This window comes from Gymnoscopelus braueri, assembly GCF_963280865.1.
Source record: "Gymnoscopelus braueri genome assembly, chromosome: 14".
NCBI classification, from domain to species: Eukaryota; Metazoa; Chordata; class Actinopteri; order Myctophiformes; family Myctophidae; genus Gymnoscopelus; species Gymnoscopelus braueri.
Window position 1 is genome coordinate 16,855,955 of NC_137619.1, and position 111,573 is coordinate 16,967,527.

Sequence of the window (111,573 nt, forward strand, 5' to 3'; positions counted from 1 at the left end):
ACATTGCTGTTTGGATCAGAAATGTACTGCACACAGAAAGCTGCTAATTATGATAAGTTAAATATATAATTAGAATTATACTTAAGTTACAATCACAAAAACCAAGCAAGACTGAACTGATCTAGAACTGTTCTTTCTATTTCTGCTCCATTCAGCAGCGGGTACCGGGGATAGTGCTGGCAGACACGCACTCACACTCTATTTTACCCCTCACTTAATTTCAAAGGCTTTTTCATTTTGGCTGTTTTGTTGTCTTCTTTCCTGACTCCTGCCTATTTTGGGTAGCTAGGTAGAGAGCGCAAGAATAAATAAAAACTATTTCACTTGTGGTGCAGCACCCTTTGACGCCACTAGTAGGGACTTGGGTGCCCTGAGCAATTGCCTAAGTTGCCCCTTCCTAAAGTTGTACACTCACAGCTGACCAGATATTGACAAGAGTTTTCACATATCTTGTAGGTAGTAACAATAAACAAAAGTATCTTTAAGTTCTACTAAGGTCAACCTAGCTTTCAGACACACTGACACTTTATGTAGCTGTCAAACAAAGGACTTATACTTAGGTCTTTTATTCAGCTTTCTCAATTCTTTAGTTTAGTTTTTCTAGTTCAGACTTGAATGAATAATTGATGCTTGGATTGTACAAAACACTGCTCTGTGTGTGTGTGTGTGTGTGTGTGTGTGTGTGTGTGTGTGTGTGTGTGTGTGTGTGTGTGTGTGTGTGTGTGTGTGTGTGTGTGTGTGTGTGTGTGTGTGTGTGTGTGTGTGTGCATTTCTGCATGTGCGTGTGTGTGTGTGTACATTTCTGCATGTGCGTGTGTGTGTACATTTCTGCATGTGCTTTCTCAGAAATGGGCACCAACCCTCAATTGCAATTTGAAGTTACCTATGAAGAATGAGTTCATCCCTAATAACTTTGAGATCTACCCTCTGGAGAAAGACTCTCCAGCCTTCCCCACCTTAATCAAGGCAAGTGTTTCTGCTCGTTACTTCACTCCAGCAAACAGTCCTGAAAGCTTGTCTGCATATTATGGTCGGAGAGTCTCTGTTCTTCCTCTTTCATATGATAATAAGGCAGTGTCAGGATTGAGACCTGAATTTAGCACTGGCACTGCCATTGCTGAGATCAGATAAGTTATTAACTACGCCTTATATGTTCTGCTCTCTAGAGGAATGACTGTGGAGAAAAACCCTGCTACTTAACTTTTTTCCTTTTTTCTTTAGTGTTATACACCCTGCTGACTACAAATACTAGCAGTAATAACATGATTTGCTGATATAAAAGTAATTAAACCAAATGTATTAGAACCAGCCAGCACACATATATTGCTGTGTTGTACTTGCATTGCTGCTGACTCCTGTGCAAATCTTCTACAAAATAGACTTTTAAATGCAAATGAGTACAGAGAGAGAGAGAGGGGTTATTTAATTCCTCTTCAGGATACTGCCATGAGCAAGGTTTGTTTGAACATTGAGTTCTTCAGGTGCGTAACCAGGTCCTCAAGGACAAAAACAGCTGGCTGATTTGATTGATTCTCAAAACTCATCTAGGCTAATGTGTTCAGATAGTGTGTCCAGAGAGTGTTTAGAGGTCAGAAGAGGAGGAATAGTGGAAATGGAATAATTTCACACATTTTAGTCATTTAATTCCTTTCGCTGCCATTCAATGTCAGCCACGTGGTGGGTGAAAAAGTCTCTCTTCCTATGGTACAAGAATGAAGCCAAATGATGCTGTTACACTGACGTAGTTATAGCCACAGCTTTGCCGAGGCAAGGGTCCAGAAAGCAAGTTAAAAATGGAATTGTGTCCAGAAGGCCTGATGGCTATGAGTAATAATCTCCGCCACCGTTGGCCCGATCAACGTGAAACTGCACACACACTCCCTGAATTCCAGAGCAGAACCTCTGCCCCACATTTTTCACATCTGCCTGGTATAGCACCACCAGGAACACATTTTTTGATATTACTCCTACAGACAGATCGGTACACAGTATCTCTATAGTCATGTGATCAAGACGGATCTGTCCGATTCCTCATATTCCATCCTGATGGGCTAAGAGGAGAGATGATACACCCCTGTCTCACTCCGGACTACACAGGAAACCACTCGGAGAGGTTATTTCCCATGATGACACAACACTCAAACTGTTCATAGAATGTTTTTATGATGGAAATTATCTTTGACGGTCGGTATCCCATAGGAGTGCAGTATCTTCCAGAGAGAGTTTCGGTGGACACTGTCGAAAGCCTTCCTGAAGTCCACAAAGTTAATGTAGAGGGCACTGCTCTATTATGTTTCGCAGTGCAAAGATCTGGTCCATACATCCTCTTCCCTTCCTGAAGCCTGCTTGCTCCTGTCACGCAAATCGGTACATATTAGTCATGTGATCAAGACGGATCTGTTTGATTTTTCATATCCCATCCTGATTGTCATCTAAAGTTTGCAGGAGTGGTTAGCTTTGAACAAAATGCCTCAAATCATGAACGCAGTGTCCGATTGCCGTGAAAGGCAGAGGAAGAAATGCCACCCTTTTCACATTGGCCTATTATAGCGCCACCAGGAAGATTTTTACTGTGCAATAACTTCATCAACATTAATCCCTCAACTCCTACAGATTCCACTTCCGCTCCGAGGAGCACTTTTTCCAATTTAGATTTATTTTGGCATTGTATGCTTTATTTCAGATAGTTTAGAGAGACAGGAAACCAAAGGCAGAGAGAGCCCAGACATGCAAGACAATATGGGAGTCAGATCTTAACTCAGGTTCGAGCGCTCACAAGGAGCATAATGGTCTGGCTGAGCCACCAGGCACCCCAAGACAACTAGTTCTACTGTAAATATAACTGGCATTAAAACACAGAAATCCACACAATAGTTGAGGAATTGTTTATTTTTCATTTCTGCAGGACTGCACCCATTCTCACAAGACCCAGTAGCCTGTGTATACTTTGTCTTATAGCTGTAGCCATCTATTCTCCCAGAAAATGGCAGGTCTGCACATTGCACACACTTGGAACCATGACGATGATGATGTTTGAAGGGCTGGTGTTGGGGTTGACTTGAGTCAGCAGCATGCGTGTCACGTTAATGCTGTTAGAAAGAGATCACAGCTAATATGTGACACCACAGAGGCCGAGTGAAAGGGGGGTGGCGGGGTTGCATAATTCCCTGAGTGTAGCCACCGGATTTGCTGAATCATGACTGGCTATAAGGTTTGGATGACATCGCAAAGATGAACCTTCAAATAACCTTGACGGTGCATTTCTATTTTTAAAGCACTTATTTGCATCAAAACCACGTTGCAGACATGATGTCATAGACCCGCACCCGGTGGAATCGAGGGGTTAGACGTGTAAGATATGTTTGTATTGCAAGCAGGTGCTAATTTGAGGGTTCTTTTTAGGTTAATCTTCTAATGCAGACGTTTCAACCTGTTGTTAGGCCAGCAAATTCCTGCTGGCCTTAACAACACAGTGAAGCATAGGCATTTACAATAGCATAGAACTCTGTGGCCTCTGCAACAGGAATTAGCATTTAGCCTGGCTGTCTGCCAGAGCATACAGTCAGTCATATAGCGTAGGCATCGGCCTCCCTGATTGGCCGACCCAACCAATCGGCTTAACTGATTGGCCGAGCATTGCGTATTGGCCTCATTTGTGTATGCCCATGTACATTAACGAAAGCAGTCAGCAGTTTTTGACGACATCAGGGATACCCGTATCTCCATATTTAGTCTTACGGTAGCGAGTAACGCTTTGGGTACTCTTGACGTACAACGGGTGTGGCATAAACGGGTTGCATGGTCCTCGAGTAGGCATTTGCATAACTATTGTATTTAGTATAATGCAGGAGACCTCCAGAAAGTCTGGGAATCTTTGGGAGTTTTGTCAATTGCACAAACATTTGGGAAAGTACCAAATATATCATTCATAATACATTTTTTAAAGTCCTACTTGACACTTTCAGTAACTGCAGACTCATTTTAATTTCCCATTTCAATTTGTTCTGTGAGGAACACATCCTAAGCTATATCATCCATATTATCAACCACCATCAAGTTTATATTGAACTGTAATAAAAAAATAATGCTTTTTGATGTAATGACCCTCACTAGCAGCTGTCCGTGAAGGGTTTCTACAACAACAAGCAACACATCTTTCTGAAGAAGTGAATTTTCAACTGCCAATGTTTATGGCATCTCACAGTGACACTTCATCGATGACATATTTTGATATGGCAGGCACCAGCCTGCCTTGTACGGTAAATGTTAAACCCCCAGACAGTTATCTTTATTATCTTCCTTCTGTTGCAGAACTTTAAAGAGACAGCAAACACATGGTTGGGTAGCAGAGAGGCAGGCAGCCTAGGAGAAACACAGGAGGAGGTTACTGCCTGTGTTATAGGCCTACAGAGGCTCATGTGGGTACATTGATGGGGTGTGTGATTATTACCTGATTATGAGTAACAGTGAACTGACTTTAACTTCTCTTCTCCAGTACATGCGCTCTCTGAATAACTTCAGGGCAGAGCAGCCTCATCAGCATGCCATGTACTACCTCCGCCTGCTAATGACTGAGGTTGTCGTCGTTATTATTTTGACTCAATTTCAGTTTAGTTTAGATAGTTTTTTTAAGTGGTTTTGCTAGTTTAGTTGTTTTTTTAAAAGGTTTAGTTAATTTTTTATTAGGTTCAGTGTTAGTTTTCTATTCTCATGTGCACTATTAGTCTACAGAGGCACATGTGTTTTAGTACTTCCTTTAGGACTTCTAAGTCCACATGATACTGACATGCACTATGTGTGATTTAAATCTAAATGGGACCTCTTTGAATTACATGATATGATTTTAACATGCTATTTTCAGGCATTTTGTGCTCATTTTATTTTCCATTGAACAGCAAGCATAAACAAGAGTTTCACCTCACTTTTACCTGTTGAGATAATAAAGTTGATTGATTGATTGATTGATGGGGTATTAAAAAAGTTCAGAAAAACTGTGAAAATAGCGCAACAAGCTCACAACGTGTCGCTATGCAAAGTGTTGGGATCTTTTATATCTGCTATTTTCAATATTTTTTAAGACTTTTGAAAAAAAAAAAAAAAAAATGAAAAATGGACAAAGACTTAAACTAAGGACCTTTTCGCTATGATTGTAGGTAGTATTGGTTAGTTTTGTAATCGCACAATACACTTTCAATTAGTTAAAAAAAAATTGTACAGCCTCAGTTAACCATCGGTATAATGTTTTGTCAATTCTAGTTTTAGTTATTTTGTTAGTTTTAGTTAACTATAATAACCCTGCTGGATGGTGAGACAAACACCCCCCTCAATTTGTCCACCCATCCAGTTTGTATCCTAACAATACCGTCCGTTTCTTAAACCCCCGACACTATGATACCCTTCTCCGACTCTGTGCTACAGACCCGCACCTCTCCATTGCATGGGCAGCTGATGTATTGTGTGTTTTGTATTTTGTTTTGTCAAAACAAGTTTCTCTCTGTAAAGAAAGAAACTTTCTTATGATAATTTGTCTTTTTAATTAGGACCTACTCACTCTTAGTGGGGGCCTCTTGATTGTCAGTAGACTTGATCACCGACATTAAAACCATGTTTAATCAATCATTGATCTAGCCATCGTTGGTTCCGGTTATTTGGGGTTTATTCTGAAACTGGGTCAGGACAATAGAAACTAAATAAACAATTGAATTAATGGGAGTAGCACCATAATGTAAACTATTGTGGCCAGGGCAATGGGCTATGTCTACCCTAGTGTTTCTAGGGGTCCTTTTTAAAACCCGGCTCTAAAGTTGTACAATGCAAATTCACAACTAACGATTTTTAGCAACCTCTGCTGGTCACTACCGTCACTGCATACAATTTCCGTAATCCTCGATTACCCAGAATTCCATTCGTTTTCACCGGAAGCCGGAAGCGTTTCAAAAAGCGATCTTTTAATTGTTTTATACTATCTACGGATCGTTTCTCTTAGCCAGTGGAGCATTAGTTACCATGAGCTGTGCTTTCTTTTTCTGTTCTTTTTCGATCTTCTAATCCTACATTCTCTTAAAATCAGCGTGAGGTTCATTTTTGTTATTAGCGCGATAGTTCCTGGCCAAACGGTAAACCGTTGCGGTAGTTCCTGGCCAAACAGGAAACCAGTGCATTTCCACCTCCGTTTTCCGGCCAGATGACGTCATTTCCCCGGGAAAGTCCCCCCAGTCCACGTTCAATATAAAATATATAAATAAAAGGCTTCCGGGGGTGAAATTCATGGAGTGGGTGTTGTGAAACTTTTGCCACTCACAAAAGATATACAATTTAACTTTAGTTTTGTTGAAAACGTTACCTAGTATGCCTTTAAGTCTCTGGGGGTTTTAGCCTGTGCTGTATAGAAGGTTTTATGTTCTCTCTGCCCTCGCCATTCTTCTCTGGCTCAATCTCGTTCTCATTTGAATGCCAAGCTTGTGTTCTGGCAGACACCTCCCGCTGCAGTCTCTCCTCCCTGTAGTGTCTGTATTCTGAAGCTTACCTTGTTATAATTTCAACTTGCAGTTTGCACAGACCTTTCCTGGGTTCACACATATAAGGCTCATTTGCAACTTACAGGGTCAGACCCTGGACCCCACTAGACTAGAGTCTCCAGTTAACCCCCACTGTTGCACTTATCAATGCCATTAGCCACTCTCTCCATCCTGTGTGTGTGTGTGTGTGTGTGTGTGTGTGTGTGTGTGTGTGTGTGTGTGTGTGTGTGTGTGTGTGTGTGTGTGTGTGTGTGTGTGTGTGTGTGTGTGTGTGTGTGTGTGTGTGTGTGTGTGTGTGTGTGTGTGTGTGTGTGTGAGCTTACATTAAGACTGGCTAGGTTGTAGTTGGTGTGGGCCTGTATGTGTGACTGCATTTGTACATGTGTGTGTGTTTTAACCAGGCTCACACATACACACTTTTCCCCTTTTGATACATTCCTGTCCTGATTTGCAGGCAGGGAAATGGCTCTGTGATTGATTGCTGTTGTCTGTGATCTGTATTCCAGATGTCACCCTACCACGTCTCAAGGCCTTCATACCTCAGCTGTTGTCACGGTTACATATTGAAGGCCTTCTCCATGGCAACATCACCAAGGAGGTTTGTTTGAGGTTTTTTTTATACAGCAGTGTACTGCTCAGACTCAACAGATTTGTATTTTCCCAATAGTGCTGCTTTCACACCACAGTTTGTCTATGTACTAGAAAGTCTAACTTTCCTTCCCAGATTTCAAGTGTTGGTAAGCACTCTCTCTCCTTCTCCCTTTTTTTTATCTGTCATTCCAGGGGTGTCACTGAGGGCAAATGTGGAAAGTCTCTGATAAGATCAAATCACACTCTTTCATATGAGGCCCCCACAGTCTGTGCATGTGTGACACCATCACAGTCTGGTGCAGAGAGATAATTGAATGAATCATTTGGCCAGCCACATAGAATAGTGTAGAAGGTTCGTCACCACACAAGTTATGTGATAGAAGTATGATGCCCTCCATACAGATGGATAACTTGACGGTGTTTGATATGTTTTTCTCCTCTCTCTTTTCGTTCTGTCCTCTCTAGTCTCTGCTCTTGACATGATGCAAATGTTGGAGGACACTCTTATTCAGCATGCTCACACCAAACCCCTCCCCCCTAGCCAGCTGATTGGCTACAGGGAGGTACAGGTTCCAGACAGTAGGTCAAGTGCCCTCATAGCACACGGGGGGTGTGCTATGAGGGCACTTGACCTACTGTCTGGAACCTGTACCTCCCCACACACACACACACAAACACACACACACACACTCCTTCTGAAGTACGCTGAACATACGCCAGTCATGCCCATCCCCATGGCACAGGAGCAGGAAGGTTCCTCCTCCAGTGCGCTGCAATGCGTCATTATTGACTGTGTGTTGTTTGTGCATTGACTGCTGGGATTCATGGCACTCTGCGTAGGGAAACGTACGTCACTGGACAAGACGCAGACACACTTTCCCCTTCTCCGTTTCACACACACATATCAAACACACGCACACACACACACACACACACACACACACACACACACACACACACACACACACACACACACACACACACACACACACACACACACACACACACACACACACACACACATAGAGCAAAGCACCTGTGCTGCCCTCTTGATCACTTTAGGAAACTCGAGCGTTGTGGTGAGGAAAAGCAGAGCCATCACAGGCCATCTGGAGACATCCTGTGTGCCGCTGAGGGATTTTCCGGGCCCGTTTCCAGCCTGACACCGAGACGGAGAACAGGAGTGCAGGGAGACGGAGTGAAAGATGTAAACATGATATTTTCTTGCCAAATGACTTGACTGGCTGACCGATTCTGTTGGTGATACGTAGCATTTCATAGTTCCCCCAGCAGAAACGCACCCGAGCAGGTGTTGCGCATTAATCTGTGACTGTTTATACTTTCTTGAGTGCATTATGAATCTTTCATTTGTTTATTCATGCAGAGCTGGCTTGTATTGTTCACTACGAATGCAGATGAAGCTAAATTGATGCTGAGCATAAAAATGAAACTAATTATCTGCAAAGTTAAGCTGAGGTTGCCCATAATGTGTGTTGCAGTTTCTTTTCTTTTTTTTAAAAGACATATTGAATGCAAGAAAAGATGTTGAAATTTTGAAAGTTCCTGATGGCAGAATCGGAGTGCACAGTCAGCATATACACCAACATTTACCCACCTAAAATACTGCCCTCCCAATTCAAAGTCTGCTTTACTGACAGCGGGCCCAAATAAACCCGAGTTGCCTGCATTCAAAGGGAATTTGCTTCAAGCTGGCGTTGAGCCCATATTCCTGTGTAAAAAAAAACAACAAAAAGAAGAAGAAAGTTATAGGCAAGCACATCCATCGTCCATTTTGGAGACATTCAGTGAAACAGGATGATGTTTGCATTAAGGCAGGCTGTCTCCACCATTCTGGAGAGTGTCATTACTGACCTCAGTTTGAACTCTACTACTCTACTAAAACATGCATATACATGGAATAGTTTTTCCTTTAAGGCTTAATACCTTATGAGAGTGTCATTACTGACCTCAGTTTGAACTCTCCTACTCTACTAAAAATGCATATACATGGAATAGTTTTTCCTTTAAGGCTTAATACCTTATTTTTAACTCAATGCTTAATACTCAGGAAAGGCTCTTCAGGGTTGCCACTGGTGGTGGAGATTCTGGAATATTAGGACACTTTTAGTAATGTATTCGGCACATTTGAACTTTGGGGGATTTAATTAATTCTCAGGTGGTACTTCTACTTCTACTCCGCCTCTGATTGGCTTACCCACCCTCAGAATTAAATTCAACCACAAATGAGAGGCAGAGTAGGACGGGTCTTGAGACAGACTTCATATCACCTTGCCTCAACTAATGAATGAAGCTAGGTTGACATTTCCTTATGCATTACATTTCTCAGACCAGTATTTTGTATTTCTATTGTGATACATTTTTGATCCAGTATTTGTAATTACTCATTTGTATCAAAATAAGTTTTGATGTATTTTCGTCCATCTCTAATTGTGAGTACAATGGACCACAATGTAAACAAATGTATAGATTAAATGGAGACCTTGTTCTGGACATTTTCCTAGAGCAACCTAACCATTGTCCAACGTGATCAAAGCCAGTATCCTGATTAGAACACTACAATCTCAGCTTTAATTCACGTTTTGGTGTCTTAAGGTTGAGAGACGGTCTGTGAGCCGTGGGTGATGTGGAATAGAAAATGCTAAAGCCTACTCAGACATTGTGCTGTGTGGAATAGAGACAGTTTAATTGCACTAACACACATACGCACACAGACCCTCTAATACACAGCTAGCCTCCTGTAGAGACAAAAAAAAGGCCTGTGGGATGGCTGATTTAAGCAGTCACAGCTGGTCTGATTCAAACTAAGCAGGGAGAGAGACAGGCTCTGTCAGACAGATTTTGGTATCTGCCTTTTTATGTTTCCTTGTGGCTACACAGTATATGGCACCATTACTCCAAAGGCACGGCGAGCAGAGTGTGTGTCACATGGAAATAAAGTAGGCTTTTGTCCCAAAATCTTGGCTGTCATCTGTCTAACAATTGAGCCTGTTATTGCATTACCTAATTGCCATACACACGTGACAGTCTGGAAGATGGCGGGAGGTAGGGCATGCCACCTGGTGGAGATTTGTGCTCTGCAGAGTGCAACTTTCTAGTTTCAGATGCTGCTGCAGCTCTTGTTTCCAGAAGTGGGAACGCACACTGCAGCCACCGGTTTGAACAGCAAACAGTAGCCTATTTGCTCAACATTTAGGCCTAGGCTATGACTAGCCTACCATAGCCTAGAAAACAGGCTAAATGTATGACTGTACTAACATGTGCAGCTTGAGAGCTTCATATCAAAGTGAAACAGACAAGCATAACATACATGTGTGAATTTGGAGATGTCTATATGGGTGCACCTCTGTTTATGTTTATTAAATGATCCCCATTAGAGACAGATGAATGAGCCTCTAGTCTTCCTTGGGTCCTGAACGGTCTTCCTGGGGTGAAACACACACTAATGAAAACACCCTGATGTATTGACAGACCAGAGCAGGTGGGCAGCGGCCCTTTATAACACAAAATTTGGAGCACACGGTTGGATTACCCCTACACCCTGCTATGCCTCTTCTCCCACTTCGGTGCACGATAAGTCTTCAATTTACAATTTTGCCATTTTGCAGATCCTCTTATCCAGAGCCACTTACAAGTGCAGTATCTGAATAGCAGAATAAGCATGAACTCTAGTCAGCATACAACAAGGTTAATAGAAGTACAAAGTAGAGAGAAATGTCTAAGACTGTATATAAAGGTCGGGTCTATAATGCATTATATGCACATTTATAATGCATTATAATGCGCTTATAACAAGAAGGCATAACACTCAGCTGCCTTCTATGGTGCTTCCCTGTCATCTATGATGCTTCCTATGGTGCTTCCCTGTCTTCTATATGGCACTTCCTATGGTGCTTCTTTGTCTTCTATGGCACTTCCTATGGTGCTTCCCTGTCATCTATGATGCTTCCTATGGTGCTTCCTTGTCTTCTATGGCACTTCCTATGGTGCTTCCCTGTCATCTATGGTGCTTCCTATGGTGCTTCCTTGTGATCTATACTGCTTCCTATGGTGCTTCCTATGGTGCTTCCTTGTCTTCTATGGCACTTCCTATGGTGCTTCCCTGTCATCTATGGTGCTTCCTATGGTGCTTCCCTGTGATCTATACTGCTTCCTATGGTGCTTCCTATGGTGCTTTCCTGTCATCTATGGTGCTTCCTATGGTGCTTATGTCTTCTAAGGTGCTTCCTCGAACAGCATTCCTGTGTTCAAAATATTGCAATAACGCATGCAGGCCATGAAAGAAACACCATTGCACCACAGGAAATTGTTACTCGACACACTTCAGGCAAAATGGTGTACAAATGTACGTATGTACAAAAATTAGAACCCATGTGTTTGTCAAGGTTAATACTATTAACAAATTACTTCTCCCCATAGAACAGTCTGGGGGAAATCCAGAATTGGTTGTTCCGAGCTGCACAAATTAGCGTTGATTCAAGGCCCAGAATAATCTGCAGAGCACTCTCCTGAGTGCCATTATGGATCGTAATGTGCCTTATTCACCGGTAATCTGCCTAAAGCACTGAGCATTTGCACATTTAAGCATCTGCTGAGGGAGAGGTGTTGGTTACTGATACCATATTCTACTGCTCATTGCTGGAGGACAGAGAGTTGGGACACTGATGGCAGTGTACACAGCCAACCTCAAGGTCACAGGGAAAACATACAGTGCAAGTCATTAGTCAAGACTCAGACACAGTCTACAGTCAGTGCTCTATGGGGCGTCTGGTGGAGAAGGTTGCTCTTAGGTAGAAGACACTTTTAGTTCAGTGAGTTGAGATGAAGTACATGATGTACCGGTACATCCCTGCTTTGTTGTTCAGAAACTATTTTTAAAGTTTTGTGCAAGTAAAAGGTGCTTCAAGGGTAACATGTCTTTACAGAAAAGAAAGTCAGGGATATTCTTTTTTTCATGGTCAAGAGGGAAGACATAAATGAAATGGCAACCAAATACATACACGAAGGCTTTTTAACTTTTGCACAGATGAGTGAGTGTCTTGGCTTTCTTTAATACAGAGTAGTCTACACAGTTAGAGATGCACATATATTTTCTATATTCAAAATAAACCTATTTTCAAATGCTTCTCCCTTGGGTTTTTGGGCAAAAATGTCATTTAAAAGTGATAAAGTTTCAGATAACATCGAAGTAAGTGTCTTATCTGAAGCACAACCTACTTCACCGTTATGGTGCAGCGTTCTAACATAGCCTCTTTTTTTGTCTACTTTGACACTGCACACTCAAATTGACATTCTGTACACATATGTGTACATGTAAATAAGGTGGTCAAATCCGGTTCTCAGCACCCAGCATGCATACATGTTGGTTCAGCTTGTCTGGCCCTGGGTCTGCCTTTAAACAATGTCAGCTAATTTTCAAACGCAGTCCCCCAATCGTGTCTCCTTCTCCTCAGCATCCTACTTCTATTCATAGCCGTGGAGGTGACACTGACATGGGCACGCTCGCAGCATATCAACTGCAATAATGACAGGTTGTATCACAGCCTGCCTGTTTCAAGGGGATAAAGGGCCAAGGAGACATGACCAGTGACAAGAATTGGCATATTATCTCCCTGCAGCAGAAGAGCTTTTCATGGGCCCCATACAAAATGAGCCTAATGCAAATGTAATGTTACATAATATGTTGCAGTATCTGTGTCAATCACAGAAGCAGTCTTTTCTTGCTTTGTCGGCTGAGAATTCACTCTGAATGCAGATGAGCGTCTTCAACGTGGTCCTACTAATAGAAAATATGAGCTGGGATGAACGGCTCCTACTGTACAGTCATTAGGAAATGAGGAAATGTCATGGAATTTACATTGTTCTTTTTTCTTAAACAGCCCTGACGGTGTTGAGGGAAATTGCAACCACAATGTCCTGAAGAGGTGTTCTTATTATCCTTTAGGTCACCAAATAAGAAAGACCTAAAATCTAACATTTTGGAGGAACCCTGCCTCTTAGCATACATACACGTGTACTGTAAACGTGTTTATTTTAAAAGTCGATTGATGAATGGCTGGAGGGTAATGCTTTATACATTTTACCGAGAGGATCACTTCCCCCATCTGTGATCTTGTCACCGGTCTAATAAATTGTGAAAGTGTCCCAATTAAAGATAAAATTTGTGGTCATGGAAGATAAAATAGTTAATTCAATCGGCAGTTTTTATTAGTAGTAGTTACAAGTTTCACATCCTACACAAACTTGGCTACCTAAAAACAAACCAAAAAACTAATTATAGCTGCCTGGGCTGAAACAGAGAAGGATGGAAAATAGCAAGAGGAGAAAGACAAATGAGAAATGCGGAAGGGTGAATCAGCAGAACTTCTGGATCAAAATGTTCATTGAACTATTAAAGCCCTGATCTCTACTGGGTAAATTCTACAAGGGTATAGCTAGCCCTGAAACATGATACAAGCGTCATGTGAACCATGGCTAGGGTATAGCATACCTGCCAACTTCAGATGTCCGATAACAGGAGATTTTTTTCCCAGGGGGGGTGAGGCTCTTGACCACGCTGGGGGTCCCCCCCCCCAGGATTTTTTTTAACAGTAGATGTAATTTCCAGTATTCAGAGTTTGACACTTTTATCAGGCTTTACTTACATAGGATAGGATCCATTAAAAAGTTAAAAGTAGCAATTAAAGAGCCATAACTAATAATAACATTTTGCTGGGGACCCCCTGGAACTCCCCCAAGGACCCCTGGGGGTCCCCGGACCCCACTTTGAGAACCAATGCTTAACGCTTTTTGAAAGTCCTGAAAAAAACTAAACAAGACTCACACAACAAAAATCGTCAAGACACACCATCTCCGGTTTACTTCCCGTATCTGCATAGTCTCGCGTCTCGTGTAGCTATCTGCGTGAAATGGGCGGACGCCTTTTTAGGAGACTGGAAGCAGGTTGGCGTCCACCCACTTCACGCAGATAGCTACGCGAGATGCGAGACTATGCAGATACAGGAAGTAAACCGGAGATGGTGTGTCTCATAGGTGTGTCTTGCCAAATTATGTTGCGCGAGTCTTGTTTTTTTTTTGTCGATCTGCTGTTTTAGCTATTTTAGAATGTTTATGCTGAAAAGTAACAGTTTTGGCCATAATGAGGTTTCCGCCCGACAGACAATATATTAATATTTATATTGTATATGCAACATTGCTGCTATACGAAAACGTATTGTTACTGCACTGTTTCTTATTTTTATTTTCATTTGTAATAAAATGTCACTGACATCACAAAGTATTCTTCATTTTACGAATGGTCCAGTATATTATTAATTCATATCAGTCACTGTATTCCAGTGGGGCAAGGCAGCCTACTGTAAGTCTTAAACAAAATATATAAAACATAACCCTAACCCCCAACAGTGGGATGAAATCAATATGGTAACGTCTTACCATATCTTACCATATTTAATCATAGCCTGCCGTCCTTTCTACCTACCACGCGACTTCAGCATCGTGATTGTAGCCGTTGTTTACATTCATCCTGGAGCTAATAAGGACACAGCTATGAGGGAATTACACCAGGCGATCAGTGCACAAGAAAATCGCCACCCGGACTGCGCAGTCATCTGCCTAGGCGACTTCAACCGGACAGACCTAAAAAAGGTCTTTCCCAAATTCCACCAGCATGTCGCCTGCAGCACCCGTGGTGACAATATTCTTGACCACTGCTACACGCCCTTCAAGGATGGATACAAAGCTCTCCGACGCCCACCGCTAGGAAGCTCTGACCACGACGCCATCCAGCTGCTACCTGCCTACAAACAGAGGCTAAAAAGGGAGCCGGTCGTTGAGAAGGAAATCCGAATCTGGTCTGAGGACACAGACGCTATGCTACAATCCTGCTTCTACCAGACTGACTGGGGGATGTTTAAGAACGCCGCTGGGAATAACATCAACGAACTCTCAGACTCAGTCACTGGCTTTATCAGCAAGTGCATAGATGACATAGTCCCAAAAAAGACAGTTCGGATCTATCCCAATCAGAAACCATGGATGGACAGCGGAGTACGTGCACACCTGCATGAACGGGATGCTGGTTTCAAATCTGGCGACGTGGAAACGCGCAACACGACGCGCGCGGCCCTAAACAGCGCCATCAGGAAGGCGAAAAAGGCCTACACAAAAAAGATGCAAGACAAACTCAGCAATGGCGACATCAGGAGCTGGCGGGTGTCTTCGCTGACATCTTTAACCTCTCCCTCTCCCTGGCTGTGGTCCCTGCAGGGTTCAAAATGTCAACCATTGTGCCCATTCCCAAAAAGGCCAAAGTGAACGACTGGAGACCTGTTGCTCTCACCCCGATCGTCAGCAAGTGTTTCGAGAAACTGGTGAGGGAATACATCAGCTCCACGCTACCTGCCTCGCTGGATCCGTGGCAGTATGCATACCGCAAAAACAGATCCACCGACGACGCTATTGCCATGGCTCTCCACACCGTCCTCTCGCACATGGACAACAAGCTGCTGAAGGACAAATATGTACGTATGCTGTTCGTGGACTACAGCTCAGCATTCAACACCATTGTCCCAGCAATACTTGACAAAAAGCTCAGACACCTAGGGCTACACCCAAGCATGTGCGACTGGATACAGGACTTCTTGTCCAACCGACATCAGGTGGTGAGAATGGGCAGCATCACATCCGACCCCCTGACCCTCAACACCGGAGCACCCCAGGGATGCGTGCTGAGCCCTCTCCTCTACTCCCTGTATACGTATGACTGCATAGCCACACATGTCTCCAACACCATCATAAAGTACGCGGACGACACGACAGTGATAGGCCGAATCGTCAACAACGACGAGTCTGACTACAGAGAGGAGATCAAATCACTGGCACACTGGTGCCGCGAGAACAACCTCTCTCTTAACGTCGACAAGACCAAAGAACTGATCGTGGACTTCAGGAGGCCGCGGAGAGACCATGCGCCCATCCTCATCGACGGTGCTGCAGTGGAAAGGGTCAGCGAGTTCAAGTTCCTCGGAGTACACATCGAGGAGGACCTCAAATGGGAGACGCACTCCACACACGTGAGGAAAAAGGCTCAGCAGCGACTGTACTGGCTCCGCCGCCTGAAGAAGCTCGGAGTAGGACGTCGCATCCTGAGGCTGTACTACAACAGTTCTGTTGAAGGCATCCTAACAGGCTGTGTCACGGCCTGGTACGGGAACTGCACTGCCCGAGAAAAGGTCAGCCTACAACGAGTAGTGCGATCGGCAGAGCGGATAATGGGAATCGAGCTCCCAGCGCTCCAGGAACTGTACAAAAAGCGGTGCGTGGTCAAAGCCAAGCGCATCATCAAGGACAAGCACCACCCAAGTCACAGACTGTTCAACCCCCTACAACGACCGCGACCGGGCAAGGGGCTCTACCGCAGTATCAAGAGTTCCACCACCAGGTTTTGGTGTAGTTTCAACCCAGCCGCTGTCAGAATGCTGAATGGGGCATAAGCCTGGATGAGTTCAGCAGCCTGACAGCAGGCGGCGCAGACTTTTCTGGCTCTTCCTGAACACACCTGTGGATTATACCAGGGACAATGACTTGGACTTTAGCCCCCCCTCGGACACACCTGTGGACTACACCAGGTACAAATGACTTTTTGTTGCACTCCCTCATGGAGCTACATGCGGATTATACTAGGGTCAGTCCACTCTAGGTGGACACGCACTGACCTTTTGCACCTTAATCCCTTGTATAACGCACTGACTTTTTTTTTGGGTCTTTTTTTATTGTGCTCCTTTTCCTCTAAGCACCTTAACGTCCATTGTCTATCATGCACAGTATAAGTATAACATGCACAGTATACAATACATTGCTGCTATGCTCAGGCACCTTAGTTTAGTTTTTTATTATCTCAGGTAATTTGTAAATATGTAGATAACTTGTCTGGCCTTCTGTTGCTCTCTTGTTTTGATCTCCTTCCCACCTGCCCCCCACCCTCTTCTTCTCCCCCCCCCCTCTTCTTTCTATGGAAACTAACGTTGCGATGGGAACGATGTACAAAAAAGAATTTCACCCACTTTTTTACCTTGTAAACCTGTGATGTGACAATAAAACTGATTCTGATTCTGATTCTGATTCTGATTCTTATGCAAATGAGCCATGCGGTCGAATGTAAACAAATCGCTAGTGCAGTTTGGATCTGTCATGACCTCATGGATGAACTTCAACCTGGTGTTAGCACTTTCTCCATTTTTGACCTGTTCATTCACCTACATAAACGTTCGGATTTCAAATATGAAGTTTTTGACCCTGGCGAGGGTGGTAGTTGAAACTGTGACTTCTTCTTAGTATGCCTGCTCTATCCATAGCTCAGTGGAAGAGCTCTTGACTTCAGACCACGAGGTCATGAGATTGAATCCCAGCTCTGGAATCTTGGCATCTGAGCAATCTGGCTCCCACGGGTCTACTATCTTTTTTCGCCTTTATCATAAAGGTTGCTGGACAATATATAGAGGATGAAATGCATAATTTATTAAATAATATAAAGGTAATATCAAATACATTGTAAAAAATCACACCCTGTGTGAAGTGGGCGGTGTCTTGCTAGCTAATCACAATACTGAATGGAGTCGATCAATCATGTACAAAGGATAAATACATTTATTGAAACACTCTTTATGATGGACAAAACCATAACTTGAAAAAAACCAAATTTTGGTTTTTTTCAAGTTATGGTTGCTTATATAGGGCTATGCACATGTGTCATGTGACACTGGCCAATCACAGTCCTGAATAGGCTGTGATTGGCCAATCACAGCGCAGGATAATTCTACTAATTTCCTGGGCCCAGATCACAGCGCAGGAAAATGTACATTTTTCCAAATCTCACTTATAGGGGCGGTTTCACCGCCCAAAAATCACACCCAGTGTGAAGTGGGCGGTGTGGTCATCACAGTGATGGAAGTTCACTTAAAGAAAAGTAATATTGTGGAACCATTGTACACCCCTGACTTAAAAATAAATGTGTTTTTTTAAGTGCATAGTCCTATTTATAGGGCTATGCACATGTGTCATGTGTTCACTAGCCAATCACAGTCCTGAATAGTCCTGAATTGGCCACCATAGTGTACAATGGTGGCCAATCACGGTGCAGGGTTAGGGGGGTACAATGGTGGCCAATCACAGCTCAGGGTTGGGGGGGTACAATAGGTGGGGGGGGGGGTACAATGGTGGCCAATCACAGTGCAGCGAATGTCGATGTCCAAACCTTTGACCGCCCAAAAATCACACCCAGTGTGAAGTGGGCGGTGTGGTCACAGTGGTCATCACAGTGATGGAAGTTCACTTAAAGAAAAGTAATATTTCTGAAGTGGGTGGTGCTATTTATTAACAATAAACAATAAATAAACAATGGTTGGTCCACAATGGGTGATTCACTTAGGAAACTAATACTAATGAGGTGTCCCAACCCCACTTATAGGGGCGGCTACACCGCACAAAAATGAGAGAGATGACTCATTATTAGCAAGACAGTCTTTTATTATATTATTCCTCATTTTGCTGGTTTCCCCTGAAACCCCTTTACTGTTACAGAGTAGAACTGCGTTAGAATCTCTGCTGATGATGTGGCCATAGCTGAATGGTTGGCAAGCCATAAATCCCAGGTTCGAACCCAGGCCTCAGCAATATGTCAAAGTGTCCCTGAACAGGACACTTAAAAGAATAGTTCCTCCAAAAATTACTTATTTTCTATCAATTACACACTCCATGAAGCCTTGAATTCATGGAGATTTTTTTAGTTTTTGACACATTCCTTAGCACAGACTCAGACATATTGGTTGGATCGGCGGTGCCACGTAGGTGTGAAGAACCTGAGTCTAGTAGAACATAATCACGATTCAAAGAACCACTTTTAGCACTATTTAGCACCATTTTTGTGTAGTGTGACATATGATCTACAGCCTGTAGATCATGTGTTTACCTGTAGACTACAGGTAAACACATTTGAACATGAAGTTGATGATCAAAGTGACAGCTTCTGTAACCTAAGTAGTTTGTTCTCACTTGCATCTTCTGTGCTTTTATAAATAAAAATGCTTAAATAAATAACAGATTACTTTGCTTAATATGTACATTTCTTAAGCTCCTACCGAAGCTTAAAGAGAGTGAGGAGGGAGGTTGGCTGTCTCCATGCGCTCTATGCCTACATAGACCGAAAATAAAGTTTTACCAGGACCAAGGTTCCAACCCACACAACCCTAAATTTGTGCAGCCTCAGCTTTTCTCTTGCTTCACCAGGCTTTTCACACTTATTAGATGTTTGAGGTCATATTTGAGGTTGAAGGAAAAGGTGACAGGTCAAAAGATGAAAATTCACAGCAAACATCTCTCCCCCTGACAGAATGACAGAATCTACAGATACACCAGGGTTCATTATGACACAACTGAGATTTAGGTTCATCTTTAAAACCATCCGTTAGAATTATTTTTACCCTGCACCCAGATTTGCACGAAAGCAAACAGAGCCCAAGTAATGTCATTAAAATGTATCGTTTTTCATGCACATTGGAGGTTTATTTAGCTAGAATCGAACCTAGTACGGTCGCCTCCCGAGCATCTCCCTAGGGAAGTCCTCGCTGCACGTCCTACTGGCGGGAGACCCCCTGGCAGACCAAGGACCAGATGGGGTATTATATCTCCGCACTTGCCTTGGAATACCTTGGGATCCCTCAGCAGAAAGTGGCTAATGTTGCTAGGGAAAGGGAAGTCTGCAGCTCTCTGCTGGAACTGCTGCCCCGCGACCCGATTCCGGATAAGTGGTTGAAGATGGATAGATGGACAAAAAGACAGTGATGGACTTAATAATTCCTACAAACTCAAAGCGTTATGAACATTTCTGCTCACTTGGGCCTACATTTTGGCGAAAGTTGCAAAGTGAAGCACATTCATACGACTTAATTTGTAAATTTTCCAGTTTGAAATTTTGGACAGTTGCTGTAGAGCCTCCAGGCCTATTGGCCCACAATAGCAGTTGAGGAAGGATTTGTGTGCAAAGTTGTGCTTTTTTCAGGCTGGTTAGTCATATTTCCTGGTTAGATAGCAGAAAGAAAGAATAAGAGAGACCTCAGCGTAGCTGATGAATGGAACTCTTGTCTATTTACTTCATCATGCAACCCACCCCACTCACATCAAGATTTTGGAAAAATACATTTATTCACAGACTTGGCCATGAAACTATAAATTCAAAAGCAAATGTCTGTACAACACATTTACACAACTTCAACATACATCTTTTGGCATACAGGAGATGGATTATTGTTTCTTTTTACAGAAGCCGAGTAGAGACATTTTCAGATCGTAGGACACCCGTCAGGCAGGCACAGTTAAGAGATGTACACATTAATATTCAAGTGGTCAGTTTTATGGCATGCCTTTTCACAAGTCATATACGGTTGACTGGTACTATTTTTAAGGTTTCTAGAGGCGCGTAACTAATGGCTAATTATACTTGAACTATGAATTAGGTGTAAGCTAGATGCTATGATAGCTGACATTCAGATGGTCCCATGGCCTGAAAGTATTCAACTGGAAAGAGCGCAACTGAATGCATGGTTTGGTTCTCCGGTGTTTGCCACACATTAGTAAATACAGGGGAAAGTTAATTAACCATAAAAACAAAGCAGTTAATTTATATTGAATTAAGAACATAACACCTTTTAATTTTATAAGTGGCTAAATGGTGTGGTATTTTGCTTACCAGATGAACAGATCACCAAAGTCATGCACTCCAGTCTCACCTAGACCATCGAGTACTCTCCATGAAGGACTCATGTGAATAGAACATAAAAAAAGTCAACTTCTTCAAAAATCAAACCGGAGGAGAACTACTTAAGAGAAAACCCGTCTCTAGGCCACTCATCAATATCACTCTGAAGATGGCCTTCCACTTTCAACCAGTTTACAGTCCTGTTAAAAGGTTCTGTTAGGCTTTAGTGAAGTGTGTGGCTCATGTGAAACCCAAGAAAACATACAAAAAGCTCTTCATTGGAAAGATCCCATCATCAAACAGCTTATAAATAACTCAAACATCATGCTGCCCGCCCAACTTTTCAACTGTCAACATCTGCAACAAAGACCTGGTCTGGGGGGGCGTCACAAAAGAAACAGGTGTGGTGATCCATAAGCAACAAAAGTTTCAAACTAATCACAAGAGGAACATTTGGACCAAGGAAGAGATAAAGCTACAGACATAAAGTGAATACTTACAAGGCAATTGTGTTTTTAAAAAATAACCAAAAAAAACAGACCCTCATGTAACTTGAGGTCTCAAACACAGCTAATTGGCCTACTTGTAGCTTCTCATCCTTATTCTGAAGTCATCTTGTTAAATAAATGATTTATTTTGTGCTATATAGGCTTTAGTGATTGGATATATAGTACACACAGACAAGTTGCGGGAGACAGGATGATGATTGGCACTCATGCCTCATGGGAGCTAATAAGATAAATCATAAAATGACATTTCTTGTTGCTGAAAGCTTTGTGGTTGGAGTTATTTACTCTACTTAATCATCCATAAATTATTATATATCAGCGCTAATACATTCCATACAAAGAATGTTCCTCACTGAATAGAAACCCCACCACTCTCTCACATTGGCAAAGGGGACATTTCAAATCGGCAAAATAAACATAAAACAATCATTTATTATAAAACTTTATAATTACACTTGCCCCCATATGTATACATACATACATATATATATATATATATATATTCCTCTTTATCCTCTTAAAATACATTAAGTATACAACAAGTAATGGTTATGTGATTGTTCAGACACATCCATCCTGGCTACTGCAACATGTCACAAGCCTGAGGGGGGGGGGGGGATAAAGAAAAACTCCTGTGTTTTATCAGTGTGTGTGTGTGTGTCTATATGATTTAACCACGCATGCTTTGTGTCATAAGTTTAAATGTCCAAGGTCTTATCCGTCTCACCCTTACGAAAGCATTAAGAGATTAAAAACAATGCGTGGTGGTGATAATCCTAGTGTCAATGCCAGCAGTAGTACAATGGCTGTGGGGAGAGGGGGGGGGGGGGGGGCGGGCACCAGTTTCACCAGAGTTCCTGCTTGGAGTCAGTGTGTCCAATGGGGTTATCCTCTGCCCCGCCCCACCAGGAATAAGTGTGAGTGAGAGACGTCCCTGTCCCATCCGGAGGGGCCTTCTTCTTTCATGCCTCCTCCGGCTCAGAGAAGTTGAGGATCCTGCGGTGGGCTTGCCTCTGGTACTGCTGCTGCTTGAAGTACACCTTAAATGCACCCTTTATGGCCACAAAGGCGATGCCTCCCTGTAGGTAAAGCACACAAGGGGAGGGGAGGAGCTTAAAGGAAGAGCAAGAGACCACTGCTTGACGTTACAGAGTTAAAGCTACAATCCAAGTTTTATGTTTTCTCCCGACTGAGAGTTGTAATTGCAATGTTGTCCAAACTACAACAAAGATGGTGGCACAGCTAGTGTCCAATCCGGTGCGCTGACGACTTTTCTGAAACCTTTTCTGCTTTCTGCTATTTTTTCCAGTAAAGAGATTTCTGTTTTTGTCGCATTCCTAAGTCAATTATTTTATTACCGGTGGACTCTCCGGTAGGAGACTCAATTGACCTGCAAATTAATTGTCAATCAGCCATGTCCTAACAGACGTCAGGATTACAATTTCTCAACTGGAGAGAAGGGAGACCACCTCCAACCACTACAGATGTGCAAGTTGTAAGAACATACTCTACCATACAGATTGGTTAAAATCATGTTTTATTCTTTAAAACAAGTTCTGTATTGTAGCTTTAAGTGCACTTTCAATACTAATACCATGGAGTATAATATAGACACTGGTTCGCAACACAGCTACATGCGGTCAAATGGAACCTGAATGAATGCCCACATACTGTATGTCTCTCTCTCTGAGCAGGCAGTGGAGAAGAACATCATGTTCAGAGCAGCTCTTATGACACACACAACGCCTGCCACTCTGGTTACCCTTGCTGTCCACATTCACTCAGTGAAGCACTGAGAAGGGCTGTGTGTTTGTCTTGTGTGTGACTGACATAAGCGGTTGCATAGTTAATACATGGCTCATACTGCCACTTATTCATTCACTAGCATGAATGCACAGCATGTGGTTGGGCCCACTGGTAGAAGTAATGTTTGTAAAGCGATATATGTATGGCATTACTGTCTAGTATCGTATATGTTACGCTTTTCCCCCCTTGCACTGCGCGATCCTGGGGTCTGTGCACCCTGTGCGTCAATGTTTTACCACGCTGGGCGGGGACCCTAGCCGGATGAGCGTCTAAACGGAAGTACTGGAATTCCTTGGGCGGAAGTACCGCCCAAGGAAGTTATTTTGAGGCTTTACAGATCTGTCTACATTCCCTGCACATGAAACCGGTGTTGTGACTGGTTGAAAAAGACGTACATACGACGGAAGTCCCACCCTATAGACACGCTCTGCATTAGGTTGTACCAAGGCTTTTCTCCCCGGAGATGAGGGGAGAAAAGGCTATTTTACTATGGATATTTGTAGATAAGGCCCTTTACATTAATTTAGGGGTGCAACCGATAATCGAACTAATCGATTTAATCAATTATAATATATCTCTGCTGTCCGGCAGGAACCAGCCAACTCCAAAAACAAAACAAAAAGTGGAGTTAGGAGGTTTTGTTCATCATTGATAAGAACAGCTAAATGGACCTCCAAGCTCACAATGAGGTTGGAGGTCAAAAGGGGGTGGAGCCTGGAGTCAGCAAAACCAGCTAACTCCACCCCCTTTGGTGGAGTTATCTGGTTTAGCAGAGAGTTTGAGGTTCCAATGGAGTTAGCTTGTTTTGTCAGAAGCGCTTTTTAATACTTTCCATTGGTTCAATATTTTTTTGACGTAAAGTGTGTTTAATAGCACTGATTTATGGAAAAAAATGCAAAAGCGTCAAAATGGAGTTAGCTGGTTTCTGCCGGACAACAACGATATATAAATCGATAATCAAAATGCTGAAAATAGCTGATCTACAAGTGCACAACACGTCACAATGCAACACGTTGTGAGCTTGTAGTAAACTTCTAAGAATAAAATAGAGCCTAAGTGGTTATTGGTTAATCAATCTATTATAAAAGATCGATTTTGTGTTCATTCGTTAAATAACATTTTTTTTTTAATTAAAAAATGTGCTAGATTAGATTAATCAAAACAGTAATCGATAGAACAATCACTAAGAAGGTAATCGATAGCTGCAACCCTACATTAGCTAAATGAAGTGACCGCAGGTCTGTCTGTACCCACCAGGATGGTCCTCTGCAGGTTGGAGTTGACACTGCTGAACATGAGCTTGCCCACGATGGTGGCAATGGTGGGAAACACAAGCGCGCCGCACAGGATTCTTGTAGCCGACACGTGGTCTGCCAGAGGGCTGGCCTCTGCTGGGATGCGAGGAACTGGACAGCCAAGCCCTGCGCAGCCAGAGGAAGTGGGGTTGGTTGGATGACATAAAACCCAATTCATATTTGGTGTCGTTTGCCAAAAAGAACCGATCAATGTGTTGTCAGCTTGTAGATCTGTTATTTTTGGTATGTGACACTGTCATGCAATGAAGTATGAATTGAGCTTAAGCGTAGCCTAGATATTAGCGACAGATTTGCATTTCTTTATTAAATTCTGACAAGAGATTAATGAGTGGAGAAATCTGCCTGCAGTGATCTGCCTCAGGACGCCGACAGTACCAGCAGAGCAGGGTGCCTGGCATTTGCCTCTTCATGTGTATATGTATGCGTGTGCCAGTGTGTATACTGTACATGCACATGCGGTTTGTGTTCACAAACATTTTAATTTAAATTTTCTCCAGTGCTTATATGGTTATAAAATATGATACAAAATGAATTCACTGTCAGCAAGTTACCACCACTCCGTTTTCAATGTTTCCTTTAAATGTGATATTTCTCAGTCTGGTTTGATGTTCCATACTCATTATAAATTTAGTTTTAATTGAACTTGCTTTTGGAAGAAGCATTCTTCAATATTTTATAAGAAAACAGGGCTGAGAGTCTCTCATCACTGCCGTGTAAATGCTGTGAAACTGTAGAGACCATTAAACATTTACAGCATTCTTATGCTTATTTAGACCAACTCTGAATCTAAAAGCAGAATAAGCTTAGATTTTTCAAGTACCATCAACTGATCAACGACATAGAATGTGGTATTGCTGATGACATAGCACAGTGTGGTGAATTTGTGAAGATATAATACATAATATGTAGTATATTGGACAACATAGTATGACTTATTATTGACATAGTTTTCAGTATATGGCCTAGTTTTGATGACATAGAGTATAACATCAAACAATGGTGTCGCTTGCACAAAATAGCTGAGTAGCCAAATAACCCAAAATATACATGTGACGTGTTGTGAGTTTGTACATGAGCCATTTTCAGCGAGCGGCACCTTTGTATGATGAAGCATAAAGACCTGGGAAGATGCTATTGAGGATCTGCAGCTTGTTGGAGTACTTCCTCCATAGCCGAAGCACATAGTCTTCCCAGCGAATCATCTTCCCTAGAATCAGCATGACGGGGATGGTGGGCAGGCCAATGAGCAGGAACAAGGGGTCGGCACGCTCCATTACATCCAAGCCCTCCTTGTGGCCCACCACCTAGAAAGGCAAGGAAAGGGACAGAATATTGTCAAATAAATATGACACAGCACATAAATCATTACTATAGGGCGGCCGTAGCTTAGTGGGTAGAGAGGACGCTTGGTAATCAGAAGGTCACTGCTTACCCTTCCGGCCTGCCAAGTAATACATGTCGAAGTGTCACTGAGCAAGACACTTGACCCTTAATTGCTTACCGCCTGCCTCCCACCAACCCCCATCAGGAACTTTTTCCACCCCCACAGGAAAAACAAGGTCTGAGGAGACTCTAAGGAGATTAATGATGATAAGAAATGAAAATGAGAGATGAAGGAAGTCAACTGTAATAATTCACTTTCCCCCTGCTCAAGTCAGGCAAAATGTTAAACACACGACAAATAAGCCAATACAAAATTGCGCAAATCAAAAAATGAATTCTCCAACACTGAAACGCTATTATCACCTGCATTACGGTGACAGCTCCATAAGTGACAGCAGTCCAGTAGATGGACCCCACCATGATGCCGGCGGCAGCGAACGGGCCCGCCTTGGAGACGAGTCGGTCAGCCAGGTCCAGGACATACACCACAGGACCTGAGAGAGAGAGAGAGAACGGAGAAAAAGCTCAGTTGGATGTGTTAACACCTACCACATTACTGTAGTGTGAGTTAATGACCGCAAATGTCAAGTACATTTAAGATCAATAGCGTCCTGTAACTCAAATACAATTAGTATTTCAATCACAACTGCATATACTGTCAATTGGGGCATTCCACTTAACCCATTAAGACCGAGAACCCATCTGTGTCATTTTAGATTTCTTTAGCTATTCAAAAACAGCAGATATACTTGCTTGTAGAGCTTGTAGATCTGCTATTTTTGAATGTTTGTGCAAATCTTTGAATATATATATTTTTAAAGAGAACATTTGAAACTCAAATCTTTGCTTCTGGGGGTCCCTGGAACAAAATATTTTTAGATGGGGGTCCGTGGCCAAATACACATCATTTTGGGGTTCCTTGACATGAAAAAGTTTGAGCACCGCTGATACTATAGCAACATTAGGAATTAGAAGACATTTTGTAGAATCGGCCTCAGGTCTTAACTCACCAGCTGCCAGAGTTATTTCAGATTTTTAGCTGTTGGCTGCCAGAGATTTTTAATTGAAAAACAAAAAGTACTCAGGAACCGAGATACAGAATTTTTAAGTTTTAAGTTAACAAGGAAGTGGATAGGAGTCTAGATCTTCGAAAAAATCATATCTCCTTGGTCTTTGGGTCAAATTTAAAAAAAAAAATGTTTTTCTTCAATAGAACGCATTTATGCGTTATTGGCAGGCAAGTGATGGATTCAATAGAATGCATATATGCGTTATTGGCAGTAAATGAGTAATGGGTTAAAAATGGCCATTTCTACATTCCTGTGGTTTTATTATGATACACTATTGAACCCAAGTGTTAAGAGGGCCTGCAAGGTTGGACATCTGCCATTGAACGGCATGTGTCCAGCAGGGGTCATGAGATGGCTGCTCTGCTGCGAATATAAATCAGTACTGGGTTGGGGTGGTGGTGCACACACACACACAGTGTGCAAACACACCTAGTCTACCCCTTGTCCCATAAGCATGATGGAAAATCAACAGCAGCAACAGGCCTACTGTATCAGTTGCTTAGGCAGGAAACAAGACTATTCTTTTCTCAAAATATACGAGGCTGTTGAAACAGTGATAGTACTGTAGGTTGGTCAATGTGGGGATTTGTGGCCTTCAGTCAGAAAGGTCAGCTTCCTTCCCTAACATGCAGTGTGTACTGGCATTGAAGTCATTGTGCTACGTACAGTGAGACAAAGGTGACTTTGGGGACAAGGAAACTCACACAAAGCAAACAGCTTTCTCCAGTCACTCCCCTCAGCTGCAATAAGGAAGGTGACCTCAACAATGCGGAAACACTGAAACATGAACTTGCTTCCTTTCCGGCATACCACGCCACTCCGAGCACGCCAGGTATGGGGTTGTGCTGGAAACCTTTTGGCTTGGAATGTGGGGCAGGTCGAGTGACAGGAGAAAGAACTGTGATGCCCAGTTGGCATCAATACGTCGAGATTAAAAATAAAATAAAAAATCATAAATAAAAAAAACAGTTGATGCTTGATGATAAGAACACTGTATTCATGGCTTCATTCACATTCTACTGTTGATGTCACGTATCGCGATGTATTACTGATTTATAGATCTGTTCTTTTTGGCAATCATGATCAGGTGATGTTTAGCCTAAACCACTCTACTGGTAGTTGACAGTTGAGATATGACGCTAATCAACATGACAAAGTTGGGCAAATACACAAGAGTTTGACCATGTCCCAATGTGTACTGAGCGTCCAAAGTGTTGAAATTCTATTCTACATAACGTAACATGGTTTAACATTTGCATTTTGAGTGTCGTGCAGCCTATTATGTAATGTCTGCTCATATACCAAAGACACATTTCCTGTGACTATGTGTGTCCCTCCACACAAACACTGGTGTGTGTGTTAGTTTATGAGTGATATTGAAGGAGAAAGACAGCAAAGTTCCTTGTCCATCATGATTAATTAAGTCGCAATTACGTGTTTATTGAGCTTATGTATCAGCCTTTTAAACATGATGATTTTGTTAAACTTTTACTAGTTGCTTGTTAGTATTTTATTTGTATGCATTATTTGTATTGTTTCATTTAAAAGTTCATTACAAAAATCGTGAATTGTTGATTATGAATGTTCATAATAAAACAAGATTTTTTTTGTTATGCGTTTTTCCCTCCTTAGTCCTAAAAAAAATCTGTTTTTGCATCACTGTGTGGACGGAGATACTAATAATGTCTTTTCGAATTATAAGCATGGTCTTCAATATGGTCTTCAATAGATCAGAGCTCAGCTCTGGACCCGTCTTAATGTTCCCTGTATTCTTCCGAGTCTGCCACTTTTCGCAGTTCTGGCTGAACCGTGCTGTCGCTTTTTACGATATTTACCATATGGTAGATGGTCATGAAAAACTATCAAGAAATAATTCTCACAATCTTTTGTCCAAAGGTGGCGCTATAGCACTCAATTGAAAATGCCAACTTTGAACAGGTACAACTCATGCCCTGTTTGACCTAGAGCCATGAAACTTGGATACACATATGCGTCTCCTCATGCTGAACAACTTTCACCCTCTGACTTTTGACCTCTGACCTTTAGATCTCCCACCATTCTGAATTATATGAACACAGTCATTGGCTCATAACTTCTGCATTTTTTCACTTAGAAAAAATCCGCTCCCATCGTTATGTCGGCAGAGGTCCAAAGTTCATTTTTGTGCAGATTGCTCAAAAATCCCAGGAGGAGATAGATTTTAACTATTGCAGTTTTATGAAAATTATTCATCTGCCCCTAGCACATACATGCAGACTCACATTTCTTTGAAACTTTGCAGAAAGGTTGAGGGTCATTCCAAATATCACTGAAACCAATCTCACTCCAATTGGCCAAAGGGGGGCGCTATAGCATTTTTTTTTTTAAAGCAAAAGTCATGCCTCGTTTGGCCGAAAGTCGTGAAACTTGCTTACACTTGTGCCTCGACTCATGAGGAACACATCTATCGCTTTGACCAGTAAGCTCCGCCCTTAGATTGTCCGCAATTTTGAGCAGTTTGAAAAACACTTAAACCCAAGATTTTCCAGCTATTTGCGTGAAATGGTATCATCTGTCTGACCTCCGTTTTCAATAGATCAGGTCTGTTGGTCCAATGGCTTCCCGCTTAAATGAATGCCTCACAACCTCAAGGTTGCCGGTTCAAGCCTCACTTGGTGCAGATTTCATTTAAAGTGCATTGCAAACAACAAGACTGTATCAATGAATACATGTGCAATAGTTAAATATAACATGAAATGCTTATTTGAGAGTGTGTTTTTTCAATGTATGACATATTTCATTGTGAAAATCTACAATCTCACAACTTTTCAGATAGCAACGTGTTTCTGAGCTTGTAGATCAGCTACTTTCACCAGTTTCAGCCAGGGGCTTGGTTCATGACAGAAGGCAAAAGTTTATGATCTTCAACAGACAACATCTGCCTGGACGAAGCTATAGCACTACAGGTAGTGTCTCAGCCTGTCAGTCCGATGGTTGAGGGTTCGATTCCTGTTAATGGCAATAGGTCGATCCCTGTTAATGGCAATAGGTTGAGATGTTCTCTCTCTCTCTCTCTCTCTAACGGGTCCATTTGGTTCCAATTGTACACTCTCAGAGTTACATTGACATTGATTTTACAATATAAATTGGGATCCCAGAGATATAAATGCCATTAAATGGGGGTCCTTAGCCTAATGCATGTCAAACTGGGGGTCCTTGAAATTAAAATGGTTGAGAATCACTGCTAGAGCTGTACAAATCTTCTCTTATGGGGGTCCCTGGCTTATCTTTTCAAATGGGGGTCCGCGGGCTAATAAGTGTCAATTTGGGGGTCCTTGACATGAAAAAGTTTGAGAACCACTGGCCTAGAAGACCAAAATGACTGTTTCTCTGTTAATTATCTATATTTCACCTAACCAGAAACAGCTTCTGATGACATTTTAGGTGAGAAATATTTATTCATTTCACATTTGAATTTTGTAGACAAAAAGAAAAGTCCAGACGGAATGCATTGAATTCAATGAGAGCCGGATGGACAAGCAGAAAATAAAAGAAGACATAATAGCCTACACATTGTTCTCTGATCTCTCTCTCTTATCACATTGTATAATTGTATTGAGGTACTGTATCTAAAGACAGACCGGGCTGTGTATAGGGACATACACACACATAGACTAGTATTTAAAAAATACTAGTCTATGTGTGGACATACTGTACTCAAAAGATAAAAAAAACTACAAAAACACCATGGCTTCAAACCACCATCACAACTACTAGGAACCTTTAAAAAAAAAAGGGAAAAAGCTGATTCTATTTGCTTCCTCCCCTCTAGCATTCCAGGGCTTCTCCAGAGAAATCATCCGTTATTTGTGGGATAGGCAACCAGATTTCCCTAACTCAGACGGGCCCTATCCAGGACCTATTAATAACTGGCCCAGGAGTCAGGGGGAAGATACGCCACCAGAGGGACTAGCATGAAGAGGTGACAGTAGGACAACCTATGGCCAACATACCAAATGTGAAATGTCCTACTCTTGGCCACTGAATCTGAAACACAGTAGATTGTACATCACTTTAAGGCTTAATCAAATGCGGTTTTGTTTTTCATACATAGACTGGCCTTCATACATAGACTGGTACTATAATAATGGGTACTGCACTAAGGAACAATGAGTACTCTAACAGGAACAACGTGTACATGAGGAGGGTGCATGTGTTCCCAACGGTACCGTTCCCAACGGGCTGGTCCGACCGAAGTCCCACTGTGCACATCAGATGCCAGGCAAGAACAGCCCCTCGACAAGTAAATAAGAGGGATATTATTGTAGGGTTGCTGTGCATAAACCCCTCATTACAAAGATGAATGCACAATTGAGAGTTCAGTGATGCAAAAAAACAAAAAACCCATAGGAACAGAGATGTGGAAAAGGGTTATATGGTCAGATGAGTCATCCTTCACCATATTCTCATTTCTCAACAAGGGGCCGAGTGGTGTATACCAAGAGAACAGTACAGGTCTGAAATAGACATGTAGTCGCTCAATATTTCACTGCACATTTACAACAGCAAGTTTAAAACAATATACTGTACATATTTTTTTAATCTTTGGGAGCTTCCATGCACTTAGTATAGGGGAGTCTGTCATGACAGCACAAGGCTAGTGATGATTCTCTGACAATCAGTAGTCTGCAGTGTTTTCACATCACCTTTTGGTATCACCTCAGCTCGCTAGGAACCTTGACGGAGGTGATACCTCAAAAAATATCCACAACTTTTGGCAGACGGAAAACCAAAAAAGACTAGTACAGTCAAGTTGAGCCAGCACCATGCAGTGGAAAAGAGTCATTGGAGGGAAGGGTCACTGCAGATCAATACAAGGTTATGATTAATACTTCTATCCTGATGGGAGTGGTTTATTCCACGATGACAATGCCCCCATCTACAGGGCATGGGGAATATTGTGCTATGACCTTCACAGTCACGAGATCTCAACCCAATTGAACACCAATGGGAGATTTTGGACTGATGTGTTAGGCAGCACTCTCTACCCTCACCAGCACAGTCCTCCAACAGTGTCACACACTCACTCACACACACACACACAGTTTTTTCCTTTTACTTATCACCCATCTGTAGTTGCCAATGTAAATACTTTTGACCCACATTTGGTTAAAAACCTAGACTGGAGTAGCCTTAACTAGATATTATGCCAGCACTTAATAATTTCTAGTATAATTATGAAAGATAGGGGTTCAAAGGCAAATTATTTTTGCAACCTCATGTTCATCATACATGGTCTGATTGGTCCCTCTATAATACAATAGTCTGTAGAGAACAAATTGGAATTATCAAGTTGTATCGTTTACAACAGTGATGGTTAAGGATACAAGTAATCTTTCTCTACTAAAGTTGGCTTCGTGGCATTTCCCACATTGGCTCACTTATGTCATGGCATTTCCGACAGCGAAGTCCCGTAACTGTTTATTTAAGATCTGTAGATTGAGATTCTATACATGAATACCACCTAACCATTTTGTGGTTTGTCAGGGGTTCAAGTAGAAAATACAATTTTCATAGCTATAACTACTCCAGTTCCCACATTTGCCACTTGAGTGAAAAGAGTAGATAATAGAGAATAGTAGTAGAGAATAATATACCCACATTTTATTTCAAGTTTTCTTGGACCCACTGGGTATTCTGGGGTTAAAGGCAGGCACAGACAGTACAGTTTGTAAATAGTTTGTAAATGAGCATGGTTTAATTTCGTTGTTTGGGTTAGGGTTAATGTTAGTGGCTGGGCACGCTTTCTATTTCATCAAGTGAATGCGCACTAAATAAAAGCCGGGAATTTAGAAGCCATTTTTGTGGGGACCTTTAGAGGCAGTATCCAAAGAAGAGATCCAGTCCACCTGTTGAAGAAGGCAGAGACAAAAAAGGGAGCAGGGACCATTTGGCACTTTTGAACTACTGACAGGAAAATGTCAGACTTTCATTTCCTAAGTAAAGTTAGTCATGAACATAGTGGCCCCTCCTGTGCACTGCCAGAATTTCTCTTACTTTCCAGGGTTGTACTTAAGTGCACAGGTGTTTGCCAACCAGAATGATCTTGTGCGCTTGAGCACATTAATCTGGCATATCCTGATGACAGCGTTGGAATCGATTGATTGAATAGGTTATTAGACAGAAATGTAAACAGCACGGTGGGACATTCAAGCTAACACGATAACACAAAAACGTCAAGTCCTGGGGACTTCTTTCCATTGTGGTCCTATGTATTCAATTAATCAACTGAGCATCAAATGTTACTCATTAACACATGTCATCAACAAATATACAAAGGAGAAAAAGGGAAAAGGAAAACGCCGATAGTGTAAGACACCTCTTTTCGAAGGGAAATAAAACTAGCTCCCTTTGTGACCGTCTGATAGATGTTTTTTCTGGCCAATTTTGAAAGAAACCAGTGATACACATCCTTTAATGGATGGTGCCAGGGCATTCCACATTGTGGTGGCAGAGTAGTAGAATGAGAAGTTTCCCATGTTTGTTCTAAATTTGGGGAGAACCAGATCGTGGTCGCTCCCTCTGGTGTTGTGGCTGTGGGTGTCACTCACTCCCTTCCACTTTCTCCCTGCCTAAGCATTACACCACTGCAGACGGAGGGGAACTAGGTCGCCCTTAATGGCCACTGGCAGGGCATAGAGCTGAGCAATTCATTTCAGCCACTGGCAGCAGATTCCATAATTAAGATAATTAAAAAGGAGGGAGGGGAGGTGTGTGGGGGCAGAGACCAGGGGGGAAAAGTGCAATTGCATCCCAAATCCTCCATAGTGCGCATGCAGGTTGGTACTCCGTTCCAGCTGGCTTATTAACTCTCTCAAGCCAGAGCAGAGGGGAAGAGTAGCGGCAAGGACACACCAACCTCGAATTTATACTGCTGGCCACATTAGCGCGATACGCTGGCTCTAGCTCCATAGCAGCTGCTGATGGCAAGAGAACCAACGCAGCATACATTGTACTAGCCACCCTGCTCTCTGCATAGATTAGCAGTGTAGCTAGCCTCCCTCTCTTTCTCCTGCGTTACCAATCAATCAACACAACTGAAACACAGGTTAATAGAAATGCCCCCGCCCATCCACTAGTTGACGCATTCATCAGGCTCATAAAAAAATCAGCAAGCCTCAACAGCAGCACAGAGGACAACCGTGTCAGAGGCCCGTCCACAGTCTTGCCTCTGTATTACCCAGATTGAAAGCTGAGCTGTCGTCCCGGTGTGCCGCCAAGCAGCAACACTGACATGAGTGTGAAGACTAATTTAAAAAAAGTCTCACAAAATACCACACAATGTAAAACTATTGAAGTTCCGTTGACCGGAATAGAATTTGAAGAATTTTCCAAAACCATATATGTTGTGAAACGGAAGCAGTTGGCTCACTGTGTACTATGTAAATCATACACATAAATATTATACCCTTGCATCTGCATGAACCATAATACAGATTGCAGAGCAACAATACAATAAAGGCAAAAGACTGCAGCAATGATGCAGCAAAATAGACAGTGCTACTCCCTCTACCCTCTTCAAAAGTGCACTAAAGCAGAACAAATGCTCATGTCTAGCCTGCATCTTCAGATTGCTTGCTACACCTAAAAAGGGTACAAATCCCAAAAGAGATGTGCTGTGATATGGTCTTCCATCTTTATTAGTTAAAGCCACTACATACCACCTCTTTCATACTACACCTAAAACACCATGTTAGCAGCTTAAGGTATACGCTTCCTTTGCTTAATGTTTTATGTTAAGCACATTGAATTTCCTTGTCGTTGAAATGTCAAACTCCTACCAAGGTTAAACTCCATTTGCAAATACTACTTATGTAACAAATAGTCCGTGACAAGCCTTACGGTTGTCAAAAAATATAATTGCACTCCATAGAGGTAATTTAAACTAGCCTCCACGTTGTGCATTATTTTGGGATAAATGCATGACTCATCATAGATTATCCCTTACTTGTACTATTTTAGACATTACCTGTACTTTTTTCATTAAATATTTTATTTCAATTTCCAAGTCAATTTGCACAACTTTCCTGACCCCCCACCCATATGCTATTATCACTAGTAGGCTAAAACAATCCATAACAGATATTTCCAAATGCTGCTTAGCACTCAATCCTTCTTACAGTATCTAGTTACCAAAGCTGTACTCAGTTGAAAAGAGAATGGCAGAAACATTATGGTCTCTATAATCTTGAAGCATCATCATCATCATCATCAGACTGAGTTGCAAATGATGCACAGTAGTAGACGTTGCGTCAATGTAACAGGGAGACACCTAAGGGTGCATGGGTGGGTGGACAAGGTGGTGGGGGGGGGGGGGGGGTTCGATCACTAGCCAGACGGACAGACACAACCCATCCAGGTGCCAGCGTCACTGCTCTGTGATTGGTCTGCTGCAGTCTGAGGCGACATGACCACTCAGGGCTATTTTTAAGTCAACATCAACAGAGCACCTGCAGCAGAAATGAGACACACACTCATCTGCTTCAGTCATCTCCTGTGCTTCGTCACTCTTTGATAAGCTGCTCCCCTCGACTGCACAGTGCACCCACAGCCTAATTTCCCCCCAACTCTTCCGGCTCAACCTCTGTCTAGTTTAAAGTCATACTGTGTAACTTTTTCCATTTAAATATTATATTTTGATTATATCAAAGCTCTATTTGATATAATCTTGCACCTTGCAATTTTTCACAAAAACCAATCAACCCAAATGTGTATTTGACAACTTCTCTAAACACTATTTTTAGTGTTTGCCCCCAACAGGCTGACACTCGCACCAAAATGAAGCAGGCATTGGCAATGTACCGGAAATAGGGCCGTGTATTGCCATGGATCTGGCGATACGATATGTATCAGTGATCAGAATACAGGGGTCACGATACGATAGATTGCAAAATATTGCAATATTGTATGCAAGGCGATATATTGCAATTTCTTTTCTACAGTACTGACCAGCGTTACCATTGAGCTATGAGCTAGAGCCCTGCGCATTATTACATCAGTGTTTTTGTTTCAAACTGAATTCTAGGAATCGCTGTTCTAACAGACAACGGCACTACTGGAGTTGTTGCCAAAAATGGATATTACACAATACACAGTGGGAATTTACATACTGTAGTAGTAGCAAATGGGATTTGGGAGGAGAGTTAACGTAGGTGAACTCAATAGGTCTAGGCTCGGCACGGAGCGCTCTAACCACCTTGCTCTTCTACTTCCTGTCCAGATACAGACCATGGGCATTAAATGATGTCATATCCTTTAAAAGATTTGCCCCAGCATTATAACAGAAGAGGTGTTTGATGATGTTGGGATTTTTTTTTAAAATCACAATACCGATTAAAACGTTTTCAACGTCCTTTTCAAAGTATGAACAGGATGTGGAACAGATGGCCCAAAGGTAGCATCATTCATTGTGTATCGTGGGGTGGTGTATCTATCTGACAGTCTCTCTACAGAGCTCAGCCCCTCTTGTTCCTCATTCGAGCTCATTCGTGCCCTTTGGCTCTACCTCCCTCTCTTCCCATTTCTAGTCATCTGTTGCCCAATTTCTCTTAGTGGACACGGCCAGAGAAATACCAATTTCTGAGGGATAAGCGGATGCCCCCTTTCCCCAAATCTAATAACCCATCACACTTCCCACCCCTCTCTCTAGAGTCTAGACCTCTGAATGATTACTAGAAGATTGTTCTGAACCTTGCCAGACCTCATATCACTGAGAAAAACTTCACTTGAAGCTTAAGCATCTTGACGTGGAGCCTATTTCCACACAATTTTCTCAATCTTTCTGTTGTATAAAAGTGAAGGGCCATGAAAGACATTTCCCCTGCGGCCAAATCACAAATGTAACACAAGCCCTTATAGAAGTGCCTCTGTAAATGATGAGTGATGGTGGCGTAAGCCCACTACACCACTTTCTGAGGATGCCATCAGTCAGCCAAACGGCCACAGCTGAGAGGAGGTTCCCTTTCCAAACAAACCATTGACTCATCCATCACACAATCCTCCCTATAGCTGTCGGCCAAACCGGCAGAGCATTAAAAGACACAAGGAAGCAACGCAAAAAAACAGAGTAGGCTGCACTGTGGAAGAAGAGAGAGCTGATGAGTTTGAAAATAAACAGTTTAACCTTCTGGGCCACAATTCTTGGTTCTCGACTCGTGATGCAAAGAACGCAGCCAAGAATAGCTCACCTCATAGAAATGATGGAGAAAAAAAAGAAAAGAAAAAGAAATGATGTGGCGGACGGTGGAAAAGCACAGAAGCATTGGGCCTCATTCACAAAGCTCTTCGTAAAGTTCCTAAACTTCCTACTATAATTTAGTGTAGATTTCTTTAAGTAAAGACCGACGTGCAATTCACGAAGGCTATGTAAAGCCTTCATTTGTGCAGATCACAGGTATCAGATGATGAATCCCACCAGTTCGTAATTAAAAAGCTCATTCACGTGCACCCCATTTGCATCGTTCCACACTACATTTGACATCATAAAAGGCAACTGGAAATATACAACGTGAAACGAACCTCACTGTGCTGAGAACGCCATAGTACAGGTTCAACAGCTTCGCTTCTCAAAATGAACAGATCTGCAAGCTTTGACAACTTGTAGATCAGTGTATTTGGCAAGCGAGTCCCTCGTGCGATGGATCCACTGAACGTGAATGAAATATTGCTCTCATGTCTAGCTAAATAATTAGAAAGAATTTATGTTTAACGTCACAGGACCAAATAATAGGCTAATAAAACATGGAAGGATATTATATAAGCAATCTACTGAAGAATTACTCACGTTTGCAGGATGTAAATGATGATGCTAGAATCTAGGGCATACTGGAACGCGATAAATTATGGATCAGTTTTAGTGCATAATATTTCCATAACGGAACATTGTTTAAGCAATACTTGATTTTCATTTATTATTTTCCTTTAAATTTGTATTGCCATAGGCTAAAACAATGAAATGGGAATATCTGGTTAAAATTGCACAATTAAACTTTCAAATCATGGGTTAATGATGTTATGCATCATTTGACTTTGGAGAAAATTCGCTACTCCACAAGGGGGTGTGCTCTGAAATTTTACACCATCTGGCAACCTTTTTTAACATATATAGAGAGACTGAAAGCTGCTGACATTAATGACCCATAAATTGACCCCACTGAATTTGTTTTTGTATTATATTTTTTGTGTATATATATATATTTCTTTTTTAACTTCATTTAAAATCCTTCTTTAATAATATATATATTCTACTGTGTACATTTTATTTATTTTCTGACTTGTTTTCATTTTTCATTGCAATTGTGTCTTATTTTTCTGTATTGTCTTTTGTTTTAATGGTACAAGGAGAAACCAGGGTTGTGGCTCTTTCGGAGCGGGAACTTTGGGGGGGTGGGAGGGTTAACATACATTCACTGTTTTTTGTATACTCATTATTATAGACCTGTATGTGAAAATATAAAATAAAAAAACCTTGAACAAAAAAAAAAGGTTACTGCAGTTAAGACTAACTGCCCACCTTTTGCATAATGGGTAACAATATCAGCCCAAAAATGTATCCAACCAGCAAGGAAAGAGGAAGGAGGAAATGTAATTCAAATTCACCAATCAAAGACTCCATGGAGGTGCAGAGTTACCACTGATGACATTCAGAGAACCTGTCTCCAAGACAAAACAAGGATTTACGCAAGTTAAAGACCTAATGAAATGAAATGCATGTTTTTCAGACTTTTAGAGCATATCTGTAGTCTTAATGAGAACATACTTAATATCGCAATAGCCATGTACTCCCAACGGCCATGTTCAACCAACTGGCACTGCACTAGTGACATTAATTCAGGGCATGTTTCATTTAGATGCGTACCACCAGCATGGACAACTGAAAACACAGGTAAATGAAACAGACCCTGAATTAACGTCATTACCTTCAGCTGTGATTACCCACTCTATGACATGTCAAAACACCCGCTGTGAATAGAGTCCATTCTGTCCATTACCTCCAAAGTCTCTCAAAGTTTTCATGATCTATTTTATTACTACACGGCTAGGCTGGTGGAATTAATCTCTGTTCAGACGGAAAGGCTGTAACCATACACCACGTGCACACAAAACCAGTGCAAACATAGAGGACCATAGGGAAAAAACATACTGTACACAATGCCACATAACATACAATTGGACATACTTTTGTGTATTTATCAAACAAAAATGGGTTAATTTATCCATTTTTAACAGTACAACTGGAACCAAATGGACCCGTAATTGTCCATTTTCTTCCATTTGTACACGCTCAGAGTTAAATTAACCCCAAGGATTTTACTGTGTATGGCTTTGTGGAAGCAGCTCTGGTTAAGCCGTTCTGTCCTGCCTCCTAGAGACCTGTACCTTCTGTCAGAGGGGATACGCTGAAAAAGATGGTGAGCTGGGTGGAGAAGGTCATCCACGATCTGGATTGCTTGTGACACCATATTATTGACCTTAATTTTGTAGGGAGCAAATCACTGATGCCAGCAGCATCACTCACTCACTGGCACCTTCAAGGCATAACTGAATCTGCTGCTTATAGCAAGTGAGGTGACTGACAGCACTGCCCGGGTCACTATAAATACACGCCAACCTGTTTACTTGCCGAGCCAGAACTCCTGCGAACCCCGACATTGTCAAAGAGCCAGCTCCCACTCTCAAATTGCACATTCTCCTCTCTCTCAAACTAGGGCTGCACAATTATGTCAAAATGTATAATCCTGATTTATATTGCTTAATATTGTAATGACTATTATTAATCACAATTATTGGGGATGAACATTTTTGGTGGGAAAATACATTTCTAACATTTTCTTAACATCTTTGCTGCTCATTGGGCTGGTTGTGTGTGGTTTATTATAATGACCTCTGTGATTTTTTTTTTGAGCCTGAGGGATGGGGAGACGGGTTGTACAATGTAATCTGCTTATTAACTGTTGTGTACTGGAGAGGAGACACGGGCAAGGTGCAGCAACTGCCAAATAAGGTGTTTATGATTTTATATTGTTAAATATAAAATCACATTCACAATTTTTCAATTATTTTTGATTAGGGCTGCAAATATCGAGTATCTATAGCGAGAACAGTGATTTTTTGTTTAAATCTTTTTTTAACTCACTGAGTGCCAGAATTATTTCTGGCTATTTCTGGCCAGTACGATTTTGATTTCTTTTTTTTTTTCAAAGTAAAAAAAAAGTGCTTAGGAAGCGAGATACAGCCTTTTTCAGTTATAAGTTAAACAAGGAGTGGATGGAGCTGCAAATCTTCAGATAATGATATCTTGGGTTTTGAATATATATTTTTTTAAAAAAAAATTTTATTTATTTATTTTCAAAAACACGTGAAACACGTTAATGGCACGTTGCACCATAGCGGTAAAACACGTGAAACACGTTATTGGCACTCAATGAGTTAATATATTAACATTTAAAAAAAAATTATACTCGAATAAGTTGATTGATTTAATTAACCACTTAAGCCCTAATTTAAAATAGCCTATCTACAAGCTCAAAACCTTTCGCAACGCTATGCGTTGTGAGCTTACATCTGCTATTTTCAGTATTTTTTTTTATCTATTATTTTATTAAAATATTTGTTTTAAATACTTGATTAAATCGTTTAATTCGATTAACTGTTGCACCTCTACTCTGGATTAGTTGTGCATCCCTAGTCCAACCCAGTTGCACAAGGATTGGCTCTTATGTCATTGTTATGCAGAAGTGAAATTCAGAGTCACTGGACTACTATGGGTCACAGGGCTTACTATCTGTAATCACTGACAGGAATTGCTAAAGACACTAGCTCTCGTTTCTGTGGATTCTGCTTCTATGCAGTATGATGACATATTTTAGCAACTGCTATAGGGCTGTCAAATGAATAACTGTTGACTTTAGGGGAAAACTGCGAAATATATATTCAATCGATTAGTAAGTATGGCTACCCGCTAAACCAACAATCTGAAGATCAAAAAGGTGTGATATCACACTTTGATGGTACGTACAACAAGCAGTAATTATAATATCAAAATACATAATTATAATTTTATTTATTTTTCACCACAAAAAATAAGTAACAGCGTCTATAGGGAGGGAGAAGAGGAATGTGACACAGTGTGAAACGGTGTCCTTGCCAATATGAGCGTTGCTGCGGATGTTGTGTTTACCGGATGACTCAGCGCTGGTGCCTGGGAACAATTGGAGCCTCGAGTCCCAATGACGTGTCGGGGATAATGAGAGCAGGAACTTCTCTAAACTGCTGTTTTGTCAATCAGCCTTGAGCCCGGCGGTGGAATAATAAGCAGGGGGCCTTTCTGCTCTTCGTCAGGCTGAAAAGGAGTATTTACCCAGATCACCACAGAACCTATGCTGGCTCTGGAAATAAATAAACATGCACTCAGGCAAAACAAACTGAATGGTTCTTGGAGATTGTGGTACAGTTACAGGGAGTGCCTATTGACAGTGCCCTCAACGGACTGCCTCCACACTCCCACTTAACAGGGAAAATTGGTTCATAATGCTGCTACTGTGACAGCAACAGATGGAGAATTGAGGGCTGTCATGACATTTTGAAAGGGCTGTCTAGACCAGCCGTCCACCATAGAGTTTCTCTGATTTCCCATACCGTCGAGGGAAAACCAGTATACTTGTCATCACATCACAGCTATTACCTTACTGGCTTGAATAGACATCAGTTCTTTAAAGCAAAATCGATGAACAATTGTGTCTTCTGTACTCAGTGGATCTGAGTAAAGAATAATACAATTTGAGCGCATCTGACATCAAGTATGCCAATTAAAACCAAACAAGTGTAACATAATAGCCAAGACAAATGGGATGTTTGTTTCTGTGGAAAAGGTGTCACAAATTGACAAAAGACACGCACATCCTGTCCTGCTGGGATGGGTGCTGGATCAAAAACTCAACATGAAATAATAAAATCTGCACACCAGAAAGCCACCAGGTTTTTTCTTTAATGGCGGTTACGTTTTGAGCCGGGGGGCTCTTCCTCAGACCCCCCCGCCCCTCATTTCAGCTGGTCTTTAAGTCTGCTTCCCGTGCACCTGCCCCAGTCCATGTTGTGAGATGTAACCTACCCAGTTTGGGGAAGACGATGAGGTACTCTGCATTGCACTGTGGGCAGGCCACTCGTGCCGTACTGTTGCCACGCTGCTTCTCGTCCACCCAGCGCTGTAGGCACGTCTGGTGGACCCACTTGGTGGAGCCACGACAGCGGCAGGGACGTACCCACTCTGCCGTGCGGTCATCCTCGTCTGTGGCAAAGCACACCCAGCAGCTCCTGAACTCACCAAACACAGTAAAATTTGCAGTGTTAATACTTTAACTCTAAGAGTGTACAAAGTGAGTAAAAATGCATTTGTGACACACTTACAAATGGATACAAACACTAAGGATTGTGTGTGCGCTCGCAAACACACAAGGACTGGTTTCAGTTTTGTGTCTGGCTTCTTAACACATTAACTGCCAGAATTATTTTCATATTTTTTTAGCCAGTGCCAGAGTTTTTCATTGGAAAAAAAAAAGTACTCAGGAGCCGAAATACAGCATTTTTAAGTTTTAAGTTAACAAGGAAGTGGATAGGAGTCTAGATCTTCAACTAATCATATCTCCTTGGTCTTTGGGTGAAATTGGAAAAAAAAAAACACTAAAAAAAAAAACGTAGATCTACGCGATTGGCACGTGGCGGCTTTAAAGCGGTTCGCGTAGATCTACGTGATTGGCAGTCAATGAATCCACGTTATTACTATATCTTTGATTTGTTAGGGTCTATCAAAAGCCTCATTCACACATGCACTGTAACATGGAACTTTCCCAGACTTTAAACGGTGGGGCTGTATGCATGAATGTCCGACTCAGTAGCTGACAGCTCCCTTGAGTTAAGTCTGTGTAATATCCGATTGAGCCCGAAACAGCTCAATGTGTGAATGGACGCGGTCATAGTCCGATGAATTTACATTGAGCGAGTGGCCGTGTTGATGACGCTATTGTCGAGGAGCCTCCCCTACTCCCGAGGTGAGTGACATTGATAAGTGATTGATGTCCACAGTGTTTGGAGAGAGAGAGAAGATAACTGAAATCCAGTTCATTCATTCAGCTTTTTATTCGTGTCGAGTTGAAAAGTCACTGATATTGCTGATCTAGAAGAACTTCAGTGTACAAAGCAGGATCAATATTTGCTAAGGGTATTACTAGTAGCATCCAAAAAGGCCTTAACTAAAAAATGGCTTACGAACGTTATACCAACTATAAATGAGTGGATTGATTTAATCTATAGTATATTTATTATGGAGAGAATTACATTTAGCTTTAGAGGTCAAACTGAAGTCTTCATGGACAACTGGTTTAAATGGCTTACTCATGTCTCTACCTTATGACCAGATTTTATTTGAATTCAGTTATTTTAATTGAATTTCCTTTATTTTCTTTGATTGGCCATATTGAATGAGGTGTATGTTGAATCTGTCCCATTAATGGACTTCTTGTTCACCGGTTTTTAAGATGTGACCAAGTGTATGGGTTATACGTATGCATAATAGTCAATGACCAAGTAGAGACAGTTTCCTCCCCTTATATGTTTGTATTTGTATGTTTGTTTTCATGTTCTGAAAAATTCAATACAAAAATAAATGGGAAAAAAAAAGAAAAGTCACTGATAAAATAAATGGCTCATAAGTGAAAACATAAGTGAAACAAACAAACGACTCTTTCCTACTGCTGTCAGAGTGGAGCCGTGCATAGATGAGTAGGAACTCAGAAACTCCGTGCATAGGAGAACCAAATCCCCCCCATTAACTTCAATACGAGGCGGAGGCAGTCACGTCACTTTCTCTCGACGCTCTCCCCATCACGGTGAAATAACACGGATTATTAACACGGAAGTCCGTAAATACAAAACATAACAATTTCAAAAAGACAAAAAAATTAAATAGGGCTGCGTTCGCTTCCAGCGTTCGCGCGTCTTAGCTATTTTCTCCAGCTCCTTATGGTGCATGAACCCCCCACCACTATTGTGTGGGGTGGGTCTATGATGGACCCACCACGCACAATAGTGGTGGTCCCCAGGTTGCTCTTACTCAGGATGGTGGTCCCTGGGTCAAAATCAGTTGAAAACCCCTGGTTTAGATGAAAAGTAGGTTGTAGCTAATTGTCTACATTAGGCCTACTATGGTAGGAAAGATGTGTCCTTTGTGTTTTGCATGGGTGCAACAATGGGAGACCGCTTGCCGAGCAATTCAATTCATCTGTCATGTTCTGTGGAAGAAAATAAATTAAAAAAAGATTGCGTTTGATCCTCCTTGCATCTCCCTCATGCTGTTTTATTTAAGCTGGAGTAGAGTAGTAAGTCTACTACCCAGACACCACCCCTCACCTTATCAAACAGATTATTTACCTTCACGTATGAATGCATCTGAAATGGACATTCTCCTGTTGCATGCTACATTTGTGAAAGGATAACACCGATAACACCAACCGTCATGTGTGAAACCCATTAAAATCTCAGTACTTTATATTAATTTGGAGAAGGAGAACATTAGCTTTCCACAGTGAACCAACACCTGAATACTTGAAAATGAAGCGTTATCAGGAAAGGAAAACAACAACAACAAAAGGGGACTGGTGAGATTAGAGAGAGCGCCTCTGCTTTTCTAAATGCAGAGTGAAGTGATAAATACCCTAAGCTCTGGTGCTGGCAGACAGGAGAGAAAGCCTCTCCTTGGACCAGAGACAGACAGACTAGGTAGGGGTTTACAAAGAACACAGCCTTCCACACAACATGACCATAGTTTCAAATAGGGTTTAGGAGGAAATGAAGTATACATACTTAAATCTCCCTTAAATCTTAAAGAAGATGGAACATCTGTATTGTCTATAGCAATTGGGGGAGAAGAGAAGAGAAGAGAAGAGAAGAGAAGAGAAGAGAAGAGAAGAGAAGAGAAGAGAAGAGAAGAGAAGAGAAGAGAAGAGAAGAGAAGAGAAGAGATCTTACTTGTCCCCCTAGGGGTAAACAGCAGGCAGTCATCAAAACAAAGTCAGCTTTTCAAAAACACAAGTTAAAGGCCTAGGCTTAGACCTGACTTAGGTGGAGTACTTTCTTAAGAGGAAAGCATTGGATAGACCAATTTGTAATATTTGATGGAATGATAATAGTGGTGGTAATGATCAAAGTCATTTGAATAACTGTTCACTGAATGGCCTAGATGGAACACATGCAGCAGAACTGTAGGCCAATGACTCTGCATAAAAATTATTTAACAATCTGTCTAGATCAATATGAAAACTCTATAGGCAAACAAGCAGTAATGCTGAATGCTTTGTCGAGCACATCTGAGAGCGCCGCAGGAACTGCTCGACACAAACAGACAAGCTCAAACAAACAGTCCAGTGGCCATCTGGATAGCAAGCAAAGAATGTCTAAGAGCTTTTACTGCAGGTCACATGCAGTCAAATAATGGTAGATATATCAGCCAGACCGATACATTGATCTGACTGGCTCTATATTCATCAGCCTAGTGACTGATTAAACAAAGCGAATGTAGGTCAACCTGTCAGTATATTGACTCATTTTGTTCAACTCTTTTTTGGCTAGTCTCTCACTATACTGCTTAGGACTTGAGAGCTATGTTTGCCTGACATTGCCTTAAGTTATTATAAATGACATTGCAGTTTCTCCAACTGAAAATTCAACAGTTCACCTCTGTGCCTTGAGGGAGTGATAGTGTAATAGTGTCAGACCACTGCTAGACTATGCAGTGGATGTAGAGAGTCTACCTCATCAGACCGATGGGACAAAGTCTCTGAACTGATGTGTTATCCTGGAACAAAGCCAAGACATATTTTAATATCTCCCTCCCTGCTGAATGAAAGCTTGCTTGCTCACTCATACACAAATAAAAAGAGAAGGTATGCTATAGAGGTGCTAAATTTTTTCTGTCTAAAAAGTCTGTCTTGCCAATAGCACTTTTTGGCCATACTTGACAGCATACAAACTGTAAAATGTATTGAATGAAAAATGTCAAATGTTATCGCATGTTCAATTGTTCATAATAAAACATTAACTATTGAAGACCCATTTTACACATCCCATGGTGTGGTTTAAAGTGATATTTCACTTTCAAACATGTTTGGGGTCATTTTAACGTCTACGTCAGGCGTGTGAGGACCCCAGACAGTTGCTTGATTCAGTATTTAGATAGTATTTATGATATTAATTTTATCAGACACGCCCCCTTCCTATACAAACACATTGTAACTTCAAACTCCATTTGAATTAGATTCATCGAAAACAGCCGTTCTTGGTTCTGGTGACTCATACTGCCCTCCTAATACGTGAGGGGCCGTGTTTTTTCAATATTTCTTTTGGGAAATTGAAAAAAAAAAATACAATAAAAGAAAAAAGAATTATAATAATAATAAGATAATCGAAAAAGCCCCCTCTGTATTAGGAGGGTTTGAAAGTGAAATATCCCTTTAGTCCTCTGGAAAAAAATCATCTCTGTTCAATAAATGTAAAAAAAAGTTCATAAGAGTTTCTATCTTTGCTCTATCTTTAACCTTTAGCATTCCAGGACCTATTATTTATGCCAATGTGCCACACCTGTAGAATCTAGCCCTCATTAAAGGAGTAGTTCACCCAAACAATTACTTATTTTCTAGCAATTACACACCCCAGGAAGCCTTGAATTCATGGAGATCTTTTGTTTTTGTCGCATTCCTAAGCCAATAATTTGATGACCGGGTCATCGGTCAGTTGAAGACTATTGAGTCTCCTACCGGTTAGCTGTGAAGTAATATTGTATTATATATTTGATTGACTTTATACCACTTAAACGGTGCAGCTCAGTCATAAAAGACCAATTTAAATCGTTGGCAGGTTGATCAGAGCACCTCTATCCCTACCCTAAAGTTAAGCGCATCCCCTTCACAAACACACAGCGACAAATGAAAACCAATTCCTCCATGTCCATCCCAACATCTTGGGAGGATATTAGATATCCCTAGTACCCTGACCTACCTGCAGTATGTCTCCGACTGTGACATTATATTACTGTTCCATAATTAATAGCCAGCACGGGATTGGCTGGACAGATCACCACCCATGTCTCACTGTACGTGGCGGAGCTCAATACTCTGGAACCAGCGATATTTCTAATGAAAGCTGCTACATGCCGATAACTAAAAAATATATTCATAGGTTAAGTCCTGAATAATTGATAAAAGGCAGAAGCTGAGGGGCTATATTGATGACTAAGACTCTCGCTCAATGTCTTGGGACTTTCGTTGCTTAAAGGGACACCTTGACATTTTAGTAGGTTATTTTCATTTTGCTTCTAAGATTGTCGCTAGCTGTGCCCTATTGGTTTAAATTAGACTAATGTTTAATTTATACTCAGATCTACACGCTCACAACACGCTGTGACAACACATTGTGAGCTTGTAGATCAGTAATTTTCGGCGAACGACAGTCGGTGTGAATGTGACAAGGTCTGTTAAGTGAAAATCCCCATCTAAAATCTAAAATGTCAAGATATCACGCTTTAAGCTCTATTCTCATTCAGAATGATATGCCTTACCACTGGCCTGTTGCTAGGTGATCTGTTATTTCTGGGACTACTGCTTTCACATCACTTTGAGCCTGGCTATCCACGTGTGACATTTACATTCTTATTTTCATAATTACACTGAACCTTGAACAGTTGGCATTTCAATAGCTGAATGAAGCAATGATTAATCTACACACCTCCCCTAAACCCCTTGGCATAAACTCAATAAAGCCAGGCATGATAGTGGCAGAGGTTGGGGGGTTCTCCCACACTGCAATTATGTGTATTTTGGATATTGGTTACAATTTCATTATTTGATGTTCATGTTGATAAACCTGAAAAAATAATCCTGTCAAGATTATAGGCAATATCATCTAGGAAACCGCGCATACACACACTCACACACTGACCTCACTTTAGTACCGGTCTGCCTCATTAAGAAAGATCACTTCCATCACAGCTTTTGTGAGGACATTAACCCACATTTAACCTTGTGTCAGTGTGTCTATCCAGGATTCGCCAATCAAAAGTATGCTACAGGTTAGTTTAAGACTTGGTCCAGACTCCAGTCAAGGCTCTGATGTATCAATAGAGCTGTACACCCTATGTCTAAGAATGAGAAATGTTTTGGAATGTGTTTATTGTACCAAAAAAAAAGCTTATCCGCAGCCAACAGTTCAATTTCCTGCCTTTAAACAAACAATAGCTATGCTCTGAATGGAGGAACACTGCAGGCCTTTTTCTTCTAGTTTACATTGGTAAACTAGAAGAATTGGCCATATCAACTTTCCAAATCCACTTTCACTCATTTTCTTGATGTCCTGGGTCCTCCTACTATCATCAACCACAGCAGAATATGTGAGCAGGATTGAGAAGAGCAAGACAAGTCCCTCATAATATAACATGCATAATTCATCCTGCACGCTTCCACATCTAAATAATGGATGTCAAATCTCTGGCCTTCTGTCTAGGTGTGCTCCATCACTGGCACTACTGCAGGGGAGTCGACAGGACCCTCCAGGAAGGGGTGCAGACATTTGGCTTGGATTGTTTGCTCAGGTTGCCCTGCCCAGCCTGCGGTGGCTGATTTTCCAATCCTCCTCTGGCACTGAATAAAACATGACGATGCAGGAGAGGAGCCTAGGGGTCGAAGTGCTCAGGTGACACGGCCAGTGTAGGGCCTCAGGGCAGACCTACGTGGTGAACTCGAGTCTTTATATGGAAACTTAAACCCCCCTTTTCTCCCATCTACTGCCCTCGCACCAACCGCATCCTCCCGCTACTACGTGCTGTTTTCTCTCCTTATCTCATCTTGTGTGAACCCTGTTCTGTTTGCGATGATGCTTGACACAATATACATGTACTTCCATTACCACGGATAATGGTTAGGCTACATCAGGTACTATGGGGAAGGTTAAGTTGAACAACCTCTCAGGGTCAGAAACTTTAAAGCAAAATGATAAATTTGCAATTATTTTACACCCGAGAACATTTCTTCTGTTATAGTGTACCAGAGCACATCTAATACCAAGCAAGTCTGTAATATACACAGCCTTGTCGAGGGGCTGATGGTATTGACCGAGCTGAGACAAGAGGTACCAGAGAGACAGACGCAGAGGAGTGAAATGGAAGGCCGAGGTGCTGATTGGAACTAAAAGTGGACAGAGTCTCAGCGGGAGCACGGCAGTGGAGAACAAAAACAAGGGGGTGCTCCGGTAGATTCACTGGCTCCTGTTGCAGTAACCCAGCCCTGTTGCTTGACAGGGCCCAATACAACGGAATCGAAACGCTATCCTCCATGCGAAACCTTAATCTCTTCTCCAGCTCTACCACGTCGCCTTGGCCATGCTAAACAGAACACTCAAACTGATAAGGCTGGAGCCGCATGCTACAAAACGGTGTCCACACGATTCACAGAATCCGTGATGGTGTGTCACCCAAAATAAGATCTAGGCCTGGCCTACACATTCAAAACAAGAACAAATATTTATCAAAGTGGCAGTAACTGGAAAAACTGTGGGGAATTCATGTTTCCAACATTTTGATAGATTTCACCAATCATTACAAACTCAGTTATCAGGCGCAATCAACAATCTGGTCTACTATGCACATGATCTACAAATAAGTTATGGTGTCTTCTTGCGGTCGGGCTCTAATAACCATACCCCGTTTGACGGTAATTTTCACTATATTTTTGGCAAGAAGAAAACATGTTTCTGCAACAAAGTGACATCTGTGTAAGTTAAATCGCTTTTGACTTAGATAGATCGGACGCTGCAGTCATGATTTTTGGCATTCTTTGTAAAATAGGCCTTCCCACAAACTTTGGAAGGCGGAAGCGAAATGCAATATGAAAAATCTATATCAATCTGAATCAAAATGCTAGAAGGTGCTGCTATAAAATCCAGGTTTCTACTGAAATTACTTGAACATGAGGTTAACTGCCGGCCACTGGAGCTAGCAACGACTTCTTTACATACAGTATACAGCCTTGTTTCCACAATGAGTTCTAATTCACCCAATGCTAAAGCGACTTCACTTTGAAACTCCAAGGGCAGCAAAATATGTCGTACATTATTTTTTATTAACTTTTCTGCCCTGAAAGGCTTAAAGGTATTTTTGGGACTTTTTCTCAGCCTTTATTTAAAAGGTGTACAATGTGTGGTCCGTCTGCGCGGGAACCGAACTGGGGACTCGCTTTCAGGCATTAGAGCCCATGTGGTATGTGCCCTAACCATTAAGCTATTGGGTCACCCCAAGCCCTGCACCAAAGCAGTGAGGAAACATAAGAGTATCCAAATCACAAGAGGCCCATAACATTTGGGGAAGCCGTAGCTTAGTGTGTAGAGAGGCCTACTGGTAATAAGAAGGCCACCGGTTCGCCTCCCGGCCTCGGCCTATGTGTCAAAGTGTCCCTGAGAAAACACATAACCCCTAACTGCTCCCCCCCCAGAGTGCTCATCATAGTAGCCATCAGCTGGGTGAATCCCCATGGGATTATAAGGTATCTAAAATCCCCCCACAATGTGGGCCACCAAGTCCGCTTCAATTCTGCTCTAGCAGCACGTTTGACCTCAGAGGAAAAGTGCACAAATTACATCATGATGAGATACATGGGGGCTCAAACAGAATGGCCAGTAACTGTGTGATTGGCATTGTGTATAAAGATGAGTGTGACAGCATAGCTACTTTCTAATCGTCTCACAAGTCAGAGCTCCCGTTCTTTAAGAAGGGCCTAAGCCACTCCACAAAGGCTCCTTTCACTCAGCAGCGGTCACGTGACTGTGGGAAAACTGGAGGTTCCCAAGCACAAAAGCACAAGCACCGGATCCTGGCCCACAAATGTCTTAAAAGGAAGGTTTTCCATGTCTGGCTCACGCTGCTCAACCCCAGCCTGGTCCAGCCTGACTCAACTCAGTAATCAGAACCACCCAAACCCAGCGGTCTCGCCCACTACGGCGGTATCATCGACCTAAACTCCATGACAACGAAGCCAAACAAAACATTTGCATGAAAGCTTTATTAGCAAAACGATGTCAATTCTTAGTCAGAGCATTCCCCTGTGCTTATTATTAGCTAATGCCCTTAGAATAATCAAAACATACTGAGGCTTCTTCAAAAGATCTTGTGTGTCTTAAACAGCATATTAGGCTCTGTGGCCCTCGCCTCGAGTATTATTAACACCTGTATGGAAAAAGTGAAAAGCAGGCAGGGACTTGTCAGTTTCCTCTCTGATTGGCCAGGCTTACGGTGGCGGCTGGCTCTCACAGCGTAGGCTATATTTGACTGTTTGGCAGGTGGTGGGTGAGGTCCCATTCATCCAAAACAACCCTTCCATTTCCACTGTCAAAAGTCACAGGAGTTGCCTGAAAATGTTAAATCAACACATTATGAATAGTAAAATGGAGACAAATACATGTACATATACCTAGGTTATGTATGCTTTCGAGTTCCACGTACATTAGCATTACACGTAAGTTTAATTACATTTCAGAATTATTCATATAAAAAAATCCAGCTAAGAAAATATACGTATGGTGGTCATATAATTATCAACAGGTCACTTTGAGACTTATATATTAGCATCCGTAATATCTCCATGGATATCCATCCATGTCTAAATATATCCTAGGTTAAAGATAATCTGGCAATCAAACACAGATGGGAGGAGAGTAAAACAAGGAGCTGGTGCAAGAGCCAATGAAATAGTCTGTCAGGATTCAAATGTGTCTCCCTCCTCCATTTCTTAAACACTGCATTGCAGGGGGGAGTTAGCTAGCTGCTCATGGCAGGCCCAGATAAGAGCTTGTGGAGCCTTATGTTTGTCATTGATAGTCTGGTTATGCAGCCCTCTAGAACCGGGGGGAACATGACACACATCTTGCTGCTATCTGCTCTTCAAACACTGTCAGGGTTATTGCCACTGCTCTGAGACCTGCCACATGACACTGGTGCACAGCTATAGCACGTTTCATAAAGCATGCAGCCATGCACACCCCTTCTTTCCTTGTTGGTACTCTGCCACTGTGTTGAGAAATCCACTCAAAGTCCAAAGTTCGATATTGACAGAAAGCACAGAGTCAAGTGCTAAGGGTAGGCCCTATTTCTGTTTGCTTGGTATGCATTATCAAATGCCAAAATCTATTTTGGGGGAAATGGCACACTTGTGCAGTTGCACCTAATGCAGCTATTGCATCTGTTCTACCCAACCTAAAGCTGCAGAATTATTGTTAATGCAGGTTTTCCCTGTATATTGCAGTAGCACTCTTGGACAGGAAATGTTTCCCTCCGTCAGTCAGAGAATGGACCGCACTGCACGAAAAATCCAGCAATACTGGTCATCCAACGTTGTTCTTGCGAAGCAGTTTGCTTATGCTTATTTATTAAGATGCTTATATTTATTATAAGACTACCCTGGGCCATGCAGGTCAGCCATTGTGCAATACTCCCGTTTTCTGACGTACTCGTACCCGTTGTCAGTTCCACGCGCATGGCATTTTGCTTCACGGCCGCTGCTTTCGATCGCTCCCTTCACCATGACCACAGCTCTCGTACTTCCTGTTCCATTGCACACGCTGCCACTTAAATTGGCGACTAGGCACAAAGGAAGCGAAGCTCAGCCATGGCTTACACGAAGCTTCACCAATCTATGAAGCCGACGGGGCCAGGTTGGCCAATCAGGGAAGCCGATATACACACACCCCAAACACACGGCAATTCTGTGCGTCCTCTGCAGTATCGTATCGGTGCGTCCTCCACACACCCACGGTCAGACAGATATTTGTGTTTTTTCGGTTCTCGGGAACTGTTCGTCCGATCAAATTGCCACTCGGCACTGTACAGAGCACACCGCCGGTCATGTGGGACACACACGCCATTTGAGGCCATTTGGTTGGGCGGCACCCGTGCTGCGGGACACACAGACACATATTTTGTGAATTAATAGATATAAAAGATAATAGATTATGAAGATCACTGGTGTCATTTTGACAGCAGGCTTTCTACAGGTACTTTGCTTTCCACAGGTGCTGCACTGCCTTATAAAAAGGTTGCTACTTTTTATATCAAAGTTTTAAACTAGTAGCTGTGCATGTGAAAGCAATGAAGATTGGGCAACTACCTGGCATACATATTTAATGTGTAAAATATATTAATCGTACAAACAAGCCATGGGAGGTGAGATTCTAGTGTCCACATTTCTCCTGCCTGTGTCTGTGTGCTTTGATACTGTGTGCAGCTGGCCACTGATCACTGCAGTACCCTGGGTCTCGCTGGCCGTGGACTAGAAACACATCACTCAACACCACTTCAACTTGCAACCAGTGTTGGGCCCGTTAAAGAAAAGTAATACATTATACATTACTCCTTTCAAGAAAAATTATTACTTTACTTATTACTCCCTGCTAACAGTGACTAGTTACGCTGCTTGTTCCTTTTTCGTTACAACCCCCTTTTTTCTGCACACACTGTCAAATCTTGTTGGAAGTTGGAAAAGGTCCATTTGGTTACATTTATACATGCATCAGAGATAATTAACACTAGTAGGGATTTTAGTGTATTCAACAATATGACGCCTGGGTAAAAAATAAAATCATTTGCAAGCTACCTAGACAAGGAATAGGCAACACTTTCATTAAAGGTTCTATGACATTCATTTTCACTTTTTTTTTTTTAATGTTTTTTTGGGGGTTTTATGACCTCAATTACACCCAAAAAATCTGAACTTTGAACATTCTGTGGATTTTCTGTGGTCTGGGGTTTTCTGAATAATTAGGCTGAAAAGTAATCTGAGCTTGGCCCTTCGGCAGTGAAGTCACAGGCCATTAATCCCGCCCACTCTCCTCCTCGCCCCTCCCCTCCCCTATCCTTTCCTTTGGGGGGGTGGGGCGGAGCAGAGGCGATGATTGACAGGCAAAATCCTTCAACAGCGACACCCACAGGCAAAGATTTCTTTTTTCATTGCAGTTGAAAAGGCTTTAGAAATGTGAGAGAAAAACACCTGCCATGGATCAAATGGAGTGGAATTTTTTGTTAAAACTTTTTATACACGTTTGAAGGACCATGACAAAGAATTTTAATGTGTGGTAAAACTGAACGTCATGAAACCTTTAAGGTGAGCTGTAAAAAGAATTTAGATGGACTGTCTACTACATTTGGACTGCTAAATTCTTGTATCAAGTGGTTTTCAGTGAGTGTGACTGATTTACAAAAAGCAGCCGATCTACAAGCTCACGTGTCGCAGCACAATCATGTGTTGTGAGCTTGTAGTAGTATATCAGCTATGTTCGGTGCACGACAAGGCATGCAACCAAGTATAAATCAGGCATATGAAATATGCAGTGGCATGAAAATGGAACAAATCAGGCGGAGGGAGAACACACATATGTTGTTGTGGCTTGTGGGTACAGAGATTGAACAGTCTTGTCATATTTATTCATTTTATGAACATTGTAACTCCTTATTCCTTGGGGAGGGGAGAGTTAGACGAGTCTAACTCACTCCACTGTTGCCTTAAGGCCTTTTGCCCATCATTGCATCGCAGCATAACTCAAGACAAAATCTAAATCATGACAACCCGCAAATCACACTACATGCACTAGGTCTCGACCTGCAATTCCACCAAGGCTCGTGGAAAATGTAACTGATATTATTAACCCTAACCCAGTAATTTGTTATGTTACTCTTTACTGGAAAGTGGAAACCGTATTATTACAGTAGCGTGTTAATTTTACTTAATGCCCAACACTGCTTTCAACAGAAACAGACTTATGTATGCACATAAGAGAATATTAAAGTTGAACTACCAGTTGTAGATTGATAGACAACTAAACATACACAATCATGGGCCGTTTCAGGCAGGTGATCTGAACGACACACCAGCTGCTCTCTGCCCAGACAGCAGCGGAGTTAGGGCAGAGAAATACGGATGGACACGTTGCACGTCATTCACAGCTTGGTTGTGAACAATGTATTACTTTTTGCTGATAAATGGTCATATAGTCATTGAGTCAATCAATATTGATTCATTTCCCATCAATCAGTTTAAATCTTTGAGTTCAAAACGTGCTACTTCCCATACAGTCCGTTTCTTCATCAGGACAGCAGGTACACATGTTGACAGCTGTTTGACAGCTGTTGACATTGTTTACGCCCAATTTATTGCTTTAGTACTTAGCATTGTGGAATAGTGTCAACACAGCTGAATTCAGGTAAACCTGCTGCTTTTGCACATCTTTTTTTTTTGGTAAGATATATTTTTGGGCCTTTTTCTGCCTTTAGTTATAGTTTGTAGTATAGATGGACAAGAAACAGGGGAGAGAGATGGGGAGAGACATGCAGCAAAGACCGTCGGGAACGGGACTCGAACCCGCGGTGTGCTGTCAGGCTACTTATGAGTGTAGGTGCCCGGACTGCAAGGCCAGCGGTCCGGGCCTGCTTTTGCACATCTGATAGGTTTGGGGTATCATGTCGCTTGCTTCCATTGATAATGACTTGTAGGCTGTTACTTTGTCGCCGCTAGTACCGAATAATTCACATTTTTCTAATCTGTGCTCTGGTCAAATGTCATATCATTTTAATAGGTGAAACCGGATATAGGTCCAGTTGGCACCTAAACCTTCTGGGCACCTCGCAAATGCAGCTACCTCAGAACAGTGGGCACCTGGTATTTCTGGGCTCCAAAAATGACTGGGCCCCGGGAACACTGGGCACCTGGTATTTCTGAGCACCAAAGTCGACTGGGCACCGGGAATAGTTTGTGCGTGAAGTACTAAACGCAGGCATGCAAACAGTAAAAAAGGTGACAGCTCATGTTATTACGCATTATTAAAACAGACACTAGTACGAGTGACGCACCAAATAATGCGATTATTATAAGGCTCAATGAACTCTCTTTGATGAAGCAAAGGGAGCACCGTGTCACACAAGGACAAGCTGATCTACAAGCTCACAACTCGTCGCAGCGCAACACGTTGTGAGCTTGTAAATTGGCAGTTTTTCTTAAGCTACATGCCGTACAACCAAAAACAAATCATGTGGCCACGTTCCGTCAAGTGGTTGAGTCTGAAAGAATAGGACTCACTTTGTATATCCTAGTCATTGGAACTGTTTGTGTCATGAGAACATTCACACAATGAGACTGCTGATAAATTTGTTTCTATTAATTCATTGAACATTCCAATAAATCTCTCAACCACTTCAACGGATCTGACTTAGTTGCAACTGTACTTGGTCTGCGTTGTTTCTGCAACACGTTGTGAGCTTGTAGATTGGTTATAAGTAGATCGGCATAACAGTTTATTTGACAGAATAGGGCATTGTAAGAAAGAACAGGTTACAACACAAGGGATATTATACATTAATTGTATGATAGGGATAGGAAAAAACACAATATTGCCAAATGTATCTGAAATGTACACTACTTTAAGGATAGACAGGGGTTGACACTAAGGTCTCAGAGGCACTTGCCCGTCGGGCAAGTACAGGTCATGTTCTACTTGCCCAAAGGTCATGCTCACTTGCCCGAAAAGTAAATGGTCCATTTTAAAATGATAGGTAAACTTTGAATTACCGTTCAATGTAATACTTATTTTTTTACTTTCTGGGGCTGTGCGATAAAAAAATTCATATAATTTGTTATCCCAAATACCTACATAGCTATGAAAATGACTATGGGCTCACACTTGTTATTTTATATTTTTAAGTGTAGCGACAGTGAAAACAGCACATTATAGGTAAACAGTGCTCTTATTTTACATTCCACAGATCAGAAGACAGAGCTCTGGCCATGTTCAGGTGTTTACAAAAATCTCTTGAAAGCCTGAAAGCAAACTCCACCTGCCCGCAAGTTTTATTTACCTGCCAGGGGCAGGTGGGCATCCCTTAGAGTCAATGCCTGATAGAAAAAAGAAATTCCAAAATAAATCCACCTCAGGTACCCGGTGTTCTTCCCAAAAGGTGCCCAGTGTTCCGGATTACTCAGCCCCTCCGGTGCCCACTGTTCTCACCAAAAGGTGCCCTGTGTTCCGGATTACTTGGCCCAGAGGTGCACAGTGTTCAAAGAACAAAAAGGTGCCCATAAATACCAGGTGCCCAATGTCCCGGTTACAGGTGAAACCATATAAATCTACCTTGATAAAAATCTGTAATAGAGTTCATATAGGCAAAACTCAAAACAACAAGGGTCTTAGAATTATCATTTGATTGCCAGGTATATTGTGGTGGGCATTTCATTTAGGCGTTTATGGGTGCCTGGATGGAGTTAACTGTACAGGAGCTGTCCATGCTGTGGAGAAAGTTGAGAATGCTGTAAGAATGTCTGCTGTGAAATCACAGTAACACCTCAATGAAACACAACCACAAACTCCAGCTGTTTGTTTACCCGTCAAAATGAAAAGGGTCTGCTCTATGATCGTACCATACGTTATACAAGATGTGTTCAAAGTCCACTCACACAGAATGTACCCTTTCTTTAAACTAGTTATTAGTTAACAACGAACGTGCCAATTTAGACAAAACAGTCAGTAGGCACAAGTTACAGGACTATGAATATCAACAGGATGAACAGTAACGTTAGGTGACTATTAATATAGACATATCCGTGTTAAAACAAATTAAGAAATACTACTGTTCCTTAATTGTGCGTTACATAAACATTTCCAGCATTCTGTTGTGTCGGATACATATTTGATTGCATTTAACAAATAACAGAATTCCAAGCATCAAAATCCCTCTTGCTGAATTAAATGAAAAGTTTAAAGCACTACATTACAATGTTGCTTATTTTGACCACTACTATGTTATTGTCCCCCACGCAGCTGTCAAGGGTGATTTGTCTAATACAGGGGTCTTCAACATTTTACAGGCCAAGGAGCTGAGAGAGAGATGAAGCAGGGACCCCCACTACATATTGACAGCACTGTCCTCAGTGTTGTGTCAATTCATGTTTTTTGTTTATTTCAGACATTTAACCACTTAAACCCTAAATACTTAGTAAACTTGACCTTTGTCTCTGTACTTGGTTTGCTCTTTTTTCCCTCCACACCAAACTACAAGCTGGTTGTGAGCTTGTAGATCTGCAATTTTCGGCCAATGTTCCCCTCAGAATAGGGATACTAGGGTTCAAGTGGTTAATGTGAAGAAATAACATATCACATACAATTTGGTGGCCCCTCTGTAGTAACTCTGAGGACCCCCTGGGGGCCCCGGACCCCCTGTTGAAGACCCCTAATACCAAACATCATACTGTACGCTAACGTTATAGCTTACAGTAGCATCAAGCTCTGTGGCTAGCTAACGTTAGCTAGTTGGCCTCCAGTCCAACTTCAACTCACCTGTCCAAATTCTGCTGCATTGCCACTGCATCCTCCTGTTCCGCCATAACCGTAGAAAACCCAGTCACCGCTTGAATGGAGCAATTTAAATTGACCAGCTAAAGGTTCAAAGAATAAAATGTGATATTGTCACTTGCTCTAAACTTGGCAGCTAGCTAGCAGAGTTGCTAATGCTAACTTGGGGGACTGAGGCCTTTGTGTTGACACGGAGCGTCAGCTGCAAGCTAGCAGCCACGTAACGACATCTATAAAGAATGTTTCTACACCGTCATGATAACGTAAAAGAGCAATTATCGATGACTTGTGTATTATGTCAAGTAAGGACCTCGTTTACATCCATTAACACTGTCATTAACACAATCGCATCGGTTTGACCGCTTGTTTGACTCCATTGACTGATACGTAACGTTACGTGACGCAAAATTGAGGGGCTACGTGCTGACATCATCACAACAAGAACGTTGTCAGAGGGCGAAGGAGCACGCGTTCGCCCACAGCAACATGGGATATGTAGTTCTATAACTCTATGATGTAGTTGCACTGTTATGTTTCCCTCCCTCATGTGGCCGAAAATATCAAATTAATGTTCCGAAGCGCTCTGACGGGTCTGCCTAGAGGTACTAGGGCTTCTTAAACCATCATGAAGATACACATATGGCTACAGAACACTTCTTATTGCGGTAAGATGTTTTTATTACACTGTCTTTCTTTTTACCAGTAGGCCTAGTCTGTCATCATGAAGATATTCTGGTTGGATGCAAAACTGTACCCTTATGAGTGCAAAGTAAACCCACCTTAATTTCTGTAAAATGTATGCAAGTTAGACATGTTATATTTATTATTGAGTGTCAATTAGCATCTCTCTCTCTCTCTCTCTCTCTCTCTCTCTCTCTCTCTCTCTCTCTCTCTCTCTCTCTCTCTCTCTCTCTCTCTCTCTCTCCAGAATATCTGGTGTGTGTGTGTGTGGAGGGGGTGAGACTGAGTGAGAGAGATAAAGAATTGAATGAGACAAAAAAAGAATTGAACTAGAAAAAGTGCTCCTCGGAGCACAGGTCTCCGCCAGGTCAGGTAGGGTATTGTGGCCTCCTGGTGGCGCTATAATAGGCCAATGTGAAAAGGGTGGCATTTCTTCATCGGCCTTTCACGGCAATCGGTTCATGATTTGAGGCATTTTCTGGCACACATAAAAATGTGTTTAGCAAAAATCGGCCTGCTGGTGGCACTATAAAGGCCAATGTGAAAAGGGTGGTATTTCTTCCTCGGTCTAGTGGGAATGTACGTGCAAAGTTTCACGGCAATCGCACGCTGCGTTCATGATTTGAGGCATTTTGTTCAAAACTAGCCACTCATGCAAACTTTAGATGCATGGCAATCTTAGCCAATCAGGATGGAATATGAAAATTTTGACAGATCCGTCTTGATCACATGACTATAGAGATACTTACTGTGTACCGATTTGCGTGAAATTTCGATAAAATCTGAAGGAGTATCAAAAAATAAGTCAGCCTCCTGGTGATGCTATAAAAGGCAGATGTAAAAATGTTTTTTCCTTGGCCTCTAGGGAGTGGGCATACAAAGTAAAAACGTGGTCTGTGAAAACGCGAATCGGCCTTTTATAGCGCCACCATGAGGCTGATTTGAACATTTTCAAGTGGCATTTCTTCCTTGCCCTAGTGGGAATGTGCTTGCAAATGTCCCGCCAATCGCACGCTGCGTTCATTATTTGAGGCATTTTGTTCAAAACGGAGCACTCTTGCAAACTTTGGAAGACAATCTTAGCCAATCAGGATGGAATATGAAAAATCTGAAATACCTGTTTTGTTTAATGACTATAGAGATTTGACAAAAATCTGTAGGAGTTATATAAAAAAATGTGTTTTGCAAAATTCGACCTTTCGAATTTTGGGGTAGAGGTTCTTCTCTGGCATCCAGGGACGCAGGGAGTGTGTGCGTGCACAGTTTTGCTGTGATTGGCCCAACAGTGTCGGAGATTAGCTGCTCACAGACACATACACACAGACACACTCGCAGACAGATAGGGTGCAAAACATAGTCTCTGCCAAATTCTCACTATTTAACACCAGGACTGACACATTAGGCTATCACGTTTTACGGAATAACATGCCCCAATGATATTAGTATGGTATGGTTGACAACAGTTATAGGTCCTACAACATTATCCAGTTTTCAAGAATAGCCTGTGACGACTACGCACAGGGAGAAACTACAACTCCCACCTGCCTCCACTGCATCATCCATGCGCCGCAGTCAATCAGCTGTTGAGGCAACTGCTGACTACCTCGGCACAAGGGTAGTTTGTCATATCTCACAACCCAGACGAGGCAAACAGAAATAGCTTTATTTACAGAGTCCAAAAAGGTGAACGATAAAGGTAATTTCCATGGCAGAAAAGCGACACTGAGTGTGTGTGTGTGCATGCTGTTTTTTTGTTTGTATGGAGGACATATGGATTAAAGGGATTTCAAGACAAGGCAGCTTTATGAATGTATTCTCTTGATCACCGCGAAGAATAGGCGTTTAGATGGTCAAAATGTGGCAATATCGTTGGAAAAAAGGACGAGTAAATACCTCACTAGGGTTATTAGACATCTTGATGACCTTGGAAAAAAAGGCTGCGCTTCGAAGAGAAAACAATTGCCATTATTATCTTGGAAGTCCACTCGTATATAACCTATCCGTTAGCTGTCATTTAGAACTACAATTTGCCATACGAATGGGTGTTTATTATATGGATTATTTGTAAATTACATATGCTATTGCATGCATGGTGGTAGCCTATAAGGTTTAGGCTGCATGTTAACCGCAGCCAGGTTCCGATAATACAACTAACTTTATACGTGTAGCCTGTTCAATGCGACGGTAGCCATCATTGTTATTATAAGGTTTACTACTTAATATTTTCTATATATATCTATAGCCCACGCAATGAGAAGTGTAGCTTACTGCTTTAGACGACAACGCATGTGTTCATGGGCTCACGATCAAGCATAGCATAATGTGGTATATTTAATGTAGGTTATTATCTACGACTTGAAATTGATGGAGAATATAGCCTGTTCATTCAGTTAAAGTGAAATGACATAAAACGGATGCTATCGATTGATTAGAGATGCGAATTTTAAAGTATAATATAATATTTGCATGGTATAGGTAGATAAGATAAGGCAGGCCAATAGAAATGTGTCTATCATGTAAAGTAAATGACCACACATGCAGGGTGGAGCTTTCAGTTATAGCCTACTGGACTGGTGGTCTTGGATATCGAATTTCTCATATTAAGCACCGTAGGCTACAGTAGCTACACTGCCGTTATGCAGCTTCTATTAGATCAATACCTCTTCTGCAAGTGTGGACTGTGAACGTCTAGTGTGAACAAGCCCCTGCAATTAGAGCTCTTCTCGATATAATAAAGTAGCACCGGCTCACCGACAAGTGCGTCACATGGGCTATGTGAGTGGTTCTCAACCATTTCAGGCCGTGACCCCCCCTCCCCCCTGGGGACCCCCAATTTTGTTTGACTCCGTTCTACAGATAAATAGTGGAAAATAGCCAGGCATTATGAGCTTGTAGATCGGCTATTTTCACAATGTTTGCCTCTTTCTTATATTATTTGACAATTTGGCCAATGTTTTATAGTATAGTTTGTTGATTACTTTTGATGCAGTAATGGTCTTTTTTTTTAATACTTTTTATTTTTGTAGGTATTACAAATGTCTTAAGTTAAAAGTCCTTAAATTGTCACTTCACTGTTATCTGGGGACCACCCCAAAATCCTGTGGGGTCCCGACCCACAGGTTGAGAACCACTGACAGCCTACTACTGCATGTCGTCGCCAAGGCAGAAGTGGGGGCGAATGATACGCCGTAGTGGCTGTCAGTTTGTTGAGGAGGATCTGACACCTTGTGCCTTGTTGTTGCGAGGCGGTGGGTCAAGAAGGAGGTATAGAACCTTGTCGAAGGACAGCTGTGTGTCCTATTTATTGACGTATGCAAATTAATTGAGGGGAGGATCTTGGGCAAAACAGACAGAATCAGTTTCACATTGCTTGTTCTGTCCGGAGTTCCTGTGTGAGGGGAAAACGAGACGTGGCGAATTCTGGTGAATATATCGGTACCGTATGTTTGCTCCGCGTTCATCCTCCTGTGTCGCACGGAGCAGAATGAGTTAAATAGAACAGCTTGTGGAAATTAATGAAGCACTTTACTAGGCTGATTTTACCCCCGGCTAAATGGGTGATGACGAATTTGCCTGGCAATTACCTGGTTCCTTTATAATATGCAGGATAGCCTGTATTGGGCTATATATATCCATGAAGTTGTCTTCGTAACAACCCGGCGATATCCTACATTATAACTTACTCGACCCTCTCTGTTTTCTCCATTTCCAGCTCAGCAAACCATGCAGGATGATTTACTGATGGACAAAAACAAAGCCCAGCCTCATCATCAGCAAGATCCAACAAACGTAGACCCTCCCTCCTCTACCCCGACCCCCTCATCGGAACCCCCTTCATCGGAGGAGAGTCCGTCGACCAACCAAGCAGCTTCATCAGCGCTGAACCACAAAGAGAAAGTGCCGATGGAGTCACCGATCCTGCCATCGGGTTTGAGTTTTCATCAGCCGCAGGAAACCGGTGGCACCCTTTCCCCGTCGTTTGGAAGCACCTGGTCCACTGGAGGAAGCACCACGAACGCCGTGGACGATAGTTTTTATCAAGGAATACCGGCGGCGTCGGTGAACGGGACGATGCTTTTCCAGAACTTCCCCCACCACCACCACGTCAACCCCGTGTTTGGAGGTAACTTCTCGCCTCAGATCGGCTTGGCTCAGTCTCAGCACCAGCAGCAGCAAGCCCAGCAGCAGCAGCCCCAGCAGAGGAGATCCCCCGTCAGCCCCAACCAAGGCCCCTTCCCACAGAGGAACGCTTATCAGACCATCATGAACAGCAAGGGTTCGTCGTCTTCTGCCTCGTCGTCCGCTTGGAATAATCACCAGAACGCCGCGTGGAGCACAGCCACCAACCCCTGGAGCGGTCTGCAGGCAGGCAGGGACCCTCGGAGAGCCGTGGGCGTCGGGGTCGGTGGTGTCGGCGTCGGGGTGCCTTCTCCTATGAACCCCATCTCCCCTATGAAAAAGCCCTATTCTGGCAACGTTATAGCGCCCCCCAAATTCCCGAGAGCCGGTCCCCTCACCCCCAAGTCCTGGATGGAGGACAGCGGCTTTAGGACGGACAACGGCAACAATATACTGCCTTTTCAGGTAACCTGAATGCTCATAAAGATTTACGGCCTAGTTATATGCCGACATATACAATATAGGCCTACAGCTAAAGTGTTGTCTTGATGCTGATCTATTTTTATTTTTAACATGCTATATGGTATAATACTCTAAACTGAGAAAATGTTATTTAACATAGCCTAACCATGCTGATTTTTAAAACCTCAATGGTTGCTCAAAATCTTACTAATGAGTAGCATAGGACATGACCTTCAGAGCCATTTTCAAATAGGTGGATGTTTCCTTAAAACATTATTATTACGACCACGGCAAAAAAATAAAATAAGCTGCACTCGATTAGACTAACTGGACTTGTGAGCGACACACATTTCCAAATGTGATTAATCTATGCCAACAGCTGTCAACACTTTCGATGTGCAGTCAAATCGATTGACCAGGAAGTAATCAATAGAAATGTATTATACACTGTAAAACGAGTGGCATATTCAAAACACACAGGCCAAGAATTGTGTTCATACGAACAGTTTATTATATTATTGCATGAAACGGTTAAATTTGCTTCTCTTATTGATGCCAGCTCACACTCTGGGGGTTTAAAGGGTAACCGGAAGTTTCGCCCTAAAACACGGTCGCCCCCATTCTTTTTTCGCGGACCAGTGGTTCTTGTATTCTTGTATTTGTTTTACTGAGGATAAGGTTAGAAATAAGTTTAGGCATAGTTTTACTGAAGTTAAGTTTAGGAATAAGGTTAGGTTTTGGCATAGTTTACTAAGGTTACGTTTAGGAATACCAGGTGAATACCGCCGGATTTGCCCCGGGGTGACTGTGTTTTGGGGCGAGCGTTTTGGTATTTGTTTAAAGGACACGATGCTCTACGTTGATTGGCTTGTTCTGCAGAAGTGGGCGGCTATTAAACATGATATTCATTGTGCCGCTGTTCTTCTTCTCGCTGTCATGATACTCACAACGATTAATGAACAGCAAAATCTCACCAGACGCAATGTTTCGATCGCGATCTGTAAGTAACATTGCCATGCCCCGCAATCAACTCATGAAACGTGGTGTAGATGAGGTGCTGCCATTATTATAATCTGATTAGATTATTAATGGCAGCATATTATTCAACATGCCTGTTCAAAGTAGAATGTTTCAATTGGCCTTGACTTCATATTTCACAATTGCCTGGATTTAGGTAAAAATGTATGTAAAACTATACAGTGGGTTCTGCAACTTCTGCTCTACAGGAGGATGTCTATTATATATTAACACACACACACACACACACACACACACACACACACACACACACACACACACACACACACACACACACACACACACACACAGTCTCCATATGATTTCACATGATCAGTCATGTCACGTGTATCCCCCATATGTTTAGTCATGGACTGTGTTCCTGAAAACAAACAAACTTCAAAAATAAGCACCCTCTTAGGTCACCAGCTTAATAAAGAGAAGTATTGTTCAACCTTTTAAAAGGAAGCCCTGGACTACAGCGTGTGAGCCAAAACATTAAACTTGCAGAGAGGACAGCATGTGCCAGAGAAACGCTGCCCTAGTACAGGGTGAAATTCCAGCCAGCTTGAAGCATATATCCCCCTTTTTTCTTTCCTTTTTTTGTGGCGATAATGATTGTGTGTGTCAGTCTCTTTCCCTTTACTACTCTGTTTCCTCTGGTGAGCCTCAATCTATTTTCTCTTGACTTGGCCGACTCACAGAGCTAGTTATCACCAGGACACAAGGTCAGAGGGCCACATGTCAGGCTGTATAGAGTGGCCTATTTGCTGAAGTGAAACTCAGGCAAAATAGCTGAGCTGAGCAGGCCAGGGAAATGAAGTAAACCACCCTGACAACTAGACAACTGGTGCCAGGTGTATCTGCCATGGATTCTGTAGATCCCCACCCAAGATTCTTTCAAAGTCGGACAGATGAACACTGCAGATCTTTAACTACCATGTGCTCTTGCATGTGCTTGTACTCGCCTGTTGTCGGCTGCTGCTTAAAGTGCCAGGAATGTGTGGAATTCAACTTAGCATGTTCATGTGAGGCTTAAAAAACAAAGTCACATGAACATCTCGGGAGACACCCTCATTTGACATGACGTTAGAGGCAGTTGTTGTGCACACTCCGGTGATCCCTATCGCTTCATATCATATCGGATGTTGGAAGTTTAGCTAGCTGAGTGACAGGCAGGTTCTGCAGTCAAATGTAGTCTGATGGTTATGCAAAATGTCAGGGGTATTGTCAAATTTGAAGGCGTAAAAAGGATCATTTGCATTTTCAATGTGTCAGGACTCGGGAGTAACATGAATATTATGGTTGCTTGTCTAATTTAAGCAATTTTTTGCTGAACTTTTTGCATTGGGCTGCTCTACACTAATACACAGCCTGGCTGTGACATCGATATACAGTTATACACAGTGCAGTATGTGACAAATTATACTGTCGTTCTAATTGATTGAACAAAATATGCACTTTGCCAGGATGTATTATTTTCTTCTTTTTTATTCACTGCTGCTTACACTTTAAAGTTTAAACCAATGCTCAATTTTCACAGGCAATATATTAACAGATCAATCCAGCGTCTGCACTAACCCAAATATGACTTGCCCCTTGGCTTACCCCTCTTGACTATTGATTCTCTTATAAATTATTAAACAAATCAAACACATTTGTCTTGTTAAGCCTGCTCTCAATCATGTGCTTTTTCTCCTAAATGCATTCTCATTTTATGGGTCATAACGAAAGATGAATTAAAGCATAGGCAGCCTTCGAGACCGGCTGATCTCAACCTGCGGTCCACATGCTGTGCCTCTTACATATGTGGCGTATTAACAACAGTAAAATCTCTAACAAGAAGGGGGCTACATGGTTTATGGTCGGTACATATAACGTGGTCCTCCTCAGGTGATTTCACCATGAGTGAGCCATCATCTCCCACCCCCGGACTGCGTTTATGCGTGTGTGTCTGACAGGAGGGGGGGAATGAAAAGCTCAGCGTTTTAAGTGTTTGCCATTTGTACCAAGTGGGCAGATTTTTATCTATGCCGCACTGCCGGGTCCAGAGTGGGGGAATAACACTTTTGAATGCTCAGCCGAATGCACAACAATAGCCCTGGTGTGCAAACAATGTGGCCCCGACGAGGGCAGTGGACACAGGACACAGCTGCCAAGGCTAGCACCTAGCTCTGGCTCTCATTGTCAGGCATGCCAGCTATACTTTCTCGCAGTCTTTACCTTTGGCATAAATGCCATTCTTATTAATTAATTTGCCTACGCTAGAGTTACAAATATTTAATCAACAGCGGGTGGTGTAACCCTAAACCGTGAATATATATACCGCCGACATTGCATTGACTTTCTGTATCGACCCCGGGGTTCAAATGGACCTGTCTTGGCATCACAGAACCAGGAAATTGGTTGAGAGTGGTTCTGTAAATTACAGATTCAAACGCATACCAAATGGCACTCAACGGTACTAGGAACTTGTCACATGGAATCCCTTAGCACTCCTTCACAACCCAAGGAAAAAAGAAGGAGAAAAAAAAACTATTTCTGAGGATGATCTCAAAACAGTTGCATTGAAGAATTGGGCTCCAGGCAGCCAGTTGAGGCTTTGTCAAACAGTAAAATGGAATAAATTTAAGATTATATAATATATATATATATATATATATGCGCCCGCACCCACTGTGTGGGTGTGTTTTTACCCGGGGTAAGGGGTCCATATGACGAGTTCCAAATAACGCTGACCACCACAATATTGACCGTTGTTCTGCACATGCCTGATTTTGATGGTAGGAATCTACCAAAAAAAAAGAACCCAGCCACTGTCCAGTTCATTGTATGCAAGTGAGACATTTTGTCCAAAAAACAAGAGATGCTCACCCACTTTTTACTGAAATCATTGTCGTCCCCAAGGCTGACACAGAGCATCTAATTTAGCAAAGCTTGACTAATGTCTGCTTTCAAACTCCTAATTTGTATTGGCCTAGATTGGTTGAGGTTAGAGTGGCAGTTTGTTTAGCTGATGTAACAATGGCCGGGTGCTGTTGGTACATGCAGTGTGCTGGCTACTGCTACACTGATCTGCCCTTGAGCAAGGTAACCAACCAGAATTTCAACAACATGGCGAACGAAATGTACTATGTATGCATTTTTCCCATGGCTGAAATTGATCCTTTTCTTTTGGTGTAATGGGGTTTGTATGAAGGTCATCCGTTGGTGATACCACTGACAAACAGGTTATTAAACTCGCAGCAGGGGAGGGCGTTCTCTGTTGCTGCACTAGCGACTCCTACAGATTGTTCGGTTGCCTGTTCAGCAGCAGGGAGCAAAAATAGAAGAGGTAGCGTGTTCCTCTGCACGCATTTCATCCTCCTGGTGAAACCTGGATGAAAAGAAGTGGCTGGTGATGTCACATGTATCGGAGGAGATGCGTGGTTGTACACCCTCCCCAATTCCAACAAGTAGGGGTTGGCAACGACAGGGACTATAGGCCTACACATGAGGGGAATTGGCAATGACTTAATGGGGATAATAAAAAAAAGAAGAAAAAAACAGTTGATTAACAAAAAATCTGTGTGTTTTTTCATGCACATGTTATTGTGCTGCTCTAAACTGCCAATAGTCAGCAGCTTCATGCCATGTACGGTAATGATCAAAGATGCAGGGATGATTCTTGGGATAGTTTGCCGTTCATTACAGAAAATGGATTTGGTTATACTATAACTCCTGTGACAGCTGCCAACAAGGGAGCTACGAAGTTATCTTTCTCGTTCTCCTCTTTGAGCAAAACCTTTCAAGTATACTGTGGTTTGTGCCCATTATATAAATGCCATAATAGGTGAGATGGGTGTTCTGTGCTGTGATTATGGGTGTGACAGATATGTATCTAAGCCACCCACTCAACAAGAACCCATAATCACAGTAAAGAACACCCTCTCAGCTATTTCTTTCACCATCAACTACCAGAATGACTCTGAACCTTAATCCCCTTTCTGTTTCTTCTTGTGTTGCAGGACCGGAATCGGCCCTTTGATGCATTTAGCTTGCACTCTTTGGAGAATTCCTTAATGGATATGATAAGGACTGACCATGACAAAGGTAAACCACACCCTGCTGGTGGCCCACCAATGACAATCGCTGATATTATATGGAGGAATCATTTTGCAGGTTAGGAATATTTATATGTCCACACTTATTTGGGTTGTTATGGCTTCATGGGCGCATCATCTCTTGGTACCTTTTTTTTCTTTTGCTCTATTTGCCCCCTCTACCAATACAGTATGGATCATAATTTAATGAACTTAAAATCAGTAATTAACCTTGGCCTTACCTGCAAAATCTTTTATACTGTTTTGTTGTGTGTGTGCTCTAGTGTGATCCTTGCATGTGTTTACCTCTGTAATTTCTCTCTTACCTTCTGCTAAATTGAAGTGATGTGACAATGACATGTCTGTTTATATTAACTGGAACAGTATGTTGTTATGAACATGAATGCTGAGTGATTGTCTGCAGTAATGCATTTCAATATATTGGCTTAAAACGAAAGGTGTGTGTGTGTGTGTGTGTGTGTGTGTGTGTGTGTGTGTGTGTGTGTGTGTGTGTGTGTGCAAGCTCAAAACAAATGTCTGACTTATGTCTCCATCCTGATGCCCATGAAACATTTGATCAAATGCAGTGGCAAACACAAATGTAGCACCTTTTGAATCCTTATTTGTAAGCCCTACCCGAGGACAATGGAGGGTTTCAGCAATGATGAGTAATGGAATCTTTCTTCACACCACTTTTGAGGGCAGGCCATCCAGTGTATGTCGGACCCCTTAAGCTAATATTTTGCCCGTATAGGTCACGTGCCTGTTGTAAAAACGTTGGATCCAGTTGGCTAAACGCACACCCCTGTCAGGTCGGGTGTTGTTTTTACAGTCACTCAACAATGGAAAGACTGGGTTAGGGAGAAGCAGTGGAGGGGGTATAGAATGAACAGAGCCCTGTTGCTTTCTCATGCGTAGAGTCTGTTTTTCCAATCGTGTGTACAGAGAGCATTGTTTTAAACAGAAAAAAGGTCATTCTGGTCAGGCCCGGAGAGGGGCCTGAGTCTCCTGTGAAACCTTTGCCATTGGGTTGTAGAGTGGTGGATAAGAGGAAGAAAAAGTATAGATAATAAAAGGATGGTGTAAAGGTGGGTGGGGCTGGCTTGGTTCTACATTCCTGCCTCTGTCATGTACTCCTCCTCATCATGTAAACCGACATAAGGCCGCTGGAAGTCTTCTACTGGAATTTCCTTTGGCATCAAAGTATTTATCGTTTGATCGATTGATCCTGTCACAGCCCAGGTTCCACCCTGCTCTCTATGCTAGTAGTCAGTCCTAGTCAATCAGCTTACCAAGGACTGGAATGAAGGCCAGGCCCAAGGTGTGAACCTTGGACCTGGCCTTCATTCCAGTCCTTGGTTTTTGCCCATAACCTTTTGGCATAAGAAAATGACCTCTTGTCATTTTCAGGTGGTCTCCCATAGTAACCAACTGGACTAGCACTAGCAGGCAAAGCAATGCATGTTCCTCAAACAATTAAGCCCTGCCCACCAATGTTCCATCACAGGCATTTCTTGCATACTTCTCATTGTGACCAGAATAGTTGTTCTTCCTTGAGTGTTTTACGAGTTCTTCTGTGTTTGTGCTTTTTTCTCTCTCTGTTTTTCTTTTTTTTGTGACCAGACTTGAGAATTGGTGGGGTCCCTCAGTCTTGTTTCAGGCAGGGAGATGGACAGGGATCTTTACATTCAACTTGTTTTCCTCAGTTTGTTTGGGGATGAGTTGGTTGAAAGTGTGTTGTTTGTGTATGGGTACGCATTTTGTGACCAGCCTTGAGAATTGGTGGGGTCCCTCGGTCTTGGTTCAGACGGGGAGATGGGCAGGGATCTTAAGATTCAACTTGTTTTCCTCAGTTTGTTTGGGGAGGAGTTGGTTGAATGTGTGTTGTGGGTATGCGTTGTGTGACCAGACTTTAGAATTGGTGGGGTCCCTCGGTCTTGGTTCAGACAGGGAGATGGGCAGGGATCTTTAGATTCAACTTGTTTTCCTCAGTTTGTTTAGGGAGGAGTTGGTTGAAAGTGTGGGTATGTGGTGGGGTGGGGGTGTGACACTTAATTTTTGCAATCCTCTCCTAAATACTCATTAAACCAGTCGGAATGGTATGCACAGGGAACCGTTGCGTTGTTTTGGAGGGGTGAACGCTAGAAGGGGCGAGGGGGGGGGTGGATGTCCTAAACAAACAGGCTCTTTCTGCTGTGCCACACACTGGGAGTGCATGGAGTCTCTCAACTGGGTCAGCTGAGCTCACGTGTGTAGAGTTAACACCCACCCATTCCCACCTCGTGCGCACACATGTACACACGCATAAAGACCACGGATCTTCCCCTAGGACGGGGACACACACACACACACACACACACACACACACACACACACACTTGGACGGGACATACAGTATACAAATAGTTTATGACATGCAAATCAACTGTGACATTCCGTACAAAGAGCTTTCATCGAACACTGTTGTCAGGCTGTCACACAGTGTCACAGGTTCCTTGCCAAGTGTGTTCTCAGCTTTTAGCAGCCAAACAGTCACTGCTCTATTTCATCAGCACACAACCACTTCCTTACACGCAATCTCTTGAAGGTGTCATTAAATCACCAGGACCCTCAAAGTGTGAAGATGAGGTCCCTGTTTGGACTCAATGGATGAACTCACCCCAACCCTTCGTCTGTAGTCTTATTTTCACAGTTACACATGTGCAGCGTCCGTCATCTGGTCTGTCACATGATCTCCCCCATGCGACCATTACTTCCATTGTGTTATCTCTCTATTTGTGAGACAGGTTTTTAACATGGTTGAAATTGATTTACTTGATTTTAAATCACCTGAAATTGAGCAGTACAGTTTTCTGTAAGCTGTAACAACTGTCATTTGTTCTAAGATGGCTAATGACTTGTTTGGTACAAGCAGTCTTTTATTGTACTGTAACTGTACAATATTTGGTGTGTGGTAGGGGTATTCTCAACTATATTTAGGTTGGTTTGATTCACGATGGTCTTCTCAATTCTCATAGATATGGTAGGTATAAGCCGTGATTTATTTTAAGTCGGTAGTCGAAGGACAGCAAATGGTGATGGTGTTTGCCTTTGTGTGCTTGTTGACAGGAACATCGGTCAGTGGATTAGAGTTGACAAGCACGCTTTTTTATCAGGTGGAAAACATGAAATGCAAGCACTGCACATGTCAGAGGCAGATTAGGCAAGGGTGGTTAAACCTTAGAAGTCTAGGTTGTGCTATTTTCTTTAGAATCTCTCAAAGCCTTGTAGAACTACATTGGTCGGGTCTAGAATTAGTCACACTTTTTTTTTGCCGCAAAGCAAGAAATAAATAATATTTTTAAATCATAAGTATAACCCCAAGTTAAGTTTGGGGATATGCATTAATTAACATCTACAGCAAGATTCTGGTTGTGATGAGAGTCATGTGAAACTTTTGTTTTGCAAAGTTGGGTCTGGCCAGATGGGAACAACACTACATGTTTGGAGGAGGAGAGACAAAGGTCAGTGTAGACTCTTTGCTTGTGCCAGGGTCAGAAAGTGGCCACAGTGGCTTGACTTGAGGTGAAAGGTCAATCCCCAAAAACAGCTGGTTGTGCTTGAGGGTGCCTGAGTCTAACCCACTGGACTTGACCTCTTTAACCTTTAGACACGTGTCGTTAACGACTCCTGAGGTGATCATCCACAGCCAAAGATGCCCCTGTACTTTAAACAGTTAGTAATGACTTGGAAAAGATAAGGTGATGTGTTTGTTGGCAGTGTGAAAGGTTAAATCACACCCTGCAACCAATGGACTGCTTGTGGAATGAGTGTTTGTTATGGTGGTAAAACTATGACTCCTGCCAGCATGACTTGGCTGATCCATGTCCAGTTCAAAAGAACAAGTCGGGACTTGTTTTGTCACTGAAAGATCACAGTTTGTCAGCATCTCCTAAGATATGTTATTCATAACATAACCAGCCCTGTTGGGGTTCAGGCTATATTGAAATTTGAAAATAAAAGCCTGCATAGCGGTTTGAAATGTATGACGTTCACAGCTTCTTTTAGCTATATTTATTACCAGCCCAGAGATCACAGTGGATGGTCAATATAAAACTTTGGCCTCATTTCTCTTACAGTATAAAATGTGTCATCCTACTAATCTTGGGTGTGTTCTGGCTCTGCATGGCCATTCAATTGTATGAGTGTTTCTTTCTTTGTATATATAATTTTACATTATTTTGACATGTCTGCCAGATATGAACTTTGGCTCATCCTGTCATAAATAATCTCATCCTGGGCCGGGCTCTTAGGCAAAGCTTATGAAGAATTCTAGAAGTAGGCCACACTGAAAGATAGATAGGGACACAAGGCTATTCCCTTGACCAGGTTCTGTAATAAACGTCTGTGCCCTGCCTGTCTCTCTCAGCTCCTCTAGTCGGTAATGCACTGGGCTTGTGAAAAACACATTGCTCCTCTTAGGGTGTATCTTATTGCTACAGTGGTGTCAGTGGTGTGTTCTAGGTTTTTTCGGAGGGTATACGATAATTATTCCCTGCACGACATGCGCGATACGCTATCTAGTTTTAAGTGAGCATGGCTTTAGTTTACAGTATATCTTGAGAAAAAGAAAGCTTCTTCATCCAGTCCCCAACATGCACAATAAAACCAGATTTTATTGTGTAGTGGTCACATTGAGGCCGTTTGCCAGTCTGCAAATGATCAGACGCGTGAAAGGCGATGTTGGCTTGGCACTGAGGGAAAGTGAATGGCATGTCTTCTCTGGAGGCCAAGCTCACTTGCGCAGTGATCACAGGGAAGGTTGAGAATAGCCTCGGCCTCCAGTTGAGGAAATGTCACTAGAGCAAACGGCAGAAGCACGCCACCCTGGCCCCACAGGCCACACTCCTGAACCCTGGAGGGAAGCAGATGGCACAAGCCCAGAGCTATTTGAAGAGCTATTTTAAGGCTTTCGGGATGGCAACTGTCTCCCTCCGTCACTAAAAGGGCTGATTTAGATGCAAAGACAATCACAGGACTACAGCTATTTACAAGATAGTGGTGTTGCTTCCGTTAATGCCCCTCCAACACCCCTTCTCAGATCTTGTCCCCTATTCATTCGTTGTATGGGTGCTTTTTTAGCCCTGCTGGAGACAGTTTGTCTGTCCATCCGTCCAACACTTTACTCCAAAACAAGATAACTGGCTGGATTACCATGATATCTTCTGTTTACATTCATGACCCCTGATTTTGGTAACCCTGTGGCCTTTCCTGGCTCTAGCACCACGTTAAGGCCAACATTTCCATACAAGCTTCAAAATATAATGGGTGCATTGCCATGAAACTGGCTAAGAGCATTCATGCTGCCTGGAAAATTAACCTTACTGTATATGTCATGTTTTAAGTCGATATGCAATAAACCAGTTTGGTGTGGTTGGGTGTAAACATTAGCATGGCCTTCAGGGGTTGCTAATGGGTAGCCCCTAGATTCTATCAGATTATTCTAGAACACAAACCTTGTGAATAGGGTATAAGGTCTGAGCCTTATACCCTATACTCATAGTTGTCTGTAATGTTAGAAACAAAGCTCACATTCTGGTTGCATTAGTTATATGGTCATCTGGATCAAGAATTCATAAAATGCATACAATAGATATAAAGATGGTAGGCTACAATATTTATGTTGGACACATTGTCCAATAATGCACAGCATGTGAGGCAAAATTCCGTAGTGTGCTATTCAACTACTGTAGTTGAGTCCTAGTGGAGAAACCTGGCTTGGATGTTAGATGAAAATGGGAGGTGGGTGAGAAAAAGAGTTGGCAGCCTACAGGACATGGAACTGGTGGTTTCTACTGAGTCAAGCTATTCTGGCCTGACTGACCCAATAAAATACTCGGTCAACTCATAACGGCCATCTGGGAACAGCAAAGGGAGAGACAGGGTGACACTGAAACATTGTCACGTGTGCACCTCTGTATGTGTGTGTACAGCCTTGCTTGCGTTGCGTCTACCCCTAAGCCTCACTGTTCCCTGGATTATTGCTGGCTGAGAGGAATGAGGAAATCAACATCTGTTGAGCTGTAGAGAGCCCCCCTCCTTTCTAACCGCTAGTTCCACTGTTGTTTGTACGAGAGGAGGAGGAGGCCCCAACCGTGTCAGCAATCCGTCTTCTGTTGCCGAGTTTTCAAACTTTTGACATGTCATGTTCTTAGTTTGCACCACAGCAGCTTGAGACACACACACACACACACACACACACACACACACACACACACACACACACACACACACACACACACACACACACACACACACACACACACACACACACACACACACACACACACACACACACACACACACACACACACACACACACACACACAAAACAGCCGCTCTGTCTCTCACAGTTGATGCTATATATAGGCATACAACACACCAGTGTGGTAAGACATGGTGTCTAGCCCAGACACCTGCCCCTGTGACTGTTGAGTAATTACACTCGAGGATGAGTTAGCTGATCAAAGCTGTGTCTGGGTGAGCTGAGCCCAACTTTTGTTAGCTGCCAAGGACTGTTGGGTAATGCATGTGTAATGTATTCCATTGATATGTATTAGTGGTTGGTTGCTCAAGTCAACCCAAATGTCTCAAATATACCTGATTAACTCGGGGAGAGCTGCTTAGTTGCCATGTGTTTGTTTAAAAGCCACTTCAGACATTTCTCAAAGCAGGGCCCTCTATAATGTTTACTTGTCAAGGGTGGCAGATGGCAATATTTTGCCCTCAACTAGGTATGATTTTTACATCCTGGATTCCTGGCTTGTTCTGCTTGTTTGTATGGGTAGTATGGTGGAGACTGGGGCACCAGGAATTACCGTAATTTTCGCACTATAAGCCGCACCTGAATATAAGCCGCAGCAGCTAAATTGAATGATTTGTACATATATAAGCCGCACTGGACTATAAGCCGCGGGTGTTTTAATGAACTGCATTCTAGTGGCCCCTAGTGGCCGTTAGCTGTAAAAATCCATAGATAAGCCGCACCGTTATATAAGCCGCAGGGTCGAAAAATTGGGAAAAAGTCGCGGCTTATAGTCCGAAATTTACGGTACTTATTTGGTGAAGAAGAGGATAGGCCAGCACCTCCAGGAAGTGAAACAACAGACATGGCTTTGTGATGTGCACACATTGTTGCCCTAGAGAGAATGCACACTGTCAAAATCCTCACTGCTTTTGTTTATGTGTCAGTGTGTTGAGACATGTGAAAGAAGACTGAATGAACGAATGACAAAAAGCCATTCTTTCATTCATCTTAAACATTTCCTGTTAGATACCATTTTGTGTACAATGCCTAAAATGAAATGAGTTCTCTGTCAACAGGGTGTTTTATGAGTCATATCTGTTTCCCCCATTTGCGACTCAACTTAATCTTTCTCTGTTACAGGGCGTATGGGCCTGAACTTTCACCATCCTGGAGCAGATCACATAATGCCATTGAATAGTAAGTTCAGTTTCATTGTAATATCACAATCCTTGAGTTGTATGTTTTGATTGCTTCGGTTTTACAGGTCAAGGTTTCATCTTTCCAACACCCATGCCCGGAGACATTCTTTGATAAAAGGCTCCCATGCTAACCCATAGTGGGCACCGATGCCGACCCTTTGCAAAGCTTCAGATTCCCTGCCAAGTTTGGCCCCACTGACACCATAAATAACCCCCCAATGCAGACCTCTTAGCAAAGGGAGAACACAGCTGACCCTTGAATGGCACTCCTAAAAATACCCCGACCTGTAAGACAAGATTTCTCCACTGTTCCTCTAGCCAGCAGATGACAAGCAGCCACACACAGAGAGAGAGAGATGAGAGATCCCATGTGCTCACAGGGTTAAGCTCAGTAAACGTCTGGTGAGGCTAGTTAACCATAACTACCATAAATAAATATCTATGCTTTGGCAAAAATGGTGCATTTTCAACTGAAAAAAGTGTTGACTTAAGTTGCAATAATTAGGCTTAAGCCATCACAGAAGCAGTGATGAAAACTGGCAACATACACTTGAGGTTGTATCTATATCAGTACTAAATCGCAATGAAGGATTGAGGCTATCTGGAACAGATGGTTGATAATCATCACACATCTGCTATGAAGTTTGCGCTCCTCTTTCAGTTATCTTAACTCGCCATGTTTGATCTTCCAATGTCGAGGAGGAAAAGGGGAAATGAGGGAGAGTAATGTAGATCCCAACCCTCCTTGTGTATCGGTTGGCTGCTGTTGCACTCTCTCAGTTTGTTCTTTTCACCGTTTACCACCCCCCCAGAGAGTGTGTCTCAGATTGACGCTAAACTATCTCGTCATGGGATTACGCTCAAGCAGGCAGAGATCTACCCCCATCTCTGCAGTCTGTCACAGTTGGCTCTCTCAGCTGTAGCTCAGGGTGTGTTGGCACAGCAAAGCTTTGATTTCATCTTTAAGTGCTTTCCTTAATATTTCACCTTCATCTCGCCTCATTGACTTTGAAGCTCTCAAACTCTGTAGTCACAGTCAGTGAGAGGTCTGTGTTCTCTGGAGAGTTGAGGGTGTAGCAGTAGCTATGTGTTTATGTGGGTGAAAGTGTCCTCTAGGCAGAGTTTGGATTTCTAGGGCAGTAGTAGCCTCCTCTCCTCCTGGTGGTGTGACAGTGCTTTGAAGCTGTGCAGAGCAATACACAAACTTATAATTCCCAGAGTTATCACTCTGCTTCTTTCAAAGTGTCCGTCTGTCGCTCTCTCTCTCTGACACAGGAAAGTTCAAAGCCTCCCCCTCCGCAGCTCTCGTCTCATTCTGTCCCCCCTCGGCTATGTTCTCTTTTCACCAGGGCATCTGACACTTTCCCAACACACTTGCTTCTCTGTCGTGCCCCGGTTGCTAGGCACCTTTGTCTCAGCCGGCACGGAGAGACGGCGAGAGGGTAAAGGTGCAGTGCATCAGACTGCCCTGGTTTGGACTGGGGAGCCATATCATCTTAATGAAAACCTAGTGAGAGAGAAAGAGAGGAGAGGCTCACAGACAATATCTCCTTCCAGAGAAAGCCAGGGGGTGAGACGCACAATGGTGCTATCACAATGGAGGGCCCATATTGGTTTTGGGAGCAGACAGTCTGTTCTGTGACTCATGACTGCGAGGAGCGAGTGGGTCCTCTTTGCTCTGTAACGGCATAAAGAACCCCCACAGTTTGTTGGGATTGTGGCCTGTTATGGAACATTTTGCCTCCTCTTTGGTTTGTATTGAGGCACAGCAAGACTCCAATTTATCATTTTCTTTTCTTTGTAAACAGAGACATTAGGCAAACGCTCAATCCCTTCACAATATGCTACCATCTTTCTTGCAAAGTGTAAAGGAGTACTTCACCCATTTTCAACCATATCTTCATATTAATTGGTTCCCCTAATACTCATTATAAGATGGCATCATTTCTGTCTACTCACTCTGTCTCAGAGGTGGGCTACTGGTAGTTCAGAAACCTGCTTACCAATGACATCATCAGTGGGGATTCAAAAAGTTAGCATGCTGAAATAGAAGCCATTGTTCTTCCATAAAAAAAAATAATACATTGAAATCTTGTTTTAAATTACCACGATGATGTAATCGGTAGGCATGTTCCTGAACTGTCCACACTCCACAGCCCACCTCTGAGACACAGAGTAAGTAGACAGAAATGGTGTCATCTTACAATAAGCATTAGTGAGGACAAATGAAGATGAGGTTGAAAATGGGTGAAGGTCTCCTTTAAGCCATGTCATTTTGTTGAACAAACCACTTGCTAATGTAATTGTGTGAAAATTGTCACAAAACTGTCACAATAAATCACATTTGTTTATTTTACAATAGCTCTACTTATCAGATAATCTTATCTGTATGATGCCTTAGTGTACCTTTGCCCCAGATTATGTAAATTGGTATCCACGAATCTACGATAACATGGCCTCTCTACTCTTTTCTTCTCCTTCTGGTTAAATAAAGGTAAAAAAAAGAAAATAATCTAGTATCCTATATGCGTTATCCCCTCCACTTCCATCCCAGGGGCTGGAAGTGAAGGGGCTAACTAACGCATATAGAGGTTTTTTATCTTAATTTTATACAGTACTGTACCTGACTTGACTCTCATTTTGTGGGAAGTTTCCACTTATTCTTGGCCTGGTATGGCCTCCCTGCCGTGAGATTAGCTCTAATGTTTTACCAAGTCCATGCTAATGACTAACCAGCTCTCGCTTAGTCCCCAACTCCCAGGTCGGAGTATCTTTAGCGTGCCATTCATGAATATTCACAATAAGATTAGCATGAACATGAGTCATTCTGGGGCTCATTAGCCAAGATTATGATCTCTGTTATGAGCGCAGAATCATGCTGATGAATATCTCAAGTTTGGGCCAGTCTAAGGCGCCTCATCTCGGCCTCTTTCCCTAATACAGCATTGCCTGGGACAGGTGCGGCAGGTTTACCATGGGCCGATGCCAGGCTGTAATAATCTTTCTCCTCCCTTTGCCGACACTTAGGCGTGGCCCATCTGTGGTTTCGCTGTTGGCCTGGAGATGTTTCTGTTTTAATTTCCACAAAAAACATGTCTCTGTATCTCTCTCCCTCTTGTGCCTTCCCCTACCTCTCTTTCTCTCTCCTCCCTTCTCTCTCTTTCTATCTCTCTCTCTCTTCCTGTCCATCTCCGTCTCTGTCTGTATCCCCCTCTGCTCATCTGTCCCCCACTGTACTGACAAGCAGCCAGGAGCTATGGGCGCAGAAGAGGTAACGTGTGGCGTTTTGTCTGGGGGTTATGCTTGCCATATAAATCATGGTTGGGGCATGAGCACAATTAGCTACAGTAGCTCTCTCTGCATCTCCTCAATGCCGAGGGGAGAGGCTCTAGTTTGATGTCACTATTTGCTTTCTCATCTGTGCTGCTGTGATCGAGTGAAATCATATTAATTTCCGTTCTCTTATTTCACCCCCCCCCCCACACACACACATACTGCACTGAATCAAAAAAGGGAGAGGGAAAATAGAATAATCTGCATAATCTGACCTTTCTTTTAATTGATGGTGAGAGAAATAAATCTAGCTGTAAATTCTATTTTCTCTCTATTCTGAGGCATTCTGCTTCCTGCATTGTTATTTTACTGTCCATTGAAATTTCTGTTACAATTGCTTGTTAATTCATTTGAATGAATTGGTGAGTACATTCATGCTCACTGGCCTGCTTGTCTATAGTGCAGATTCTAAATCCTATTGAAAAGGACCGGATTAGGACATAAAAACACGCAATGCAACAATGCGCTGGCGTAGTATTTATGTGCCTTTACCACTATTACCTCCTTGATGCTGCCAAACACAAAATCCAAACCTTTTAAAAAGCTGTGTTGCCAAATGGAGCACATGGGCTTTGGAGCTGTTCCCAAACAATAATTTGAACATTCCATTGAGGAAGTATGGTGACTCAGAAGTGATTCATGTCCTGAATGGCAAATAAGGGAGCTGCACACATAGCTCATCTCTGATTTTTTTTCTTGAAGTGTCTTAACTAATTCTGTCTTTCTACTCAAGCAAGGAGGAAAGGTGTTGTGTGACGTTTTTTAACGATGCATTGTTGGTTTTGGGTTAATATGCTTAGTTTTAATATGGCGAGGCTGGCTGAATGCAACGTATAATGGCAGCTTCATCAACTATGCTAAAGAAAAAAGGGAGGTAATTTTGATGTTATGGCTCTACATCATAATTACACCACTGGCCCACCGATTTGCACTTCTGGCCCACAGCACTGCAATTAAAATCCTGATTTATACTTGGTTGTAAGACAGCAGCAAAATAGCCAATCTACAAGCTCTCAGCGCATGACGTCGAGCTGTTTTTGGTGCAACACCATTGTACGACGGCTTATGAATTAAGCAAAACACTACCCTGAGAAAGCAGTGATACATGGTAGCCTGTGGCAGCCTCCCAATAGGAGGCTATGCTCCTACTGCATGGTAGAATAGCATGCGGAAGCTTCCACGGGTGTGGTGTGTCACTCTACATTAGGTTGAGAACGCTGCCGTCTTGCCTACTGCTATTTGACGACCATTCGTCCATTCCTGCCTGTGGCCTACAGGTCCGGAGGTCACCATCATAGAGTTTAGCAGTTGGAGTTGCCACATTGTTTGCAATACTGCATTATCATGATAATATCTTCACTGTATGCTTGTTGCAGTTCTTTCTTTCTTTCTTTTTTTGTCGAGGGGGTACAAAGAATTGCAATTTGATATTGTGGTACTCTTATATAGTTTAGAGTTTTTTCTCCTTTATTTATAGTAAAAAGTGAAAAATATACCCTTACAGCGAATGAATCTTTAATTACTTGATATCCCTTTTCCAAGATAAAAAACATAATGTTCCATCAGTCGATATTAGAACATTATATGATCTCCACTCTTCAAACACATAATAATGTTTTTCCATATTACATTGCTACAATATCAAAAACGTATCCAAGTATGACGTAAGAGCAAAGTGTCCGCCGGGTGAATATGGTCAATCCCTTGTGGTAACAGGATGACGTGCTGTTGCACTAACACCGTTAAAGGTGGTGTAGGATTGGACATGCTAAAACTTTGAGCTAGGGCATACTGTACAATTATCTCCCACTGTTGAAAGAATGAGTCGTTCATTATGGTGTTGGTGACCTCTATATCCAATGGGATTGTGTAGTGTAAAGCCTGATTTATACGTCTTTGTATGATGGTGTCACAAGCCAAGAATAGCCGGTACAAGCTCACAACGCATTGCGATGCTACACGTTGTGAGCTTGTAGATCTGCTATTTTTGTAGAGGGACAGTTCTACAAGAGTGTAAATTACCTGTGACTGATGAAAACGGCTTTGAGTATTAACTTGTACTTTTCATACCCTCCTCCTCTTTTGCTCTTTTCCCTTTGTACATTTTTACTTCTCTCTCTCCCATCCCCAAACAATCCCTTCCTACCGTCCTGGTCGTCCTCGCCCTCTGTTTTCTCTCCTCCCAGGTCGCTCTTCTCTGTTCCCTTTTGAAGATGGTTTCCTTGACGATGGCCACGGTGACCCTTCCTTGACCCCAGGCCTGAACTCGCCAACCCGCTGTCAGAACGGAGAAAGGATGGAGCGTTACTCCAGGAAGGTCTTTGTTGGAGGCCTGCCCCCTGACATAGATGAAGGTACTGATGGAGGATTAAAAGAAAAAGAACTACTAATCTCCTCTATACCAGCCAGTGTACACACACACACAATTTTGTCGACTAAAACTATGGCGAAAAATGTTCGTCGACTACCTTTTTTCACTGACGAAAACTAAATAAAAACTAAGCTATGATGACTACAAGCTCACAACTTCTGATATTTAGTCAACTAAAACTAGACTAAAATATGATGTGCTGTTATTGCATCCCAAATTCCCAATTTAATGCACAAATATTATAACCATGAAGTATCTTTTTTTTGTTTAGTCTATTTCCGCCCATGTACAGTATATATTCCCTGTCACTACCTACCCCATCTGTCCTGGGGAGAGTGTAGACAATCACGACTCGTCCCATCCACTTCTTTTCACCTGACAGTAGTGAGGAGTTTCATCAGGAGAACTTAACGTGTGCAGAGGAACATGCTATTCCTCCTGTACGAGTAGCAAGTGCAGTGAGATCGGCCTCCTCTACCAGCTTCCCACCCACGCCAATTGTATTTGTTGGAGCCACGGTGGTGGGCAGGAACTATATCCCTGCACCACCCGTACGCTCCCCATAATTTCATTTTTTTTAGGTCATTGGGGTATTTTACTTACTGCCTGATTCATGGTTTAAAGTGGACTGGCAGGCACACAGTGTACCAAATCAGAAATCTACCACATATGTTACAGTCATTGTCATAGAAGATGTGAGTGACCATTATTTCCACAAAGTGTGAAGCATACCTAAGAAGATGACATCAATATGAAACGCTTACTTGTTTGCAGACTTACCTAAGCCATCAGAAAAAAATGCACACGCCTCACATGGTGTACTCACACACACAGAAAAACATACTGAATCGATGCGTGAAACATGCCCGTTGCCAACTGAAATATTCATGAGTTTCCACAGTGCAGTGACCCTAGTGAATATCGGATACGTCTGGCCACGCACCAGCAGCTACCGCTGCAATGGGAACACAGCAACAAATAGAAACCCTGTCCATCTTGGTTCTGACAGCATGCAGTTTGGCTTGGACTGACGGCTGCTATTTCTAGATCACTTACTTCAGTTGAATCACTGCCATGATGAATCCCTGCACGACTGTAACCATGTTTTCATTTTGTTCTTTCCTTTTTATAGATGAAATTACTAACAGTTTCCGTCGCTACGGTCACCTGGTGGTAGATTGGCCACACAAAGCAGAGAGCAAGTCCTACTTCCCTCCCAAAGGTAAGCTCGGTTCTGTATTTTTGGAGCACATGGTATAATCTGTATAACCTGATCCAGCAGTAAAAAATAACAAAGCCTATAGCAATAGATATCCCTTCTGGTGCTTTTTTTTTAATGAGTTTTGCAAAAGGTCGTATTACCCTGAATCCGTGACTCATGCAGGGAAATCATAAAGGTGGGCTTATTTGAGCAAACCCCTGCAGGTTGGTCACAGAGAGACTTGCAACAGACACGTGCATGCAAACACACACACACACACACACACACACACACACACACACACACACACACACACACACACACACACACACACACACACACACACACACACACACACTGTATATATACTCTACCACAGCCCACCAAAACCTTTTGAACTTTGACCTGCGGAGCAGTGTTTGTTTGAATGAATACCTGAGGTGGAGTGTGAAAGCACATTTCCAGGCCTGACTCCCCCTGGCCTGTGGAGTTGCAATGTGTCATATTAGGGAAGCTATTAAAGACACGCCTGGAAATAACTGACATTCCATAAGCAGATGGTAATACATTGCACAAAAAACCCTCTGCCAGTTTCTCCCCCTACTCTCATTTTTCTATACCCCTGTTTTTTCCCCCTTTTTTTCTTTTTTTAGCCCAGGAGGGAGAGGATTATTTTGAATAGGCCTGGCTCCACTAATATCCAAAGCTGGGAGAGGAAAAAATTTAGCATCCTTTTAGGGAAATGAATGAGCATGAGGAGACTAGAGGATGGATGCAATGTAGTGAGGAGGAACCGACTGGTGTGGAGATCGCGTGGAAAACATTTCTTGGCTTAACATCTCACACATGTGATAAAAAAGCCTACCTCACTTCTGTTGGAAAAAGGGGATAGTACAGTGAGAACTCATCCTATTAGCTAGCGCAGTGTTTCCCAAACATTTCTATGGGTTGCAAATAAATACCTTTTTTATTTCCTACATTTTGTTTTTAATTATTATTATTTCAAGAGATTTCATAAATTAAAAACAAAATTCTAACATTTTGCAAAAGAATTTAATTAAAAAAAAGAAATAAAAACTGTTTCAGTAATAGTGAGAATAGCCGACATAGATCAGCTATTTTCACTAGTTTGGGTCTAGGGGAGACATCAAATTTCTCTTTTGGGTCTCAGGCTTAAAGGTTTGGGAACCACTGAGCTAGCTAGGGAGCTTGGCGAGGCGCCCAGCGGCAGACTTCTTAGCTCTAGCATCGAGAGCTCTTGGGAGAGAGGGCACACATCTGCAAGATCCTGTGTGTATTTTATCATCACATCACGTGGACTGTTATTGGGTGATTTACAGATGTGGGAATCACATCAAGAGGTCATCAACCTCTCCTCATAAAACGCTCTTCCAAGCTTGACCGAATGGAAGATAGTCGTCACTTTCCATCCTGCTCCATATTAAACTGCCAGTTATGTGTCTCTGTACAAGTATGAAAGTGTTTTGGGCTCTTTTTTTCGGTTACGGCATGAGTCACGTTGTGGCTCCATCTAGCCCCAAGGGCAGGGCAAAGCCCATTCACTATTAGAATGCAGTATTCACTTCACAGGATGGGTTTACTGTTGTTTTGTAGTTTTAATCACGCATTCTTATGTGCTTTAAATTGTAATTTTCCCTTATGTACACTGTCGTTAGCCGTTTGCCTGCAGGTTTTATAGTTGACCTGACAAAGGTGGGTATATCCAGTGGTGGAAAAAGTACTAAAATATTTTATTTAAGTAAAAGTATCAATACTACAATTTAGAAATACTCTGTTACGAGTAAAAGTCAGGAATTAAAAATTTACTTGAGTAAAAGTACAAAAGTATTGGTATCAAAATGCACTCAAAGTACCAAAAGTAGAAAGTACTCATTATGCAGAAGGTCCCATTTCACAAGTTTCCAAATGTATGAAATGTATAAAAGTCCTTTTGAAAATAGCAGATCTACAAGCTTGTACTGTAGATGTTCAAATTGCCAAAGTGTATATATAGGTCTGAAGTGGTTTTGTAATAATAATCAAAATCTACAAAGTAACTAGTAACTCAAGTTTTCAAATAATTGTAGTGGAGTAAAAGTACAATATTTGCCTCTGAGATGTAGTGGTGTAAAAGTACTCAAGTAAAGTACAAATACCTCAAAATTGTACCTAAGTACAGTACTTGAGTACATTGTACTTTGTTACTTTCCACCACTGGGTATATCAGAATAAAAAAACGATGTATTATATTTGGCCAGAAGAGATGCTTACAAACATACAGTGGTGTTTATTTTGATGCGATAACGTAAGTGCGGTTTCGCTGCCTAGTTCCCATATCTGTTTTAGGCTTTTCATCCTCGCAACCTTCTATCCACTCTCTCTGCCTCAGTGATGTCACCAGCAGATGAGCGCTGGTTGTCATGGAGCTGCCGGCCGCACACACACTGGCTCGAATCACCTAGTGCTGGCGTCACCCTCGGCGATGAGCTGAAAATGTTAGGCGGCTATTTCTGTCGGTCTGTGCGGATGTTGATGGGGGGTTTATTGTGTTGAGGGGCGGGCGGTGGCACCAGAGGGATTCAAGCAGGCTGCAGGCTGTTTTAGGCTAATGGGTCAGTGTGTGCTCTCGCCTGAATTACTGTGGAAGCAAGAGATTCGTTCATACGCCGTCGTACAACCGTGCTGCGCGACAAACTATAAATCAGGCTTAAGCTGTGATCGAGAGGAGGTGAGGCAGTGAAACCGTGTGGTTCACGAGGACCAGACAAGCCCCCATAGCGATGGCAGTATCTACATTAATTTCTACTACAACACCTGCCCACGCTGTGGGTTTATCCTTCTGCCCTTGTGTGAGGATTATATCCAATGAGTGAGTTCTCCAATTTGAGATGATTAGTGAAGCTTCATTTCACCCTCCTCATTCTAGCTCCAGCTTTGCTCCAGAAATACTCGGCTGCCGCAGGGCTCCATATTTGTTTTTAGATGTTCGTGACTCCCTAAATTCTGACCCCAAGCCCCCCCCCCCCCACTTCTTCATGTAAGCCGCTGTCAGCGGCTATCCTTTTATTTACATTTAGTGGCAGAGTTACAACCCACTGCAAGTTTTCCTTCTCTGCTCTCTTCTTTCACTTTCTCCCAGATCTTCTGCTCTGTAACTATATCCAGGGCTTTTTGACAAGGCTTGCATGTGTGAGTGCATGCATGCATGCGCACACGAGGCTTTTTTGTTTGTGTGTGTGTGTGCATGCACAGCATATAAGGCCTTTCCACGCCACATTTTACTGACAGGGAGTGGCTGATTTATTTCTTAGAAGTCAGAGCCACTGGACCGTGTTCAAGGGTCTGTGCCCTCACCTTTGGGTATAAATCTGTAGACACGTTAGTTCCTAAGTTTGAGCAGATTAGCCTGGATTTAGTTGTCACTATTAAATCCAGAGAGGTATGCACTGCAACTGTGCACTGACACAGTTTATGGAGTCATCAAGAACTGGCTTTCATCTCACATTTCTTGTTTTTGATGAGGTTATAATAAGGCACAGGGGAGACATTTTATAGTTTAACAATAAATAATAATGTATGTTGCAAAATTGGACTGGCTTTTCGCATGTTAGGGGGCGACTGGGCCCATCACACCTCCTAGATTTATGCCACTGATTAGCAGACAATATTGAGCTCCAATCTGTTTTCTTTTCCTGAACAATGTACACAGGATACTTCCTTATGAAATGAGTTGCTCTGCTTTAACCTCTGTCATCTTACATGTTGTTGTTTTTGCTATAGTGTTAGGGAAAGTGTCTCACACAGATAACTTAGTTATTTTACTCTGATATAGGTCATACAGTAGAACACTGTCTTTTCAGTGATCCCAAATTTCACTTTTTATGTTTTTGGCCTCATTTTGAATCGTTAGTAATATGGTAAATGATGCCATTTTGATGACATTGTCTGCATGTGGCTCTTGAGTGAACCTGCCGTTTCCTTATCATGAGTGAAGCCGCCGGGTCTCTGGTAGAAGACGACCCCCGTGAGGACAGTCTGCATATCACTTCTCTATAAACAAGATTCTTTTAGGGATGGAAAACGTTGCCAGTTTATGTATTCCTTCCTCCCTGGACGGTGCTGGGAGCTCAGCAGCAAAGCCCCTATAAATCTCAGGCACGAGCCACTGCAGATCTGCGCTCTCCTCCCGTGGCGTAAAGCCTCTGCACTGCGCAAGGTTGGTGGAGAAAGAAGCAGAGGCTCAGAGACGCAGAAGAAATACTAGAGAATATCAGCATCACAGAGGTTCATCAAGTCTGTCTTACAGTCAGGTTTAATGGACAGATGACCTTAGAGACGAAACTACACAGTAAAATCGTCAGTGTTCATTTAACTCTTGACAGTGTACAAATATAACCAATGTAAGGGTCCATGGAATTGTCATAGTCATGACAACAGTCATGTAAATGTGATACAAGCTTGCCACAACATTAGCCATTCAAGGATTGGCCGATTTGGGTACCTGAGATGTTTAGCAGGTCATGCAGCATAAAAGCAAATGGTCACGTAATGGATTTATTATTTTTTTGTGGGGAGATTATCTAGGGCTAGGCAATATATCAATATTATATTTTGTTATGAGACTTAAAATGGTCTGGGATTTTGGCTATGTGATATGGCATAAGTGTTATCTTTTCCTGGTTTTAAAGGCTGCATTACAGTGAAGGGATTCTATTAGAACTGCTGTTATTTGCATTTACCCACTTATAGTAGTTATTATATAGGCTTTACTGGTGATTATTTATCAAAAATCTCTGTGTAAATATAAACAATATTGTTATATCTGATGTTGTCCATATCTTGCAGGGCTATTTTGTATGCTTTATTTAAGACAGGTCAGTGTAGAGAGGCAGAAAACCAAGGCCAGCTGGTCTGATTAAAACCCGGGTCCTCATGCTCACAAGGAGCATATGGTCTGTGCACCAACTGGCTGAGCCACCAGGTACCCATTATGGAATCACCTTGAATGTCAGATGGAACCAACAAATGCAGGTTGGTGCCTTGGCAGGCATTCTACACTGAAATAGTGTGTGGCACAGAAATAGCGATTCAGCTCTAAGATTGATTCGCTTTTTCCAATTCCCCAAACTTGGATTTTTCTTTTTTGAAAGTCCCTGATTCTGTGGTGATGTGTCATGTGTGGAAGTTGTCCTACTTTGATTTTTATGGTTCACAACCAATCTAACCGTTATGTGCAGGATAATGCACAGACTCCTTTATATTACAATTACAATTTAGGCCTTTAGCAGACACTCTTAATGACCCACAGCGACGTATTGTATAAAATGCAAGGTCAGCGATGTGAACTCTAGTCAACCAACAACAGGGTTCAGGAATTGGAGTGCTATGTAAACTTAGTATATGCTACAAAATAACTAGGATAGGAGGTAGTCATCAAACCTAGGATCTATCTAAATAATATGCTTAGTGTCTGTATAGAAGCAAAAAAAAATCATACATTATTTTTCTCTGTATAGTTTTTGGATGCAGCATACTGTATAGACATACATATATCCTACCTCAGTAACTAAAGGAAGGTGCAATTCTAAATTGTGTATTATATGTTAGCCTGTGGTTATTCACTATACCCAATTTCTGTGTATACTGATACTGTTTATGCACACTTATTAGGGTAGTACTTTACTTGCATTAGAGCTTATTTTAAATGACCCGTGTATTATATCTTGTACTATATATGTTGGACATTACTTGTAGCACAGTCTGATGGTGTCATGGGACAAGCAGACGTCCTCTGTTTGCTGATCTTCATAGTATGTGGGAAGGTCTGAAGGGCTAGATCATATCCTGCAGGTAGGGGGTGATGGCCATGGCCTCCTTGTAGGTCATCACCAGTGTTGGGAGCGCAGAAGTTGAGAGACGTAGACGTTGTGGTGCTGCAGCATTCTGGATTAGTTGTAGAGGTTGGAGAGAGTAGCCTATGCAAGCAGAACTGAAATGAGAATAGTTGCAGCAGTTGAGCCTGGACATAACTGACATTAGCCTTTAGATAAGGAATTGGGTAGACTTGTTGATGAGGAAGGGTCTGATCCTCCAGATGTTTCAAAGTGCAAACCTGCAGGAGCTGCAATGTTGTCCAGGAAGTATCACTCCCAGGTTCTGGGCAGTTTATGTTGCCTTGCAGAACTTTTTTGAATTGGCAAGATGTGAGTAGTGCATTGAAATGTATGAGCAATGCCATCATTTCAAGTTGATTTATGTCAACTTCAATTTAACAATTTAACACTCTGGATTTTGCTGTCTAGTAGAAGAACACGTTGTTCCCTTTCTCAGACTGTGTGGCTGGCTCAGTCTCTTTTTTTTTGAGTCTCTGCAATTTTTACAGACGTACAGGGACGTTAACTTCTCCCCAATGACAAACCGTCTTTTATGTAATCTAGTAACCAGAGGGAAATGGGGGGGGGGGGGGGAGACTATACCGTAAGATAGTTAGGCATATCGATCAGTATAATGAGGATGTACACCAGCCTCATTTCCTGAGGCAGGTTTGTGAAAGAGTTGGCTCTGTGTTAGCCAATAGCAGAAGGGCAGAAATGATTTTGTAATTTAAAGTGGTTCTTTGAAATTAGTTCTGCCTTCTAGGCTGAAATTATTTTGTACTATACTGTGAAGTAATTACAGAAGAGTATTCAGAAAATCCAGAATTTCCAAAAATATTTTCTAAATTATGTTTGGTCCCTTCTGAGCCTTTTTTTTTGCCATGTTATGTTCCAACACAACAGTTGAAGAACTTGAGAGGTTTCATGAGGCAGCTGGGTGGTTGCGGCCTGTAATCTTTAAAGTGTGGTAATGTGGTCTACTTGGTAAGTGTTTCATTAACACTCACTGTGTCTGGTTAGTTTGTTGTTTTTTGTGGTGATGGTGAAGATGTGTTGAATTCCAAACATGTCTCTCTTATTATATATTTTAGTATTTCCTCATGTTATCTTTTCCTGTCAGGGCCTCTTTTAAAAAACGTTTTCACATGCTATCTCCTTGTATTGTGTGGTGAAATACTTAAAAATACTATACATTTCTGGGCGTCGGGAACAACATTGTATTGAAACGTGATAATCACATTGATCCCCGGCCGGTAATTCAGGTGTCATAGCAGCAACAGCGCTGAGAATTAAACATAGGAGAGGTACAGGTCTGTTCACACCAAGCACTATAATTATAACTATATAGTTTTACAAATTGTTCTAACTCAGGTGGATGGCCACTACTATAATAAAGATGATGGTGAACGATATAATAAATGTGTAGTTATTGTTATCGTGCTTGGTGTGTACAGCCCTTAATAGTCAAGAACCAAACCAAGATAGATGAGAATAAAAAAGTTAAAGGTAGGGTAAGTGTTTTACTTTTGTTAAAATAAGTGTTAAATAGCTCTATATTCTGATAGTAGGCCTACTCGTTGCTATAGAGTGTTTGTTCAGTAAAAGGAGTCTCCCAGGTCTCTCCAGCTCTTTATGAAATGATTGGCTTAAACTTTGTCACCTACCTGAAAATTTACTATATTCTGTTTACTAAAGAGCTGGAGAGACCCCTGTGACCGAACAAACGCTCTGTAGCAATGATTACTATCAGAATATAGTACTTTAACCTTTTTAACAAAACGAAAAAATCACTTACCCTACCTTTTTAAATAAAATAAAAATGTTAGATGTGGTTGAACTTGTAGAACCTAAATTCATACATTATTTTTAAAAAGAGAGAAAAAATAAACCTGTCTTTGTAATCATACCTTTTGTAAGCCGCTCCACTCCAAAGTCTTATGTAATGTAACAGGTGCACACTCCAAAACATGCAGATAAAAACAGTAGTCGGCACTCACAACCCTACGCTTTCCAATAATTTATTAAAGTGCACAGCCGTAGTCGGGGATGAGCACATTTACACACTGACGAAGGCTTTAGGCTGCAGCATGTCTCGGACTACTGCTGTGCACTTTAATAAATCATCAAAATGGCTAAGCTTGTGAGTGCAGACTTTTGTCTGCATCAGTCTTATTGCTCCTGCACAATCTTCCGCAAAATTCTGAGTGTTAATTGAACTCTAACAGGCTTAAATAAACTCTCTGGACTTTACTGTGTATCATGATAGTTTTATGTTCACGTCAGCAATAATAGTGTCTCCTTTTTTATTTTGTGCTTCAAATGCGGAATCTTGATTTTGGAGCAAAACATTCCATATGTAATTGACCTTTGATAGAAACTTCCTCACATGAACAAGCAGATTCTGGAGAGTTATAGTACGTGTGTGGAAGCGTTAGCTCTAGAAGCCTCTCACATCACTGTGACGTGTGACACATACCACGCAGAGAGGCACACAAACACAAGTTTGTATTACTACACTTTTTCTTTTTTTTTTTTTTTAATACTTTATTGCAGGTTCGTACATTACATTCCATGTTATTGATTTCATTTATCTACAAGTTCTTTACTTACTTACTTACTTTAATTCATCCTGCATCATTTTTTAAATTTTTTAAATTACATATACCAACAAAAAAAATGTATACAAAAAAGGTAAAATAAAAAAGGTAAAATAAGAGAATAAAGGAAAAAGAGGACAAAAGAAGAGAGAGGGAGGGGGGGGGGGATAGCTTTCCTGTGGTACTCCCAAATCCACTTTTACCCATCATGTATTTCTGGGTCCCATTTACTCCAGTTTCTTTCAAATTCATCTCCACGGTTTCTCATTTTGTAAGTAATTCTTTCCATCTCTTTAATATTTTCAACTGTTATTTTCCAATTATTAATAGATGGTGGGTTTACAATGCAGCCATTTCCGTGTGATTTGTTTTAAGGCAGCGATACGTAGTATTGTATACAGATATCTATCTCCCTCCCTGTGTATTTCTAATGGAATAATACCTAATAAAATATTGATTGGGTGTATAGGTTTTCTTAAGGAAAATGTATTTATTATATTTGTTTTCACTATCTCCCAAAACATTTTCAATTTTGGGCACGAATAGAAAATGTGTGTATGATTTGCTTCCAGTTCTGCACATTTCCTCCAGCATTCAGCACTGCCTGCTGGTCTATATTTTAATAACATTTTGGGTGTTAAAAAAATCCTCATATTAATTTTCCAAGCAAATTCTTTCCAAAACTTTGATTGTGTCGTCTTAAAAATTATTTTGCATGCTTCTTTCCAATAATCTTCCAAAATTGTTATTGATAATTCTTTTTCCCATTTCTCTTTGGTATTATCCTCTTTTACCTTAATTTCTTGCAAAATTTTATAAAGTTTTGAGATTTTACTCTATTACTACACTTGTGACATTTTAGGATGGCAATTTCTTTTAACCCTAAACCTAAGGTGAAGCGCACCACAAATAGCTGAACTACAGGCTCACAACGTGTCGACACCAGCACACAACTACGTATAAATCAGGCATACTGTGACTCCGTCAACCTCTAAACCTAACCTCTGAATGCCTGATCCTTTTCCTAAACTCAACCTGAACCTTCTCCTAATTGTAAACTCTTAACTTTAAAAAATCTTTTAACCATAAAAGAACCATTTCTCTTGTGACCAGGAACCTTGTCCTCACAATTTCTATTTCTCAAATTATACTACTTGTGCCACAAGTAGTAGTTCTACCACAAGTAGTAGAATATAGTACAGCGCGCACACACACACACACACACCTCAGAGCAGAATCTGTTTCATGCATGCTTGTACACCTGCTTTTTTTTTATTATTTATCCTTTGATGCTCTATCTTTTTTTTTTTTCCTTCTCTGTCCTGCTTTCATTTTTGGCCAACGCTTCAAGCATCCTAGACTCTTCTCTCTACTGGCTCCCAAGCTGTTGAATGACCCTCGCCCCCCCTGTCAAGACTGCAGACTCTCTCCCCATTTTTTGCCGCAGTCTGAAAACTCACCTCTTCAGACTATTCCTCACCCCTTCCTTGTACTTTATCACTTCCTTTTAGTTTTTTTCCAGGCTTTTCTGCCTTTATTTATAGTGTACTGTATAGTGGAGATGGACAGGAAACGGGGAGAGAGAGATGGGGAGAGACATGCCTATTTTTGATAGATGATACTTATACCTTGTAGACGTATGTTGTATGTTGATTACTAGACATATACTGTTTGCTTGTCCACAAATGCTAGATATCATGATGTTGTTTAGATGTATCTTACATAGGTTTAATGTTTACCTAGTATCCTAGTTACTTTGTTGCTCATAGTTGATTTATTGGCATTCTGATCATTTACCCCATCGTTTACTCTGATCTTGAACTTTGTAAGTCGCTCTGGATAAGAGCGTCTGCTGAATGCTTATTTGCTTAAATTGTAAATTGTCTGGACACATTCATAGTTCATTCTCAGACATATCCACATACCACAGTTGGCTGGGTCTGCCGAGTCAGGCTTTTCCCCTTGTCTGTAGTAGTTCTACTCCAGAATGCTGAGAGATCAACAAGACAGTTGCACATTCCTCTTTGCCATTTTCACTTTGTTGCATGTGTGTGTGTGAGTGAGTACGCAAGTGACAGAGAGTAGAGGGATTCTAAAATCTCCCGGGAAGCTTTGAACAAAGTGAGCAGAAGTTGGAGAGACGGGCCTCTTTTTCCAAGTGTGCGAGGGCGAATTGAGGCGCACATGTGCACACATGTATGGATTCCACAGCTCATATTCCTTTAGCACTCGTGAGCCCACAAGTTGTTGCCAGAGTTCTGCTAGCCTCATCAGTCATCACAGCAATATGAAAAATCTACCGTCACTTCAGATGTGTGTGTGTGTGCACCGTGATATGATATAGCATTTTTGCTACAGTATATGGATCTGTTGCCCTGCAACTGTGAAAATCCTTATTTTCATTCTCTCTGGTCTTGTTTCATGCATCTGTTCTCCAAGTTTGACTGACTGGCTCATTTTGGCTAGCCAAATGTATCACTTCCTTATTTGTTATCCAAAACCCCCTGTTAGTAGGGGGTACTAAGTGAAAAATCGTTACGCGGCGGATAAAAGCATGAAATTTGATACAGATGTCCCTTGGGTCATCCTAAAACATCCTAGAAGGGGTGCCCAAAAAAATCTTAAACAGGAAGTGAGTTATGGACAAAATCCAAAATGGCCACCTAAACTGTTGACCGTTGACTCAAAAGACACCAAAATAATCTCCAAAAAGCATAAAATGTGGCACACATGTCCTTTGGGTCATCCTAAGACATCCTAGAAGGGGAGCCCAAAAAAATCTGAAACAGGAAGTGAGTTATTGACCAAATTGAAAATGGCCGCCTAGTGTTGTCGATTGACTCAAAAGACAACTAAAGAATCTCCAAAAAGTATAAAATGTGTCACACATGTCCCTTGGGTCATCCTAAGACATCCTAGAAGGGGTGCCCAAAAAAGTCTTCAACAGGAAGTGAGTTATTGACTAAATTGAAAATGGCCGCCTACAGTGTTGGCGATTGACTCAAAAAGCCTATAGAATCTTCAAAAAGTATACAATTTGGCACATATGTCCCTTGGGTCATCCTAACACATCCTAGAAGGGGTGCCAAAAATAATCTGAAACAGGAAGTGAGTTATTGACTAAATTGAAAATGGCCGCCTACAGTGTTGAAAGATGATGCAAGATACCTACAGAATCTCATAAAAGCATGAAATGTGGTACAAATGTCCCTTGGGTGATCTGAACGCATCCTACAAGGGGTGCCCAAAAAGGTTTTAAACAGGAAGTGACCGCCTAAAAGCAGTTGACACAAAAGAAAACATAAGGGGACGTCATAAAAGTGTATAATTTGGTACGTACATTGAGTGCTTCTTAATATATCCTAGAAGGGGTTATTTATTTGTTTGCTTGTTTATTAAACTTTTTAGGAAGGGACCATGTTGAAGAAATTCTAAATGGCTGTTTAAACAGTTGACCATGGCAGTCTGCATATTATGCAGACTCAATACGACAGGTTATGCAGTGCATAACTTGCCGTATTTTGTAGTCTACCTTCTGTTTTCATTTCTACATCACTTATTTATTTTACTTTCTGCATAGTTTTTTTTATTGTACTCTTTGAATCTTCTTTATTTTTCTAACTCTCTGCATATTCTCATTTATTTTACTCTGCATCTTATCTTACTCTGCATATTCTTATTTTACTCTCTGCATCTTATTTATTTTGCACTCTACATCTTCTTGCTTGTTTTACACTCTATCTTCTCATGTATTTTCTTCTTGATCATTACTGTTTTTTTGTGATTAGTGTTTAGTAACTACATGTATTCATGTGTGCCATTTCGCAATTACCAGCACATTGGCATAATGCTCTGCAAGGTAACCCAGCATCCCGGCATCTACACTTTCTCGAACAGAAGGGCTCAGCTTTGCAGCCACACTTGAGTTCTCTACAAACTTAAGCAGCCTCTGGCAAGAGTGTCCATAAAGGTGTCCACGAATCAGCGACTTTAATTTATTTGTCAGGAGATGGTAGAGAATATTGTAGCAGTGCAGCCCGTGTGGGAGGGGTGTTTTCCATTGAGAGACTATTCAAACTTTTTTTGGCACCCCTTAGGATGCATTCAGATCACCTAAGGGACATTTGTACCAAATGTCATGCTTTTATGAGATTATTTTTTATGAGTGTCTTTTGCATCATCTGTCAAGACTGTACACAGCCATTTTCAATTTAGTCAATAACTCACTTCCTGTTTCAGATAATTTCAGGCACCCTTTTTAGGATGTCTTAGGATGACCCAAGGGACATGTATGCCATTATGAGATTCTTTAGTTGTCTTTTGAGTCAATCGACAACACTGTAGGCGGTCATTTTCAATTTTGTCAATGACTCACTTCCTGTTTAAGTTTTTTTGGGAACCCCTTCTGGGATGTCTTGGGATGACCCAAGGGACATGTATGCCAAATTGTATGCTTTTATGAGATTCTTTAGTTGTCTTTTGAGTCAATAGATAACACTGTAGGCGGCCATTTTCAATTTTGTCAATAACTCAGTTCCTGCTTAAGATTTCTTTGGGCACCCCTTCTAGGATGTCTTAGGATGACCAAAAAGACATGTGTGCCAAATTGTATGCTTTTATGAGATTCTTTAGTTGTCTTTTGAGTCAATCGACAACACTAGGCGGCCATTTTCAATTTAGTCAATAACTCACTTCCTGTTTCAGATTCCTTTGGGCACCCCTTCTAGGATGTCTTAGGATGACCCAAGGGACATATGTGCCAAATTTTATGCTTTTTGGAGATTCTTTTGGTGTCTTTTGAGTCAACGGTCAAAAGTTTAGGTGGCCATTTTGAATTTTGTCCATAAGTCACTTCCTGTTTAAGATTTTTTTGGGCACCCCTTCTAGGATGTTTTAGGATGACCCAAGGGACATCTGTATCAAATTTCATGCTTTTATCCGCCGCGTAACGATTTGGCCATTTTTTGTGCTTAGTACCCCCTACTTACTACTATGTAGAGAAATGTGATGAATGCAGTCTTTCAAATTAGTTTTCATTTTTCAAAAATGAAAAATATTTATGCGATCCCCACCGTGAACAGGTCTCTCTTTTCTGATGATAAATATTTTAATGGTGCCCAGGGACTCTCGTATAATTCTCTCTCTCCCCTTCCCTGCCGGAGACATTACATTAATATCCACCTGACCCAACTTTTGCAAAGATGTGGGGGTGTTATGCTGTTCAATTTTGCATGGTTCTGTTTTTTTTATGTTAGTCAGTTTGCTGTGTCAGCGCAGGCTGCAAGGTACTGGGTGTACCATGTGTCACATGGAAGCTTGCGGGGCAAGTCAAGCAAGAAAAGAAAAAGCAGGATCCTGAAGTCTTGTTCTCATGAGAAGACACACATGCACACGCACACATGCGCGCGCATTCTTTTAATCTATGAATCATTTCCAGAAGGAAATAAATGCCCATCGTGGGTCATAAGATTATGACTTCCATAATGTAGACATTGCATTTATTTGTGTCTTCTTGTCTAGAGGACAGAAATAAAAGCATCACGGTCACAAGCTTGTGACTCTTACAGTCGTTACTATGAATATAGCGGTTGTTTTTCACTAAATGCATTTTTTTCTCTTTGTCTGTCTGCCAGGCTATGCCTTCCTGCTGTTTCAAGAGGAAACCTCAGTCCAGGCTCTGATCGACGCCTGCATTGAGGAGGACGGCAAACTCTACCTGTGTGTTTCCAGCCCCACCATCAAGGACAAACCTGTGAGTGGCAGATTTCTAGTCAAATGAAGTGAGGATTATGCTTTTTATGAATTTGTTTCATGCAACTCAGTCCACATAAACTGACTGCTTTTCCTAGATGCTACTCGGGAACGATGCAAATTGGGAAAGCATGCCCCATCTGGTTATCAAATACCCATTGTACCCGTTCTCAGAGAACCCGTTGTACCCGTCTCTGTGTCCCTTTTTGTGCCCATATATGGAGATCTCTGCATCTTGTCTGTCCTTGTCCCTTTTATGCCCATATATGGAGATCCCTGATGGCATCAGTATATGCTCATATATGGGCATAACGGTTGGATCGGCGGTTCTGGACAACCGTCTATCCGAACAACTCGACACCGGGCAACACACTCCCTCAAGTCCTCGCCGATGTGTGCGCCGGGTTTGAAGTTGATCGGCCCCATATTGCGCATGACCATACTGTATATGGGCAACGCGGTCGGATCTGTGGTATCAGTCAATTTGGCGGCTCTGGACAACCGCCTATCCCACTTCTTGGATTCTCGGCTCCCTCTGTCATCGGCGAAGCGCGTGCTGAGTTTGAAGTCGGTTAGTTGGCCGGTTTTCGAGATAATCGAACTACACACGGACAGATCTTTTTTTTACAATAAATGCACAAAATCTCTGTACATATGATACGTACAGAGATTTTGTGCATTTATTGTAATAAAGATAAGCTACAGATACAAACACTGGCAAACTGTACAGTGAAAATGGAGGAAGTTTTCAAGGGCCCTTGACTGGCAGTCACAGTTGCATTAGATGTCAAGCTAACATGATTGTAGGGCGCACATACTGAACAGGTTGACCACATAATGTTCCCAGTGCTATAAGACCTACATAATGTTGTGCAGAATGTCAATCCTGAGAGTCGATTTATCTCTGAGAGTGTCAAAATGGACCCGTGTCGAATACACAACAAACAAACAAATCGGAACCGCTGAAAGAATCTGTAGATTTTGTAACTTTTTTGCAGTTTTTAATCACAGGATCTGGTAAACTGAGGAGTGTTTTTGGCCTCTTTTCCTGTTCAGGTCCAGATTCGCCCCTGGAACCTCAGTGATAGTGACTTTGTGATGGATGGATCTCAGCCTCTGGACCCCCGCAAAACCATCTTCGTGGGAGGGGTACCACGGCCTCTGCGTGCAGGTAAGGGGACTGGTACCAGCAGATACATTTTTACCACAACCCTCTATACTTTAGTAAAACACACCGAGTTGCGCTGTACTTTCTCTGTGCATTATTTTTTCGATCTACACAAAATCTCGAAAATACAAAATCTACAAGCTCACAACGCGTTGTAAGATTGTAGATTTGCTACTTTTAGTGAATGTTCCTCCCCAGAATAGGATAGCTGGGGTTCAAGAGGTTAACTCCTTGAACCCCGGCTCAAACCCTCTAACATGGCTTCATAAGATCGACTGGCCCAGCGTGTGGAAGGCCCCAGAGGCTGTAATGAAAGTTCTTCCCATGAGAATGTAATCCTTCCCTCCTGGGTTTCCAGGAAGTCGGCCAAAACCGGTGGTCATGTTAAAGTATTCATGGTATGGTAGATGGCTCAATCTTTCTGTTCTAGAGATAAACATCACTCGGCTTGTCTGCAATGTGACTCCTGCTAATTATATCAGCATTTGGAGACGGCTGTTCTAATGAATAGTGCAGTACTGCAGACTGATGGAGTGGTGTGATGCATAGTGCCATGCTGCAGACACCCCCCCCCCCCCCCCCCCCCACACACACACTGTGACCTGCAAAAGCCCTAAATCCTACTAGAAGTTGGTGCCACTTATTGTATAAACAAAACAAGAACAGGAGGTAGTGTGAGAGGATCACAAATCTCAGAGTGTTGACTGGTTTATATCTTGTGGCACATTAACGTTGCTCTACTTTCCCCTCCTCCTTCCGTCTCGTCCCCCTATAGTGGAGCTGGCTATGATAATGGACCGGCTGTACGGAGGCGTTTGCTACGCCGGAATCGACACCGACCCAGAACTCAAGTACCCGAAGGGGGCGGGCCGCGTGGCCTTCTCCAATCAGCAGAGCTACATCGCCGCCATCAGCGCCCGATTCGTTCAGCTGCAGCACAATGACATCGACAAGAGGGTGAGCGAGTTCGTGCGTTTCCTTAACGGCATTCCCGCCCTCCGGGGAATCACTTAAGGGAGAGGGGAGGGTTTGGCATGGGGGGGGGGAGGGTTCCTAAAAACGGCGAAACAACGTCTCGACCAAGGTTGAGGTTTTCCCAGTCATTCCTACAGCATGCTGTAGACCGAAGCTCTCACTCGAGCCTCCTCCCGCGTGTATCAGAGCTTTCATTACAGCTCAGTTTCCAGCCTGCTTACTGGGCTCAGCCCACAATAACGGTAGGCCAGGCCTGGCTGTGTGTAATCACCATGGGCTTTGGGCTGCTGGAGTCCCGACAGATGTTTCAAGTTGCAGACACACTGGGCTGGTTTAATTATAGTAGTTCCCTATATAAATGTATATCCACTTGGGTTGTGCTGGCTTGCCTGGGCCTGACGGCCAGTAGTAGTGCGGCCAAGCGAGACTGGTTGTCAGCCAGCAGGCCTAGTGTCTGCAGGGGCGGGCTGCGTGCCTCCCCCACACCTCCATACCCCCCATCACCAACTTCCTTTGGGCTGTCACCATCTATCCTCAGTGGCTGGTTATGGTGTCTTTATTTTGACTGGACTGACTAATCAAGCTATTTATATCATGCAGTAAAGGAAGTGCCTTACAGAGCAGCAAAGTGGGATGTCCACCATTTAGTAATGTCAATTGTCATACAAAAATAATACTTTAAACTGATTTCTACGATTTGGACATATTGAAAAATTACCTTAAATTTGTTTTTTTTACGCAGAAAATGTTATGAATAATTTTAGGCATATTTGTATTATATCGTCCAGCGTGTGTCTGTTATGTGTCTTGCATATCCCTTTACCACCTACCATTAATACGCCTGAGGAATCAATCTCTGCATTGCAGAATCTCATTAACTCTCAGTCTCCAAGCAGCGAGATGAGAAGAGATTGCATGGAGTGAGACAGATAAAGGAGGAGACTGCTTGGAGGGGTCCATTTTGACACTCAGAGTTAAAACATCACTCCGAACTTTGCTGTGTACCCCTCCTACAGGGTTGGGTTTGGTCTGAGGTCATGATGGAGAACGATGGCATCTAATGTCGCCACTTATGTTTCCAATGTTCTCTCTTCACACATTCAAGAGTTCAAGATCATTCTATTAGCTCTCAATTGTCCTTAATGATTGCACTTGCTCAATTATTGGCTGACCTCATATATTCATTTGATAACGGCATTTAATAGCCTGGCTTTCATTCCTCTCCGACTGTGTCTTAGAACAGTGGATATCACGCCAGTGGTTCTCAAAGTGGGTTCTGGGGACCCCCCGGGGTCCTTGAGGAGGTTCCAGAAGGTCTTCAGCACAATTAGTTAATATAGCTTCAAAATCCATTATAGTTCGGTTATTAAAAAATAGCCGATGTACAAGCTCCCCCCCCTTTTTTTTTACTTCTATTTAAATTTTATAAGCGACTTTGAGTACACAGAAATTATTATTATTATTATTGTAGATCTGCTATTCTTGAATAATTTAGAGAAGAAATTAACAACCCAATTCTTCTGTTATTGGGGGTCCATGGCACAAAATCTTTTAAGATTTGGATCCGCGACCAAATAGGCCCTATTTGGTCGCGGATCCAAATCTTAATTTAATAGGGGGATCCGTGACATTTTTGAGACCACTGTTAACACGATAGTTGTTGTAGAATTGAGCTGAGGACAATATCCAATGTGGAGAAGTTTGAAATCCTTTTAAACGCTGCTGCAATGAGGTCAGCATGAATCACGCCTTCTCGCACACCGAGGCTTCTCCATTCTCCACGGCAACGCCACTCTAGCCTTGTTCAATTCAGTTCAGAAGCAGTTTTTTATGTCCGTTGCGGATTATGGTGATGTATGTGAGTATGTATGTATGTATGACTTTATTTTTAACCCATTAAGACGGGAAAGTATCTGTCACTTTAGATTTTAACCACTATTTTATACTTTGGCTATTCAAAAATAGCAGATCTACAAGCTCATAGTGCGGCACCGAGTGCCGTGCTATGAGCTTGTATATCTGCAATTTTTGAATAGCCGAAGTATAAAATAATGGTTTATATATCTTTGAATATATATTTTTTCAAGCAAACATTTGTAACTCAAATCTTTGCTTCTGGGGATTCTACAAATGTCTAAATCCTAACAGTTTTTTTTGAGAAAAAAAAACATATGTTGCTATGTATCAGTAGTTCTCAAACCATGTCAAGGACCCCCAAAATGTATTATGTATTTTGGCCGCGGACCCCCATTTCAAAATACTTTGTTCCAGGGAACCCCTAAGAAGCAAAGATTTGAGTCAAAATGTTAGCTTTTAAAAATACATATATTCAAAGATTTGCACACATTTTCAAAAAAAAAGAAAAGAAAAAAGCAGATCTACAAGAGTGCTGCGCTATGAGCTTGTAGATCTGCTATTTTTTAATAGCCAGAGAAGAAATCTAAAATGACACAGATGCGTTCCTGGATTGAATGGGTTAAGGGTCACTGATGAGAAATTACATTACATTGCTGTTACATTGGACAGCTCCTACCAGACCCACTCAAACGACTGGCTCACACTTAAGGCTCCACATGTTTCGTCTGAACTGGGAAGTTCTGCTTTCTGTTTTGATGAGCCATTTTCATGGAATAACCTACAATTTACGCTAAAACATAATGCCCCAATATCCCATGGACAATTTAATAACGTGATCTCAAATCTTCTAGGTTTAGTTAAGGTGAGTGATGCTGTAGCTCTCCCTTCCAGTATATCTCCTCCGTGTTAATAAGGATGCATTGTGTCTGGCCTGGGCTGCAGATGTATTGAGCAGAGTTCTGGTTCAGCTGTAGTGCTCCCCTTCTGGGAAGATGTGAGTGTGTGTGTGTGTGTGTGTGTGTGTGTGTGTGTGTGTGTGTGCGCGCGCAACGCACTGAAAGGTTTCAATCATCAATCAATTCACCGTTAGACAAGAATATACCGCATCCTACAATAAATTTGCAGGGATAGCCCTGTGATTCCTTTTTTCATTTTGTCAAATTATATAAGTATATAATAACATTTTCCCTAGAGGTTTATGTTTTGGTTCACTTGACTTTTATTGTTGTAATATGTTTTTGCTGATTCTTTCTTTTTTTGAATCAGTGTCCATTTTGGTCTTTTCCGTTCTGTTTCTTCATCTGTATGACATGTCTATTAGTGTTTAAACTGTAATGGATGTGTATATTCCACATTGATGTTAATTTTATCCTATGAATGTACAAATATTCCCGGAGAATGCCACTTCTCAAGCCCCTGGAGGGTTTTTAGGCATTCTCCTTCACATTTCTACCGAATCTTTGTGTATCATTTTTTAAATGTTATTGTAAGTGATAATAAACAAACAAACAAACAAACAAACAAATTGGAGCGAGTTTGCATTCCATAGTGAAGGTAATGGCGCAAAGAAGGCATGGGGACAAATAAGGTGGCCATTTGTAACGCATCTAATCCAGGACTTGTCTTCCGTTCTTTGGTTTCTGTCTACAGGTGGAGGTGAAACCGTACGTCTTGGACGACCAGATGTGCGACGAGTGCCAGGGTGCCCGTTGCGGGGGGAAGTTTGCGCCCTTCTTCTGTGCCAACGTCACCTGCCTGCAGTACTACTGCGAGTACTGCTGGGCCAGCATCCACTCCCGGGCCGGCCGGGAGTTCCACAAGCCACTGGTGAAGGAGGGGGGCGACCGCCCTCGACACGTGTCCTTCCGCTGGAGCTGAGAGGGGTCGTTGCGTCAGCCCTGTCCTGGTGGACCCGCCCCCCATCCGGCCCCCACAATCCCAACACCCCCAGGACAGCGCTGCACCCCCCACCCCCACATACTCCAGCCTGCTCCCCATTACCACCTTGTGAAAAAGCAAAAAGGATGACATCGAATACATGGGACTTTCTTACTCGCGCTGAACTCATTGTACAGTGTTCCCCTCTCTGAAAATACAAAGGGGGAAATTTAAGTGAATTTGCGAAAGTCTATCAGCTTAGAATTTGCACTTTGGCACAAAATCTCACTAACCGCACACAGGATGGTATGTATATGTTCAACACCTGGTTATGTTCAGCTCCCCGTTCTGTTGCCTGGGTGGCTCACTACGTCCTGTTGGACTCCACCCTGATGAGACAGAGGTGGGACCATACCCATATTTAAATTTGTTGTTTATCTATGTCTATAAATAGATAATTTAAATTTTGTGTAAAAGGAGCATGCACTTATTTTCAAAAAAAGAAAAGGAAAAAAAAATTAGGTCTATTGCCCCTAGTAAAAAATAATTACCAAAGGCAAATGAAAATTAATGCATACAGAAAAGTAAAATAGATGGCATAAGATGTAGCAAGATCTAACAACTATCCAGTAGTGTGGGCCAGTAACGCCCAGAGTAAAAATAACACGGCTATACTCACTCTCAATTTTGACTCTGAAGATATTAATACCTCATAAGCGCAATCAGATTATTTTGCTTTTGATTTGTAGGGCTTTATGTTTTATAATAACATTATTTTTTAGTGTTATGTCAATGTAATGCTGCAATAGCTTTGCTGCTAAATTCATGGTATGAACAGATACCATAAGTACTTTATTCAGGCTAGGGTGTAAAAAACAAACACACACACACACACAAAACAATGAAGCTAGAGAAGCACCCAGTGTTTAGGATGACGAGCTATCATAGGGGGAGGGGGGCGCACCCCTAAGATGATGATGGCTATCATGGTGGAGGGTGGGACTGGGCTGGGTTGCCCTAACTGCATGTTTATTTCAATCGGGTTGCTGCATGCAATAGAATTATTTCAGTATCATGTCTACTATTCAATTCTGCCCATGTTTGCACAACACTCTATAGATGTATGTACAAACTAGCACGGAAACTGGACAGAAATAGGAAAATACTGGGTAAAAAACAAACAAAAAAAAAGGCTACAGTTGCAGCAGCTCCAGAGAGATGCTGGACCCACTGGTACCACTGGGCTGGGTGCCAGAGCAGATAGTTTCTGCATAAGAAAAAAATATTTAAAAAGATGGTCAACACATCCTGAAGATTGGGGGGGGGAAAACGTAATAATCATAAATCCAATTAAATGTAGGATTTACCATTTAAAACTGTCTATGATAGGTGAAGTACGTTTTTGCAGTGATTGTTGATATAATTGTGCAATTTTTTATACCGTATGTAGTTAGGTCCGAGTATGCCTAGAACTGTGATTCGCTTTAACTGTCGTTGATGTCCGACATAGAAGTCCTGTGAAACTTCATAACTATAGTGTATGCACACGTATATGTTCTCTTGTACACACACTTGCACCAGTACAAACATAGCCTCTTACACACATAGACACACGTAACGTTACACAGATAGTGTATGTTTCTCTCTCTCTCTCACACACACACACACACACACACACACACACACACACACACACACACACACACACACACACACACGCCTACGCGCACAAAGTCTGATCCAACACATACATAAGACAGAATAATGTGAGCTTAATTAAGAATCAACCACAGTTCACAACGCAAGTTCATGTTCCCCAAAATAACCAAAGAGCTCACGTATTCAACTTCAGCAAACCACCCACACACACACACACACACACACAGCTACCCACAGAAGAGACTGCGCTAATAATTAAGCCTCACATGAGGGGCTAAGGTGCAAGGTAGATACATTTTGTGGAGTAATTTTGATAAAGAAAGAAGGCAGTGACCAGATGGGAAACCAGAACATTGAAGCTACTGGAGACTTGAGGTTGACAAACTGAGCTCCTTCTTAGCCTGCACACGTTGTCACTACATGGCTAGGAGGTTGGAATAACATTACCAGAACATGACGTGCTAGCTGGGTTACCATATTTATCCAGATTTTTTTTTCCTGCAAAGCTTGAAGTAGATTATTGACCTGCTAAAATGGTGGACATATTTTTTTATCAAAAGGCTATGGTATAGGGTGCAGTTCAATGGACTGCGGGAGGGTTGGGCTATGCGGGTGGGATGGGAGGCATTTGGTAGTTATGGATGCAATACCTAGAAACTTAAGTATTGGCTGCTGAAGTTGGGGTGGCTTGGGTTTGATCGGTGGAACTGGGGGAAGGGGGGCTAAGTTACACTGGTTTTAACAGTTTTATGGACAATCCGACTGGATCTTACATCATTGCAAGTTTGTGTGTCGTTTTCCCCCTTGTCTGTGAGCTGTGATTGTCCCGTGATGGCACCCCGCAGTCCCTCTCTCGTTTTAGTCGCAAACTGTTTGCTTTAGGATAGACGTTTTGTTTGTTTCTTGTAAAAGATAACTAATTGAAACTAAGCAGAAGATACTTTTTTACTAAGACAAAAAAAAAGAGGCTAACCATGAGTAATAATGAGTAACCCTATGAAAGTGAATTCTGGGTGTTTTTGTGACATTTCTTTCCCCACCCAGATGGGTTTTCTATGTTTGTTTCTTCTCTATGATAGACATTTGTTATGCACTACTCTTTGTATCTGAACAGTTTTCGACAGTCAGCAATTCTTTTTGTTATTAAGAAAAGAAAAACGAAAAAGCGTGCTTTCTGACTGATATGATCTTTTGCAATACCTCAATTTTGAAATATATTAGGAGAGAAATTGATATTTTCTAAGTAAGTTTATTCAGATGAAAAAAATATATATATTAATTTAATTCTTCGAGAGAAATGATTTAACAGATGGTTGATTTTTATTTTTTATCATGCTTATTTTGCTTTTATTTTAAAATTTATTTTTGGAAAAAAGAACAACTGAAGGAGCTAGAGCTTTATAACTTTAATATAATGATGTAGTTAGAAAGTACAGTCTACTTTATTACAGAGAAGGTTAGAGTGATCGTCCAACCAGTCGAAATACCGTGAAGGCACGGTGTCACCAAAACCAACAAATAAAGCCTGATTCATACTTCATCACACAACTGTCACGCATCGAAAATAGCTGACCTACAAGCTCACAAGGTGTCTTGGATGCGACTCGTTGGGAGCTTGTAGATCTGCCATTTTAGGCGCGTGACACCTTGTTGTGAAGCATAAATTGGCATAAGCGGTAGTGATCTGAAAAACAATATCATCCGTGTTCTCCAAAAGAGATCTTTAGAAATATCAGGTGCTTAGAAAGAAACTGAAGATACTTCCCTCGTTTTTTGTATATTTATAATCAATCATTTACTATGCTGACCAGAATTGTGAAAGAGATCTTCTGTTCATTATTTTTTTAAGAGAACTTTTTTATGTTTCCTAAAAGTATGTGTGCTCCTTTTGTTTTGTAAAAGCAACATACCCTGATTTGTTAGCCTGACATCGTTGGAGGAGGAAAAGAAAAAAATAGAGACTTATGAGAGTCGGTGAACTGTTGGAGGTAGAGGGAAAAGAATGTTATTTTTAAACACAAAAATACACAAGTGTTTCACCTGTAACTTGATCAAAAGCCCCCAAGGTGCATCAATTAAATGGTGGCCTTCTCTTCACGCAAGACTTGAATTAGTCCCATTTTTTAAGGCTAAGAACCTTGATTCTTTGTTGTAATGTGCAATACTGTTTGTACTGTTTGTAAAAAAGAAGAAAACAAGAAAAAGAGGCATAAATCTTTATTGCAGAATTATTTTCATTGCAAGCATTGTGATTCACTAAAATCATTTTCTACTGTGTATTTACCTACTCTACCTGCTAGTACCTTCCAGTAGTAATGTAGCCTTTGTACTGAGAAATTTTCATTATTTTTAGAAGGTTTTGCTAAAAAAGTAAATAATTTAAACCTATTTACATATTTTCATTTTTATTTCGTATTTTCTTTACAGACTTATTTCTCAACCATTAATAGTTATTTCTGGGGGAGACTTTCATATCTGGTCAATGTCATTAATATTATTTTGTATTTTTACTTGGAATAAATTAATTTTATGATGCTAATTCTTTAAAAAGTTTATTTTTTCGTTTGTTCACTTTGTTTCATTTTTTGAAGCTGAAAAAAAAAATCTTTGTAATGTTACTAAAGTGTCTAGATTCTTGAAACGCTAAGCTTTATGTGTTAACTCGCTGATGTTGCTGACATTAGTGTGAAAATTATCTACAGACAAAAAAATCTACACACAAAACACAATGGCGGTTCGTAATGTTGAGTGATTGGCAATGTAAACACATGAATGGGCAATACAATAAAATGGCAGAATGGAGCATATATGCAGTATGTTGTGATATAATTGTGGAAGCTGAACATTACATTTTACATTGCTTCTGCTACTACAAATGCTATGACTTCTATTACCACAAATGCCACAATAATTCATCCCCATTTTGTGCAGTAGATAACAATTATAAACTTTTAACAATGTGGCCAAGAGAAATGTTGCAACTTCCTTAGATGTGAAATATTAAAAAGCAACTTCTGAATAAGAGTCCTCAACCATTAACATGTCCTCAAATCAAGTCTGTTTAGTTCCTGCACTTATAACATAGGGACCATGTGCACCAGTGTGATTGTATTTAAGTATGAATGTAAGTGTTACAATCCACTGTACAGCTGAATCTAGAAGGCGGATGACATGTTTGGTGTGACTGGTCTAGATCACCCAGAAGTAGAACTGGTCTGAACGTTTTAGCTTTCTCGTTTCCCAAATGTCCAATTTGCCTAATTTGTTTTCTGTACTTTTTTTGTGTGAAGATGTTTATTCAATTATTCCTTGTTTCATAGTGAACCATCACTTCCTCTACAGTGGCTCGTCTAACAGTCACCAATGCAGAACATCATTTCTATCTTGCCTTTTTCAATTACTTTATACAGGTTGATGCTAATATCAAACCTGATTTAAACTAGCCCAAGACTTTTCTCTTTCCTGTGTCAGTATTATACTGTACAGTACACCACAAAGTATTTATTTGCTTTTTTATTAAATTTTTTTTAAATTCTCTTACAATAACTGTAACAACAAAACTATGTGTGCAGATGAAAGGGACAATATTCCCTGGTTGTAGAAAAATAATAGGCGAAGATGATTTGGGTGATGACGGCCATCTTATTTATTCCACTCTATTATAGATATACCTATGTAATTTCATGTAACTCTAGAATTGGATAGTATACTGTACATTCACTACTGCTTCATGGAAGTTCTTTGGGTAGGTAAACACTGTAGGTCTTGTCATCTCGTTGTGATCTCAAAATAGGTGGGGAAAAAAAGATTGACAATGTGCTTGATATTTTGTTTTTCCACAGACAACCCACTACTTTTGAAATGTACTTTTTTAATAAGGCATCTGTGATTATTATTTTTTTACGTTTTTATTCCTGACTTGAATAATGGTTCTATCTTGATGAGGCTTTTGAGATTGTTGACTTGGACCTATACTTGTCTGAACTTTTGCAGTATAACTGTGATTTGAAAACATGGAGCTCAATGCTGCTAATGCTTACTACTGCTTCAAAGTTTGTAGATCCCACCTTACTTTTTCCCTCCCTTTTTTTCTGTACTAATAAGCTAAATCTTATTAAACGTAGTTGTATGACGCTGTGAAACCTTGTGGTGTTTTGCATGGCCTCTCTCTTCCATCACCCCTCTATGTGCTCCCTGACTGCTGCCTACAGTGAGGTGCTTAGCAGATGCATATAAGGTCACAGTTAAGACAGATTTTTACTTCGCTGTATAACGGTGTTGCACACCAAAATAGCAGACATAAAAGCTCAGTGTGTCGTGGATGAATCTCAATTCTGGTGGCTGTGAGACTGCAGGTCCGCTATTTTAGGTGCGCAAAACTGTCGTAACGACTGACTTTACCATCGTACAGCAGAGCATAAATTAATTAGGCATAAATACACCTATGGAGTCTTTAAACTGCTAGTTTCACAATTAAATGGCTCGGGTGGCGCAGTGGTATAGAGCACCTCACCACTGTGGAGTCTGGGGGTTCGAATCCACTATGGTGCATCCGGCTTAGTTGAACGTCTAGTCGCTAGACTCTAGTGTTTCTCAATGGGGGAGGTACAGCCCCCCAGGGGGCATGCAGAGAAGTTTGTGGGGTGCTGGAAGCAATCATTATTTAAGGGCGGCACTGAGGTGCCGCCCTTAATAATGATGACCCTGACCATGATGAATAATGATAATGACCATGATATACTGTATATACTGACCATGATACTGACATGATACTGACCATGATACTGACATGATAATGACCATGATACTGACACTATACTGACGCTATACTGACATGATAATGACCATGATACTGACCATGATACTGACATGATAATGACCATGATACTGACACTATACTGACATGATAATGACCATGATACTGACCATGATACTGACATGATAATGACCATGATACTGACATGATAATGACCATGATACTGAACATGATACTGACCATGATACTGACATGATAATGACCATGATACTGACACTATACTGACATGATAATGACCATGATACTGAACATGATACTGACCATGATACTGACATGATAATGACCATGATACTGACACTATACTGACATGATAATGACCATGATACTGAACATGATACTGACCATGACGCATAAGTGTGAGAGGGAGGTTTTTTCTTTAAAAAAAAAGGTTTAGTCAGTTAAATTAAGTCCCCTCACATCTATATACAAATGACATCCCGCACATAATTCTGCATTCATTCAAACACCTAACTCTGCCTTGGGAGGGAGTCTGAGATAGGTGAGGCTATATTGCTCTGAGTCTAATGATCATTACATCCTGATGTGAAAGAAATGTCTAAAGAAAAAAATAAAGGTTATGTGTAGCTGATGGACAATCAAAATCAGATGGAAATAGTTTGATCGTTTTGGAAATAGTTTTGATAGTGTGCCATATTAACATTAAGTTTAATTATGACACCATATCAAGAAAATGAAAACATGGCAAAAAGGTTGCCGACCCCTGGTCTACGTCCTCCCAGTGGGGGCTTCTCACAGCTGAGCCAGTAGGTTGCAACAGCAGAAATGTGTGTCGGGAGGAATTAATTGGCACAACTAAATTGGGGAGTAAAAGGGCTAAAAAGCAACAACAACACAAATACATAAGCATGCAAGTTGTAACCTTGCTTACGGCAAAGACACTAATCCACTAACGCTTCATGCTGAAATGTGACATAACATTATACAGACTGAATCTTTCAAAAGAGCTGACCTACTATCTTACATTATGCCCTTGACAACTAATTCTGCTGTTCAGTGATGCAGTGATGCCCTGCAGGCCAGTTTGTAGCTCCTTTTCACCTTCATACAATTTAAATCCTACACCAAAAATACACAGTATACTGTACATTACATCAAGATACTGCATTTTTTTATAAATATAAAAAAACGCAGGACGTGCAGAATTTATCCATACACATTAAATCAAATCATATTGTCTTGACAGACTTTCGATGCATCTGATAAATACATCAAAAAATGCAGATAAATCTCATCAGTTTTCATTGCTTCCATCATGAGGATGTCCAAATATTTACCTACATTTTGTATTAATAGATTTAATGACCTCCAGGATAATTCCTTAAATGTATGCAGTTGATTTGTCTTTGGCATTTAGAGTAGTACACTAGTATGGAGTGACATTATGTATTGAATGAGCCCAAGCAAGCATCACAAGGTCAGCGTCGTGATATGAGCTTGGCTATACCAGTTGTCTTCACTCCTGGGGCCTATTTCACGAAAGCAGAATTAGGGATTAAGCCTGGATTTAACACCTATCCTGGTTTAATTTAGCCAGGATTAGCGATGAATCGGTTTCATGAAAGCTGAATTATCTTGCCAGATTAGTTTAGCCAGAGCAGAGCCTTGTTCTTCAAATTTTTCCTCAGTTAATTCAACACATGTTTGTATATGGACTCATTTTAATGACCCTGCATTCAAATAAAATGAAATAAATACAATAAGATATAATCAATTTAATTATATTACTGAAATAGAGTGAGTAATTGTTTCACAATGACTCATGTGATATGTCATTGTCACTCTGTTAACACTATAGTTCA

At 41.8% G+C, this 111,573-nt stretch overlaps 2 protein-coding genes across 7 annotated transcripts; one reads left to right on the forward strand and one right to left on the reverse strand.

The window, feature by feature from the left end:
- Nucleotides 1-20,447: 20,447 nt before the first annotated feature.
- On the reverse strand, nucleotides 20,448-58,817 carry marchf5 (membrane-associated ring finger (C3HC4) 5). Of its 2 annotated transcripts, none has more exons than XM_080450084.1 (6): nucleotides 58,411-58,817; nucleotides 42,113-42,315; nucleotides 26,258-26,388; nucleotides 25,632-25,815; nucleotides 24,450-24,616; nucleotides 20,448-22,468 (listed from the first exon to the last, which is right to left on the reverse strand). In XM_080450084.1, the coding sequence occupies exons 1-6, from the start codon at nucleotides 58,455-58,457 to the stop codon at nucleotides 22,352-22,354; spliced, it is 849 nt and encodes a 282-aa protein (XP_080306210.1). In that variant the 5' UTR covers nucleotides 58,458-58,817; the 3' UTR covers nucleotides 20,448-22,351. The 2 variants fall into 2 exon arrangements, with proteins under 2 accessions (XP_080306210.1, XP_080306209.1); XM_080450083.1 differs by having other exon boundaries at nucleotides 25,608-25,815.
- Nucleotides 58,818-59,020: 203 nt separating this feature from the next.
- cpeb3 (cytoplasmic polyadenylation element binding protein 3) lies at nucleotides 59,021-107,744 on the forward strand. Of its 5 annotated transcripts, none has more exons than XM_080450218.1 (11): nucleotides 59,021-59,090; nucleotides 62,819-63,690; nucleotides 68,712-68,865; nucleotides 76,213-76,269; nucleotides 79,519-79,542; nucleotides 81,791-81,958; nucleotides 83,108-83,197; nucleotides 97,283-97,401; nucleotides 98,457-98,571; nucleotides 99,344-99,525; nucleotides 103,051-107,744. In XM_080450218.1, the coding sequence occupies exons 1-11, from the start codon at nucleotides 59,051-59,053 to the stop codon at nucleotides 103,276-103,278; spliced, it is 2,049 nt and encodes a 682-aa protein (XP_080306344.1). In that variant the 5' UTR covers nucleotides 59,021-59,050; the 3' UTR covers nucleotides 103,279-107,744. The 5 variants fall into 5 exon arrangements, with proteins under 5 accessions (XP_080306344.1, XP_080306347.1, XP_080306348.1 ...); XM_080450221.1 differs by having other exon boundaries at nucleotides 68,712-68,796; XM_080450220.1 differs by lacking the exon at nucleotides 59,021-59,090 and adding an exon at nucleotides 62,309-62,370.
- The last annotated feature ends 3,829 nt before the right edge of the window (nucleotides 107,745-111,573 follow it).

Coding starts and splice junctions, on each gene's coding strand:
- marchf5 (XM_080450083.1), bottom strand. CDS start 58,457: ATGGCGGAACAGGAGGATGCAGTGGCAATGCAGCAGAATTTGGACAG. Junction 24,617..25,607: donor TTATGCTTCATCATACAAAG/GTGCCGCTCGCT, acceptor CTGGCTGCGCAG/GGCTTGGCTGTCCAGTTCCT. Junction 22,469..24,449: donor ACCTGCAGAGGACCATCCTG/GTGGGTACAGAC, acceptor CTTTACCTACAG/GGAGGCATCGCCTTTGTGGC.
- cpeb3 (XM_080450218.1), top strand. CDS start 59,051: ATGAAGATACACATATGGCTACAGAACACTTCTTATTGCG. Junction 76,270..79,518: donor TCACATAATGCCATTGAATA/GTAAGTTCAGTT, acceptor ACTGACAAGCAG/CCAGGAGCTATGGGCGCAGA. Junction 99,526..103,050: donor ACAATGACATCGACAAGAGG/GTGAGCGAGTTC, acceptor TTCTGTCTACAG/GTGGAGGTGAAACCGTACGT.